The following is a 139,304-nucleotide window of genomic DNA, read 5'->3' as shown; positions in this document are numbered from 1 at the left end:
CAAAGAAGAAAATATTGGGGCAAAATGAAGTCTGGATGGGCAATGAAGGGAACAAACAGCTGCTGCTCTCAGTACTGCAATCAGTCTTGTAACCCAGCAGCAGAACCAGCATTGTGCTGTTTGGGGGCTAGAGGTCTGAGGCTCTTAGAGACTGGAGAAGAGAGTTACCAGTAGCTTGTCTTCAAAATACCAAGGAACTGATATTAAGTTGCTGTATTAAAATTCAAGTCACAAATTCAAGTCCACAAAATGTGAGGAAATGTTATATTTCCAGTTGTTCATATAAGCACAATTCTTTCCACAGTACATACATGGAATAGTTGATGTGGGTCATTTTCTCCAACCATCCTGCTCAAGCTGGGACACCCAGAGTAGGCTGCCCAGGACCATGTCCAGGTGGCTTTTGAGTAACTCCAGAGGGGGAGACTCCACAACCTTCCTGGGCAAGCTGTGCCAAGCTCGATCACTCTTCAAGTGAAAAAAGTGTTTCCTGATATTCAGAAGGAACTTCCTGTGTTTCAGAGTGTGCCCATTGCCTCCGATCCTGTCACTAAACACTGAAAAGAGGTTGCTTGTGTCTTCTTTGCATCTTCCTTTCAGGTACATACAGACATCAATAAGATACACCCCCTTAGCCCTCTCTTCTCCAGGATGAGTCCCAGCATGCTCAACCTCAGTCTCATAGGACAGATGTTACAGTGCCTTCATCATCTTTGTGGATCTTCACTGGACTCTCTCAGCATGTCCATGTCTCTGCTATACTGGGGAATCCAGAACTGGACCCAACATTCCAGATGTGGCCTCACCAGTGGCTTTTTCTGCAAAGCTGCTTTTTCTGCAAAGCTGCTTTTTCAGATGGGCAACCGTAGCAGGTACTTGTTGCCTGGGGGTTATTCCTCCCTAAGTCACACTTCACATTTTCCATTGGTGAGTTTCATGAAGCTCCTGTTGGCTCACTTCTCTAGCCTGTCAAGGTGCCTTTGAATGGCAACATGACTTCTGGTGTATCAGCCACTCTTCCCTGTTTTGTTTCATCTGTAAACTAGTCTCAATCACGTTCCTGTCCTTTATGTCCTGGAACACATTTCCAGGATTAGTTGTTCCCTCAGCTTCCCAGGGATCAAGGTGAGGCTGATCAGCATGTAGTTCCCTAGGTACTTCCTCAGGTTATATTTGAAGTTAGGACTGACATTTGCTTTCCCTCAGTCCTCAAGCACTACTCCAAGTCACCATGATTGGTCAAAGATAATCAGCAGTGGCCTTGCAATGACATCAGCCAGCTCACTCAACACTTTTGGGTGCACCCCATTGGGGCCCATGGACTCACATATGTCCAGTTTGCCTAAGTATTCTGCAACCTGATCCTCTTCCAGTGAGGGTATCTCTTCCTTGCTCCAAATTTTCTCTCTGGCTGCAGGCCCCTGGATTGCTGAAGGCTGGTAAAGGTAAAGACTGAAGTGAAGCAGGCATTCACTACCTTTGCCGTTTCCATGTCGTGTGTCATCAGGGTCCCTGCCACCTTCAGCAGCAGGCCCACATTTTCCCTAGTCCTCCTCTTGCCTCTGATACACTTGCAGAAGCCCTCCTACTTGCCTTTAACATCCCTTACAAGGTTTAATTCCTGTTGGTCTTTGGCTCTCCTAATTGTGTCCTTGAGTGTTTGGACAGTACCTCTATATTCTCCACAATTTACCTGTCCCTGCTTCCACCTTCTCTATGCTTCCTTTTTTTGAGTTTTGCCAGGAGCTCCTTGCTCATCATACAGGACTCCTGGCATTTTTGCCTGACTTCCTGCTCCTTAGACTGGACAGCTCTTGACCTTGGAGGAGGTGAGGCTGCCATATCAATCAACTTTCTTGGACCCCTCTTCTCTCCTATATTGGCCTTATCCCATTGGACTTTTTCAAGCAAATAGCATCCAGCCACCTCACTCACCAAAGAAGAGGATCCTTGTGGAAGAGTGGTATTGTGACCTTAATTTCAATGACTTGATGTTTAATCTGGTGTGGGATTTTTTTTTCCCACAGAAAGTGGCTTAGTGAGTTTTAAGCATAAAAATTGCAAGAAACTGTATGAAGCATGTGAAGGTATTTGTAACTCTGAGGTTTCTTTCTCACCAGATTTTGCAGCATAGGTAACACTTAGAGGTTTGGTACTTGACAGAAAGGTGTTGATTGCCACATGCCTGTGACATGTCTGTAGGTGACACGATAAAGACTGCTAAGTGGAAAGAGAAGATGACAAGGATCCTGGGCTTCTTAATTAGCAACTAAAATACTCAGCAGAAGAGTGCAAAGAGATGAGTGGGAGTAAAGTCTATTCTCCGTTGTTCATCATAATAGGATCCTTATGATACTCTAGACATGGAGACTATTTTTTCCATGGATTCCAAGTCCCCACTAGGTCCTCCTGGGTTGATCTACAGTGCCCTCCAATACATGTGGCATCTAGAGAGCCTCCTACCTCTGACACAGCCTGCTTTTGCAGCCCACATTACCAGAGCATACAGTTGGCAGTGGCACATAGTGTAACGTCCTCTGAGGGAGATAATTAAGTGGTTTTATTTGTTTTATTATGTGTGTGCATGTGTGTCCAGGGAGAAGACAGAGAATCACAGGTTTGATATCATGTAACTTCTCTTTTCAAATCTTTTCTTATGCACTTTCCCACTTTGAATTGTGTCTGAGCAATGGCCTGTAGTGAAAATAATCAGAAAACTCAAGGTAGTGTGAAAAGGGGAAGGGAGAGCCTTTCATCCCAAGAAAGATTTCTGCTTGTTTGTGGTCAGTTCAGTGTGGTTCACAGAAGAGAGTCTGGAAACAGAGAACTCAACCACTGGAAATGTCTGAGCTGGAGGCAGCACCACAAGGTCCTGCAAGTACAGAAACTCCATTAAGGGAAGAGAGTCTGGGAGTTATTCTGCACCTTTCAGCCACATATATGACAAAATTAAAACCAACATGATAGTCCTCATGCCTGAGGTGGCTGTACAGACATGTTCTTAGAAAACTATGTCATTTTAGTAATTTAAAAAATCTTCAAAATACAAATTATTCTTTTTTGCATCTGTGCTGAGCAACTTCCTACTTACTTTAAGCAAACAAAACCAAAAGCTTTAACATACACAGAGAATACTTATGAGGACATTATAGCTCTAGATGCTTAACAGAAAATAGGAGTTAAGTGTCTAGGTCCCCTGTACGACTAACGGAGTTAGGTGCCTTCAAAGGAGTCTCAAATGGGCGATGTACTGAGAACAAACTGCTTGAGGCAGTCAGTGAGGAATGCAGGGGACAGCATGACGGGTTTACCAGTCCCTCTCAGGGACCAGCCTAAGACAGCAGGTACTTTCTAGTTGTCATCTTTCATAGACACAAATTATTCCAGTTCTTTCTGACAGCTTGTGTCTTGAAACCTGTAAGCCAGGTGAGATGATTGCAACTACTATTCATAACATTAAAAAATTAGCCTGAAGAAATACTTAGCACATATTCTCTTCAGAAGTGCAAGTATGAACTCATTCAGAGACTAAGCAACCATGATTGCATCTGTATGAAGAGCACAAGTCCTTTCAGTTAAAAACATCTCTCTTTGTGTATCCTTGTCCTCTTGGCAAGTCTGCATAAATCCAACACTTCAAATAATGTGTCATCTCCATTATACTGATAAATGTTAAGTGCTATGTAACACTTTAGACTGCATTCAGAATTCACTCAGATTAAGTGCTTGAACTCATTCGAGATGAAGATCTGGTCAGGCCAGGACATCCCTCATTGATTTCAATCAAATCCAGATTTCCCTCTAGTGTTTCAGAACAACAGAAACTGCGTACTGGGGGACCTGTTTCCAGTGATGCACGTGCAATTTTCATTATGCAGGAAGAAGAAAGATGCAGCACTGAAAGCCAGGTAAGTCAAATAGTGCCATTTGAAGTGCAGTTAATTCATTAATAAGTTAATTCACCTGTTCCTCTGTAAAGTATATTTTCAACAGAAGAAAAAGAATGAGAATGCTTTCGCATCACAAGAGGCTCTTGCTACTGCTACACATACTCTTCATGCTTGCAGAGGAGAGTTTGAGGTAGGTGAACAAAATACAATTCTCTTCAGACAGACTTTGGCTACATCTACTTGTTTGGTTTGGTTTGGTTTTTAAGTACGTATTCACTGAGGGGGGCTGCTAACCCAGTAGCTCCTGTTCTCAGCTTGAGAGATCCAGTTTGGTGGATTTCAGTCATATCGGACTTGGGGCTAGAGCCAAGGAATTACTTAGATACCAAAAAATTGCCCAAAATCTAGAAGTGCAATCCAGACCTATTGCTGTTCAGCAGCTGCTTGGTTAGCCCTGGAAATACATAAATTTGCTACATGTTCCCCTGTATGACCTGCAAGGCCTCTGAGCACTTGCTTGCACACCAACTGGACCATCCCAGCAGTAATCTAATTCAAGTAATTAAGTGCCTCATTTAATTATGTAGGTGCCATTGGGATCCAGAACCTAAACAGATCCTATTCTTAGGGCACTCCTCCAGCAGACACACTCTAAGCACACCTATTGCAACTCAATGTCACGGAGCTCAGCATAAAAACAAACAGCCACAGGCACATTCAGAAAAAGTGGGAGATTTTCGGGTTAAACACTAGGCAAGGTGATGTGCTCTATTCCCAGGCAAAGAGTAAACCCACCTTTTTGGCTCCAGAAGAGGTCTCCAACCACTGTGCTACCTGACATAAAGGAATACTTCACTTCTCCTAGTTAAAGAGAGCCATGTTCCTACATCTAGCTTGTGAATTTGACACCAAAGGCCTAACCAGTAACTGCCGTTGCATGTTTGCCTTTCCTCACCATACTGAAGAAGTGTTCTGTCTTTTCTGTTCAGCTGAAAGCCCTTTGCATGACTGGCTGTGAATCCATCAGTGGTCTCCACTGCATCCAGGACTACAAATGCTCTTCTCCTGAGGGTGCTATTGTCTGTGCTATGTTTTGGGGCCCCCAGGTAGCTTTCTTTGTGCACTAAAAAGGTACTTTGGCTGTGTAATTCATGAATTCCAGCCCATGTTGGGGCAGAAATAAAAGCTTGCCAGTAAGTTGCTAATAATTCCCTGACCAATTTCTATACTTAATGAACAGATGCTGTAGGAAAAGGATGAGAAGAGAGGCAATTCCCAGAGTTCATGGTCTTGGACAGCTTTAGTGTACTTACCGTTTATATAACATATATCTGCTTGTAATAACAACTGCTAGTGAACAACTTCTGGTCCTGCCCATTTTATTGTGAGCAATATTTGTGCTGCAAGGGATGTACACCTCACTCTACTGAGCACAAAAGAGAGCAGGGACCAGTATGGCCATCCAGAGAGATTGCCAAGTCTGATGCTCCTACTGGAAAGGAGGTGGGTAGTGCAGGGTACAAGAAACACTATTGTTTGTACCTGATAGGGTGGAAGAGCTAGGAGGGGAGGGAAAAGGATGGGAGACAGAACATGGTCAGGATTAATTTTAATTTCTGAGATTCCAAAGCTGAATCTATGACTAAAATTTCAGTCCTGGGTTCTGGCAGACATGCAGGGCAGCAAGTGCTTTCCATACAGATGTCTCAGAGTTCTGGGAGGTTTTACATTCACAACAGTGATTTCAGCATTCAACAGTCCTGGCAAGCGTTAAGAGGAAAGCTCTGGCATGTTTAGGCTCTCAAAATGAGGGCTGACAGGGACTGTTTCCAAAAGATCCCAATTTTTAACTCAGTTTCTCCCAGAAACTCAGTTTCAATTGCTGTTCATTAAAGCTGCTATTCCTACACCTTGGGGGGGGGGGGGGGGGGGGGGTGGGGGGAAAGAGAGACAAAGGACAGGGAGTCTTCACTCTGAACAACTTCACTTCTTGCATTCCCACCCATAGGTTTATGGTGGTACACTCCTAAGAGAAGTAATTATTGACTATGCCTCCCAACTTGAGTTTGGTTTAGGCAGTTACAAAGGCTTTTTTGGCAATTGGGTTTAATCTAGAAATTGAAAACAATGCTCAGTGTTTCTTAAAAGCAAACAATGTTCTTACTGTTTGTTAAGGGTTGGTTTGTTGGATTTGTTTTTTTGTCCTCTGGTGCTATTTTGAGTTCTAGCATGTCTATTGTACACAGGCTGGAGCGCTCACTCTGGTTGTTTACAACAATTTCCCTCCTGTTGCCAAGCTTTTCTTCTATGAAGCATAATTTTGTAAGCGAAGCTCAAAGCAAGCCACAGTGTAAATAAACTGAGTATGTGTGAAAAGTATTGGCTCAACACCTCTCAAAATTGTCTCTAGCCCTAAAAGCATCATGGGAGCATGAAAACACTCACGGCCAGTCCAAAGCACAGTATGTACCTGCTTGTATTTAATGTTAAAGGCTTATTTTACTTGTGCAAATCTGGAATTGAAAAGATTTCTCTAATTTCAGTACCTTCAGGGTAGGCTCTGGTGGTTATCCAGATTTCATTCTTGCTCTTCTGAGCTCACTGTGGTCACGGCTGTTGCTGCCACTGACATAACTGAGACCACTGATTTCAGGGCTCAAAGAGACTTTTTTGGTTGCGGGAGCTGGAAACTGGTTTTGTGGGGCAGCCATGCCCAGCTGGCTACATCTGGGAGCTAACAGGAGATAGAAGCACTTTGTACCATTGTGCTTTCATATTCTCCATAAAAGGCCTATTTAGCTCACTTGATTCACACCTGGAAGTGCCTTATGGACAAACCCAGTAGTTTGTTGGCTTTTTAATTAAACTTTCCCGTGAGAGAGTTAAGCAACAAAACATCTCACTGTGATGTGGGTTCTCTGGAGAAACAAGCAAAGACTGAAGCAATGGAGAGGGTTCTTGATATCAGTTCCCTCACCCTCAGATAGCTTGATAGGTGGCTACAGAACAGCATCTCCCCAGCCACGTAAACCAACACACATATATATCAGGCATTTCCACCAGCCCGGTCCTGCACAGTGGTCCTCTTATCAAACACTACTCCTGTAAGGAAAAGAAGTTTCGAGAACCATTGTCTGAAGGTTAAGAGGGGGAAAAGTATGTTTCCCAGCCCCACAGAAGAGTAGGGACAATGCAGGACTTGAAGACTCTCCCTGAGGTGACAGAACACTACCAGTAAACCAGTTATTGGTGCTGATAGTAGGCCAGCTCCTATGACATATCCCACACGTGGTTTCCAGGAACAGAACAAGGCAGTTTATGGTAGATCTTGGGCAGCTCTTTTCTAGCTGCTCCCTAACTGCAGCTCTAAAGAATGGTTCTGCAGGTAGCACATGGATTCTGCACCATTAGCTCTGACATGCAGGCAGAATTTGGGCTTCAAAGCACTTTGAAGTCGGTGCTTGCTAACTTAGTAAACTGCACTGAAGTACCTTCTCTCCCTACTTCAGAAAGACCAAGATGAGACAAAGGACAGTTCATGAAGTGATTCACAATGTGCACATACTAATTACTGAATGTTCCTCTCTCCCTCACTCCCCACAGTCGTAATACTCTCCTTGGCTAGGCCCACCCCTTCCTAAACATTTTTCACTGCATAGAAAGCACTGTAATGAACATAGCCTACCTATGTACCATAAACAGTGACACAGAGAGTCAGTGTGTGACTGGACCAACGTAGGCTGCAGGGGAAGGCCGAGCTGCACCTGACACCAGTGTTGCTGTTTTTCCAGTGGGATTGCCCATCATGTCACACACATTTGCACATGCTATGCTGTGAGGCACCATCCACTCGTGCCTATGTCTTGTAGCCTAATCCTCCAACCAGGTGACCCACTCAGCCACGGGTGAAGATACAAACAAATCCAAGGCAAAACAAACCTTGCAGTTTACTACAACTACTGCTACCACTTCTAGCAGAATACTCCAGCTAGGATATCACTGAGGGATCCACATGTAATAAGAGCAGCATACACAACCTTGTACTGGAAGAGCATTACAGTGATTCTAAGCTGAACACTGGCTAGTCAGTGAAAGCTTGAGTTAAGGTTGCCCGTGCAACATTCATTTGGCCTCCTTCTGTGCCTATGTCATATTAAAGTCTTCAATTACAGTCATATGTTGTCTTTAATCAGTAGTCCGTTGTTTGACCCAGTTCACAGAATGGACAACATCCACTTAATGAGCAGCTAGCCAGTATTTTATTTTTTCTCACTGCTTAGCATGCGGCCCCATCCTTTGTTTATCACATGCTTCTCAAACTCTACTATGAAAACTTAATGATTAAGTTCCTTGTTGGGTACTTCTGTCAAACTTCATGGACATCTTAAATTCAAAACTTCATAGACATCTCAAATTTTCTGGAAGGCTGCAACAGACACGGTGTTTCCTTGAGAGGTCAGGGGCACTATGTGTACTGCTACATGGCTGCTCTGCCCATGTGCTGGATATCACTGATTTTGATCAAAAGAAGGCATATTTTGCTCAGCTCAAATCGGCACAGACTCTTTGGTACGTTTGCTTGTGCTAGTCCAGTTCTCTAACCATAATTCTACTCATCTCCCCAAATGCATGCTGTAATTTACTTTCAATGTGCACTTTTCCACTTCTGTGGAAAGTTAAGGGGAAATTATTTTCTTCTAGGGAGAAGGAAGCTTTCTAGGAAGGAGCTGCAGCAAATTACTCGAGGAAGCCATTGGCTTGCCAACCTGAGGATTTCAAAAGGGAAAGAGAAGCTAATTCCTCCTCCTCCTTTTTCTTTACTACTAAATCTAAAAAAAGAAACTTCTAACTACAGTGAGATGTTGATTTTAAGTCTACCACTGAATCATTCTCCAATTTTTCAGTTGTACAAGCTACCTAACTAGCAGTGACACAGTAAAAGAACTTAATTTCTCCAGGTACCACTTGGTTTGGTTAAAGAATACAATAAAACTGAGACTAATTTGCTGTGAATGCTGGAGCACTAGACCATGAGGTTGTGTGTCAGCGGAAAGCTGCATGTGACATGCAGATTACAGGCTATTTTTTATTGTCAAATTCAATCCTTCATTCAAATGAATACATTGTCACAACCCTAATTAGTTCTGTTAGAAACGCTGCAGCTTGTTAAAAAAAGGGCATAAAGTCTTCCTCTGTAAATTCTTGATCATTGCACTACAATTCCAAGCCACTTGTGAAATATTCCATCATTTTAATTTACAGCCTGTTTCTCTCTAGGTGGGCTCTAATTACAAAATCATCAATCATTATGCAGTATTAGCCCTGTGATGAACCATGCACTGCTTTTTTTAGCTCTGGCCCCAAAGTAATGCCATTAGTTTCTTCCTCATTATCTCCTGTTCCTCATAGTTGTTGACAGGCAAACTGGAAAATCATGCCTTTTATTCAGTGATCTTGCTGTTTTTCAGCAGTGGGAATTTTGGGTGGATTCAGTAACAAACCTTCTGGCTTCACCAAGCGCTACCAAATTTCATGGACAGGTTTTTAATTCCTCATTATCAAGTGTAGCAGGATGCTTCATCTCTCAATATGCCTGTCTCAGTTCGCTTTTATGATTCAACTGCTTTTTGTCTCTCATTCTGCAGGCCCTGGCTTGCAGTGAAAGGTTGCCATGAGAAGGGAAAAGGCCTAGCAAACTCTGACCTGGTAACAACCTTGAAAGGTATCAACAGAAGGCCAAGTGGATGTGCATAAGACCAGCTGCTCTCCTGTGTTGAAGAATAGGGAGCTCAGCCCAGCCACAACTAGGCCCGAAACGGAGACAAAATCATAACGAATAAACAGAAGAGTCTGCTTGGTGAGAACTGGACCTTCACAAATCTTTTTCCACTGTTTTCCTCTTATTCTCCAATGAGAGATGTCAGAGGTGTGGCTAATGGTTAAATGACAGCAGTCAATCCACTTTATTCTATAAAAGCCTGATCTTTTTGATCAAAGAGATCTCCATACACTTTCCCCAGGAAGTTGCTGGACCTTCTCTCCTCTAGCAGGGATGCCTGCCAGAGAGACTGATTCTCAGGAGTTGTGGTCCGACCAAGGACACCCAGCTGTGGCCTGACGAGGGTGAGAAATATTACTGATTTGCTGTCTTTTTTAGCATTAAGTAATCTTCATTATTAAGTTTAAGATTATAAGATCCTTTAAAGATGATGGCTGATATTTTAAGCCTAGTATGGTATTTGATAAGTTGCCAGCATTTTAGTGGCTAGCCTTTGTTGTTTGATTTGATTTGAAGTAGTTAAACTCACTGCCAATATGCCCTTTGCATTCAAACTGCACTTCTATTCTTATCTCCCGATTTACCTACACTTCTACTGTTCTCATGCATCTCATCCAGAATAATTAAAACCCCCAATGTTGTATGAAATAAATCTTGATTACTGCATACACACACTGTCTGTCATCCATCCCGTCCGGGACATCAAGCAAATGTTCTTCGCATGCATTGGAAGCTGCTTCCCTTATTGTAACTCTGAATGGAATCTGAGCTTGATCAACAGAAAAATTTCAGCTGGCCCAGCCCCTGTTGGTGCATATTTACATGGAATACTTCTAGCCTAATTATGCTTTGAGGAAACAAATGTACCAAAATAATAGTATCTCTTGACATTGCTGGTCTTTTCAGGCCAGGTCAGCATACCAGAATCAAGATGGCTGGAGGATAATTAGAATTCAAGGACTGTATTTTTTTTTACCTTGGATGGAAATGCTGACAGCTGAAAGATGTTTTAGCTGAAATTTTACTTGTGTTGGAGTATATGTAAATCTAAAGTGATGTGATCCCAGTGAAGCACAGCCCAAAACAAGTCTGTGGAAACAAAGGGTCTCATAAGAAGAGCTGGAGGTGGCTACCTGAGTAGCAAAGACTGGGGTCACGCGGTAGGAAAATGTCTATTTGAGTACAAAACCAAAACCCTTTTTTTAACACTTTGTAACTACACAATTATAAATCCCACTGATCGAGATTAGTTGAAGATGTCCCTGCTCATTGCAGGGAAGGTTCAAGTAGATAACCTTTAAAGGTTCTTCCAGTGCAAATCATTCTATGATTCTATGATAAGATGCAGTACATCTCTGAACAAGTAATGAGGCAGGGGTGACCTCACAGTGCTGGGTGGCAGTTCAGACACTGCCTTTAGAGAAACCTTGCCCTAAATTTAATGGCCCAAGGCTACGGTATCTTTCCCACCCAACATCATGAGCACTAGGCAGAAGTGATCAGTGGCTCACAACTCAGCTGATCCGGCCCTTGGAGCGAGAGAGAAGTGACAGAAATGTTACATTGCAATAGAACAGAAAGAAACTTTTACAAGAAAACAATACTGAACAGATTATTTGAAGATAATTATCCCAGTTTAAAAATTATACTTGGCACAAATACTTCAGTCAGACTTAACAGCTAAATGAGGGCTGTATATGTTACGTGCTAACAGGTGAAGAAGTTAATGGAGACACTGGCATGAAAAAATAAAAGGGGCTGCTTATCTGATGTCACCTAAGGTGTTACTGTTGCCCAATCCCCAATTCTTGTGGCCAAATGAGATGTATGGCCACATGAGGACTTGTAACTGTGACTCCCCTACTTTAAAACTACTGGCCTCTTTCTGCTCAATTGAAGAACAAGTTCTGTTATTCTTGCCTTGCGAGAGAAAGTCCTGTTTGTTTCTGCCATGAAGAGAGAGAGAATACATAGACATTTGCAATGTATTCACCCAACATAAAATCAAAGAGGGTGGGTTGCACTCAAGGATTAAAACCACAGACAGATGTTTTTATGTATCTCAAAGAAGAAATGTAAAGAGGAAAGAGAAGTTTTTAATTTAAACTCTTTTGAATAGGATGGAGACTCAAACGGCAAAGGAAAGCAGAACTACTAAGGTATTATCCATTCAAAGGCAAGAACACCCATGAAAATGACTACTAAATCCATTGTCACAAATGTCTTTGAGATCAGTGAAGCAAAGATATTTAGTGAGTTGGCACTGCTCAAACCCACTAATCTCCATGAGCAGACTGAGATTCAAAGCAGACCAGAGAGCAACCCTTTGTTAGGCATAATAAAGAATTTGCTGTATTCAAACGAATCACAGCAAAGTGGATGTGTGTCAGTGCAGCACCAGTGTTCCAAGAGAAAGGCAAGCTAGGAAATTATAGACCCTTCATCTCAATGTCTGCAATTTGCAAAATAAAGAGTACAACCAAGGAGTAAATTTGTAAAGTGCATATGCAAAGGAGCATAGTTGTCTGTAACCTACTTGCAGATAACTAGCATGGATAGATGGTGTTGGTTAACTAACGTCCCTTTTGAAAGAACAATGCAACATGTTAGTTATTAAAATACTCAAAATTACAAATCATGTGAGAGGCTGCTCACCTAATGCTCTGTGGCAGAAGGGGTTAATTATCATCTAAAATCAGTGTCTGTTATTCTGTAAGAAGTTGTTCATGCTACTGTAAGAAAACAGTAATCTAGATCCCAAGCCTCCCCCTACACACCTTTTGCTGTCCTTCCTCTGTGACTATAACCACCCTGTACTGTTCTGTTACTCCTTCTCTGCGTCGTGTTTCCCTGAGCCACTTCACTGTGCTTTTGTTTTCCGATTTGAGACTGCGTTTATCTAAGCAACATGTTCCAAATGACTAACTCAGACAAGGCAGTAGAAGCTTGATTAAACTGTAGCGCAAGAGAAACTCATTATCTTGTTATCTACACCAAGCTTGTGCATTGTGTTAACACCTTTTGTCCACATATCTTTAACATGAAGAGTTGGCTTCCTTCAGCACCCTGCTGCTCCAACAATGCATTGGGTAGCAATTCATTCATATAAAAAAATGTTTATATACAAGTTTGTTCTCTAAACACTGGAAAAGAACCCTTTGTATTTAGTAACACTTTCAGCACCCACAAGGTTGGGGTTTTTTTGCTTACACAAACCACATATTAAAATATAACACACCTCTACCAAAGTAAGCCAGCAAAACAAAACTGTTCTAAACAGAACCCGATCATTTAGAAACCGAAGAACTCAGGAACGGAATCCAAAACATCACACTTAAAACAAACAAACAAACAAAACCCACCAGGAAACACTACTATTTCAAAATTCAGTTTTTAATTTTAGTAGAATGCTCCTCTCAAAACAAAACCAAAGCCCGAAACTCCAGAAAGAGATACAAATGAGATAAAATATTTTAAATTTAAGACTTTTTGCTGTTTCCTGGCGGGGCTGCTGCAATTGAAGAACCGAACTTGCCACAGAGCTTATTTGCAGCCTTCCCTGCATTTTGTGTTTTCTACACCTCAAGCCCATGATGTGTTTACTATTACATGCTTACGTTTGTGTTATGCCTGTAAAGCAAGTAACTACTGGAGTACAAATTGCCCCAGCCTCATTCAAGTCATACTTTATCAATTCCAGCTCAGCAATAACGAGGTGTAACTGAGCAACGCTTGGGTCATTTCATGTATTTGCTGATCTCTGAGCTGTTTACTCGACAGCATCAAGTCTCCAAACTTCTTTTCCACAGAGGAAGATCACAAAGGCTTTATTTGGGTATCGTGTTGTTGTTGTTTTTTTGTTGTTTTTTTTTTTTGTTTTTTAAGGAAGCTTAAAGTCTTACACAATCCTCCGATTTCCCTGACAGGGGCTTTAAGACGTTTACTTTATCGCCAACTGTAACACGGGTTATTGCAGGGCCCGCGCCCGACGCGGCGCGGCGCGGGGGGGCTGGGCCGAGCGGGGCCGCCCGCCCCCGCCTCGGAAACGCGCAGTTACCGGCCCCGGCGGGACAGCGCCGCGGGGCGGGCGCGGGCCTCGCCCCTCCCTGCCCGGCCGCCCAGGCCTTCCCGCCGCCTCTTCCACGGGCGCCCGGCTGCCCGCACAACCTCCCTCCCCGCACGACCTCCCGCCCTCCCCGCACACCCCCCCCCCGCGGGCCCGCACGCTGCCACCGCCGCCCCCCGCGCCGCTCCCGCTGCTCCCCCCGCGTTGCTGCGCAACCGGCGCCCCGCGCTCCGCCGGCGGGCGGCGGCTGGGCCGGGCGGGCACGGCCGGCCCCGCTGACAGGGCCGCACATGTTTACGGGCCGCGCTCTGCCGGCAGGAGGGGAGGTCCGAGGCAAAAGCTGAACAGGATCGCGGCCGGGAGCACGGAGCAAGGGCTGCGGGAGCTGGGCGGGTGCCCCACAGGGCCAGCGGGGGCTGGCGGGCCGGGCTGGGCGGGAAGGAGCGGCCGCGGGTGCCGGCCTCGGCCTCATCTCCCGTGTGACAGGCACAGAGCAGCTTCCCGGAGGGGGAAAGTCTGTTTTCCAAACGGGTTCGCTTTATCTCTGTCTTTGCAGCTCCGGGGCGGGGAAGGGGGGTGTTGGTGTGTTCGGGTGGTTGTGTTTTTTTGGAGGAGAGCAGGGCGGGAGAGGCAGGAAGAGGTCAGCCGGATTTCCCCCGTGGAGAACAGGGCAGCTCGTTCCCCAAAGCGGGGAGAGGAGAAAACCAGAACAAACAGTCTAGAGGTTTTTGGTTTTGTTTGTTTTGTTTTGTTTTTCTTCACTAAGGGAAAAGCCGACCATCAAGTCACTAAATTGTTCTGAAGACTCCTAAGGAGCTGGCTGGAAGGAGCACCTCCAGAGAAACTTGCGGCAGAGATCTTGCCTGAAACAAAAATAACCGAAACCAAAACCCAAGCAACTACCCCTGCTCCCCCGTTGCCTTCCATGGACCCTCTTTACTCACTGGAAAAGGGGAACATCCACAGCACAGAAAATTGCTACTGCAGCTCAGGCTAGTGACCTGCCTTAGCTGATTAATGAAAAAGATCTTTGAGGTGTGGGTAATCCTGAAATTATCTAGTAATCTGGAGTATCCCTTAAATCTTGTTTACAGGAGTATGTACTCGAAGAGCCTTTAGGGTTAATGTCAGTGTGGCATGCAAGCTAAAAAAATCAAGTGCCATTTTCAAAGCAAAGGATTAATCTCCAACATTAAAAATTAATGCAAGTAAAACTATACTATCTTATGACAGGTTGCAAGATGATACAAATAAAATTTTATCCATTTCTTAATATACTGGAGAAAATGATTTTATTGCTGGCGTTGACTGTCAGTCAATACAGGTTTTTTGTTGGTTCCACAAGATTTACAGTAGAGTTTCCAGGTAGAAAGTGAATTGCAAAATACTGGTTTATGTGGTCCTGTAATATTTATGTTTTCCTGAGTGCCTGATCTAATTTGTTCATTTTGAAAGGAACAGCTAGTTACTTTCTTTGTAATTGCTACCTCTACAAATTCAGCCTTCACTCCAAAAATCAACCTGAGCTCTTTGACATTTGACTATGAGGAAGTCAACATGCCAATCTTGCCAGTTCCTTAAAAATATGTTTAATCTAACTTACATGGGTAGTTCCACCTAAACTAAGACAATTAATAAATACACTTACTTAAAATAGTATTTCAATTATCATCTTTCCTTTTCTATATCCTTCCTTTATTTCTGGTGTAATTTTAGGAGTCGTTATTCACACATGTTGGTGTTACCACACATAAGTGAGCACAAACAACTTTGAAATTCCCCCAAATACTTTTTTTGGTGTCAAAAACCCTAACAAACCTATGTATATGTACGTATTTCTGTTACACGCTCAAACCTCTGCCTTACAGAGGCCTATGTATTTTGTTTTGCTGCCCTCAGCTTAGACTGTTTTTGTCCTGTGCTTCTTTTGTTAAGAAAAAGTGTTTTCTGTGTTTTTTCCTTGGTGGTCAGTCTGGGCTGATTAAGCAGGAAAACATCCCTTTTTTTCTTCCCAAAATTCATCCTTTTGTCTTCCTCAGATTCTTGAATTTGAAAAAAAAAGAAAAGAAAAAGGGGGGTTACTGTAATCATTGTATAAGTACTAAGATGAAGCTGATGGGCTGACCTGGTTTTCTAGGAAACAAGCCTTTTAAGAGACTTAAACATGTAAATTGTGAGAAATACTTATTGACAACAGCAAAAACTTTGGGGAGATGTTTTAAAAAGCCACGCAGTTCTGGTTGATGTTCATTCTTTCACACTCAGATGGACAATCTGAAGTCCTTTCTGTACCAGTAAGATTATTCATAACTAGTAAGTGTTTCAGAGCAGTGACTGAAGAGTGTATGTAGTGTGTAGTGACTGATGAATTTTGCTGCTTCATTCCAATGCCTGGCTGGCACTGGAAACTCCTTCAAGGAGAAGGCCTGGCCTTGTCTGCAGGGTGGCATTTCACTGCACAGCAACCAGACGCAGGAGTGACCTTGTGCTCCCCGCTCCGTTGATGAGTGGGGCAGAGGCATGTCACAGAAGTGACAATTTCTCTTACTGAGAAGGGGGTCGGAAGGTTGCCACCTCTTCTTTTGAGCAGCATCTGGTAGACAATTTTCTGCCTAATATTGTCAATCATTCCCTTGTTCTTGAAGGTGCCCGACTGTCCTCCCAGCTGGAGTGAGAACTTCAATGATCACTATAAAGCAAAACAAATGCAAAGTTTACAACGGGGGTGTGGAGGAGGCAGGTCCCCAAATAAAGAAGTTGGCAGGGACTCAAATGCCTGGGATTATGAGAGAAGTGGAACACACACATGGTTGGTGCACATGCTGGTTTGGATGCTAAAGCTCAAACAAATAACATTTGTTGCACACTAAAAAGTGAAAAGTGAAGGACTACTGGAGCAGACTATGTTAAAAAATGTGGTGATTAAATGTGCAGAACATTGAGGGCTTCTTTGCTTCCTGTTGCTGCTAGATTTTTTTTAAAGGCATCAGTCTGGGAGGAGGCAGGAGCAAAGGATATAAAAAGTTGGCATTCATGAACAAAAGGAAAATAAGAAAATACATCAAGAAAAAGAATAATAAAGAAAAAACAATCAAGAAATGTATTTTCTTGAAGGGAAAAAAATAAAGCAGGGCTAGCCAAGGCAGGATTCTAGGTGGTCCCAGCAAAACCCACACTGCAGTGTATCCACCTGCTCGTGTGAGGCAAAAGAACGCACACCCACACTAGTGCTTGTTAGCCATGACTAGTGCTTGTTGCTGGTGGCAGCTGTATTGCTGCATCCCATCATCCCTGATGGAGCAGTTCTGGGACCAGCAAGCCAGGTCGTCACAGAGTAGTGCCTCCCTGAGCATTATGGAAGAATCTCTGCTTTTCCAGGACTCTTCCTCCACCTTGGTGTCAGGCAAGTTTTGCCTGTAGTCGTGATCACAGTATAAAGTAGCAGCAGCTGAATGGAACAAAATGTCAAACAGATCAGTAAATAATTATAATAAAAATGAGAGGAACACTTAACTGAGAGATGGACTGTATAAAATGTTTGCGAAAAAGTATGTACCCAACAAAAATTCCACCAGACATTAATCAATATAGACTAGTGAAGGCAGTGCCAGGGAAACCTAGATCTTTTTCCTGTGGCTAGCGCACAGAACTGCCCAGTGGATTTACTGAAAGAAGTTAGTAATTATTCAAGATGACCTTAAAGCTGTCACTGTAATTCACCTTCACAGATTGTTCTAGAAGAATTTCTGATGGGAGATATACATGCTTATATATACTCACAATTTGAATTGTCCCATGTTTTCAGAGAGAGCGAGACACGTTTATTTTTTGGAAATAAGAATTGATTGCTAAGGTTAGAGGCAAAGAAGCATCTGAAATGCTTCTGCTGTGTTGGAAAGCTGTATACATAAAGGCCATGCAAATGTACACATTAACTTTTAATAAGCTAGGAAATAATTGACAAGTAAACAGTTGTTATTACAGCCAGAGCCTGTACTTTCATTAGAGACATATTATGCTGTGGTACAATCATGAGATATCTCTGTTTAGCTAAGTGTTAACATATTACCCTGTATATCACACGAATTTACTTGATGTCAGCATGTGGCTATGGGCCAGAGTGGATTATGGCTTGTGTTTGACTCTTAAGAATTTGTGAATGTAAAGATAATGAAGAGGACTGTATTTAGGACTCCCTGATTGTGCTTAGAAGATTTTCCCCGTAATTTAACTACCCTTGAAACCACTGAAAGGACAATATGGGTTCAGCTTCGGCTCCATTCATACTGCAAGTCAGACAGACTGGAAGAAATGGAGCAAACAGTCATTTCTATCTTTTGTTTGCATCAAATACTGTGAGAGAAGTTATTCTTATTACAGCTCCAATCTGGCTTGCCTGGGAAGTGCTAGAAATCTTGAACCAATCTGTTGTAGAGTTGTCAACACTGGCTTCTCATTGCATTTGCTAACCCAGCAGGAGTAAAAATCATTAGCAGCTCAGATTACTAATCAAAAATCAGTATTCTTCTCTAACCCCCTTCCCAGGATTGTCCTGCCCATCAGTCCAGTAAACTCTGGCCTGCCATTCCTTTTCCCTTCTGATCCCAGAACCATTTTGTCTCCTCTCCCTCCATCAGAATCTGGTTACACTCTTCCTTGGTCACCCTGTCCAACTTTTCCAGGGTTCACCTGCTGTCCTGCTCTGCTTTGAGACCTGAGGGGCCATGACCTGCTGTGGTCATGGGGGAGAAGAGGCAGCACCCTGGACGACAGAGCAATCTCCAGCAAGCAGGCAGACAGGCCTGGAATGTTTCATTTGTCCCTAAGAACCTGTCTGAGCCTATCTTCTGTGCCTCCTGCTACCATGCTCCCAACCCAGAGAACCCAGCTAGTAATTTCTGGGAAAAAAAAAAAAAAAGTTGTTTAACTGACAACTAACAGCTTGATTATTGGTTAAAAATCTCTGCTTTTATGTTCACTCACCAAAACCTCAGGGCAAGAGGCATCTAGTCAGCTGTATCTTACAGCAGGTCCCGGAACTAACCTGACAAAAGGGCTGAAAAGAGAATTCAAATAGAGGCTGAAGTGTGAGTTGTCATGGAAGTTAACAGACATGTCTGTGCAACTAGACTTGTCATCACTCTTTTCTACAAGAGAGCCTTCTGTCTCCTTGTGGGTTTCATGCTAGCACATATAATCCCATTCCATGGTAACTCTTCTGGTGTATATAATTTCTAATTTTGACTCTGTTTTTCCTACAATTAAAACATACAGACTCCTGAAAACCTCAAGGAAGTCTCTCAGCATTTATCCCAGTATGTGGCAAAGAGGAATGGGACCCTCAGTAGAGTGATTTTCATTCCAGTACCTGTGAACACAGGTCACTACAGAAGATCATAATTAGATTTAGGTGGTATTCAAATTATATGAAATATTGTAAGCAATTTTAATACTAGGAGGTATTTGAATTATTCCATCTCTATGCCCTTGATGTACAAGTACGAAGTAACAATACCATTAAAATTCATGATGGAATTAATGTTTAAGGCAAAACTGAAGCAGAATATTTTGTCAAATTTAAACACTGATTCTGAACATTCCCTGTAGGAATGAAACTAAAAAGCATTTATTCTTTTTGGTTTGTACTTCCATGAACCTACCCTTTGTGCAAATTCAGCTTCAAAAATCCATGATTGATGCACTAACCAAGTATCCAAAAGCTAAATATTCACACATTGGCAGGAAGAGAAGACGGGACATCTCATGGTGGCATGTACCAGGGGCTTTGACTGCTGTTCTGCGTTGAGATGGGGTGACCCAACATTGCAGTGCAGCTGATCAAAGCTGCAGTAAAGTCCTGGAAATGTCGCTTTTAGATCAGTGGAGAAATCCTGCTGGAAGACCTGATAATGCCTGAATTTGCCAATGATTCTGTTGCAGATCTTGTCCAGAGATGCACAGTCTCTGGTAATCTTGAAAGAATTGAATAAAATCAACTGGTTTGTGGAGTTGGGTTGAGAAAATTGAAAAAACTTCCAGTTAGACGTGGAAAGTGCCTTCATTATTTAAGAATGGGTATTGTGTCTATAATTTCTTGCATAGAAAGCACTGCCTGCTATATTCCAAACTGAACAAATATAATTTCTTGTAGACGGGGACAGACAAACCCAATGTTGGAGGTGAATCTTGGCCCCCTGCTGCCGTGCTTTGTGTCCCTTTGGCCTGTTGGCTTGTCTACAGAACAGAACGTGTGGGGAGGAATGTGAACTGAACACTGCAAAGGGAATTACTGTAATTCACCTCTAAATGGAAAAGAATATGTATGGCTCAAAAAGAACATGCACATGCAGACTTAAAAGTTACTAATAGAGGAAGAAGTTAGGAAAAGCATGTGGCAGGCAACCTTAAGTATAACTCAGTCTCAGGAGGCTTTAATAAGTGTTTAGAAGCCTGTAATACAATGGTGAGTGCAAGATCTTAAAACTCGTTTTGGAAACTATTTTAAGAACTTTTCAGAAAGGCATTTTAAAGCTTGAACCACAGAAGTGCTACAATTTTAACTGGAAATTATTTCCCTAACCATCCTGGGTAGCCTCCTCAACAGGCTGTTGCAGATAGCTCTGCTTCAATTTTTTTTTCCTCAAAAAATAATAATAAAAAATTAAAAATAAATCTAATCTCTTCTCTGCGTTTTTTTTCCCAAAAGTTCCGCTTATGCTTTTGGCGGAGAGGTGAAATAATTCCATTTCGGCCAGGCCCGAGACATCTGGCAGCGCGTCCCGCTCGCTTGGCTGCCGGGCACCCCGGCCCCTGAACATCTGCAGGGAAGGCCGGCGGGCGGTGCCGGCAGGGCGGGAGCGGCCGGGCGCACCCGGGCGAGGCGGGCGGCGGGGCCGGCGCCGCTCCGCAGGGAATCCCGCCCGCGGGCGGAGGCAGCGCGGCCCCGCGCAGCGCCCGGCGGAGCCGCAGTCGGCGGGAATCCAGTCCGGGTTTTGGTGCCGGGGACCGGCGGCGGCCGGGAAGGGCGAGCGGCAAGCGGACCGTGCGCCCGACAGCCGGGCCGGGCGGGCAGGCCGGCGGAGGAGGCGGCGGGAGCAGGTGGGGAGCGGCGGGGCGGCCGCGGGTGCGGGCCCCATGGCCGCGGCGCTCCCGCCGCACACACCCACCGCCGCCCCCCGGTGAGCGCCGCCGCCGCCCCTCGGGCTCGGCGCTGCCCGCAGCCGGGGCTGAGCGCGGCGGGAGCCGGGCCGGGCGGGCGGAGGCAGCATGCAGGCGAGGCGCCTGGCCAAGCGCTCCAGCATGGGCAGCCGGCGGCTGAGCGCGGGGCCGGGGATGGCGCCGGCGGACGGGGTCCGGCCCCCCAAGCCCGACAGCGCCTGGAGGCCGCCTCGGCGGGAGGGCTCCGCCGCGGCGCTGGAGGAGGAGGACGAAGACGAGGACGTGGTGGTGGAGGTGGAGGAGGAAGAGGAGGAGGAGGAGGGCGGCCTGGGAAGCGCCCCCCCGGCACTGACCGGCCAAAGCAAGGGCCCCCTCCGGGGGAGCCTGAAGGTGCGTCCCGGGAGGGCGAGGGAGGGAGCGGGGCGGGGGCGGCAGCCGCCCGGCCCGGCGGGGCTCGGTGCCGCCAAGGGGCCCGGGCGGGGGTGCCGGGCCGGCGAGGCGGGGCAGGCCGGTGCCCCGGGCCGGGCTGGGGGAGCGGGGGGGGGCGGCCGCTGTGCTCCGCCCCGGCCGGGGCCCTGCGGCTGCCGGCGGCACTCGGCGGGCGGGCGGGCGGGCGGCGGGGCGGCCCCCGGCGCGGCCCGGGGGCTGCGGGGGCGGCCGGGCCCGCGCTCAGCAGGTCCCGGAGGAGGCGGGTGCCCAGTGCGGCCCGCCGGGAGGGCTGGGCTCGGGGCGCCCGGTGCGGCAGATTGCGCGGTGCAAGGGGGCGTGGGTGGGGGAGTCCCCGGTATTTAAAGTAGTTTGAGTATTGAGAATAAAAGACTTCGGTGGGTGATGTGCGCGGCAGCCGGGCTGTGAGAGGGGGTGGCGGTGAAGGCTGTGCAGCCCGGGCGCTTGCACTGGGGTTTTTTCACGGCTGGAGCCGTGCCGGGGGGGCTGTGCCGGTGACAGGCTGCTGGGCAGGGCGGGGAGGGCTCCTGCCGGGGAAGGTGGCCGTGGTAAGGACACCCGGGTGGGCGATTTGTGAGGAGAAGTTTCTGAATGCAGCAGGACTGTGCAGACAGACGCCCGGTTCGGATCGTACTGAAGTGTGCTCGGGCAGTCCTCGGAATTTGGAGCATTTGGGAGCAGCCTGCTGAAGACTCGTGGGCTGAGATCCTTCAAGGTTTAGGCTTAATTTTGTTGTGGGAGGTTTTCTGTGATTATTTTTCTCTTTGAATAACCCATATAGTCTAGTTAAGTCTGTGAGTAGATCTGTGGAGGATTTATGTGATTGGTGTGCGCTGGTTGTGTAAAATAAATGTGTATGAAAGCTTGAAGGGTATCCATTTGGATGGATTTTTTCTTTTTCTTCTTTTTTAATCTAGATAATGATTATTACTTAACAAGGGATCAGGGTTGGCCCAGTAGTACCACATTACCAGTCGGGTCTTTGCTGTGTCCATGGATGGAAAAACTAGGAAACAAATCCAAACCAAACAAACTACAAAAAATCCTTAAAGGAAGACGGCAGCAGAAGTACAAGTTATCCCCATATTGCTTCAGAGCAAGTTTGATATAGTAGTGACAGCATAAATCTGACCCAGCTGGGTTATTGGACCCCGTCCTTGTAGATGTTCAGTGAATCTGTCAAGGGCCAGAAGATGTGGTTATAGTCTGGCTGGGTCAGACTGTCAGTGCTATTGAGGCCTGACAGGCTGGCATAACTTCATTGCTACAAAAACTGTTGACACTTGACTAGTAGCTGAAGGATGAAAGCACCAGAATGGGCTTCTGGCCCCATCTGTCTCCAGGGGTAGAAGAAGCTTAGAGAAACTTTCCCTGTGTACTTAGTAGGTTAAAAGTGTGATTTTCTCAAATGGAGCACAATAATCTGAAATATCAGATGGATGACATAGGTATGATCTGTATATATTACATACATCTTATTAATGTGTGTAAGCATCTGGAGGGTGGGTGTCTAGAAGGAAGGGCCAATCTCTTTTCTGTAGTACCCTATGACTGGACGAGGGGCAGTGGCTGCAAACTAGAGCACAGAAAGTTTCACCTCAACATGAAGAAAAACTTCTTTACTGGGAGGTTTACGGAGCACTGGAGCAGGCGGCCCAGAGAGGTTGTGGAGTCTCCTTCTCTGGAGGCTTTCAAGATGCATCTGGATGCGTTTCTGTGTGACTTGTCCTAGGTGATCCTGCTCTGACAGGGCGTTTGGACTCAATGATCTCCAGAGGTCCCTTCCAACCCCTGACATTCTGTGATTCTGTGAAAACATGGGTTATCAGAGTGTACTGTTCCTTTGTCAGTCCTCAGCGTATTTACAAGTAGTAGGTCTGTTAAATCAAGGTTGCTGGTATTTCTCGCTTGGATTTAAGACTATATGTGCGTAGAAGAGCATTGTGCCCATGTCTTTACAATCTATTTGGAGAGTAAATCTTCCTCATGGATGAGATGAGTGCAGTAATGTATAGTAGCCTACTTTCAGTATACATAGTAAACTCTCAAGTAATCTGCAGACTGTAGTTCAGTAACCATGTGCAGGTATTTACTGACTTTAGAAGAATATTTTTAACCATCATGACCTGCCTCATTTTTGCTTTCAATATCTATACCTTGAAGTACTATAAACTAGGAAAACTGTTATAATTTAATGTTTTAAAGAAATTGGTTTTGCTTTCTCTATATTTTTTTTAGGGATTGGTATGTAGGAGCATGTAAAGCTTAATCTAAGGATTCTTCCAAGTAATTTTAAAGCAACAGATTAAGTGTGAAAAAGTGGGCATGAAATGAATGTAGAAGACCAACTGCAAAACTGCAGGAGGGTAATAGGGCTGGCATGATCTGCTGCACTGCAGTGGGTTTAATTCACTTAGTGGAAACTTCTCGTTTTGGTGATCTGGACCGAAGGTTATGAAGTAGTGTCCATCAGCAGCCTGTGATGCTGAGTTTATCTGGGACATGGTGAGCAAGCCTCACTGCGAGTTGCAGGGCTGCACCAATTTGCTTGTAAACCTCTAAAGCACTGTGGTTGACGATTTGCGCTGGTAATGAACACGGGCTTGTCATAACTTGCCAACATGGTGCAATGTTTACTTTTATAAATAATAAAAGGGTTTGTGCTTTCTTCTGTTTAGCCCAGCTGAGCTGCCACTTCATCTCCAGCCTGTTTTCCGTCCCCAAGCTCTGAATATGGACACAGGGCATTTCTAACCCAGCTGAGTATGCAGGCTGCTCCTGTTCCTCAATCATTATGTTTCTGTTGTCTCTGCCCTTCACCTTAATAAGCACCTATGAAATTATCCATTCTAGGTATTGCCTTGGTAGCTAGAAGGATGAATTTCCCACAGATTCATTTCTTCCTGCAAATATGCAGCTCCCAAAATCATGGGAAATGAGCAGATAAAGAGTCTGACAACTTAAGGGTGCAGAGAGCTGTGCTGTGACACAGGAGGAATATGAAAGCCCAGGCTTCATATGCAAGACTTAGCTTCATGCACATTGGGCTCAGTTTTGCTCACCTTGCAAAAAGTGGTGTTAGCAACAAGTAAGAAGTACAAAGCACATGCAAGTCTGTGCCAGAGATTTCAGGGTGTGGATGGCAGATATTGGTAGGAGTATAGGTTGATCCAGGAAAAAAGTATGCTTTTAGACAATTTTTGTGTTTTGCCTTTTTTTTCTTTCTTTTTTTTCTTTCTTTTTTTTTTTTTTTTTTTAGAGATAGAGTCGTGTGTAATATATGGTCTTTAGAAAAATCTCTTCAGTTTGTCTGGAAGAAATCAGCTGCCTGTTACATATGTTGTTTGGCTGGGTTGAATTAACTCGTTGCTTCTTTGCTCCTTTTCTCTGCATTCTTTCTAAAACGAGGTGTGAATTCATTGTTATCCTTTCAAACATTCAGCTTCAGCTATAGACTATAGAATAATTTCATTTTGGGTGGAAAACACCTTTAAAATTATCAAGTCCAACCATTAACCTATAACTCGGCCGATGCTGAGTCTGGTGCTAAACCATGACCCTGAGCACAACATCTACACATCTTTTAAACACCTCCAGGGATAGTGACTCCACCTCCTCCCTGGGCAGGCTGTTCCAGTGTTTGATAACTCTTTCTGTGAAGAATTTTCTTCCAATATCCAATCTAAACCTCCCCTGGTGAAACTTGAGGCTGTTTTCTCTTGTCCTGTTGCTTATTACTTGGGAAAAGAGGCAGACCCCCACCTCACTACAACCTCCTTTCAGGTAGTTGTAGAGAGCTATAAGGTCTTACTTCAGCCTCCTTTTCTCCAGACTATATGACCTGAGTTCATTCAGTCATTTCTCGTAAGACTTGTGTTCTAGACCCTTCACCAGCTTGGTTGCCCATCTCTGGACTCGCTCCAGCTCCTCAATGTCCTTCCTGTAGTGAGGGGCCCAGAACTGGACACAGTACTCAAAGTGCAGCCTCACCAGAGCTGAGTACAGGGCGACAATCACTTCCCAACTGCTGGCCACGCTATTCCTGACGCAGGCCAGGATGCTGTTGGCCTTCTTGGCCACCTGGGCACACTGCTGGCTCATACTCAGCTGGCTGTCAGTCAACACCCCCAGGTCCTTTTCCTCTAGGCATTTTTCCAGCTATTCCTCTCCAAGCCTGTACCAGTGCATGGGATTGTTGTGGCTGAAATGCAGGACCTAGCGCTTGGCCTTGTTGAAGCTCATGCAGCTGGCCTCAGCACACCTATCCAGTCTTTCCAGTTACCTCTGTGGAGCATTTTTACCCTTAAGCAGATCAACACTCCCTCTAAACTTACTGTCACCTGCAAACTTACTGAGGGTGTGCTCAATCCCATTGTGCAGATCATTGATAAAGATTTTAAAGAGAACTGGCTCCACGACTGAGCCGTGGGGAACACCGCTTGTGACTGACCACCAACTGGATATAACTCCATTCTGTACAGGCTCCATTTAACTATAGGTTCATGTTGGGCAAAACAGACTTTTTTTGCTTGATTAGCGAAGTACTGTTTAATTTAGGTTTCATACATGTGAGCAAATATAGAATCATAGAATTGTTAAGGTTGGAAGGGACCTTAAAGATCATCAGGTTCCAACCTCTCTGCTATGAGCAGGGAAGCCTACCATTAGACCAGACTGCACTAAGCATCATCCAACCTGGCCTTGAACACCTTCAGGCACTCACCGCCTCCCTAGGCAACCTATTCCTGTGCCTTACTACCCTCATGGTGAAGCATTTCCTCCTGATGTCTAACCTAAATATCCCGTCTTTCAGTTTAAAACCATTACCCCTTCACCTTTCACCACACTCTCTGGTGAAAAGCCCCTCCCCAGCTTTCCCGTAGGCCCCTTCAGGTACTGGAAGGCCCCTATAAAGTCTCCGTGGAGCCTTCTCTTCTCCAGGCTGAACAGCCCCAACTCTCTCAGCCAGTCTTCATAGCAGAGGTGCTCCAGGCCTCTGATCATATTTGTGGCGCTTCTCTGGACCCTCTCCATCAGCTCCATGTCTTTCTTGTGCTGCGGGCACCAGAACTGTACACAGTATTCCAGGTGGGGTGTCACCAGAGCAGAGCAGAGGGGCGGAATCCCCTCCCTGGCCCTGCTGGCCACACTCCTTTTGATGCAGCCCAGGATGTGTTTGGCTCTCTGGACTCCGACGCACACTGGTGACTCATGTTGAGCTTCTCATCTACTACCACCCCCAAGTCCTTCTCCTCAGGACTCTTCTCCAGCCATTCTCCCCCCAGCCTGTATTTGTGCCTGGGGTTGTACCGACCGAGGTGCAGGACCCTGCACTTGGCCTTGTTGAACGTCATGAGGTTGGCATTGGCCCACGTCTCCAGCCTGCCAAGGTCCCTCTGGATGACATCCCTTCCCTCTAATGTGTCAACCCCACCACACAACTTGGTATGATCAGCAAACTTGCTGAGGATACACTCAATCCCACTGTCCATGTCTCCAAAAAAGATGTTAAATAGCACTGGTCCCAGTGCTGACCCCTGAGGAATGCCACTGGTCACTTGCTTCCACTTGGACACTGAATTGTTGACCACAATTCTCTGGGTGCGGCCATCCAGCCAATATATTTTTACAGGTAATTTGCAGAATGCGTCCTTCAAATACCAGATTCACTTAGTGGTAGAGAAATCTCTAAGATGCATTAGGAACTTGCATGCTAACCTGAGAGTAGACTGACATGTTCCCTCTCAGACTAATAATGATAAAGATGTTTTTATAAATACTACTACTTATTACAACACCAGAACTCATCTTGGCGTTCTCATCTTGGAGCAGGATCCTGTTAGGCCAGCCTGTGTACAGTAACACAAGAGATAAAGAATGGATACTAATAGACTGGGGAGCAACTAAAGGGTGAGACAAGAGGCAGATAAACACTTGAAGTTTAGCCATATTTTTGTAAGCAGATAACCCTAATTAATTTTTAAATTTCAAACATGATTGAGTTTCTTATAGTCCTTGACAGAAAAACTGACTAGTGAATTTGGTGTGGGAACTGCACAACTAGACTTGGCTTTTTTTTTCTTCCTTATTAAAAATAAAGTTTATACATAGTATGGATTACTGGAGGCAGAGCTGGGGGTGGTGAGATTGTTAGATGATATTTTTTTCCACTCTCCAGTAATAAAGAATGAATGAGAATAATTTGGTGAAGATTTTTGATGTAATTTTGTTGTTGTTGTTCGTTGGACACAGACCAAGCATAAACACTTTATCCTTAAAAGGAACTGTATTAGAAAACTGTAACTATGTGAGAATAAGGAGGTACAGTGAAGACACTAACAGTTTTGATACTTATTTGCTAGACGGTTTCAGTCTAGAATGAGCTCAGTTGAGAATGATCCGTTGGCTGCCTTCAGGTATGCAGTATGTACTGATGCTTAGAGGTGTGCACCAGTAGTCATTATCACAGAATGGCTGAGGTGGGAAGGGACCTCTGGAGACCATCTGGTCCAACCCTGCTGCTCAAGCAGGGCCACCTAGAGTTGGTTGCCCAGTACCACGTCCAGATGACTTTTGACTATGTCCAAGGAGCAAGACTCCACAACCTTAATGGGCAACCTCTGGGGAGCCCATACTGGACCGAGTATTCCAGGTGTGGCTTCCCCAGTGCTGAACAGAGGTACAGCATCACCTTGCTTCACCTGCTGGCAGTACTTTCTCTAATGCATCCCAGGACAGCATTCACATCCTTTTCCACAAGTGCAAATTGCTGACTCATGTTCAACTTGGTGTCCATCAAAGCCTTTTCTGCAAAGCTGCTTTCCAAATGGGTGGCCCCCAATATGTACTGGTGTCTGGGGGTTTTCTTCACCAGGTGTAGGACTTCACATTTTCCCTTGTTGAACTTCATGAGGTTCCTGTTGGCTCATTCCTCTAGCCTATTGAGGTCCCTTTGGATGACAATGTGACTTCTGGTGTATCAGCTGCTTCGACCTTATTTTGTGCCATCTACAAACTTGCTGAGGATGCATTCTTCCCCATCATCCAAATAATAATAAAGATCTTGAGCAGGACTGGATACAGTATTGACCCCTGGAGTATACCACCATTTACTGGCCTCCAACTAGACTTTGTGCCACCAGCTAACACCCGTGGGCCTCTCCGTGCAGTCAGCTTCCAACCCTCCCTTCTGCCTGCTCATTGAGCACACGCATCAACAGCTTGTCTATGAAAATGTTATGGGAAATGGCATCCAGAGCCTTCCTGAAGTCTAGGTAGAGAATATTCACTGCTCTCCCCTCATCTACCAGGGCAGTCATTTAGGCCTAGAAGTTCATAAGGCTGATGAAGCATGACTTCCTCTTGGTGAAACCATGCTGACTACTCATGATGATTTTCTTGTCCTTTGTATGTGTAGAAATGGTTTCCAGGATTAGTTACTCCATCATGTTCCTGGGAATCAAGGTGAATCAACCAGCTTGTGGTCCGCTGAGTCTTCCTTCTTGAAGGTAGAAGTGAAGGTTTTTTGCATCTGAAAACTAAGCACTGAGAAAGTGCTTTTCATGGTCTGGGAATTAACATTTGTAATGTGTCTTATGACAAGTGTGGATGCATGGACCATCTGTGCCTTTCCTGACCCTGTGCTCTACCAGCTTTGCTTCTGACCCAAGATTACAGGGAAGTCTGACAGTCCTGTAGATCAGCTTTGAACTCTTGTGTTTTTCCAACTTCTAGATTAGAAATTCCAGTGGTATGAGAGCACCAGAGAGATCTTAGCCAACTCTTGGATAAATTTGGTCCTCCAAATGTGTCACTTGGCCATCTCAAAGATGGGAGCTTTGCTGCTTGGGCAGTAGGGAGCATGCTAGTCCTGGCTGATGTCTGCTCTGTAAACACTGCTGTGATACCTTTTTAGTTTTTTTTCCCTCCTCAGAGTGCTCACTGGCTTTGTAATACTTTCAAGTGATTTATTGAATTGCTTATTTCTAAAAATAAGGAGCAGCTTGACCATTCCTGCTGCTTGAGGTCAGTCTAAAGACTGCAGAAGGATGATAGGTTAGGAGAGAAACACTTACTAGTGTTTTTGTTTGCTTACAAAAATTGCAACAGGAAATATAAAGTGAATTTAAAAAGTGTTCATTAGCTCCTAAGGTGAGTAGCTTCAATTTCACTGACTTGTGTTGATGTTTTTCACTGTACATGTTGCCAAACAGAGCACATAGAAATTTAACCTTATTGCTGTTGGAAAACAATCTGGGATGGGATCACTTTCACCACTCTGGCACCTTGTCAAACTTTCCAGTCCCAAATGATGGTTGTGGTGACATTTGTCTCATTGTATGAAAAAGTACATGTGGGAATGATACTTGTTGTTTGACAACAAAACTAATGAAGACAGGAAACTGAACAACTTCTGTTGCTCAAACTTTGAATAAAAATACAGATCTTTTTATTGGTGTTTTTGCAAAACACACAAAAAAAATAAATTTCTGGAAAATCCTGACCTAGCCGAAGTTGATGGAAAAGTCCTGCTAATTTAAGCAGATATGGGATTTCAGCCCAATTATGTAACCTCACGGGTGAATCCATTCGTTTCCTAAAGCCTTTCCGCAGCAATCCTAGTAATTTTTAAGTATTGCTTGAGACTACTGAAGACTGTTACAATCACTGGACACAGAATCAGAGGGAAGGTAAAATGCCTCAATGATTAGATGCTGATGTGTGAAATTATATATCTCATCCTTTTACCATCTTTAATGTATTTTTTTAACATAGTGGAGAGGAGGTGACCTGAACTTTAGATAGGCAGTGCAGTTATGACAAGCAGTCATAAGACTGGATGGTTACTTACTGTATTTTTCTGCTTCAGCAGATAAAGTGGCTAATGCCTGCATGATACATGTATTTTCACTTTACCATGTGAAATGTGACCACCGCTATTCTGGACAATTGTCCTTACTTTCTCAGGGCAAGAGAAAAGTGGTTGGTCTTGCAGGTGTTTCTCTTTCCATGCTGGTACGTCCCACTGCTGGAGCAGCAGCCTTTGCAGCACAGCATGCCTTATGCCCAGGCACTGGGTAAAACTAGATGGTGTTCATGGAGCCATGGTGAAAAGATTTAATATTTCATCAGTTCTAAAAAGGGTGGAGCATTCCCCTCTCTATCCTTCCTCCATCTCCCAGCCATGCACTAAGCTACCTTGGGCTTGTGCCAGAATTTGCTGTGTGCTTTTGTGGGCTACTTCAACAGCAGAGAACTTGTGCAGCAGAGAGTCTGTAGACTTTGTAACTTCAGTGAGGTAAGGTGACTCAGGAAAGGGCTTGTGCAGGGGAAAAGATGGGATCTCGTATTTAGGGCATTCAAAGGGAGGAAAAGGAAAGTGAGAAAGGGAACAAGCCTTCCTCTATTAGAGGCTAGCAGCCATTTGGACTGGGTGGGCTGTGTTTGACTTTGGGCTTGATTGTTCTTCTGGTTCTTCATGAAGACTCTTCAACGAGACATGTTTGCATCCCTCTTGTGGTTGGATCAAGGGCTGGATCCTGGAGTGGCTGAGAAAGAGAAGGTCACATTTGGTTTCTGCAGGTTCCTGCTGGTGTTATTCCATTGCTCCCAGGGATAATGAGATGAAACTCTGTCATACAAATATTTTTTCAGGTAGTCAGACCCAAAAATAAACTCCTTTTTTGGTACCTCTCCCGCTCTGAACAGGAAAAGTGCTAAATGTTTTTGTCTGGAGCTGAACACATATTTGGGAGAATCTCTTTAACTTGTGGCAACACACCTTGCTTGCTCGTCTTCTCTGAAGGAGGAGCTTTCTACTTCCAGGCTCAAGATCAGTTAGAGGAGATGAAGATGTGTGCTTTAATCCTGATCTTGCAATATCTCTTCCAGGCTCTCAGCTTCAAGGATCAGCAGTGTCCCTTGAAGCTTTTATTCACAGCACCTATTTCATTCAGAGGTTGCAATAGTTGGAACTGTCTTCATTTAATTTAACTGAAATTCCATAATTTAAACAAACAAGCAAAATGTCTTTATTTCCAGGATGTTAAGGCAAATGGATTACATTTCCATACCCTTTTAAGTGATACAGGATATGCAGCATCTCATCTCAGCTGGCTGCTTCCAAAGTCAGACAATAGCTTCTGATCATAGAAATCTCACAACTTCTGTACCTTATTTGCAAGAGATCTTGAAAATAAAGCTCATCTGTTTTTCTTTTCACTAGACATACTCTGTTGCGTATCTCTATCCAGGATAGACAGAGGAGGAGGGCTTTCCAATGCGGATAAGCTGATCAAAGGTGCCTTATAGAGGAGCAGTGAGGCAGCATTTCCAAAATCTTCTATCAAGTGTGGGGAGTTCTCCTCTGTCTCCTGTATGGTGTGATTTTGGGGGGCTCTGCTTGCTTGATCCTGAAGGAGATGACAGAAGTGAATGTGTTTCTCCCCTCTGCTTTGAACCACTGCCACCATTACCAATCCCAAACCACCAGCAAATTAAAAGATAAACAAGTGATGCCTCTCACACATCTTCAGCAGTAGTTGACTCTAAAAGTACTTAATTTCCACATGAAATTTGGGAAGTACAGGCCAGATTGATATTTCTATCCATACGATGGTCCATAAACAAGGTTGTATTAATCTACTTAAAACTACTAATAATTATTACTGCTAACTAGTAATATACTTAAAACTTAAGCTGTTACGTACACCATCTTAATGTGGACAGAATCAAAATGAGGGGCAGCGAAGAAAGCTTTTCCACTGGCTTCTAGGACCCTTTTTGCATCACTCAGAAGTAGGAAAAGTCACCATTTCAGAGAAAATAGATATTCATGGGCATAAAATAAAATGCCCTAATATGAGGTTTTAGAGCTTCAGCCAGTGCAGTAAGAAACATGGAGCTAATTACAGCTGGTAATTACAAACTGACAGGATAGAGACAAGAACTTTGTTTGAACTTCCCTGGCACTCCGCTTTAGCATGCTCATTTTTATCTCCAGTTCCAGTTTTTTTAAACTTTCCCAGAGGTGGCCAGCAAGGCCCAGGTGTATCCTCCTCTTCTGTCTTTCAGTGCTCCTTGGCCAGTGCAGGGCACACATTCCCAGGCCCTCCCCTGTTCTTTGTGTGGTCACAGCTCGTCCCGGCAGCACCGGGCACTGCTCATCAAGCTGCTTTCGCTGCCGAGAGATGAGGGGAAAGCACGGCCTGGCAGGCACCCTTCCCGCTTGCACAGCCAGGCACGTACATCGCTGCAAGAAAATGAGATAATTGGTTTCGTTCATTTTAAACTCGCTGTTTGTGAAACCAATAATTGGGAAGGCAATTATGGCTGCCCGGTCTGACCAGCCAAGTCCTTTTTAGACTGGTGGAGTACCTGAGTGCTTGATGGTCCGTGTGTTTAGCAAAGCTTGAAGTGCAGCAATGGCATTGCTGAATGAAAAATGAACCTGCTTTTTGCAACTGTGATCCTCCACTTTCCTTCTGTTTAAGGCTTCCCAAGCTAGCTTCTTAATTTTTAGATGTTTAGAGTCAGTGTGTTTCTCAGGGGCTTGTTTTATTTAAGAAAAGGAAAGCAGGGCTGAAAGACCTCTGCTGAGGTCCTTCCAGAGATGCGGTGCCCAGGTGCCATTGTCCAGTTGAACCCAGCTGGCCAGGTTCACAGAGCAGTGACCAAGTCATCCACTTGCATGCCCAGCTTATACAGAATACAGAGCACAGAGTTACTTCTTTGAGACTTCCAACACTGCAAGCAAATTTTGAAGAGGCATGCATTCAATAATCAGTATTAATACTTGGTAATTGTTACTAATTGGTGTCTGATTATTTTAGAACTCATGTCACGTTTCTGTTAGGAGCTTACTTAGGCTGCATACGGGATGAGGAAGGAACCTGCCATACTTTCACATCATATGATTCTATGATCTTCATCCCTTTGTTCATGTGGTGGAGGAGAAAACGCTCAAAATATCTGAATCATTTGTGTTCAGACCTGAAAATGGAGTATGGGAAGGGATACAGATTCCCAGTGTTCCTTGCTGTCTCCCCCGTAAGCTTAGTAGCACCACTCAGTCTAGTTTTAGTGACATCTGTGCTTCTTGAGCCAGTTAGTGCAGAATTTCAGATGTCGCAAGTTGGTGGTTGTTTTATCTGGGGTACAATAAGTGCCTGAATTTCAAATGTGGGAGTGAAAGTTTCTATCATTCTGTCTTTCACCTGGATAGGTGCTGTATAATTCAAAAACACCTTAGGCTGGTGCTGGGGTACACTGTGTTTGTAGATGGTATTTAATGAGATTAGCACTGACGTACACGTGGGGATGAAAGGGTAGAAACTTCTTGCTGACTTCAGTTCTTGCTGCCAGACACCGTATTGTGAATCCATGCAACATAAATGTTTAGATTTGTATTTTAGGATCTAGAAAATATATTCTGTTGCTGATTTTGTGTGTTCAGTCAAATGATGAGGATAGAGATTTTGTTCTAACCTACTTTAAAATGCATACTACATTACTATACATTATCGTATGCTATATAAAGAACACTTACAGTGACCCTAAAATGCATTATCTTCTGTATTGTTAGAGAGCAGCAGTTTACAAATGCTTAGAGTGATTAGGTTGACATGGTTGATATGTAATGTGCAACTGCTGGTGAAGCAAGTAATTAAATGCTAAGTATACTCAAAAATGTAATAATACATTGAATTTCAGGGCAGACTATTTCCAGGCATCGTTATGAGAATCTGTCTTGTCTCTTTGTATTCCAGTATGAATAGAGATTTCTGGTGAAATGGAAATGTAATGCATTCTTTCCTTCCAGTGAGAATGCTGTTTTGGGATGTTGAAAATTAGAGCCTATTTACATAAAAGCTCTCTGTTATGGGAACTTGAACTGGAAACACTATAGGAAGTAGCAGGAATAAACCAAAACCTTTGTCCTTCTGGGGATTTAATTTAAATATTTTTTAATATTTTGCGTGTTATCTTGGTGTTTCTCATTGCTGCTTGTTGTATTTTGCTGCAAACTTAAATCTTAACCTCATTTCTTTCTTGTTCAGAAAAGTTACTTAAACCCGTCCCTAGAGCATAGCCTAGCTGTTCAGACTGGCCTGAAGAGTGTCTTGCAGTTACTGAGCTCTTGTTTTGGCTGAATTTTTAAAACACAGATCATGTTAAATATATACATTTCATTGTTGTTTTCCACTAATACGCTTAGGCTGAAATACACTGATTCCTTCTTTTGCTTCCTGCATTAAGCTGTGTATTTGTTCTGTAGTGGATCAAAAATGTTGCTGAAGCCTTATTTAAAAATACAACAAACAAACAAACAAACAAACAAACCTGTGACTTGTTTTCTTGCCAGGTAGAAGTTTTATTGGCAATCCCTAACGTTTTACATGCTTGCATCTATTTCAGAATACAGAGATGGTCACAAAGTCAGAATGAAAAAGTTGTTTATAAAAACCTAAGAGTTATACAGTAGGCTGGTTGGTGCTAAACTGTCTTGTAGGTATTGATGTTCTTTTTAAACTGGTGTTTAATCAAAAGAGTTTTTTGATAGAATTAGACCCACGAATTACATAGTGAATCCAAGGGAAATAAAAAAATCTTCATCCTGATCTTTGTCTTCTTTAACAACTGTATAGTGTTAATATTGTATATAGGCTTAGGACTCAAAATTCACTATTATGTTTTTTTACCTATTGACAATGTAATTTTATCCAGAATTGGAAATGGCTGTTGTTGAGGTGGAGTTTTTTTTGTAAGTGTGTTTTAATTAGTGTGTTCCCTCCCACTCCTGCCTCCCCTCAGCCTGGAAACTGGCCAGCATGGTTTGTGAGAGATCTAGTTGGTTTTGGAATTAAAGGACACTGGGGCTAAGTCCAGTTCTGGTGACCTGTAGCTGAAGTAAAAGAAGCATAGCTTTATGAGTTGCGGGAGAAAAGGAGGTTTGTACAAAAATGGAAACATGGCAATGGCATCAGGATTATTAAGGTAAGGTGTGTTTTTTTAAGCAGCTAGTTTTCCAAAGCATATTCCCACTAGCACGTTTTTTTAATAAGGAGTTTTGGATGATGTCAGCTTTTCTACAGATACTTCCCTCCACCCTCGTAAAATATTTTTTAGTGATTTTTAGGGGTGCTTTTATTTGTTGTTGTTGTGAAATGAGCTATTTTATCTGTGTGAACAATACATAATGCCACAAAATAGGCCATAGTTGCAGGATTATGTAATTTACCCAGGCCTCTAGGATTCAAACTGTGCACAGAGGGGGGACTTTCTCAGACATCAGAGTCCTTCCAGAATCCCAGCAGACAAGGTGAGGAGAAGTAGGAGTTAGCCAGTGTCCCCCCAGAGGATCAGGGGAGGCTGCTGTCCTGCTGCCTGACAGCGTGACACAAGCCTTGCCCTGCTGAGCCTCTGTTTGCTGGGCTGCTTCTTGGCAGGCAGACACAATCACATGTGTGGCCAGATCTTCTTCAGCTGGCATCAATTGGCAAACCTTGGTTGGAAATGCTCAATTGAGTCACAGGGTTGGAGGCTTGGGTGAGCAGTGCACTGGGCAGCTGCCTTCTGCTTGTGCACTTCCATCATATTCAGTGCCTGTTGCCTGACTCCTCGTTGGTAAATCAGCCCCTGAATTATTATTAAACCCTCAGCATGGCAATTCTTTCAATATTTTTTCTTTTGCCATCTGTCTGTGTAGACCATTACAAAGCCTATTAAAAATGAGGTCTGTGCTCCTGGTGCACCCACCTGGTTGCACAGGTGCTGCACAAAAAAATGGGAAATTTGCAGGAATGTAAGTTTTTACATTTTAAGACATTTTTTGGATCACATATAGGTAAATGATGTTAATATTCTTGGGAGTTTAATACTTTCCATTGTATAGGAGACACAGACATGTTAATGCCTGTTAAATGCTAGTGAACTACTTGAAAAAAAAATCACTTCAGTTTTTAAGCAGCAGTGCACCAGAAGCAAGGGAAGGTGCTAAAGCCTGGGAAGGTTGTACCCAAGAGATAACAAATATAATCTGTCAAATGTAAGTATTTGCATTTGCATATAGATCTGATAGGTCTACTTATTCTAGTATCTGCTGATCCTTTGAATAGGCAGTTCAACACTTGACCTATTTTCTTGACCAATAATCTTTTTGCTGTTCAGGATAAAATCCAAGCTGAAATTTAACTGAAATTGGAGAAGACTTCATGTTTGACTGCAACATGAGCATCGTATCAGGATGTGCTTTTGGGGGTAACAAAAATTGCAGATAAATTGCAGTCTGCAGATTTGCTGTGGAGAATAAAGAAAAACTTCTCTAAATTCCTCAAAATGCATGTCAGTGTTGACCATGCTTTAATTTGGGCAGCATTTCCATTGTAGTGAATGGTCTTTAGTGGGGTCTGTGGAGTTCAGGACTAGCAACTTGATTGTGACAGGATACCACCAAATACAAGTTTCTACAGGCAGATTAAGATGGCTTTTGCTATGAAAAATTATTAATATACTGCTGAAAATACTAACTGTGGTAATCATTTAGCTGCCACATACAGTATTCAACTTTGGCACTTAATAATAAAGAATCAAGCGAGAACTTCAATTTAGAAGTAAAACTTCAACCTTAATATGTACCATTGTCTTGACAACTTCAAAACAAACTAAAATGCTTTCCATTTTTTTTGCTTACTAAAGTTTCTGCTTAGAAACCAAAGCAAGAAATGACTCTGTTTTTGCAAGAAGATTACCAAACTTTCTGCTTGAAGCAGCACCTGTCATGGTCTTCCACAGCACTGTGATGTTGCACTCGGCAGCATTTCTTCCAAAATGAGCAAGGGAAGACCACTCTGAGACACAGCTTGCGCTCTTGAAGAAGTCCATAGAAATGCTCGTGCTAATAGGTGTTGAAAACTGAGAGGAGGGTGAGTGGGAAGGGCAGGGCTTGCTGAGAATCAGTGGAAAAAGTAAGGCCAGATCAGACCCACATGTGGGGCAAAGCCACAGCTGAGCTCCTGGAGTGAAGTTGCAGGTTATACTGAGCAGTTGTTTCCAAGTGGTGGCATATTAAAGGTTTAATTTGCCCAACTGTGATGGGAGGGAAGTTGTCAAAGGCAGATGAAGGTAACTACAGACAGAAACAAAGCTAGTTTTAAAAATTTCCAGATTAGTTGTAACTCCTCTTTCTGTGGCTGAACTTCCAAGTGATGTTAGTTGCCTGAGGCCACGTTGCAAAGGACTCAGATGAAAGTAAGCTGAAGGTTACTAATGGCTTAAGGGTGAAAATATGCAATGAATTGCATAGAAAAACATTTAGCCTGTTATAAAGTGGCTTGTATAAGCAATGATTAATCAAGTATATGGAAAAAACTGGTTAAGTTTTTGTCACCAGTTGGTAGCAGAGACTATAAGGTGGCAAATATAAAAGCATGATGACAAGAAAAGCCAAACCATTAGGGAACTACATAATCATAGAGTTTGAGAACACCTGAGGGGAGAGAAAAGGGAGGTATTGGAAGTAAGCTGAAATAAATTGATGGTACAATGTTAACATCTGACTGTATGTGAGAGGTTGTGTCTGCTTGGACTAGACCTGCCACAACATTTTTTCTGAAACATGTTATGGAAGACCACCACAAGCCTTGAAAGTGCTTAGAAGAATATGAAAGATCTTTGGGGGAAAAAAAAAAATCTTGATAGGATTTGACAGAACAATAAACTTATCTGGAAAGATATATTGGAAGTTGTTCATGTTATCTCTGAACTGCAAGTGATGGTGAAGCAGAGCTTGAAACCAGAGGGGTCCCAGTGGTTAATCAATATGTTTGCCACAAAGCGAGGAACCTTATCAATCAAGTGACTCTGGCCCTCAGTGCTGCCCACATCAACCGGTTCTTGTGTAGGTGGTTGGATTTCCAGCAAAAGACCATGTACCCTTCCAGATAGGGCAGATCTCTCATGGAAATGGCTCATGTACATGTGGATAAGTTAAAATAGAAAAATGGCCTGTGGAGCCAGAGAGCACTAACGGAGAGTTCCCACTGAGGGAAACACTTGACTTTCTCTCATGATCATCTGCTTGTATAACAAAAAAGATTATCTGCAGTTGCTCTCAAGGGAAAGTTTAGAAGGAGTTTACTATTTCCAAACATCTGTTGAAAACTGAAAGAGAAGAAGAGGGTTAGTTGAAGCATTTGATTGTCTTCTGCTTTTTCTGGCCATTTGGCCAAAGAAACTCCTTGGTGGTACCTCTGCAACCTGAGCACTTGCTTCTGTGTTTTTTTTTGTCATACCTCATTTCCACATGCTTGCATGGGGCTGGCTATTGTGTCATATTGACAGAAGAAAACCAGCCTGTTGTGTGAATATATTTGAACTGGTTGTGACTAATTTTTATATACATACATATATATATATGAATAGATTATTTGGGATCACAGTACAAGTACTTTGCTCTTTGTGTTTTAGGCTTTATTTGTACAGCTGTATTTTGAGACTGCAACTTCTTGTCATATCTATTTAGGTCTGTAAAGAAAACGTTGTAGTGTGTGGCACAATGTGTTTGCTGAAATGGAGTAAAATCTTACAGTTCCATAATGTGAGGGAAAAAATTAATTTTTTCCCTTTGGTAAAATTGTGGGTTTATTGGGTTAAAAAAATAAAAATCATCCCAATGAATACTGTGTTCCATTTGGCTTTAGAGAGTAGGGAATGAAGGAGGCTGCCCCTCTCCCATACTCTTGGTGCTTTCTCTGCTAAGAGTTGTGCAGAGCAAGGAAGAAGCTGTTAGGTCCTGCCTCCTATGTGGGCACCAGCGCTCGACCACGCAGAGTGGGTGGAGCTGCTCTTGCCCTGTGCAGCACCATCCTCTGCACTGGGTACAGGGGCGGTATTGGAGAGGCAGGAAAATATACGTGGCTATGCAATTGAAAATCACAGGGCGATGGAGGGAGTGGAATTTAAGTCTTACACATACCTTCGTTTGACATTGTTTAATTTCTAGGGGCTAGAAACTGGAACCTGGCTGGTTTTCAGATTTTATTTTTCTCCCCTTCACTTTAGAGTATCACTTCTAGGTCAATTTTGATAAAAATGGAAGGCAACTCAGCATCTGTTAAGATACTCAGACCCTTAGAAAAGGGCTTACTGTAAACCTAAGTGTCTTTTTTAAAAAGTAATCATTAAATCAGAATTAAATTTATATTGGCAAGTTAGCAGTTGAAGCTCTTGATCTTAAAAGCAGAGGTATCTAGGAATAATAATAGCAGATGCTTCTAGTAGGCGGGGATGTGAGAAAGCTAGCAGGCTGTGGGGCTGGAGGAGATCTGCTGACATACAGCAGGGCAAGAGGCTAGTGACAGTCTGTGAGACAGGTCTGCCCCCATGAAGCTGAGGAGGTGTAACTAGCCAGAGAATGGCATTTTGGAGGAAAGTTAAGACCCTGGGCCTTGCTTAGCTTGCTGGGATGGCAGGATGGCTTGGTTGCGTTGGCTTGCAACCCTGCAAGAATTTGTGTTATAAACACTAACACATTGTATTCCAGAGAGGTAGCAGATTTGTTGAGATACCTATTTGCTTAGGAAATCTTTGCTTATGGGAAGGAGCAGACCTGAAAATCTGGGAAGTGTTGGCAGCCAGAGACAACCTGACATGGGTTCCTGTGTGTGTCTGTGCCCTTTGTTGCTGCACAGGCTCCTCACAGGGATCCTGCTGGCATCACTTGCTCTCCTTTGCCTTCTGGCAACTGAGTTGGATCATAGTGAATTGTATTTATGCTCGTTGAGAAACTGTCTTTACAAAAAAACAGTTAAAATGGCTGACGGAAGCACTTTAATTTCTTGGTTGCCTTTTATATGTATAAATCCTAGGTTAGCTAGGATTTCTTTTGCATAGTTATGCAGCACAGATGTGCTTACATTATATATATGTTGTATATACAGTGGTTTCTAAAATTCCAGTTCAAATATCTTTAATTTAGCATTAGGAGAAAACTGAGTGCTTTATCAAATGGATAAGGATTGCTTATTTTCCTGAATAGTCTTCAACACTGTTGAGAAATTAATGGCAGCTTCAAAATTTATGAAGGGCAAAGAAATTGTATTCTGTGATTCAAAAAATTAATTAGAAGTAAATGCCTGTGGGTATTGGGTTCCCCCCCCCCCACGTTTTGGGAGAATTAGAGGAAAATGTAATAATTGCTTTCAATGTTACAGGCAGCCAGCAACAAGCGTGAAATGACCTTCCCTGCATTTCAACAGGAGGATGTAAAAAATGACATCAGTCAGAAACTGCCAGACCAACAGTTTCTCCTGTTCACCACAAAGGAGGAAGATTTAAAAACAGCAGAGACCAAAAAACCAAACAGAGCTCATGAGTATGAAAAGGAAAACACTCGTTCTGTTTGTCTTCTGGAACAGAAGCGCAAGGTTGTTTCTTCAAATATTGATGTGCCTCCAGCAAGGTAAGGAGAGTTGGGGTTTTTGTTATGTTTTAAGCTTTTTTCTTTTTTCTTCTTGCCTGCTATTTTTTTTTTTTTTAATGGGATATTAGAGGCAAGTTTGGTAAGCAGTACTGTGAACTGGTAAGACTAGTATTCGTGTCCCAGTAGTCCAAAGTCATCTACAACTCCACTATTTGAGAGATCTGCTAGAAAACCAAAACGCTGGTAGCAGAAACTGAGACTATCTGTGGTGTAGGACTTTGCATTCCTTTTGTATTGTTTTTGCTTTTAGAATGAGCTGCAGCTGAAGTACTCTTAATAGAGGACATGTCTTAGCAGGAAGATCGTTGACCCAGCTTCACCCTGAGAAGTAATCTTCTAAATTAGGCACAGAATCATCTTACCTGCTAGCAATTACGTTTTTACTCTTTTTTTTTTAATTTATTTATTTCTCACTGTCATACCTGCAACTAGTTGATTCTCATAAGAGTGTGCAGTTACTCATGCTGCCTGGTGAGGATATGATGTCTTCTGTTCTATTCCTGTAGGTATGGCTGGGTCATAATATGGTCTATAAAATGAATCAATAGGTGAAAGTGGAGAGGAAAAGCCAATGCAGAGAAATCAAATTTGTACAAAATGGGCATTTGGGGATTTTGGTATTGCTTTTTAATTCGTTACTCCATGAGGATCTGTTGTGAATGCACATAAATGTTTGTGTCTTCAGCATTTTCATCTGGGCAGTTACACTTTTAATTATAAACTGTTTATAGGGAATTATTGTGAAACCTGACATAGATCACAGCAAGAAATTGAAGGTTTGTTTGCCTACTTTTTTCCTTCATGATATTTAAGTGGAATAATAGAGAAGGAGAAACTGATCATTTCATATTGGCTAGCGATTTAAAGAGAAAGGACTTGAAAATGCAGAGTCTAGAACCTTAAAATGTTGCGGAAGGTCTTCACTGCTTTGAGAGATAAAGAGAATGACTCTTCTTGGAAATGCTGAACATTATTATAAAAGAAACTTATCTAGTAATGCTGGACACTTCTGTCAGTGGTGTAAAGCTGACAACAAATTGGGTATTCTGTGTTGCAAGATGACAAGTGTTTTTTCTTTTTGTTGCTAATGATTTTGTGTTGGCATCAGTCTATCTGCAAAGATTTTTTCTTAACCTGCCTGGTAGATTCACTTGTACATAATATTCAATGACCTTCTGAGTTTATAGTGCCACTTAAAAAATATGTAGTCAAGCTGGATGTTCTGTTGTTTTTTGGTCTGTTTGCTTTCTAAAAAACAACATATACTGTGAGGTTCAGCCACATCATCCAGAGCAGGATGACTGTGGTTTTCCTCTGGCTCTCATAAATGACCTTTGTGAAAACCACAAAGTTCGTGAGCATTTTGACAGGATTTTTTTGTCCCCATCTAGTAAAGAGGTATGCATTAAAAACTTGAGAATGAAACAATACTTGAAATTTTCAGCGGTAATCAAGCTGGTAATGGCCAAATGCCCTTCTCATTGTTCCTTATGTGTCTCAGAGCAAGTAAGATCATCAGAAAATTCAGGTCAGCAGGGACCTCAGGAAGTCACCTTGTCCAACTTTGTGCTCAAAGAATATGTTAGCATTTTGATTTTACAATTCAGGCAGCTAAGGTACAGGATTTAAGTGCCTTTTTGTGTGGCTTCATGCAAATAACCTGTTTAAAGAAGTAGTTGATCTTTTCTGTAACTGCAAGATCATCTGGACTTGGAGAGATGGGTGTTTTTTACCCAACAAGTTGGAAAAGGAGATGAATAAACATCTTTAATGCTTTCTTAAGACTAATTGTGACACCAGTTGTGAGGACAAGATACTTAAGATGATAGGAAATTCATTTGCGAATGTGCCTTCTAAAATTGTTCTTTGTTCCTCTGTTTTGTTTGGAACAGTTACATGATCACACTATGTTGTTGCATGTTTTCAGACATGCAGGTAGGGCTGCTGCATTAGCAGAATTAGAGAATAAAGTAGAAGACAGACCTGGAGTCTAAATTCAGTAGCATGATAAACGTCTCAGTCACTTTTGTTATAGTTTTGCAGACTAGCTGAAGTTTCACTTAAATCTGAGGAGACTTATTGGGCCATTTGTCCACAATAGACAGGAAGAACACTAAAATATTTGCTTGGAGATCTTCCTAAGTATTTGTGTTGTAATGACAGGAATGCCCAGTCTCTCTTCCTCTTCAGCACAGTGTGATCTCCCAGGTCAAATTCTCTGAGGAGCGAGAGTCCACACGTTTGAGGTTTTGCTTCCTCTTTATAGGCCCCTTTTGGTCTTCTGTCTAGGAGTGCACTGATGGAGTTTCATGTTCCCCAGAGGTGAATTCCTCTTCCCTTTACCTCCTGGCAGGAGTTGGTGGGTCAACTGTCCTCTCCTCTGATGAGAACATCCACCCGCCTTTGCAGCTTTGTTGTATGCGGTTGTGGAAGGTCATCTTGAATTAATCAGATTGTTTACAAAAGTGGGGGAGAAACAAGGAGTTTAATATGATCTTCAGTTTCTCATTGCTACATACACTTTCTTACAAAAAACTTTCAGCTGTAGTTTTGAGGTAGAAAAATGCTATAGAACTGAAGCTTGATATTTATTTTGCTTAAAAATATTAGTGGAGCTGAGAAGGTTACCCACTTCACCTCAGATGCTGAAGTAAAGTGTAACATTAAATTTTGCAGTATCCCACTAAACTCAGGACAGTATGTGAGTGATTTTGAGACAGAAGTTCATCATACTATTCTAGATTGCGGAATCCATATCAAAAAGGTCATAAGAGTATCGCCATAAGAGTTCTGAAAAAGCATCTACAAAAGAGGTGGTAACATGGATAAGTATACTTCACTTTGACCACAAAATTAAACAAAGCCCTCCCATTTTATCTGTTTTTAAGGATTTGAATGAATGAGAATGAAAATCTTTGTAAGGCATTGTATGCAAAATAAATAACAGCTCAGAAAACACCAGCAAACTAATTGTTGCTTCTGAGGCATTTAGCCATATGTTCTGGTTTGGTTTGGTGGGTTTTTTGGTAGTGGGGGAAGGGCTCCACGAGTGGCTTGGGTAAGAAGCTGAGAAGCTTCCCTTGCTCCAAAACCAGCCAAGGAGCCATTAGAGGGACGACAGATGCACCTCGGTGGTTAACATACAGAAGATCTGAAATGAGAGCTGAGCAGAGCAAGCACTTAAAGAAGCAGAAGAGCTGTGCTGAAGAGGGAGAGCAGTGCTGGTGGTTTGTGAGGAAGAAGGGGAAGAAGGTGCCCAAGCAGAAGTTTCCCTGCAACCCATGGCAAGATGGCAGCTGCCCCCTGCACTCACAGAGGAACATCGTGGAACATTCCCTGAAGGTGCCAGGGGGGATGAACTTGGGCAGTGAACTTGGATTTTGTGGCCAGTGGATTTCCTGCCAGTGGACTCTGATTACACAGCTTTGGAAGACCCTGGCACCAGGGAAGCTGGCTGTTCCTGAAGCAGCCTGTGACTCTGTGGGAAGCCCAGGCTGGAGCAGCTCCGGACCTGGTGGGAAGGACTCATGAAGGAGAGGTTTGTGGAGGACTCTCTCCCATCGAGGGACCCCGTGGGGAAGCAGGGAAGGACTGTAAGGAATCCTTCTTCCTGAGCAGGAAGGAGCAGCAAGAACCACCAGCCTGTGAACTGACTCTAAACCCCATCCCCTGTCCCCCTGTGCCGCTGGGGGGGAAGGAGGAAGAGAAACCGGGAACAAAGTGATTTGGGCCCAGGAAGAAGGGAGGGGTGGGTTAACATGTGCAAGCCCTGCTCTTTGTGTTGTCTGTGTCCTGTGTGTGTTTGATTAGTATTAAATTATAATTTTTTCCCCAAGTTGAGTCTGTTTTGCCCGTGAACTTAACTGGTGAAGAACCCTCCTTGTCCTTTGTCTCAGCCCATGAGCTTTGTCCTCCTCATCCCAGAGTGTGTGTGTGTGGGGGGGAGTTGAGTGAGCAGCCATGGGGCTGTTCCTTTGTTGTTGTGTTGGGCCCAAACCGTGACATTATTGGCAAGCCAGCCAAGGAGAGAGACAAGGAACCACAACACGAGAGGGCTTTCATTATTACTTATAGACTCTGACATTTTAGAAATGTGAAAATATCTTAACTGCGTCCCCAGTGTTTTGGATGATTGGTAGTCAGGTGTGCTGAAGTTACAGTAGATGGAATTGTTGAGCAGGGACATGCTGGTGGTCATCTCATGTGCGTGTGCAGGAGAACAGGGAAACTAATGGAAATCATGGACACTTCAGAATTTTCTTTGTTGATGAAATCTGGAAAGAAGAGCTAGATCTAATTAGTTAATACCACAAAAGATCCTGAAGCCACGCCTTCCATGCTCCAGGCAAGTGCGTAACTGTTGGGCTAATTAGCTCTAATTAATAGCCCAACAGTTACTCATTTGCTTGGAGCGTGGAAGGTGTGGGTTCAGGTTCTGCTGTTGTTGCATTCGGAGCAAGGACCTGAACTGGGGTCTCTGGTGTACAAAGGAGCTGTTTTTACCACCAAAGTCCTGACATATTCAAGGTGCTTCATAGGGCAGTTCTTCAGAGTAGGTGTCAGGCTAAATGCAGCAGACCTGAAATAACTATTTTACTGCATGCAGGAGAATTTTAATATTTAAATGAAATTAAATTTTAAAGTTAAATGTTTACATTTTCTATTTCATTTTGCAAAAATACTGCAGATTTTTCTCAGTATGTTATGTGTTGTGCTGGAAGTGTCTTTTGGATTAAAATAGGAGGAGGCCATGAATTTTTCATACTGATTTTTGTGTTTTGGAATGCAAAAATCAAATTGGAGGTTAATAGCAGAATTAAGTCTTTCCCTTTTCATATTTCTTCATTTGTTAATTTTGAACAGAATTTGTACAAGTTAAATAGCTTTCCTGCTTCTGAAACTCAGATGATCATAGAAAACACCGTTCAGCTTGAGTGGTTGAATGATTTAATACAGTAAGGAAATTTGAACCTTACTTTCCCTTTAAAGTTTAAATTTATTGGTAGTTTTGGTGCATAAAAGGCTGTTCTCTTGGAGAAAGGCTCTGACCACTTGACTATAAACTGCAATTATCTGTGAGAATTGACATGTTATCTGTACAACAGAGATTACACTTTAGATTGACTGCCCAGTTCAAACATGAGCGATCAAACACAGATCTTTAGGATCTGAGCAATGAAAGGTCAATTTCTAAAAAAGAGAGTGGTGTCACTGGGGGACTAATTGCCTTGTCTTGTGGGCAGAAGCAAGCACAGGCCTACCAGTGTTTCAGGCACCCAGATCTGTAGAGGTCAGATGTACTCAAAGATTATGTCACCAGTAGGCAGCAGTGTGGAAGTTAATAGAGGCTCTTTGCACATTTATATTGTCATCAGTTCCTTACCATAATGCACAGTTACTCCCAAAGTCAAGAAGAAAGACAAAAAAAAAGCCTGGATTGCTGATACAGTGAGTGTGAGTCATGATGTAGGGACTTAGGGCAGGTCAGGCATGTGGGGAATGGGTTCTGCCTCTTGGAGGATGGGGTTGGAAGGGTTGAAGTTTCCTTTTTGGGTGTAAAATGTGAGAATTTCTAGAAATGGTGATGGGGTTAAAGGTCCTTTTACACAGAAGCGTTTTGACCGAGTGTATGTGGAAACCCTTCAAAACTTCTATGCATTAGTGTCAGAAGTGTTGTCCTTTCTGGGACACCAGAAAGGAATAACTGAAAACATCCAAAATGTTAGGAGAATTAAAGAAGGAACTAGACGGGCATCACTCATACCTCTCTGATAGGTGGGAATATTTGAATATCTTTGCTTTTGTTTACATCATTTTTTTCCCTGGTCCTTCTAACCCTGTCTGCTCTGAAAAAAAACAATTATAAACTTCTTAACTGTCTAACTTTTTCTACATTAAATTTGTGCTCTTAGGGGACAAGCCAAAGCTAAACCTCAGCTGCTTTAGCACTCCCTATAGTTTGTAAATAGCTATTGTGCAATAAAACCTTCCAGTTCCTGTGCCTTCTGTTACACCTATTAAGCAGTGACATTTGTTGTGATGATAATATATTGGATTTTACTATCTTCTGTTTCTTTTAAAATTTGAAAAGTTGCTCAGTTACTGTGAAATTAATTTTTATTAATGTACCTATACTTTATCTAATAATTAGTTTGTAATTTAATGGAAGAATATATTAAATAATTGAAATAAAGTAATTAAATGTCTCTAGAAATTATCTCCCCCATGCCTACATAGGTCCTCTTAGAACAGCTACAGAAAACTGGAGCGAAGTAAGTTGCAGCCTGGTTTTACGACCATCATTATAAAGAAACAGTATAGGCAGTGTTGGAATTTAATTCCTAAGTTATTTTCTTGCCTGGGCTCCTCAGGATTGTAGCTCTGGGCAGCCTTCTGATTAGAGAGTGTGTTGTTGATCCATACGGCCTGCTGGGCATGGTTGATTATGCACTGTGCTTTTCAGTGGAGGCATTTTCATATTTTCTTAGCCAAAACTCACCAGGAGCCCGACTCCAAGATCAAAAGCAGTAGCCGCTTAACTATGATGCCATCACTAGGAGGACTTCCCAATCTGCTTGCAGGAGGAAGAAACTGAGCATCAAGTTGTGCTTTTCTGTTTTGCCAGAGGTGGTGTTTATTCAGATATTGTCTTCTGTTACTCATTTCCATCTGTTTTAGAAGGCTCCTCAGTTTTCCTTGGGGGAGCTTCTTTCCTGTATCCCTCAAACATTTGGCAGAGGGGATTAATGGGGCAGCTTCAGAGGACATCAACTAAGGTTGTTGGCTGCTGAGGCTTTTCAGTCAAATGGATGAAAACAAAAGGCCAAGAAGCCAGACTGTGCCTCAGATTTACTGACCATAGCTCTGCGAGCTTCTGAGCTCTCTGGCTGTCCTTCTAGCCCAAAAGCACTTCTTTAGGGGGTGAGTTTTTCTCACAAGTTTTTTCACCACACTGTAGGTTGAGTGCTCCTATTTCTTAAGTTTTATTTTTTGTGCATCTGTGATAGTTACAAACTTTGAAAACAGTTGCTTTTCGTTTAATGAGAATTACTCCCAGAGTCATTCACATATTTCAGCACCATTGTAAAAATGTTAGTAGTTGGCAATGCCATGTGATTAAAAGCAGCTTCTGCAAATATCCATACAAGCTAATTATTGAAGTATTAAACTGTTGCTTTGTTTTGCTAGACTTCTTTAGTTAAATATGTGTGCAGCTTGATTGGATTTCATCCAAGCAGTCATTACAGCTTGATTATGTTTAATATTGATGGTAAACTGCTCGTCATGGTTTACTGCAAAAAGGTGTGCTGCCTTCAAGATACTGCTTGAGAACACAGTCACCAAGGTTGGAAAGGACCTTTGAAATCACCCAGTCCAACACAAAAAAAAAACCCCAGCCAAAAAACAACCACCAAAAAATCCCATAACAACCACAAAAAAACCCTACAGCCTCTGCCACTAGACCATGCCTTGAAGTGCCACATCTACATGTTTCTTGAATACCTTCAACGATGGTGATTCAGCCACCTCCCTGGGCAGGCTGTTCAGTGCCTGACCACTCTTTCAGTATAGAAATTCTTCCTAATATCCAAACTAAACCTCAACTGCAACAACTTCAGGCCATTTCCTCTCATCCTATTGTTATTTACTTGGGAGAAGGGACCAACACTCACCTCATTACAACCTCCTTTTAGGTAGCTGTAGAGAGCTATAAAGTCTTAACTCGGCCTCCTTTTCTCCAGACTAAAGAACCCGAGCTCCTTCAGTCATTTCTCATAAGACTTGTGTTCTAGACCCTTCACCAGCTTGGTTGCCCATCTCTGGACTAACTCCAGCTCTTCGATGTGAGGGGCCCAGAACTGGACACAGTACTCAAAGTGCAGCCTCACCAGAGCTGAGTACAGGGCGACAATCACTTCCCAACTCCTACTGGCCATGCTATTCCTGATGCAGGCCAGGATGCTGTTGACCTTTTTGGCCACCTGGGCACACTGCTAGCTTGTGTTACGCTGGCTGTCAACCAGCACCCCCAAGTCCTCTTCTGCTGGGTAGCTCTCCAGCCACTCTTCTCCAAGCCTGTAGCATTGCCTGGGGTTGTTATGGCTGAAATGCAGGACCTGGCACTTGGCCTTATTGAACCTCATACAATTGGCCTCAGTCCATCGATCCAGCCTTTTCAGGTTCCTCTGTAGAGCCTTTTTATCCTCAAGCAGATCAACACTCCCACCTGATTTGGTGTTTTAGGGAGATCAGGCACTCCCTAACCATACCTGAAACTCTGTTGTCTGGGAAAAGTACCCAAGACCTGCAAACTTACTGCGGATGCACTCAGTCCCCTCATCCAGATCATTGATAAAGATATTGAAGAAGACAGACCCCAAAACAGAGCTCTGAGGGACATCACTGGTGACAGGCTGCCATCTAGATTTTACCCCATTTACCACAATTCTGGGTCTGGCCATCCAGACAGTTTTACATCCAGTGAAGAGTACACTTGTTTATGCCATGATTTGCCAGCTTCTCCAGGAGAATGCTGTGGGAGATGGTGTGAAAGCCCTTACCAAAGTCCAGGTAGACAACATCCACAGCCCTCCCCTCGTCCAGTAGGTGGGTCACATGGTCATAGAAAGAGCTCAGGTTGGTCAAGCAAGACCTCCCTTTAATAAATCCACACAGGCTGGCTCTGATCCCCTGGCTGCCCTGCATTTGTCATGTGAGCTCACTCAAGATGAGCCTTTCCATCATCTTTCCTGATACTGAGGTCAGGCTGATAGGCCTGTAGTTCCCTGGATTCTGCTTTTGGCCCTTCTCATAGATGGGTGTCACCAGCCTCCAGTCATCTGGGACCTCCCCTGTTGACCAGGATGGAAAGAGGCTTAGCAAGCTTCCCTGCCAGCTCCCTCAGCAGTCTAGGGTGGATCCCATCCGGCCCCATAGACTTACACGTGTGTAGGTGCAGAAGCAAGTGGACACCATTGCTGAGGATTTTTCTGGGAGGGGAATTACTTCAGTTGACTTGGACTCCTGGCCTGCCTCCCATATGAACTGCCACACACCCTGCACACCCCCAGTCAATCTCCATCTAGCGCACTTTTTGCGTTCCTTAAAGGCACAGCACTTACTGTTTGTTGCCGCTGCCCCGCTCCTCGTGGTCTGAGCTTTTGATGCTGTTTTCTAATACTTTATTTTCTTTGCACTGTATGTGTGCTCTAAGCTCTAGATGCCTTTGATCTGCCTGCAGCATGCAGAAGCAGTGTAGCAGAAACTTCCTTGAAGAGTGTAGATTAAATTGCAAATAAAAAGTCTGCAGATAGCTCCTGCAGAGCCAAACCAGAACTCTGAAAGTCACCTTGCTCATTTAACTGGAATGTCATTTTCCAGATAACTTGCCTGGGTGTGCATAGTGTTTGTTGCCATGATAGGTGAAGCACCCTCACATGATGCTGAAACAGATGACAGTGTTCATGACAGCTTGCAAACTGCTGGAAATTCACTTTTCAAGTGGTGAGATAGATCAAGTCTCAAGAAGGCCAGGAAACAGAGAACACAGTCAGACTGTCCCATTCAAAGAGTGACTGAACACAGGGACAGTTGAACTTGGTATGAATGAGATTGGGTTTCATATCCGGGTGGTACAGACTCCAGCATTAGCATTCAGAAGTCCCCACAGCCAGAGAGACACAGTGATAAGTTTGATAGGATCATTTGTTTGAAAAGGCCTGCTGTAGAAAAATTCACTCTGAAAGCGTGCATAATTTGTCTTTATTTTTCAGTGGACTTTTGTCAGTTCTCCCATTTCTCTCCTTTATATTGTACTGTGTGCATATCTGAGTGTTCTGAGATACCCTGTACTTCACTGTATTACTGACATTCCTGCAATAATCATGTTCAGTCAGTTGCAGCCTGTAGAGGAACCAGTTATGACTAGCACAGTTTATTCTTTCATCACTAGTCTTAGATAAGCTGGCTGGCCTCTCCAACAGGTTTTTGCCAACATAATATTCTTGTTAAAGTGTGAATTTTACATGAGCTAACATTACTTTTGAGGGTTTTTTTCCCCAGTAATGTTCAGAGCGGAGAGAATGGTATTCTCATGAATAAAGCAAAGTGATTTTCTGTTTTTTACTCAGATCTTTTGCATTTGATAGTAATTTACAAACAATTTGGTATAATAGCAACAACGTGTGGTTGTGGTCTTCAAGTCTGATTTACTTTATTTGATCTTGTGAGAGCAGGATATTATTTTAGAGTGAAGGATCTAACAAGAATATAGGTGATGCTTACTTCTCATGAGTAAGTGGATTTCTGTTTGGTGGGGTTTTTTGTAGCAACTTGTCATGACACAGGCCTCTTAATTAATTGTTGCTGGCTTTCCATACTTTTCAACTTTCACCGTGACTTCTGATATGTGCAGTAGTATTAATATTAGGAGAGGGAACTTCTAATACCAGCTGGTGACTTTAGCCATCTAGATTTTTCACCAGTGTTAGTGTCCAGTTTTTTAACTGTGGACTTGAAATGGAATTCCCAGGGAATGAAATTCCAGTGAAAAATACTGGGACCAGTGTTATTTAATATCTTGATTAATGATATTGACAGTAGCATTGAGAGCACCCTCAGCAAGTTTGCTAATGACACCAAGCTGGATGGTGCAGTCGATATGCCAGAGGGATGGGATGCGATCCAGAGGGATCTGGACAAGCTGGAAAAGTGGGCCCAGGTGAACCTCATGAGGTTTAACAAGGCCAAGTGCAGCGTCCTGCACCTGGGCCAGGGAAATGAGAGATATCAGTACAGGCTGGGGAAGACATGCTAGAGAGCAGCCCTGTGGAAAAAGACCTGGGGGTACTAGTGGATCAAAAGCTGGACACGAGCCACCAATGTGCAGTTGCAGCCCAGAAGGCCAACTGCATCCTGGGCTGCATCAAAAGAAGTGTGGCCAGCAGATCAAGAGAGGTGTTTCTGCCCCTCTATTCAGCCCTGGTGAGACCCACCTGGAGTACAGCGTCCAGCTCTGAAGCCCCCAGCACAAGAAGGATGTGGACCTGTTGGAGCATGTCCAGAGGAGGGCCATGGAAATGATCCAAGGGCTGGAGCACCTCTCTTATGAAGATAGGCTGAGGATGTTGGAGTTGTTCATCCTGAAGAAGACTCTGGGGGCACCTTCTAGCGACCTTCTAATACCTGAAAGGAGCCTATAAGGGCATCTAGCAATAGGACAAGGGGTAATTGTTTTAAGCCACAAAAGGGTAGATTTAGGTTGGACATGAGGATAAAGTTGTTTAATGTGAGGGTGGTGGATCACTAGAACAGGTTGCATAGAGAGGTCCCCATCCCTGGAGACATTCAAGGTCAGGCTTGATGGGGCTCTAAGCAATCCTTCTAGTGTGAGATGTCTCTGCTTCTTATAGGGGGGGTTGGACTAGATAACTTTTATAGTTCCCTTCCAACCCAAGACATTCTATGATTCTGTGATTAATTGTGCAGTTAAATACATTAATGGAAGTGTTCCTACTGCCTAACATGAGTCTGTATTATTCTAGGTAACTACTGTTTTCAAAAGAAGATATTGCTTGTGCATGTATACATAAATACACATACAAATAAGTTTCCCATTTCTGTAGAAAATCCTGTGCTCAAAGCACTGCTTGGAAAGATTTGTCTTCTAGTTCTCTCTAAAATCATCTTTCACTGGTAGGCAAGCCGAAAGGCTAAATAGTTTTATCTGTGTGATGGAAGTTGTCAATGGACAATGATCTCATTGCCAAGCAAATTTCAGTGAATTCCTCTAATGTGGCGCAGAGGGAAAATATGTCCTTAATCTGCAGCGACCATTAGGCGCTGGTTCTTGAAGAGCCACATTCAGTCAGCGTTGCTGCTTTCTCTGTTAGCCACTGCTGTGAATGCACAGCTTGTTCTCAACTCTTCAGTCTCCTTAAAAAATGGAGTGTAATTTCAAAACACTCTTCAACTGCAGGCAATATTCAATAAGAGTAATTTCTTTGTGGTTTGTGTTAGCTGTGGCACAAAAAAAATTCCTCTTGAAATGCCATCTGTGCTGAGAAAAAGAAAAAAGTCAATGGGTATGTGGTTTATAACTTGTGTAGCTGTGAAATGTGCAAGAATGGGCTACCATGTACATGGTTACACAAATTACATACATCATAGCTATGTTCATAGCTATAATTTAAAGGGTATAAAATTAAAATACTCTAGTTTATGTAATGGTATTCAGCATTGTATCATTGAGGTCAGGAAAGACACAAACTTCTCATTCTGAGAAGTTATATCACTGTACAATATTTTTTTTTAATTTCTGATTTAGGTCCTTTAGCATCATCTCCATGAAAACATTCATTTTACACATTTTTTAAAAAAGGAGGTAGAAAGAGTGACTTTTCTCCATTTATAGTAATGTGCTTGCATTATGTATACAGGGATTTTCCAGTGTTTTGTTTGTATTCTAAGACAACTGCACTACAATGAAACTCATCTAACCCTAGGTTTTTAATGTGTTATGTAAAGTGTATAATTGGTTTGTATAGATGAAAGGCTATTTTTAAGGTGCCTTTTGTTAACTTCTGTAATAAAAATTTTCTAATCTTTGTTAGCAGATAGTTTATATGCTTTGGATACCTGCTTTGCCTATGACTACTTCAGTTTTTGTGACAACAAGAGCATTGTGAAAGGATAGAGCACTTAATCACTTTGAAATACCAATATCTAGATTAGGATGTGTATGTAAACTAGATTTTTCTAATGGCTTATTTTTATTTGAAGCAGGACTACAACTTCCTGTGCTTTTAGTGATCTACGTGGTTTCATATAAGCTCCAACTCTTCCCTTTTTACTCCCTTAATCATTTTGGAAAAAGGGTGGAACAGAAATGTTGCTAGATACACAAGGTCTGCATGAAGCAGCTAGAATTTTTGATAGGTTGCTAGTCTTTCCAGATAAAATATCCTTTGACTTTCATATTGAAGCAGCAGTCGATGGCATTGTACTGCACCAGATGTTTACTGCAGATGACCTGCACTGTGGCTTTTATTCCTTACTGAAAGCCTAGTTCCATGCCCAGCTGAATGGCTGCTTTTGGGAAGCCTGAAGCATTAGCCTGTTGGGTTCATTGTATTTTTAATACATTGTCGTGAACGGGAGTGGAAAGTCTTAAGGTTGCTTACAGAACTACTAACAGAGGTACCAGGAAAAGGTGCTTTTAATATAGTTAATGGAAGTGTGACTTTGATATTTGATAGCAAGATTCTCACTATTAGTATGTGGGAGGGATCTGTAGGGGTTGGAATTGCGTTGGCGTGACATGCACAGGGATTAGGAGAAATGATTTATACAGGGATAGGGGAGATTGAGTCAGGGTCGAGTTGTAGTGTAGGGAAAAAGAAGGAGGAAGGCTTTCCCGTTGAGTGATGAGATTCATAATGGACCTTCTTGCTTTCTAAACTCCTTCTCAGAGAGGAATCTAGGTGCGGTTGGATCCACTCCCAGTCCCAGACTTGGTCAATGGTTTATAAGTAAAGGGTTTAGGTGTAGGGATTTCTGTGTAGTGCTTTAACACATGATTACGGGTCTGGTGTTATTTGGAATAGAAGCAAATAGAGGTTGATTGACACTATTATAATGAATTATAAAATTGAATTATATTATTTTCTAACAATACTTAACAATCAGCAGTTTTTTACAATCAAGTAGAGAGGTTCAATAAAAGATCTAACAAAGTTTCTAAACTAAATCACATGCACAGATACAGAAGTGAACCTATGTTAAGATGTTACATTTTGGTACCTAAAAATGGTCAAACTGCATGGAAAGAAGTTGCAATGAAATATACTGCTGACTCAGCCACAAGATCAAATTGTACTAAATTAATACATTTTCATCTGTTTGCCACATATATGAGAGGTGGCCAACTACTTACTCCTTCCCATCAGATAGACCAACTTTCTTCATTAGACATGGGGTAGCATTGGTGTAATCCTGGAGAACTCCAAAGGGCTTCATTTCAGGATTGATACTTTCAGGGTCACAAAACAATTGACTGTTCAGTATTTTTCCATGATGGCTGCAATTCAAGTCAGGTGATCTTTGTCAATTTTCAGAGTGGGCTATGGTCTGAGCAGGAGGGGTCTTGGGTACTTTTCCCAGACAGCAGAGTTCCAGGTATGGTTAGGGAATGCCCGATCTCCCTAAAACACTATATTTGCACTAGGACTAGAAGGTACCCAGTTGATACAACTCACTGCCCCTGTAGGCAAGATCAGAAAGTGCCAGATTGTCTCAGCCTACTGCACTTGCTTTTGAAACAAGAGCAGTGTTAGGCCCACCACCCTTGTAGCTACAGCAAGAACAGTGTTGGCTGGTGTTGACATTGCAGTGCAGCCCAGTGAGGGGGGATCTGCACCACCACATGCATACTGAGTGAATAGTTCACAGGTTTCTTGAGCCAACAATAAAAAAATAATTTTTGTTCTTCAAGTATGCTAGTCAAGCTCACTTAAAGAGTTTTGTGATGTTGCACAGGTCTTCATTTTAAATATCGCTACAGGAATTTCCACAGGTGGTCTGATACTGTGTCTGCTAAGTAGCCTTGGCCTGCCTGTGCTCAGTATCCAGTGAACAGAACAGAGGTATCAGCACCTTCAGTGGGCCAGGAGGAAGCTGTGTGTGAAACATGAAATTTTGCTATTAGTGGTCACAGCAGAGAAATTACATTCCAAAGTAACTTTCCCTTCCATCTATAGAGTAAAAATGAAATGAGAAGAGACATTTTGCTAAAAATATGTAATATTCCCAAGCAAATGTGTGTTTACACTTTGCATAGAACCGATGTTTAGAAACAATTTTGTTCTCGTTTTAGGATAAAACATTCACAGTTAGTGGCAGTGTACATGAAATTGTTTGTTTGATAACCACATCTTCAAAATAGCCTCCTTGGGGGTAACTGAAGGAACGAGTAAAGAATAACATTGCCAGAATACAGTAGCAAAATGTTTGGTTTGGTTTGGTTTTGCTTTAATTATACATTTTACTGATTTGTAGATCCTTCCTTCTCTTCAGGAGCATACCAGGAGCCCACATGTGGCTGGACACCTGAGCTGTGTTGTCTTATGGAAATAGTTGTCCTCTGTATCATCAACATTGGCATACTGTATTGAGGCTGCTACTGTGTTTACACATGAATGTTTTTAGTAATAGCAGTATTCCAGATGGTAAATGGAGTCAATAGCCAATTGATGCTTTTAATAAGTTATTATTATTTTGTAATACTGATGCTCCTCATTTGATTTGGTTTGTATGAAAACCTTAATGTCTTGACTGTTTCTTTGAGGAGGGACAGAGGGTGATATTTCTGATATTTCCATCAGCAGTGGAATTTCCTTCTTTATGGTCAACTTTATAATGAAGTAAAGCTTGTGTTTAGGTAGTGCTTTCCCCAGGAAACCCTCATTAAAATACCTTTTAATTTTTTACCTAATTTTGTAAATGAAGGACATTCTTCATCCCATACTGTGCTCCCAAATTTAAGCTCCCTGTTGTGTCTGCTTTTCCCCTTTATCTCAATTTGGATCATCACTTTTGTTTTCACTGTGAATATCTGGTTAGTTCCTCCCTTGAAGCTGCAACAGGCAGTGAAATAAGAATTTAAGAAAGGATTTAGGACTTTCCCATACACACACACATACATATATATATATATATATATAATGAGAGCATAAGCATGTGTTTGTGTGACATACTAGGGCACTCATTTCTGATATCCTGAGAAATATTTTGCTGATATTTAACTTTTCTAAACCAGCGTTTCTACTCCTGGTACCTAGCTAGAGTACTTTTATATCACAGGAATAATAATAACAGCAATAGTAAAAATCTAATCCATGATGAAAGCCCTTTAAAACGTCACATAAAAAGGCTTGTGGTTATTTATATTTTGTGGTATATATTTTATTACAGTGTTGACAGAAGTTTAAAGTATTACAAAGGAAGATGCATTACTACCTCTTGCTAATCTCTGAAGGAAATATATGCAGGGGAATGCAGCATTTTTGTGATTTTATTATGTTTTGATGTGAGTAAGATGCTTGGAGAGAGAATCTACATTTTATGTATATTATCAGTCTTACCAAAATAAACTAGATACCTACTACACTTACAATAAATCGTTAACATTAAAGCAATACAAAACCAAACTTTCACATCTTAAATTAAGACATAATGTGCAACATTAATAAATATGGCTTGTATTGATCCTACAGATAGAAGCTTTGTATTACATTATGCAGCAAATGTTCTTGATTATCTTAGGTTGTTGTTTTTTCTTGGTTGTTTTTTTTTTTTGGCAGCCTGTTGTGCAGACATCCAAACTGTTCACAGTATTAATTGAGTTGCTTGTCATTATTATGGCAGAGGAACTGGAGAGACAGCATATCCATGATGGGGAGCTGTATTTATGAGCCAGGGAAAAACAGTTGCTGTGAAAGAAACCATGAGAGGTCAGTAGATGTCCCATGTACCAATGCTGCCCAGCACTGTGCAGCTTCCTTCTGCAGGACAAGCATGGAGGTCTCAGCAGCTGCTGTCCCTCAGCATCATGGTTGTAGCTGAGCCTCCACAAGAGTAGATGCTGTCCTAATTTCACCTGTGAAATCCCCCCTAGATGAAGGGGACTGCTTGGGTACAGCTGAGGAGACCCTGGCTCCCAGATAGATTTTAATTTATGTCTGGTAAAATATAGCCCTCATAAAGGAGCTCAAATTTATAACAGTTCTTCAGTGCCATCTGTGCCTTTTAAAGTACTGTTGGCTCTATCATTAATTGCCTCTCTGTGATCCTAGAAGTATGGCTTATTTACCTGCTATCAAATTGATCAGAAACAGGAAATATGGAAGATAAAATCTTTAGTCAGACTTCAAAACTGAAGACAACCTGGCTTTTATCTGTCCCTACATCAAGAGGCAAATATTAAGCTATTCTGTGTTTTTCTACCTTGCTTACCTATTTTTTAAATTAAAGCTTGTCTGAGCTAAATATGTCCCCTGATGTCACGGGAACTTAGGAAGCATCTGGCCTAGATTGCCCTCCTGCTTTGTAAAATCTCCTGTTGACTCACAGTGCTATACAGCCTCCCACCTTCCCATCTATTGCTGCATATTCTCTTCCTCCCACTTGTTCTCCCCTGCTGTTCCTTCTGTGGGTATGCCTCTGCTCCAGCCATCTCTTAAAAACACCAGCAGTTCTCCAAATCTCACCCCCTTTCAAATACTTTACATTTTTCACAGTTGGACTTGGAGAGAAGAATACCTGTTTTCTTCCTCTCCAAAAGATTCACTTCCAAATACTCAGAAATTACTCTCTTCTCATGCTTCTATGATGTAATCTATAAACTATGTTTGGAATAGACAGTGTTGTGCTGAATTAAGGAATTCCATGGTTAAAAGCTCCTGTTCTCATTTTATGCACTGAGTGTATTTGTGTGCCTGGAAGTTATCCAGGTCACCTTTGCCTGCCCTACTGCATTGGGAAGGAAGGCTTCTGAGAGCAGTTCAGGCTTATGGGGGGAAGGAAGTAGCTGGGAGAAAGCAAATCTGGCTACCTAAATACATGAATCTGATTGTCATTTTTTTACTGCTATATTTGTGAAGTTACCAACATTTGTAGTATAAGCTGACTATATCCAATATTTATTTGTTTGAGGGAGGAAACAGTGAAAAACAGACTGAACTTCCAAATTTGCTTTGCTTGGTTGTATCTTTCTTCACTTCTGTCTTGCCAAAAGTAACAAACTTTCACAAGCAAGGGCAGATGTGTATACATGCGAAGATATGTTTCTGTACAACACTAAATCACCAACAGCATAATTAAAATTTGCTGAGAACGCCTGTGGTGAGGCCACAAACAACATGCACATTATTTTATTTTAGATAAGCAGTGAGGCACAAATTGTTACCTATGGTAAATGGTAAAACCTAAAGGGAGCACTACTTTGAAGATTATCTTTCTAGTTCAAAACCAAACTAAAACAAACAAACAGAACAAAAAACCCCAAACAAAACCAAACAAACAAAAAATCCCAACAAAAAAAACACAAGCCAAGTGAAAAGTGGGCAACAAAAAGCCCAGACAACAGCCATTATGAACAGATGGCTGATTTCCCCTGTTCCTAAACCAGTTTTGTCAGTATATATTGCTAAGTCTGATGAGTTGTTTTCTCTTTGCACTATACTTGAGCCCAAAATGCACATAGTTATCTTTAGACAATTACAGAAGCCCATTCTTAGGAGTATGGGGATCCCATTCTTCCAGTTCTGCACAAACCTGAGTGGGTACCTGGTATGGAAATTATGGTTTACAGAGTTAAAAGCACCTTGGTTCCTCCTTACATAGGAAAGCAGAACCTTTTTAGGCTACCAGAAAGCTTTTTTCAGTACTCAGTAGGACATCTACCTCTAGGGGACAAGAACTGGAGATGGAGTGAGCAATGCCAAGCTGCACATGCCATGGGCTGCTCTTGCAACTAGTGTAGCTCTGCTGAAGCAGATTGGTTCTGCTACCAAACATTTTCCCTAATTGATCTCAATGAAAATAAGGTCTGACCATCATGTCAGTACCTAACATGCATAAGAGTGTTGGTGGTATTTTAAAAGACATTACAGAAAGCTATGCTGTGATTGGTAAGTGCTTAGTTATTTCCTTGAAACATCTGTACTTGTATGCACATAGAGTGAATTCCTATTTTATGCCAGAGTTAATCTTGATGGGAAAACTGGATATGCTGTCACTACCTTAGAGCCTTGCTTTGTTGATCAAGAGAATTGCTGTTTTTTTAATGGAAAATATTTGAACAGATTTTAACAACCTTAAACTCCTACTATGTTCTGTTTAACTAATATGTTGAATACTTTTCCAAATTCTATCTTTTGGGACATTCATGACTGCGTGTTTAATTTCTGGTGTATTGCCAGACTTCCCATATCATCATCTATGCCAAGTAATTGCTCACTTATTATTCTGGTAGCTTAAATACTGTTGCCTTAGAAATGTGTTTAGAAGATATGATAGATATTGGTATATTTGGATTTATATAATTGGAACAGCAAAAATACAGGTGTAAGGTCATCCACAGGTCATATAGGTCTTCAGTTGCCCTGATCAAGATCAGTTGTGTGTATCCCTGTTGTCTACTCTGTTCTTAAAAGTTGGTGTCTATTGACAGGTCATCATTCAGGAGGACAGTCAGTTCCAAAGTTTAAACATTTTTACTGCTAGAATTTTTTCCAATTAGAGCTAAAATCACTCTCATTACTTTTTGCATCCTTTGCTTCTTCCTTGTACCTCAATGGGCATGGATAGCAATATACACCCTTTGTTTTTGTGGTTTGTTTGTTTGTTTCCTCTCCACATTTTACATATTGGAAGACAGTCTCTTTTTGGTGAAAGGAAGGGACACCTTTTATTCAATAACTATTTAATACAGGTTGCATGAGTAAAATTGAAAATTAACATCCCATGGGTGAATATCCCATTTCATGGTGGCACAGATGTTCAGGCTCTGGCCATTTCCCAAGGGCAAGGCTCCCTCTGGGGAGCCATGGGGTCAGGTTGGGGATGGAGTTGGAAGGGAAGGAGGTGGGGACTGATGGGGACTGAGTCTCTTCATCAGGGATACATGGTGGGAGAAACCCTTGAGCACGTCACAAGCAGAAGCTAAAGATGCCTGTGGCTTCTGTGTTGCTCATGAGGAATTAGTGGATTGTGCCCTTTAAACATCAACATTTTCTGTGGCTTTATTAGTTTTTTCCCCCCTCTGCCTCTATGCTCCAGTTTTAACATAGAAGGTAAAATAGTGGTGAAAAAGATTAGAGGAGCTCCACAGCTGGTCAAGCTGAGTCCCTCTGTGAAGTCTGTGAGTAGAATAACCGGGTGGGACTGCTGGCATTTTCACATGGTGAAAAAGCAAGAGGTTCTGAAAACTGAATCCAACATTTGTTTTCTGGGAACGGGAGCATAATATTTTCCACATTAATGCATTGTATGGGCTCAGCGTTGGACCTGACCTAATGTGCTGTAGTTCATGTGTGGCTGGAAGCTCATAAATGCCACTTCTGTCCACAGAACGATGGCACTAAAACTAGTTTAGAGGAGGCATATCTGTTGTTTACTTGTAAAAGCAACAGTCTTTTTACCGCTGCTAGCTCTGCTATTTAAACTGAGTAATCTCTTTTTTTAAATGCTTAATATATTTCAACATCTCCTTCTGCAGTGTCTCCTTCCCTCTGTGGTCCCAAAAGCAGAGTGCCACTGGAGGCATAGGGGCTTGGTTTGTGGATTCAGTGCTTTGAACGTGGATTTTTTACAGCAGGTATAAAGGAAAAGCATTGTTTTGTGCTTTAAAGGAAGGAGGAGGTTGGCAACCTTCCATCCCTGTGGCTTTGAAACTTGATTACTGTTTGTTTGACTAGTGATGCACCAGATAAGTTTTGACAAATTGCGATTGCAAAACAGTGGTGATGAAGCATTCATTTTGTGTAGGTATATGTATAATACAAATACAATATAAATGCGTATCTGTAGAGCCTTGTGAACATGAGTTTAAAAATCAGTGGTTTAGATGAGTATCAGAGGTAATTTCTATTTTCCTTTTCCCTCCCAAGGATAATTTAATTGTTTTCTTTGGGAATTTGGTTGAAGTTAGATCTGGGGATGGCTGAACAGATGACCCTCTGTTAAAAGTGAAGGACCATTTCCTGCCATTTCAGGTGCATCATCCAGTTAAGACGGATGGCATCCGAAAATTAACTACTCTGAGAATGGCTGTTTTGCTAAGTACATTTGATGTAAATGGTTTCCCTTGTCCATGTGTGTGTACAGCACATCTTGCTAGTATGCTATATAATTTAGAAGATATTTTCTGCTTTGTAACTGTACTTCATGCGTGCACAGAGAGATGACAATTTATTTTTGGAAACAAAAAAGAATTACTCAGATGGTGATACCTTCAAATATTATCAAGTCTGCTTCAATATGTGCAGGATAGCAACTGTACTGACAACAAAAATTATAATGCTTAGTACAGTATTTTTATGATTCAGTACTGTACAGACACTAATGTTCTAAAGTAACAGAGAACAGTAAGCAAAACTGCTTTAAAGATGTTCAAGAAGTGATACAGCAGGAGGAAGTGGCTGCTCAACAAGGCAGGGGCTGTGCCAGGTTTAGAAGTGAAGACTTCCTGACTGCCAGCCCTGTCCTCCTCCTCCTTCTGACTCCCAACAGTCAGCTAGTGTTTCTAACTTCGATGCCCCATTTACACGGCCCATCTGATGTCTCTCAATGAAAATCCCACCTCAAAGTTAAGTTGAAAAATCGGAAAAAACCTCTGATCCAAACCCAAAGCAAAATACCTTTTACTCCATATAAAAGCTTACACCTCCTTTTATTAAAAAAACAAATCTGTCTCATTCCTGCCTTGTATGCATAATGGCTTTAAAAAAACTCAAAACACCCATGGTTTTCTTAGGTGTTAAAATGCTTTCTTAAAATGTAATTTAGATGGGGAAGGGCTTTTCACCAGAGCGAGTAGTGATAGGAGAAGTGGTAGTGGTTTTAAACTGAAAGAGTGTAGATTTAGGTTAGACATCAGGTAGAAATTCTTCACCATGAGGGTAGTAAGGTGCTGGAATAGGCTGCCCTGGAGGTGGTCAAGGCCAGATGGGGTGAAGCTTTGTGCAGCCTGGTCTAGTGTGAGGTGTCCCTGCTCATAGCAGGGATGTTGGAACCTGATGATCTTTAAGGTCCCATCCAGCCTTAACCATTCTACGATTCCTTGATTCTGTATATTTAAAACCTTTTCTCTTTGGGTCCTTAATTCAGAGGGTGGCTTTAAAAGGTGCTGAATGCTGGGACTTGTAATTGTCTGGGACATTTTGCAGTGATACCTGTGCATGAGTTTGTCGAACTGGGAATCATGCACTTTCTGAAAATGTTGGGATAAGTGAATTGCCTAAATGGACACAACAGTGTTGCCAGCCTCGGCAGTGGATTCCAGCAATCCGTTCTGCTGCGTGTAGTAGGTTTTGGTTATCGCCAGTCTCTGAACAGTCCAGATGAGATGTTAACTGGCAAATTATAATAGTGGTCTGGGGATGAAGAGCTGAGATTTTTTTTTTTTTTTTACCTGGTTTAAAGCTGATTTTGCAGTCAAGTTGTCCTTCAAAAAGAAGAGTGTTTTTCACTACAGTAATGACAGATGTAAAAGAAGAAGAAAAGCATCAATTGTTGGTTGTTTTGTATCTTAGAAAGAGCTAAACATGAGCGATACCAACCCTTATATCTCACTTACCCAAGTATGAAAGTGAACAGCAGAAGAAGGGTACATTTTTCAGGTAAAAAAAAGCATGTTCATGAGTTTGATATTCTCTACAGCCCAGGCCACAGGAATGAGCTGGGTGACTCCTCTGCCACTAGAAGGGGGAAGCTTTCAAAGCACCTGTACTGTGTTTTCAGCAGTTATGCACTTATCAAACTAAGCCTCGTGAAGAATTACTGAAAATGGGACTTAGGCTCCCAAGTCACTCCAGCTCCTGAGGAGCTTTTGGCTTATTCAGATCTTCTCTTGTTTGCTGCATCTCCACTTATGATACAGCTGCAAATTTGGTCATGGCTTTAAATGTCCACCAAATAAGCATCTAAGAGAATGCTTTGTACAGAATGCTTTTTTTTAGCTTAATTTGTTAAATATAGCTTCTGGGAGACGTAAAATGGGCTATACAGCGTGGGTATGTATTTTGTAAGTAATAATAAATAAATGAAACAGTACTAGAGAAGATACATGGCTATGATAGTCACAGTGGTAAAAGTGGCTCCATACAGCATCAGTAGTTCTGGCCTTACATTGTCAGTCTCTTGCAGTGTTTCCCTTTTGTTCAAAAAGACTCTCCAAACTAAGCATCCCCATTGCAAGGATTGAATAGTGTGAAAATGCTTAAAAGACACTTACTTCAGTCTGACAAAATCCTCCTTGTTTTTCCACGTAGTGGAAACCTATGAGTCCAAGGAAAATAAAACTGTATTTGAAATGTGACAATGTGCTGTTATTTAAAGGAAGTGGGACTAAATAAATGGTTATTCAAGTGCATGGTTCAGCTGAAGAAAACATCATACTTAATGACTGAACTGAAGTAGCACATTGGTATCCTGCAGTTCTTGTCTGTCATTTATCTAGCAGCAAATATTAGATTAAGTTTGGAGTATTGGAGCTCCCCAGAATACAGTATTGTGTTATTGTATCAAAACTGGAAGAGCTGTACTTAATCCTCTCTTTTTACTCTCCTTTTTTATTAGTATTTTTTTATAATGCTTTGCTGGCACATTGAAGGGAAGCTCTACAGGCAGAGAAATGAAGTAGCTGGTAAGGAAGCACAATTTTGGCTTCTCTGATGGTTTCTGAAACCTGGCACTATCCCCAGAGCCCTTCCATCCACTCTGTGCACTGGCATTTCAGCACTGCTGCTGTTGCCTTCGCATCTCTCTGAGCTTTGTCCTGCAGCTTGCCTGTTTTGTTCCCTGGGGGTCTGTTCCTTCCTGTTTTCACCTCTGGATGTGTTTTCTGATCAACTGGGACCTACATCAGTGGTGAAGGCTGTGTTCTCTGCCATGGTTTTACTTCCATCTCCCACCTGGCACAAAGTCTTCTCTTTGCCAGTTACCCTTCTGTGTTGTCCAACTCAATTACTTTGAACCATCTTAGCTCTTGAAGTCTTTCTAGTTACTTCAGCCAAAAGTCCCTTTATTGCTGATTCTCCATTTACTTCCCCTGTGCCAAGCTGCATGTTTCCTGTGGCTTGCACAACCTGATCTGTTCCACAGGTTTTCAAATATTCCTTAAAGTACCACTTCTGCCCCATGTTACACAACAGATTGACCACCTCCAGCTGTTTTCAGGCATGCACCTTCTTTTAGAGCTGGTGAAGATACACCTGCCCATCTTCCATTTTGTGGTTTAGATCCCTGCCTGCAAGAAACTGGCAGTGGCCCTTGTCTCTGATCTTATGTTATGCAGATCAAAGAAATCTAAATCAGTGCATACCATTATGAAAAAGCCACATAAGCAAGTCTTGTATGCAATTATGAGTGTTTTTTTTAAACCATCCTTTAAAAAGTTATGACACTTGCTCCCTCTCTCTCTATATATATAGTAGTATAATTGAAACAATCGCCAGAAAGGATATGGTTTGTATTCCATAGATTTTCAGAATAACTTTTACATAATTAGATTATTTTTTAAAAAACCCATGAATAATAAGTAATCAAAGTGCACCTATCACTTTGACTATCCAAGTGGGAATCATTTATCTTTTGAAATTAGCGAGAGTACAAGTCTTATATGTCAATATAGTTTTTCCATATTGTAACTCTTCATTTACGTATTTTCTGCTTGGAGGGGCTTATCAAGCACTAAAGACTAAAATTCTGTGCCATTAGTCACTAAATTGCATTAAATTTTTCTGCTGCTGTGCAGATGGAAAGAATATGGGGAAGAGCTTAGGTAATTTATTTTTTCCTAAATTATAAATCTAAGTTTTTTAAGCAGAAGCATTACTGGCACATTTTGTTAGCATCTTCTGGGGTAGAGTAATAATGTAGAATGATGAAACAATCTGTTGTTTCATCTAAACTTTCTCTTTCTGCTTAGCCTTTGTCCAGACTAATTTAAGTGTCCCATTTTTGAAAGGGAGGAGAGAGAGGTTCAAGCTGTTTGACATTATAAGAAGAGTAAATATTGAAGGGTAAGTATGGATCCTCAAACTGTGGCAGAATGGAGCCTCAGAGTTTGGATCTGGGGGCTAATTGCCAAAGACTTTGATGCTAAATGGGAGATTTCCAAGCAATTCTTCAAAGTACAAAGTCTGTTCACAAGATTCAAAATCTGCCTTTGGATGAGAAGGGAAGTTTTGGCTTGTTTTCCTCTTCTTTGCTGAAGTTTTGAGCATATCACTGTGCAAATGTTTACATGAGAAGGTTAGGCAGGATCCCTGGGAGTGGAAGGAGATTCACAGATGAGCCGAAGCATTTGTGCAGGCATTGCTTTGCTGCATCCAGTGTTTGTACAAGTTTCTTCTCATTTTCAATTTTTCCTGTGCAACCAAAAAGCTATAGTCTTTTCTTCAGAGGGCTGTTTCAGTTCTCCTGTACATGCTGTGAGGAAAGCTCTTCAGACATTCCCAGGAATCCACTGTGTGCCTTTTTTTTTCTCCAAACTGTGGATTTTCAATAGCATCGTTCAAAAGGCAACATGAAGCCTCGAAAATCCATCATTTGTAATGATGACTGTTAACCTCCTACAGCTATATTCTGTCACTCGCACACAGAGCAGAAACCTGGTCGCTTGGTTTTGGTCAGGATTACAAGGCAAGAGGTGGTACTGCACATTAAAACTACTTTACTTAACTCTGGGTAAATTCACTTAGGTTGTTTTTCATAAAGGCTTTTACAACTAGACAGAAAAAAAAGTACCTAAAATACCAAAATTGCATTAAGCATTTATTTTGCATGTTTTATGATTAATACATAGTGATAAGTTTTTCTTAGGTTATGTTTCTTCCCCATTACATCCTCATGGGAGTTTATATCATCTGCTCTTACTCAGTATAAAGAAAGAAACCTGATCTTTGCCTGGGCTGTTTACCAGAGCAGTAGGTGCTATGAGACTGACAAGTGTTTCCAATTTTGTTCGTTGTGTGCTGTGCTGACTGCGTCAGACAACTGAGTTGTGCTTTCTACTGCACTCAGCAATTTTATAAACTTCTTCAGTAAAACAATAACTTTAATTATTGAAAAGTATGAAATAGACCTAAATTAGCTTGTTAATATTAATGCTTACTGTACTTGCTGAAGTTTCTAACATTATTATGGACCTGGGCTAGCATATTCTTAAGAGTAGAGAAGCGCAGCTGCCCTTTTTTTGTTTATGGACAATTAGGAAAACACCTCGGATTTTTTCAGGTTAGTATCAAAACTGTTCTCAGAGCATTTCATTCCCATACATTATTTCTGTCTATGGGCTTTTTAGTAACTGCTTGGCTTCTCTGTTAAGTTATCCATTATTAATAGGTTCTGACTACTAACTCATGTCGCGTATTTTTTGTATCTGCACCTGAAGTGTCTGATGGTTAATTGCAACAGGGTTAGAGAAATGAGAGATTTCAACAGCATGGCTATATCGACATTTTCTTTCTCAAACACGCCTGTTTGAGACCTGGTTTTGAGAGTGGATTTGCAAGTGAAAAGTCAGGAAGTTGCATGCTCGATGAAAGTCAAGGAAAAGCATTGAGCAGTCCTTTGAAAAGTACTTGTGGATCGTATTCAAAGGCATATCTCTAATACTTTTTTAAAGTGTTTTTTGAGCTGGACTGCTAAATATGCAGTTTGCCAAATAGAAAGATGGATCTTTTGTGTTAGTGCTAGAGCTGTGACAGATCTAACAGGACAAACCCATGGATGTAGCAGCAGGTCCTCCAGCTTCTGTTCCTTCTACCTAGGAATGTATGTATATAATGATCTTTTTTTTTGGAAAAAAAAGCTGTGTGAAAAAGTATCAGAAATCCTGCATGGGCAGAAGGAGACAGGGAGTGAGCGAGTGTCAGTGCGCGCGCGCAGTTTTGCAAGCATGATGTCATTCTAATTTGCACTGCTAGGGGATGAGCTCATCGGGGAGGAGTCTTGCAGATTTACAGCTGTGCCAATTCATCTCTGGTTTGATTAACATTCTCCAAGCTCCTTCCTTGAATTAAACAACAGGCGCTGCATTATGAATTATTTAAAGACCTATGAGAGCTTCTACTAAATAAAATCAAGCATCAGTTCAAAACAAAAGAGAGTGAACTCTCTATTTTGCTTCCACAATGTTGTTAGAAAATGGCCTGTCTACCATTCCCAAAAGGATAAGCAGATTATTTTTTATTCTCCCCCCATTCCTGCGCCTCAGCATTTTTGCGCTACTAATGTTCAACAACAATCTGAGTTGCCTTTTTGTGGACGGTGGGTATGTAGACGTAATATATGTATGTATATATGTTTCTTGTTTAGATATGGTGTAGCATTGACAAGACTGTATTATTCCACTCTATTATTGGGGTTTCATTTCTAATAGTAATTTAAATATAGTATTTAAATACAGAACTCAAACTGTTAGAAAAAACAAGCATAGTCTCATATTTCTAGAAGCCACGCTGAGACTCATTATTGTAATGTTATTTTTTTTAAATAATCCATGACAAAATATCTGAGAACTAAATAGCTTTGCCCTTCATTGTTTTCAGGAATTCGACTACATTAAGTATATGATAGTTAGTATTTTCCTTAATCAGATTTTTAAAGTGATTATAAAATTCTGCCTGCATTCTCAAGGAAGTCAGCCTCCTGAAATTGCTGAAGGTCCAGTTTGTTGTTTGTTTTTTTTTTTCACAGAAATCATGCCATTTTGTAAACGGGTCAGAGCAGCTGGTTGAAAAACAGAGAAACTATTTGGGAGCTGCTGATGCTGTACTGTGCCTCCTGCATAGCTGCAGGCTAGAGATGTTGGCAAATTTGTGTGTTTACATTCATGCAAATTCTTCTCAGAGGCACATTTAACAGATTTTTCCAAAGATTAAAAGACTAGGTTGAGATGTGGGGTACAAATAGTGAGAGCAGAATTGTGCCTGTCATCTCAGAAATACTTGGGGACCTCTCTAAGAAGCAGAACACAGGATATGTTTGACATTATTTTGGTTTCTCATAGATACTTGGTTCCTTCTTCAGTACAACACCTTCCTCCTTGAGGTGAGGACAGGGTGAACTCTGTTTCTAAAGTCCTGTTTACTGCTACTATCTGTAACAGCTTTTTAAGATTATTCAGTCCTGATGTATGATACTTTAGCTGCTTCCTTTAGATGCACGTGTCTTAGTAGCTGTAGTACAACAAGCAATACAAATACAGGAAAATCAGAAATAAAATACAGGTGGAGGTTGAGTTATAACACTTGGTTACTGTAATATCACTGTATCTCCTTTCAGGGTTGGGTTTGGGGCCTGGTGGTAAAGTCTGGTTGAATACCTCAAAAGTAAACAAACAGCTGGATATTTTGCTGTGGACTAACACTAAAAGAGTGTGTTGCTGGGGGACGTGATTAAATTCAAAGACCAAGTTGGTTTTATCAGTAAGTTCACCAAAAAGTTGCCAAATTAGAAAATGATCAAAAGAACACGGGCCAGTTTAGAGTTTGGAAATGCTGCACTACTCATTCTCTTCCCTGAAGGGAAAGGAAGAACATTCTCTGTATACTGTAGTATACATAGGTTTTTAATTAAAAAACCCTGCTACTGAAGATGTCAGAGGACTGTAATTGTTCTAGTCCCTCTAACTTTATTTTAACTTGATGAAAATACTCTGGAAGCATGGGAAGCAGGCAGCAGGTAACAGCTCTTCAGGCCTATGAAGTGCTTCAGCTTCCTTCTCCCACTCCTGGAACATTGGGAAAATCTGGAGTAAAGCAAATAGACCTGCAGTTTAAGGACCTGTTTCCTTATAATCAGCTTTATCTGCAACAAATTGTGCACCATGCTAACTTGTATACTTTCAAAATAGTAATCTTTTAATTTTACACCATGAATGGGAGCAGTGCCAAAATACACTTATTCAGAGGTGAATTGAGAATGCCTTCAGCATTGCCAACCCAGCATGAGCAAAATCCTTAATACTGAATAAATACCATTTAGTTTCCAGTATTTTACAGACTTTGTATACAGCTGGGCTCAAGGATGAACTGAATTTTCAGACAGCAAGTGATTTTTCATTCAGAAAAAAACCCTAAAGGAAGCCTGCTACCCAAACTTTACTGTGCTTTTGGGGGTCTCCTGGAAAGAGCTAAATATTGCAGGATATTATGTATCTTCATTTTAGGAGTGTAGCTGTGATTAAGCTTGTCAGTCAACAGCAAGCTCCTCGGTAAAAGTTGCTGATTAAATACAGATTTCCTGTTCTGAAAAAATTAGTAAGAATGGGATTTCCCTTTCAGATGGTGGAATGTAAGCTGTCATTGTTGTCAGGATATAAAGATGCCAGTTGACCTAGAGGTCCGTTCATTTTAGCCCAAAGGAAGCACCAAGTGGGAGATGAAGTTGTCTAGACATAAGCATCCAGTGCTGTGTTGTATGCCATCAGGTATTTGAGATGCCTGTGCAGAGCTCTCGATGTGACCCAGGAGCTGCCTGAGACCTTGCTCTGGGAGCAGCAGCTAAAAGCCAGGTGAGACACTGGAACAGGTTGCCCAGGGAAGTTGTGGATGCCCTGTCCCTGAAAGTGTTAAAGAACAGGTTGGATGGGACTTTGAGCAACCTGTTCTGCTGGGAGGTGTCCCTGCCCATGCAGGGGGATTGGATCTAGTTGATCTTTAAGGTCCCTTCCAACCCAAACCATTCTATGATTCTGGTACGCTAGACTATCTTGAAGATGCTGGATACCTAAACTTAGGCAAGCCCAAACTTAGTGCTTCCAGTAATGGCTGATCTCTGTGCTATGCTAGTTACTGAGACCAGGTTTCAGTTGACAGGGGTGGGAGTACCTAAACTGGAGCTGAATCCCACCCTGTGTCAGCCAGCTTAGCACTTATTTCTAACCAGTCCTTTAACTGATGGTCAGTGTCATGTATTCCAAGTTTCTGCTTTAAAAATCCTCAAAAGGAGCATTTTAAAAACATGTTTATTGCTTATGGCAGTGGTTTGTAAAACTTACTGATGTTTTAAAGACAATTTGTTTTAAAATGCAAAAGGGCTTCTGTGCAAGAAGTGTTTCTTGACAGAAATGTGTACTTCCCTGTGCAGATCCTACAAAAGAAGCAGCACTGGGTGTTGCACTGACACACAGTTCTAGGCATTGAGGATGAAATGTAGGTTTTTGAACAGGAGGATTTGGAAGGATATATGCTGCTTTCCTGCTAGCACTGATAAGGATTCAAAATTGGTTTCAAAGCTGTGACCAAAAAGTATCCCTCAATTATGGTCATTAAGGAAGCGTATGGAAACTATAAATCAAGTATAATTGCAAGTGGCTTGTGGGAGAGTGAGAATAATCCAGTGTTCTCTTTTTATTCCCAGGAAACTGAATTAATCTAGCTGGAGGCAGTATTTTACTGCATTTAAAATTTTGCTATATTGCCAAAGCCTTCTGAATATTATTTTTTTTTTCTGTTGTTTAGTGTGTTTCAGATACTCTTGACTATAGATGTGGTGAGAGAAGGTGGGTCTGAGGGTGGGAGGAGGGAAGCCACCACTTGGTTTCATGTATTAACAAACTTAACAGAATGTGGTTTTTAAAATCAGAGTTGGATTTTGATTTCCTGGGCTGTAGCAAAGGTTTTCAGGTTCTTGCAGATAAAATATGGCTGTTTCTAGTACACAGTTTGCAGAACTGAGTTTTTAAATTAATTGGAACATTTTTTCCTGGCTTGGAAATATAAGGCAATTTATCCACTTTGCTATTGCTTAATCCTGCATTTCATTGTACAAAATAAATAAATGGAAATAATTCCTCATGCTCACTTTTGTAGGGATAAAGTCATAATACAGATGTATTTTAATCCTATACTTATTGTCAATCAGACGTATTCTGGGTGGATGGAGGTTCTTTTCTAGAGAAGAAAACCCAATGAGTTTTGGTAAGATTCTTGGTATGAAATTAATTTTACAGGATTAGACCCTTGATATTTATGGCAAGTATAACAAAAAGTAAAATATTTGAAAAAATGCATTGTTTTCATTAGTTGGCCATTTGATTTTTTTATAATCTGAGGACTTCTCAAAGCATTAAATCAGTGCACTGGTGGTGCCCTGCTCTTTGGTTGTTTCCAGAAGGCTTAGAATAGCCAGTCATGGACAAAAGCACTGATTTTAGCACATTTGGCTTTAAAACAGCAAAGAGGAAAGGATCACTTGGCTAAAGAAGCCAAGTATTTGCAGAAACTTATTGTTGAGGTTTTTTGTGTTGCCTGGAGTTTCTCCAGGGGAAAATTAATGGAAATTAAATCAAGTAGCAACTCACCAGGGCTGTCAGCTGATTTCTGAGTAGAGCAGGTATTTATTTTCTCTTTCCACCAATAACTATATTCTTGTCACCACTATAAATGAATTTTAAAAGCCTTACATAATCAGTTGCTGTTGCACATTAACAGACTGTGGTTCAACTCATTAAACTTCCCTTGTCAAATTGTATCTTAAGTAAGTGAAGAAAAAGGCAGCATACAACTGGAGGAAATATTTCTGGAGTGCAAATATGAGGAGGGGAGGAAAGGAAGGTACCCCTTTTATCATGACTGCTTTTCATTTAGTACAGAGGACTGTGGGCCACTGAAGCAAAATTTCAGCTCATGAATTTTCCCAGCAGTCTAACAGGGGAAAATGGAGTCTGTAAGTGTGCTGAAATCCTCTGGTCTGTACATACAGCTTTGCTATCTCATGTTCTAAGGCATGGCTGGAAGATGCACAATTTTGATCTGATAAAGTACTAAAAATGACAGCTTTCATAGGGGGAAAAATGTGGAAAATTGCTACTCTAAAGCTTGATTTAAGAGTACAGTTAAAATTCTGGCTGCAAAAAAGCTCAAAATATTTATTTTTTTAGAAAGTTCTGTTCATAGAAGGTGAAGCTGAACAGAGACTCAGGTTTGAAATGATAAATATTGACCCCACAGATTCTGTCCCTGCAAATTAATTTTGGGAAGAGACCTTACTCTGATCACTGCCAGAAATCATTAGACAAAGGCTCTGTCTCTCTCAGAGCTGTCTCTCTTCCTGCAGTTTTGGAAACAAATACCCCTATTCAGAACTGACATAGTAATAACCCCCAGCTCACTCATAATGACTCAAATATTGGATATTTCAACTGCAAATATTTTTCAGTGTTAGAGCACCTATTGTGTACACTGTTCATGTTGTATTTGGTGAGAACACAGCCCGTGCTTTCTAGATTGTACTCTCAGTTGTAAGTTAATTGTGAAAATTTTTGTAAAGGAAACTTTACATATTTCTTTGACTCTACTGTAGAGTTTTCTGTGATTTCTTTTCAATAATGTTAGTTTTTTAAAAGTCAACTGAGAAAAAAGCCACTTTTTCTTGAATAATAAAAAATGAGAAGATTAATAAAACAAAGGCTGCTCTTACTTTTTGATTGCTGCATGAGGATTATCCAGAAATCTTGACTCTTTACCATGGCAATAATAATGCACCAAAGTTGCACTGGACTCAGATGCCATCTAGGCTGAAATGTGAAACAATTTTACTCCTGCACATCTCTGATTCAAGAGTGATGCATGAGACTGTTCAGCATGTTGTCTGATTGAAACAACTGTTTGCAACAAGTTTTTGGGTTTTTTTCTCTCATGGTGTTTTTTGGTTTTTGGTTTTTTTGTGGGGTTTTTTTGGTTGGTTGGTTGGTTTTTTATTTGGTTTGTGGGATTTTTTTGAAGCTGCTGCCTTAATATTTTCTGAAAAGCTGCTTCTTCCAAGTTTCTAAGTTTTGTGTCCCAAATTACTGGTTATTCCAGAAAAATCATGACTGTGAGTCATAGAATCATAGAATGGCTAGAGTTGGAAAGAGTCTTAAAGATCATCTGGCTCCAACCTCCCTGCCATGGGCAGGGGCACCTCCCACTAGACCAGGTTACTCACAGCCTCATCCATCCTGTTCTTTAACACTTTCAGGGATGGGGCATCCACTACTTCCCTGGGCAACTTGTTCCAGTGTCTCACCATCCTCACACTAAAGAATTTCTTCCTAATATCTAATCCAAATCTACCCACATCCAGTTTAAAACTATTTCCCCTTCTCCTGTCACTACATGCCCTTGTAAAAAGTCCCTCCCCAGATTTCTTGTAGGCCTCGTTTAGGTACTGGAAGGATGCTCTAAGGTCTCCTAGGAGCCTTTTCTTGCATGTGAACACACTTGAAACAATATACATGTGGTGAAACACAAGTGGGTTTTTTGACAGGTCTTCCAGCGTATAGTGATCTGGGTGGTTCAAATACACTCCTGAATCTGGATAGCAAAATAACATCTGTCTGCAGGGCTTGACAGCATATGAATGTGTTGAAACATCCATAGCACATGTAGCTTCATGCTCCGATTGTCTTTTCTCACGTGGATAGATGAATGTTTCAGTTAGTCTCAAGTACATTGCTTGATAGTGAGGTATGCTTGAGGAAGGGGTGAGTTACAGAAAGTGGCCAAAGGTTTGGTTTTGGTTTTGGGTTTTTTTTTTTGTTTGTTTGTTTGTTTGTTTGTTTCTTTCTTTCTTTCTTTCTTTCTTTCTTTCTTTCTTTCTTTCTTTCTTTCTTTCTTTCTTTCTTTCTTTCTTTCTTTCTTTCTTTCTTTCTTTCTTTCTTTCTTTCTTTCTTTCTTTCTTTCTTTCTTTCTTTCTTTCTTTCTTTCTTTCTTTCTTTCTTTCTTTCTTTCTTTCTTTCTTTCTTTCTTTCTTTCTTTCTTTCTTTCTTTCTTTCTTTTCCTATGTGTATGAGTGTGTGTGTGTTTGCACCTAGGACTATTAATTTGACAATCTTCTTTGGATAAGGCGTAAATGTTATTTACATACGTGTTTATCTAAATGCAGTTTCATCTGGGACAAACCTTTGTGATCCATTATCCAGGCAGAAGCACAGAAACTAGACTAGTTCAAACCAGTGGGAAGGAGTCTTGTGCATCCTGGTGTCAAGAGGCATGGGCTGCTGATGGAGCAGGGGCAGCAGGAGCGAGCACCGTTCTCTTCCTGGGCTGGAGCCTGTGCTACGCAGCTCAACCACAAACATCCTTGGTCATCAGGCGTCAGCCTGCATGGAGAGTTGGACAAAATAAAATGATCAAGGGTGGAGGCTTTGCTTTTTCACCTTCCATTCTGGGTGGGTTTTTTTGCTGGTTTTCTGCTTTGGAAAGGTAGGATTTTGCCAGTTGCTGCTCCCGCAGCCCCAGTGGCGATGCAGTCAGTCTTGTGCTGCCAGGATTCCATGTGCTGCTCTTCATGAGCCAGGTACGGCAGTGAGGAGTCACACAATCATCATCCTTACAGTTATTTAAAGAACAAGGAGAGCCTTTTAAATACAAACTGAGGATGCCAACATGCTAGGCTGTCCTTAGACAAGCAGTCAAAGCCAGCAGAGGAACCACAGATGGAGGCGTTGTGTAACAGCCTTGATGGCTGGCTGGTTGATGGATCCCTTGTGACAGAGCATCCCTTCAGCGCGGCAGCGGGCAGGGAGGGGAGCAGGCATACGGAAACCATCACGGGCTGAGTCTGCCTCTGAGTTTATTTTCAGTTCTTCAAAACATGGCCCTGGTTGCAAACTGAGACCCAAAAAAGAAAAAAGAAAAAAAGAAAAAAAAAGAGTCCTAAAGCATGTGTTATTGTTTGAATAGTATTTTTGCTTGTGAAATGTTTTTTGGAGGCTGTGACATTATAGATGCTTGCTTCAAAGTGATTCATGCTCTGCATATTGTTGTTTAGAGCTGAATAGCTTTTGTTAGCAAAACATGATCCTGTTTGTGGATCATGTACAGGCACAAATATGTAACTGATTTTTTTTTTTCTGGTGTTATAAGTTAACAATTCTCTTTTTAAGATAGTCCTTTAAAGTCGAGGATCCACTTCAACATGCATCTGGTACATGGCTCTTTATTTTATATGAAATTAGTGAATCAAAAATTAAATTATAAGATTCTGCACAGGAGGATGGAAAATGCAGTGTAGAACCAAAAAAATAATAATAATTTTGAGTGGTAAGACAATGCTTTTCTAATTTCCTGTGCACGTGCACACACCCTTGTTCTCACTCTTCCCAGTTGACCCCAATTTAATTGTTTCCATTATCAAGGCATTAGTAAAACTTTCAGCCACTGCAGTTAATGCAGGCTCTGCAACAGGCTCTGATTAGCAGTCATCCCTGAAGGACAGAAGTGCCACTTGCCTCTCCAGACTGTTTTTTATAAACATTGTTTTAATCTGTTTTAATTGGCCAAGTTATTAGATCCATGGTTCTCAAATTCCCAAGTAAAACAGTTCAGGGTCCTTTTTCTTTTTTTTTTTCTTCCCTGTGGAGTAGTGCCTGAAGCACGCTGATTTTTTTTTTGGGGGGGAGGGAGTGTCTTTGTGTTCTGTCAGCAATCGATTCCTTTCTGATAATGCAAACCAAGGAGTGAGTTAAACCTACTACTGAAGCTAGAGCCAGAAAGATCAGAGCTGTAAGAGTAACATCTTTCCCTGAAAAAAGGGAGATTTTGGATAATTTACAGAACTTTTATCATCAACAACAGGACAGTAGGCTGCATGTTCTGAGGTCATGCTTTTAATCAGGAAGCTATGGCTACACTTCTGCTGTAATGGGCTTCAGCTTACACCATTTGCTACCAGTGCTTGTTCCTGCCAGGATGAGAACTTGACTCAAGTGTTTGAGCCAAGTGCTTTGACATTAGCAAAAGGAAGAACTTCACAAATTGAAGATGGCACAGCCTGCTAAGATAAACCTGTGATTCCTTACTCACAGCATGCTGTAAAGAAAGATGCTGGTCTAGATTTGCTCATCTGCTAAGATCTGCTGTGCAAACAGCAAAAACCTGTCACAGAGAGGATGGAGAGCAATTCCCGCTGCCCAAGGGGACCTCTTTGCTGGGCATGTTGGCAGATGTGCATCCATAGTCACTTGTGTCAGCTAGACCATGCTGGTGGGACTGGGAGAGCAAAGCAGGGCTTTTAAAGGTATGAGGAAGTCAGATGGCTAGTGCATCCAGGAAAGCTTCCCTGCCTACATCTTTTTCTTAATGTCAAGTTATAGAAGGACTGCGCTGAAGGTGAAATAAGGCAAAGGTTACTCTAAACAAGCTGGGGAATCAGTGACCTACTGAGTTGTGCTGAGGAGAGGAAGAGACTTGTGGTTGCATGTGTGTGTAAGAAGAGATTGTTGAAGGGAAGTAAGAGAGAAATATTATGATTCATCTATTCTGAAAAGCCAAAAGCTGATGGTAGAGAAGAGACTGCAGTTTAGGCTGTGGTGTCAGCTCCACTGGAGACATGCAGCTGCATTTCAGTTTTTACATCTGGATTGAAATGTGCAGAAGAGAAAGAAATCATTCAGTTGCCTTAATTTTTCTGGGAAAAAAAAACCCTCAGGAATTTCTGGATATTTTAAAGACAGCTTATTCCTTGAATAAAAATGGTAAATTATCAAAACACAATTATGTACTGCAAAGGTAGCATTTAGCTATAGTGCTACAGGTTGCACAAAATGTATCTGTATGGATATCTGCTGTCTGTAGGATAGCAAGGTAATCTGCCTCTGGAAGTGGTCATACTTGTATCATATTAAAAAACTGCTGTCAGGTGAATGTTGGTTTCAGACAGTGGCTCATGGAGAAGTAACTCTTTCTCCATGAAGGCCACATCTCTTCTGTCTGAAGTAGCTAACATCCTAACTGGGGGCTCCCAGGAGAGCAGTGAGGAGGAAGCTGTGGTTGTCCGGTACTGCAGAGATGAGTTGACGAAAGTGGATGTTAAGCAGGCACGAAACCTTGACAACCAGCTTCTCACAGGTTGAAGCTACTCTTTTTTGCCTCTTTATTTATGTATTTGTTAACAGCTTTATTTATCTTCACCTTTGAGTTTTCATTAAACTGTAGCAGGATATTTTTTTCTTCCAGAAATTCTGATAGCTGTAGGAAAAGGCAGACGAGCTAGGGTAAGTCCAGTGTCAAGAAAAAAGGGGAATGTAGGAAAACCAGAGCAGAGCATCACAAGACAGAGAAACTAGGATGACAGGGAAGAAGCTGAGGAGAAGACGATGTTTGAATTTATGTAAATTATGCACTGTCTGCCTGATGGTATGCAAAGCAGGATGATTCACATTTGCAGTTCTCTTCGGCTCTCCAAGCCTACGTTTCTAGTGGCTAAAATTTTAAGACTGAAGTAATGACAGTGCTCCCAAAGACTTTCTTCCATTCTGAAGAAAGGTGGCGTTCACTGTATTGTGTGTGAAAAGAATTATTTAAATAATCGTAGCAAAAAACTTTAAATGTCATTGCTTCTGTGACTATAAACTCATTTGTTATCATGGAGCATTGCACACACTCAGGCACTTCTAGGTTTGGTATATGAAACAAAGAAACTAGACCCTTAGGCCAGTCCTAATAATACAAAAACAGAAAAAGAGATAGTGCTAACCAGAGGCCGGGCAGTGTATTCTCAGTTTCCCTTTGATACCTGCAGGTCACAGCTCAGTTTCTCGTAATTAAAAAAAAAGGTTGAATTTCAGACTAGAATACTAAAGATGACAGTAGAGTTAAGCAAAATGTAGTCTTCTTCTACCATGTATTATGTCAGTGGTTTCATTCTTTTAAATGCAAAACATTCAAGTAATTATAAATAAATAAACAACAAAACCCACACCCCTGGACTCATAGAATGGACTTACTATAGCACAATTAATGTTTAATGTTAAAAGCATCTTGGAAAAACATTTAGATGGGGAATACTTATAAATATTCTCAATACCCCCCCTTCAGTTTTAATCCATATCAATTTACCATCTTGTATGCTGACAGCGGTTTATCAAAAAAGCAAGTTTCATAAGACTTCCTAATAAATTTTTATTTTCATAATACCACTTGTATAAAGTTCTGTCTTTGTTTCATTCAAAGTATAAGTATCTATTTTGCTTACCTGGTTTTGTGATTTTTAAGTCATAATCTGGGATGCAGGACTTCAGACAAATAATCCTAACATAAATTAAACTAAATAATGACTCATCTGCCATAATTTATCAGTTAGAACATTGTACTCTTAAGAGAACATCCTGCGCTAGGAAATACAGGGAAACTATTTTAATTGCTTACAGGAGATTATTTTGAAATCGTCATCACCAGTGAGATTGTTAAGGAGGAGAATCTCCAGTACAGGAGTTAGTGTTGAACAATGAAGAAACATGTATAGTAAGGGTGCCTGGTGTCTGACATCATTGAACACTGGCTGCCATCTTGAATACACAGTTTAGATGGTCTAGACTTTCTTATTCTACTTTACATAGATACCTCCATATTCTTGTGGAGAATTGTGGAGAGTGCAGTTGTTCCTGCCTGGGATCTCTGGGATAGTCACATACACACGCACAGGGGTCGATGCTTTTAGGAAGCCCTGACCTTTCTGCATGCTGACTGCCTCAGGAAGCTGGCAGCTCTGGGGATGCCTTGACATGGCTGTGGGGTGTCAGTTACCTCTGGCTCGTGCTCAGGAGGTCGTGCTCTGCTCAGAGGCTTCACAGGCATTCCTTATAGACATGGTCTTCTTCAACGCTCTGGGAGATTTCTGTTGTAGTGTCTGTTTTCATAATCAATCAGTTTGTATCAGCGCAGCAGATTTTTAAATCATAGGATAAGAAGACTAAGCTCTTTGTCAAGAGCCAATGCCAGGGCGGCTATCGGCTGTCAGGTGCTTTTGCAACTTCCCCCCCCAAGTTTGGAGGGGATGTTGAGTAAGACTGAGGGTCACATGTGGCGCTGCCTCTCACAGAGGAAGGGCCGCCGCGGGACCGTGTTTTGGAGCGGTAGTTGATACACCCCCACCGTGCTCACAAATTGCTGCTGAGACCAATGTTTAGTTTACTAATTAACCGGTTTATTAAGGGTTAACACAAACTGAGGGATGATGTTTAGGGAAAATATTAATGTAAATGGTTACCAGGGATATATATATATATATATATATATATATATATATATATGCAGTAAGAATGTGTCCTTTGGGGAGGTGATGCAAAAGGTACTGTGCTTTTAAGGTGTTCTCTCTGAGAGAGGGTTGAGGACCGAAGGGAGGAAGCCCGACGTCAGTCTTCCTTGAGAGGTCGTGCTGTGTGTACAAGTATGGGGAGAGGAGAGTGTGTGTTGGGGGGGGTGATGTTACCCTCCGGGGCTTGTCCCAGATGGCTCCATACCTAGTGGCAGCAGCCATTGGCTTCCCCTCAACCAGCAGCAACACGGGGAGGGGGCTCCGGCCCCGACCGCAGGGCTCAGGACCCCAGCACGCTCGGCACTGAGGCCCAGGCTGGACCCGGGGCAGGCAGGCAGGCAGGGTCCCAGCACCAGTGTCCACAGCAGGGGGGGTGTCCCACGCAGAAAGCATCCTAACGGGGCTCAGGGGGGGCCCACCTGCAGCACTTGCTGCCTTTTATATACCCCATGACCCACCTGTCCAGTCAGTGTCACTGTCCAGAGCCAATTAGCATCCAAGAACCCCAAGGTAGGGTGGTGACTATCAGGGGCAAGGTATGACTTGTCACCCATCCTTTCTGTCCCATACCACATCCATTGTTTTGGTTTCAGTTGTCCTTGAGTAGCACATCTGTTTTAGTCCGTTAGCTGGGAGTAATCAGCAGAAGGCCTTCGCTGGCTTAAAAGGCATTTTGTTTAGACTTATGTGAGGAAGAAAAGAACAGTTTCCCACACTCTTCTCAGCTCTAGTGAGTGTGTGGCCATCTGTTAGTTTGCATTTGGTTCCTGTGGAAGAAGGTAAGTTGTTAGGGAGATCCTTGAAAGGGTCAAACAATTGTTTTAAAGGCAAGAAGTGTTTGGCCTAAATATATTTCATCTTTATAAGAGATGGTTCAGAGGACAGATGGCTTTGTGTCCTACTTGTTTCTTGAGAGACCAAAGTTTGGTTGTCCTTATTGAGAGACACTGTGTTGATTAGGTCTGGAGATCTTCTGGTGGTGATACTTCTACAGTACATAATGTCAGATTTTAATTTCAGGTGCATTTTAACCAAACAGCAGAATCCTCTTATCTATAAATGTGAGATTAAAATAAAACAACAACAACAAAAATCTTCCTGAAGAATTGTAAAGAACTAATGACAAACTACATGTGACCTGAAAGGAGATTACAGAATGGAAAAGGATTATACAGAGTAGAATATGTGTGATATGTTTTTACTTACTCCAGAATGTATTTTTAATGTAGTGGTATCTATTTCAGCCTGTAATCATCACCAGTTAGTGAGAACATTAGATTGTCTCCTGAATTGACCCAGCTTAGAATCACTAAAATCAGTTTCTTGCCACTGGAATAGCCTCTGTGTCTTTGCTTTATATTATTCATATTAAATTTGGAGCAACCAGGGGTTGCTATAAATTATATCATACAGTGGCCGGGTCTCTGACTCACTGAGACATTATCTTTCAGAAACTCCTGTTATCTTTTCTTCCTTGGCAGTGGTGTTTATTCTGAACTGTGGCTTGATAAATGTAGAAAGGTCTTGGTATAAGGGAATACTGAAGTAATTGTATATGGTCACATCAAAAAGGAAATTTTTAGGAGGGATTGTCATATCAAATAAAGCAATTCTGAGCAAAGGTTGCAGTTACAGCTTCTGTTCTCCTTGTCTTGGTACTGTGAAAACAACAGAACAATCAGAAAAGTAACTGAAACAAACCTGATAAAAGGTAATATTTGTCTCCTGAATAACTTAACGAGAGTGCAGTGATCTGTGCTGTAGAACATGACTGAAGCCCAGACATGAGGACAGTAGAAAGCAGAGAGGTATTATGGAAGACTATCCAGAGCCATAGTTGATAAAAGATGTATTGGAAGATTAGAGCATTTTGGTGTTTTTGTTTTGTTTGTTGTTTTTTAATCTGGTCACAGAGTATAAGGAAATCCATAATTACTGAGAATGGGATAGTATATTGATCATGGCAATGTCCCAGTTGCGTCTTCCTTTGAAACAGTTAGTGCTGGCCAGAGAGTGCCAGACCAAATGGCTGACAAAGCCCCACATGGAAAGTGTCAGTGTTTATGCTTTCCTGATATTTGTACTATATACCTTCCTAACCTACCTGAAAACTATCTGGAACTGCTCTTATCTCCATAATTATCTTCCTTCAGAAAATCAAAACTGAGAAGGAAAAATAAAGAAAATCTAGTCTATGATCAGATTGGATGTAAAGATCGTGTCAGTCATATTCGTTTATTTTAAAGGAAGCATTTTTGTCACCCTTTCAAAATATAAAAAATGTTCATTAGCACCAATTAATTCCAACTTCATTAGCTGTAAACAAGTGATTAATAGAACGACAGTGGGGCTAGATTAGTTACAAATGACTGAGCTATCCTTGTAAGGGAAATCAGAGATTTCAGGAGAGACATGAAGTACTACTGTGTTTGTAGAAGATATGGGCAAGACCATATCAAGAATACTTGGAGCAGCTCTGTTCATGATGGATGTACTAACATCAACAAAGAGATGAAGACAGACTTGTAAGATGATGAGGGAAATAGAAATCCATCTGAAGAGCTGTACCTGGATGCTCTTCAGTAGAGTGTGTGTAGACAAAATAGCTGTCAACTGGCTATCACAGGTACTGTTGTCAGTGTAACCTTGCAAAATTGGTCCAAGGACATGGTGATGAACTGAAGGAGGGAGTGGAGAGGACATTAACTCTGCGCCTTCCCTGTTTTGAAGCAGGTTTCTAATGAATTGAGAAGGGTGAAAACCAGTTGTGTGAGCCATGATGTTTGTTTCCTGGATCACTGCAATAGCAGGGAGGACCCTGGAAGATGCTTTACAGCACTGTCACCTATTGACTCACGTATGCCATAGAAACTGTGGTTTACTGTTTGGAAATTCCACTCTTTGGAATATAACATCTCACCTTAGCAGGGAGCAGAAGGTCATCTCAAAGATGATTCTGCCTCTAGTGTCTTCTCTTTCAACAGTATTGGCGGCTGTGGACAACCTGTTTCAGAATCAATGGCTTTTTTCTTCCTAATTCGGTTAGCCTCTAGCTTTAAAAAGGAAGGAATTAGCAAGCTTAACAAGATGGGATGTCTGTTTAATAACCATAAACAGAAACTGACCCTGTGAGTATTTTTGGAGATTTATTTGATTTCAGCAAAGTGCTCACCATCTTATTTGTTTTACTAGTTCGAGGTAGCAGCAGGAGAGCAAGCCTGTGGCTCCTGGGTGAGAGGAAAAGGGGATAAGGCTTTTAGAAGTGTTTCATCTGTGTATACTTTACTAGGAAAAAAAAGTATATTTTAATGTGTGTGTGTGTGGGAAAGCTCTTAAATATTATTTTTAAATGACTTAGCACCTTTTATAGATAAATTGTACTAAACATTATCCAGATAGGTGTGTTAGGATTGTATATAAGCATTGATATTATAACACGTATTTTGGGAATGCTGGAATTAAATTAAGTCAAAGTGGGAACCATACTGTTTGCAATAGATGAAGGGGAAGAAGGAGGAAGAACAAAACATTTCCAGTCTTGCATTTTGTATTTTACTTTGGGAAAGAGAAAATTCCTGTAGCATCTGCCCTAAGGATATCTTCAGCTAATCGCTGGTAAAATAACTGTTCTCAAAGGTTAAGGAAGAATTATGACTAAAACGTGCTTAGCAGAAGGCTCTGTGAGAGAGCCTTGTGAAAAAGAGATGTCAGCCATAGCAGTGTTTGGGTGGCTCTGGCTGCAGGGCTGGGTGTGAGTCACACACAGTTCTGCTCTTCAGCAGCAAGCTCTGTAGTGGGAACACCAGCTACCTGGAGAGGCAAGGCGTCCTGCTCTCTCTCAAGTGGCATCAGATGTCCCCTTAGCCCATCACAGCACTTCTTGGCACGCTTCTTGTTACATTTGACCTTTGGGGGTTTTTTTAGTTTCCATTATTTTCAGTTCTCAGCATGATAATTTGCATTGTGTTGAGCAGTACCTCTTGGGCATTGTAGGAGGCAGTCCAGCCCCTTTCCCCAAAGAATGCATCAGTGCTCAGAAGTGTGGAATTTTCTTTCTCTAAGTGATAACCTTGTTGAAACAATCACAGAGTCACAGAATCTTAGGGGTTGGAAGGGACCTCGAAAGATCATCTAGTCCAATTCCCCTGCCAGAGCAGGATCACATAGAGCACATTCACACAGGAACGCGTCCAGGTGGGTTTTGAATGTCTCCAGAGAGAGAGACTTCACAACCTCTCTGGGTAGCCTGTCCCAGTGCTCTGTCACTCTCACAGTAAAGAAGTTTTTTCTGATGTTTATGTGGAACCTCCTATGTTCCAGTTTGCACCCATTGCCCTTGTCCCTCGCCCATGGGATGTGTTTGCACCAGACAACAGACATCACAGTAGTTTGGTATCTTTTTGTTACTGGTGCAGCTCTGTTGGCACCCCCTGAAGAGGTCTGGTGTGGTGGTAACCTACAGAGCAACCATCACTGGGTTGTGCCCCTGTAGGGAGCAGAGGGCACTGGGAACGGGTTCTCCAGGGGCTCCCTGGGGACACGCCTGGCCTGGGGAACCATCTGCTTGGGGCTTGTGGAGGCCCAGGGGAAGCAGAAGGAGAGGCAGGCAAGGCCCCCATGTATGGGGGAGTAGGTCTGCCAGCCTTTACAACCAGATATTACCTTTTCTTGGTTACTTAAATCTATAAAACAGTTGTAAAATGAATGGATTCTTCTCTGTCAAGTTTCAGTGCTTTTAATCATAAAGGCTAGAGCACAGAGTTCTAGTGCTTCTGTTTTGGAACAGTGGAAGGTGCTGCATGATCTGATGCAAGGAAAAGTAAAAGACTTTGAGAAACACACCTGCATTACACACCACTTTCTCTTCAGTTCTTCTGTTAAACCTATTTTCTTCTTCAGGATGCTGAGAACTACTCTGTGAATGTCTCCCATATGATGCAACTAATTTACAGAGCCTTTTTATTGTCTTTAGACCATTACACTTCAGATAAGAAGTCTGTATCTGCATTACTCCTGGTGACCTATCAGCTCTCCTCAGACTCTAATAGAGCAGCCAGACTTCCAAAAATCCTTTGAAAAATTGAATCACAAAATCTTTCAGCTTGGCACTTAGAGGTAGCCTTTGAAGCATTTTTCTTTTTCCCTTGAGAAATTGAGGAATTATGGTTTTTAGCAGAAAAGTTCCTGTCCTAGTATAATAAAGTTTTAGATGGTAATTTCTGTTCATTGTTAGTATCCTACAAAAATTCCGGTGTGTAACCAGAACAGCAGAGACACAGAAAGGTCAGTTATTCTTTATATTAACTAATCCGCAAATATATCACTAAGTTACGAGCGTGAAAGGTGAATTCTGTGTTTGGCCATGATGAGTAAAGGCAGAAATCCCTAGCTTCTAATCAGTTCATCATATCATTGTGCTTTAGACATCAAATGCTAGTTCTCTTTTTTGTTGTGTAAATAGTAATGCTCCTGACTCCACCCCTCTGCTGTCATGAGACCCCAACCTGGAGCACTGCGTCCAGCTCACAGGCCTGCAATGTAAGAAGGTTGGAACAAGTCTAGAGAAGGGCCACAAAGTTGATCAGAGGGCTGGAGCACTTCTCCTATGAAGACAGGTTGAGGGAGTTGGGGCTGTTCAGCCTGAAGAAGAGAAGGCTCCGGGGAGTTCTTATAGCAGCCTTCCAGTTATCTATAGGAAAGGGAGGGAGGGACTTTTCACCAGAGAGATTAGAGATAGGACAAGAGGTAATGGCTTCAAGCTGAAAGAGGGTAGATTTAGATCAGATATTAGGAATGAATTATTTAGTGTGAGGGTGGTGAAACAATGAAACAAGTTGTCCAGGGAAGCTGTGGATGCCCCCTCCCTGGAGGAGTTCAAGGCCAGGTTGGATGGGGCTTTGAGCAACGTGGTCTAGTGAGTGATGCCCCTGGCCATGGCAAGGAGGGTGGAATGAGGTGATCTTTAAGGTCCTTTCCAACCCAAACCACTGTATGATTCTATTATAGTAGTGTAATGATTTAATGAAATCTTGGAAAACATTTCCCTTTGCTTTTTTCTTTATTGTGATAAGTTACAGCTTTTACTAAAAAGTTCTCAGGACCTTGAACTGGTTGTATGAGTCATTCTCTTTACAATTTTTCCTTTTGTCTTTGGCAAGAGAGTTAATTTTTAATCTTCATGATCAACAATTAAACTTAACTGCAGCTCACAAGATCATTTATATATCTGTACTGTCAGTATTTTGAGTTGTTAATGGTAACTAAATATTATTGTAAATGAAAGACATTTTATGGGTTGATAAGATTTCGTTGCATGGTATTGTAGGTCTTTGCTCAAGATGGAAGAGTGCTTGTTACTTGTACTGGAAGATGTACTCAAGATGGAAGAGTACTTGTTACTCCAGACAAGAGTTACTTGTCTGGAGTCACAGTCACATGCATTGCTTTTCTTGCTGATTCTTTGTTAGGATGTTGTCTTTGCCATTAATGATGAATTGAAGATACCTAAAATCTTTTTATTTTTCCTGTAGAATGTAGTTGAGGATTTTTATTTCTTTCAGAAGATTTCTGTTATTACTAGTGAGGGTAATAATTAAGTTTAATTTGAGCTTGGCTATTAAAGAAAAGGACACCTTTAAATACCAGCCTGGCTAGGTTAGGGTATTGCAGGGATCAAGTGAAACCATTCTCCCTGTTGAAGAAGCAGAGAGACATGAAGCTGAGAGACATGGTAAAAGATCTGTTCCCAAGGTCCTCTAATTTCTGCTGATTATGTCTCAGGTGGTTCATTATAATTTAGCGACTAGTTTGTGTTTTGATTTACGAAGACTCCAGAAATAAAGGTTCCAAAACTGCTTGGTCTCCACTGCAGACTGGGCTGACACAAATATATGTGTCCAGAAGTTGGAAGACAGCACTGGGAGACTGATGCAGTACATGATCTTCCAAGTGATTTATATTTCATTACACCTAATAGCAGTATAAGCAATGTCAGGGATTATAACTTAAGTTTGCAGAAAATCACCTTACCAGTGGTGAAATCACAGAATCATGGAATCATCAGAGTTGGAAGAGACCTCCAGAGATCATCTAGTCCAACTCCCCTGCTAAGCAGGATCCCCTAGAGCACGTTACAAGGGCTGCATCCAGGTGGATCTTGAATATCTCCAGGGAAGGAGACTCCACAACCTCCCTGGGCAGCCTGTTCCAGGGCTCTGTCACCCTCACCATAAGGAAGATATTACTCATATTTAAATGGAACTTCCTGTGTTCCAGCTTGTGCCCGTTGCCTGTCGTCCTGTCACTGGGAACTACTGAAAAGGGTCTGGCTCCATCCTCCTTGCACCCACCCTTTGGATACTAATAGGCAATTATAAAATCTCCCTTCAACCTTCTCTTCTCAAGGCTAAAGAGTCCCAGCTCTCTCAGCCTTTCCTCATAAGAGAGATGCTCCAATCCCCCAGTCATCTTCATTCCTGTCTGCTGGACTCTCTCCAGTAGTTCCCTGTCTCTACTGAACTGTGGAGCCCAGAACAGGACTCAGTATTCCAGCTGTGGCCTCACCAGGGCAGCATAGAGGGGGAGAAAGACCACTCTCGACCTAATGGCCACATTCTTCCCTATGCATCCCAGGATTCTGTTGGCCCTCTTGGCAGCAAGGACACACTGCTGGGTCATGGATAATGTACTGGTTTGTGAACAATCCATGTGTAACAAACAAGTTATTTTTGCCTCTGAGTGCAAATACTGTTGAACAGTTGTGTTCAGGTTCAACTTCCCAGCAGAGAAAACTGGAAAAGTCTTCAAGCATTGACTCACATGTGATGCTGACTAAATGCAGATGGCTTAAGTGGTTCCTGTCTTCAGTTTTATGCTTTGCTTCTCTCTTGAAGGCTGCTGTTGCTGCAGTTGTGCTTATATGGAACATGTGTGTTTACATTTATGAGCCAAACTGTAAAAATGTGTTTGGGAGCAGAGTCACATAAGCCAACATTTGTAGCTGCTAAAATTCTTGTGGCTGGAAAGTACAAGCAGAGCATTCCTTGTTTGCTGGATGCAGCTGAGGAGCAGTAAGTAGTAAAAATTACTGTGATTCAAAATAAGCAGAGAAAAAGGTCAAAGTTTTATTTATTTGGACTTTCCATATTGAAAACCTGTTAAGTTGGATCAGGTAGAAAAAAGCATTCCAGTAATTGCAAGAGTGTGGTTTAGCATGGCTAGATATGGCAGGGGATGGTCTCATGGCCATTCCTGTCCTTTGCGTACCTAAGAAAACTCTCATTGTAGGCACAGATGCCAATGCTGACAGTTTTGGGGCATTAATGACAAAATTAATTCGAGCAAAAGTTAGTTTTTCAGACCAGCAGTCTGAGTCAGAGCAGGGAGAAAAGCCATCAATACAGAAGAACTAGAAGTTAAAATTATAGACTATTTGGAAGAACTTTGGGATTACCTCTGAGTCTAGACTCTGACTTCTTGACACCAATTTGGCAAATGCTTGCAAAAACTGCAGTAGTGTGATTTTGAAATTCTGCAGAGGCCTGGACAGGAGCAAGTTATCCTCTTGCCACACATGTGGAAGAGCCATGTTGGAAGGTCTGGAGCACCTCTCCTGTGATGACAAGCTGAGAGAGTTGGGATGTTCAGCCTAGAGAAGAGAAGGCTCCGGGGAGACCTTCTAGCAGCCTGAAGGGGACTTACAGGAATGCTTGGGAGGGACTTTTTACAAGGGCATGAAGAGATAGGGTGAGAGAGGATGGTTTAAAACTGAAAGAGGATGGGTTTAGGTTAGACATTAGAAGGAAATTCTTTAGTGTGAGGGATGTGAGACACTGGCTCATGTTGCCCAGAGAAGTTATGGATGCCTCATCGCTGGAGGTGTTCAGTTTCAGGTGGGTCTAGGACAACTGGCTGCCACCAGCTGGCTGCCAGACACTTCTACAGCACCAACTCACCCCTGGGACAACAGCACGCAGGTGGCACTCATTCAGCACCATGATCAGAACCTTGGGGACAGGCAGCTCTGCTCATGGTGCTCTGATTTTTCCAGGGAAATTATGTGCATATAGGGGAGTGTATGAGTCACACAATTTGTAACATGAAAAATTAACACTGAGATAAAGGCAACTCAGAGCACCATGAGCAGAGCCACTGGCTCCCTGACGTTCTGTTCATGGTGCTACACGAGTGCCACATGCTGCTTGGCAGCCAGCTGTCCCAGCAGTGAGTTAGTGCTGTAGGCGTGTCCAGTAGCCAGTTGGTGGCAGCCAATTGTCGCTTTCCCAGGTCAGGTTGGATGGGGCTTTGAGCAACCTGGTCTAGTGGGAGGTGTCCCTTCCCATGGCAGGGGGGTTGGAACTTAGTGATCTTGAAAGTACCTTCCAAGCCAGATTGTTCTACGATTCTGCAAAAAGGCTGATTGCAAGCACTAGGGATCGGCTTCTCTAGTGTATCAGGAACATGTGATCATTTTATCCTCATATATTGCAGAAGTGCAAGTATTTGTGGTTCAGCAGCAGCTGGATAAAGGAGTAGGGACAGTTGGTATAGTCTTGGAGGAGTGGACTACAGAGCAACTGCATGCTTCTCAGGGACGGGATTTTTCATATTGGGATATCAGGTAATTGGAAAATCATCTGGCAGGATTGTTCTCCAGAAAATGTAGTGTTTCAATGTCATCCTGAGAAGAGGTCTTCTGAGCCCAGAGGAATTTGGCATTCTGAGTGAAATATTCCTCTGCAGGCAAGAAGACCTGGTGGGTGACAGATTCAGGTATTAGCTGATTATAGCAGATATCCAAGACCTTTCTAGTATTCAGTGATGACCATATGGCTGCTGTGCTCTTTGCAAATCCTTGGCTGAAGGAAGGGAGGGTTTCTATGGATGGCCCGCCAGTACCAGCTTGCGACACCTTCTTTTCTCAAGGCTGAACAAACCCAGTTTTCTCACCCTGTCCTCAAACAGCAGGTCCTCCAGTCCTCTGATGATCCTTGTGGCCCTTCTTTGGACCCTCTGCAGCCTGTCAGCATCCTTTTTGTAGAGCAGGGACCAAAACTGAACACAATACTCCAGGTGTGGTCTGACAAGTGCCAAGTAGAGTAGGATGATGACTTCTTTATCTCTGCTGGTGATGCCCTCGTTGATGCAGCCTATCATCCTGTTGGCTTTCTTTGCTACAGCAACACACTGTTCACTCATGTTGAGCCTGTTATCCACCAAGAGCCCCAGGTCCCTTTCCACAGAGCTCCTATCCAGCCAGCTGAGACTCCTTGAGCAGCAGGTCACTGAAGCCTGTTTTCTAGTGGTGTCCATTGTTCTCCAAATCCTCTCCTTCCTCCCCTGAAATCTGGCTGCCCTCCTTTCCCTTATTACCCCTTCCCCATGCCCTCTGCTCTGACTTAGGGCAGGTTCTCAGCAAGACCAAGCTAAAGAGTGACCTCTCTTCTTGCTGCGCTATCCTGCTGGCTCAGGTGCTCATCACACCTGCCAAAAATCTCTCTTCCTACCCCCCTCCCCCATGTTGGTTTTCTGCAAGTTTGCTAATGATTTTAAATAATGAGTTTATAATCTGACCAGGAAAAATTTATAGTGAGTCTTTCGGAGAGAGCACAGGAAAGTTAATAGAATTAAGGAAAAGCAACAAAGAAAAAAATCTCATCCCTTAGCTCCAGTTGGTAATTGCTCCTCACCCTACAGAGAGTAGTGTATGTTATTAGTGTTACTAGTGATCTTACCTGATTTTGCATTTCTGTGTCTTCATCCAGGGAAAAAAAATACTCAAGTGCACAGTTACCTCTGAGGATACAAATAGTTAAAAACCTGGGGAAAAAAGGAACAGAGTCAAACTTATGGAGGGTCACAATAATCCTGACAATTTTATATGAAGATATAGTATCTTTTCCCACTGCTATTCCTATTTACACTGAGCTGGTTTGCTTAAGGTAGCCACTTGATACAGTTAGTTTGCCAGAAGACAATAACTTAACTGTGCTCAACAACTTACTTATGTTGCTGTGGTGTGCTGGCTTAGGGTTTGGGCTGGTATTATAAAAAAAAAATAAAAATAAAAAGTTAAATATTTGCTGATGTGTTTCGTACCTTCCATTCACTGTTTCAGAAAATCTTCAGAAGAACTGGACATGGATAAAGTAACAGCAGCCATGGTACTCACCAGTTTATCCACCAGCCCTTTGGTCCGCAGCCCTCCTGTCCGACCCAATGGTAAGTCTTCAGCACCTGAGCAGGGGATCTGGGCAGATGTGCCAGGGCTGTGTGCATGGGGCTTGTTTTCAGGAGTTGTGGCTGCAGTGGAGGACAAAGGGTAAGTGGCTGTCTTCTGGCAGTGACCCGTGCTAGGGACCATACTGAACTTTGCTCTGACCTATCATAAAATCATATAATAGTTTCACTAGGAAGGGACCTTTAAAGGTCATCTAGTCCAACCCCACTGCAGCAAGCATGGCATCTTCAACTAGATCAGGTTACTCAGAGCCCTGTCCAAACTGACTTTTAATGTTTCCAGGGATGGGGCATCTACCACCTCTCTTGGCAAACTGCTCCAGTCTTCTACCATCTTAATGGTAAAAAAATTCTTCATATGATCTAATATAAATACACCCTTTTCTAGTTTAAAACCAATACCCCTTGTCCTGCCACTACAGACCCTGCTAAAAAGTTTGTCCCATTCTTTCTTACAAGCCTACTTTAAGTACTTAAGGGCCACAACAAGGCCTCCTTGAAGTCTTCTCTTTTCCAGGCTGAACAACCCCAACTCTCTCAGCCTGTCTTCTCAGAAGAGGTGTTCTAGCCCTCTCACCATTTTTGTGCCCACCTCTGGGCCTGCTTCAACAGGTCTGTGTCTGTCTTGTGCCGAGGGCTCTGACGTGCACGCTGTATTCCAGGTGGGGTCTCACCAGAGCAGAGTAGAGGGGCAGAATCATCCCCCTGGCCCTGCTGGCCACACTTCTTTTGATGCAGCCCAGGATGCAGTTGGCTCTCTGGGCTCTCTGGGCTGCGAGTGCACATTGCTGGCTCATGTCCAGTTTTTCATCCACCAGTACCCCTAAGTCCTTTTCCTCAGAGCTGCTCTCTATCCCTTCATCCCCCCAGCCTGTATTGGTACTGAGGATTGCCCCAACCCAAATGCAGGACCTTGTATTTGGAGTGCAAGGACTAGTCAAAGTCTGTGGTGCAACATTAGCAGAAATTGGAAGAAACATTTTCTGTAACCTTAGAGTGCATCCAGTTCATGAAATGGGAGATGCCTCCTTTCATGAATGGGACAGGAGGGCTGCAGAAGGTCTCTTCCTCACTAAAATGCCAATTTTCCAAACAGTAAACATGACAGCAGTTGTTCATGTCCCCACCCCATGAAAATCAGATGAGTTTTTACTCAGCCCTGTGATAAAGCAAAGCACTTTCAGATCACAGCCCCTGGCTGAGAAGCTGTGCACTAACAGTCTGCACAGCAACACATCTGGTTTTGCTGATGCAGGATTAGACCCTCAGTTCCTGTGCGTTTTGTAACTCTCTGCTGGTCTACCATCACATTCATAATCCCTTAAAAGACTACTCCGTTTATGGAATAGCGGAAGACAAATCTAAGAAGTTAGTGATAATAATGAAATTACTAATGAAATACAATTAATCATAGAATCATTAAGGTTGGAAAAGACCTTGAAGATCATCAAGTCCAACCATCAGCCCTACACCCCCATGACCACTAAACCATCTCCTGAAATACCATGTTTACCTGTTTTTTGAAAACCTCCAGGGGCGGTGACTCCACCTCCTCCCTGGGCAGCCTGTTCCAATGCCTCACCCCTCTTTTAGTGAAGAAATTTTTCCTAATATCCAATCTGAACCTCCCCTAATGCAGCTTGACCCCATTTCCTCTTGTCCTGTCTCTAGTCACTAGAGGGAAGAGGCCAACACCCACCTTACCACAACCTCCTTTCAGGTAGTTGTAGGGAGCAATGAGGTCTCCCCTCAGCCTCCTCTTCTCCAGGCTGAACAGCCCCAGCTCCCTCAGCCTCTCCTCATAAGACCTGCTCTCCAGACCCCTAATCAGCATAGTTGCCCTTCTCTGCACCCCCTCCATCACCTCAATGTCCTTCCTATACTGTAGCACCACAAACTGCACACAGGGCTTGAGGTGCAGCCTCACCAAGGCTGAGGGGCAGGATCGCTTCCCTGGTCCTGCTGGTCACACTATTCCTGATGCAGGCCAGGATGGTGCTGGCCTTCTTGGCCACCTGGGCACACTGCTGGCTCATACTCAGCCAGCTGTCAGTCAGCACTCCCAGATCCCTCTCTGCTGGGCAGTTCTTCAGCCACTCCTCCACAAGCCTGTAGTGCTGCTGGGGGTTCTTGTGGCCCAAGGGCAGGACCTGACATTTGGCCTTATTGAAACTCAGGCCATTGGCCTTGGCCCAGTGGTCAAGCCTGTTCAGATCCCTCTGCAGAGCCTCCCTAACGTCTGCAAATCAACACTCCCACCCAGCTTAGTGTCATCTGCAAACTTACTGAGGGTGCACTCTATCCCCTCATCCAAGTCATCAATAAAGATGTTAAACAGGAGTGGCCCGAGTACCGGCTTGCGACAATAGGGAAGCAGTCTTTGCATTTCTTCATGGAAACAGGGGTGATCCATTAAATGTTCTTAAAAGGAATTTGTACCAAATGTCCCAGCTTTAAAGATTTTTGAGCAAATACTGTGTTTTTTTCATTTCTTTGCAGAAAATGTAAGTTTTATCCATTTAGCTGGAATTCTAGCCTCAAATGCACATGGTTCCTGTTTGTGTGCTTTCCATTGTTGAAAACCAAAAGTATTTATAGAGTACCAGTGCTCTGAGGAGCCCTGGGAAACTTCTGACAGTGACATCCCCAGGGACTGTCCTTCCTCAGGGCTGGAGGTTGACAGACCCTAGGGAAGGCCAGTGGAAGGGTGAAAACATGCTGGCTCTCTAGCTGCTCAGCTCACAGCCAAAACCACAGATAAAGATGGATTTGTGCTGATGTGCCAGGCAGGGATTTGGAGTGGTCGCGGTACACATAGGCCCCATGTTGGAGCCTCAGTCACAAGCAGCTGCTCCAGTGTGGGACAAGGTGGTACCTGCCACCTGAGACCCTTTGAGCAGATGACACTTGTCAGGAGTGGCAGTGCACATTGGCTAGTGAGTGTCGATGGGAAAGGTCTTCCAAACAAGCCTGTTTGAATTGCTGATAGGTAAATAGTAGCCCTTGATATTTCTTCATGAAGTCTGAGTGCTCTTTGATATTTCTTCATGTAGCTTGTCTGCTTATTTCCCAAAATCTGGGAAGACTAGCCTGAAAAAATAATTCATGTTTTCAGTAGTCGCAGTCAAGATTTTGAAGCTGTTGTTGGGCGCCTTCTCCCTAAATATCTTAATTTTGCCTGAGTGAAGACTTAATAAGGACTTAAATAAAGGTGCACGGATATGATAATTTAACGTTTTTTTGGTGATGAAAGGCTAGGCTCTGATCTTAGTAATATGCACAACAAATGTACTAATGATTAATTCTTTCTACATCCTTTTCCAAAAAAGGGCAGTAAGTAGCAGTGTAATTAAAGGAACATTTGTTTAAACAAATGGAATTTTGCCTAGAAGCAAAAGAAAAAATAACACTAGCATTAGTATTAAAGTCTGAACTGTGCTGGAATTACTGGGGATGATCACCCATGTAAACTGGATCAGAGTTTGGCCCTTGTTTCCCTGCAGCTGAGTAATATTTGGTCTGGTTCTCTTTCACGCAACACCAGCAATGTGAAAAGAGCCCCAAAATAAGAGTAAGTTGCATTTATTTATATTTTTAACTTTTTTACATTGACGGATTTGTTAGTATTAATGAGAACCAGTGTTTGTTTTTTTCCCTGTTGTCAACCTCATTTAGACTTTTCCATCCTACTTTAAAAATGTTCTTGATTTAGATCTCTTTGTCAGCAAGGTGAGGAGGGACTGTAAACCCTGAGAATACAAAGTACCATCATAAATGTGTCAGAAAGTAGTAGCTGAAAGACTGCTGTTTCCTTTGTTTTTCTGAAGAAACGGAAATTTTAAGCTATGCTAAGGTCACAAGATGATACCAGATGTACTTCTTGGCTTGGCTTCAGCACAAGACTCAAGTACAAGTACTTAAAAGAAACAAAACCCACCTCTGTTACAGTCCCATGAAGGCTGTAATAATGAACCAAAACATTACTTTTGTATTCATTACATTAATAGCTACCAGAAATGTATACATCCTTTTCCAAAGAGGAATTGGTGGGGAGAGGGAGAGTTGATCCTATTTATGCTCTGTGACACAGATCAACAAGTACAGGGACTTGGCTGGTGCCTTTGCAAGGGAGTATTTTTATGCACGGGCTTACGTGATGGAGGACTGCATTCAGGTTTGTGAGCAGCTGATACTAAAGATGAAGGGGTTTATTCAAAACCAACCGAATAAGGAGAAGGAAAAAAAAATAATTGGTTTTGGGTTAAGCTTTTGGTAGCAGGTGGTGGTCATTATTGTCTTGCTGATGTCATTAGTTAATTTTATCTGTAAGAAACTGAGAGGGAATGAAGGAGTGGCTTCTGCAGAACACTTAAAGGCAGGCACTGGCTTGAAAAGACTCCCTGTCTCACATCTAAATAACATTTCACAATGAGATAAGATGTTGTTTGCTTGGCAGCTCTAAAGTTGGGTATTGTGCAATACCCAGGCACCTACAGTGTCCTTTGGAAAAGCTTCTGATGCCTGAGTTAGGGAGAAGCTGCACTTAAACCATCCCTGTGCATTTGCTTGAGCCCTGTGAGAACCTGAAGCTTCAGGCAGAGCCGCCCATGATTGCACTGCTGGACATGCTCAGGGAGCTGAGCTGAGCTGTTGGCCTGCAAACTCCTCTCCTGCCAAAAGCCTCAGGGATTGGGAGGAGTGGCATGCCAATATGTCATGCCTGAGGACCTCAGCAGGTGAAGCATGACTCAAGCCATGCCTCAGACTGTGAAAGTTGTGCTCTTACTCCCACCCCTGTGTTGCAGAGTAACCTGTTAGTTTGAGCATTTTCTTACCACCTCATGTCAGGGCAACGGCTGCAGTTAGGAGGAGGTCCCTACAGCAAGTAGGTGTGGAGGTGATCCAGCATCTGTGTGGGTCACTTCTGAAACCAGAGGCTTAACAATACACCTGTATGCAGAAACAAGGATATCCTTCCAAGAATACATATCAACTCAATTAGAAATTCCATTTAGAGGTGTGTACACTGGGAGATGACAAGACCGTTACAAGTGTAATTACAGTTTTCTTCAGTGTTTTAGTACTGGGATGGCAATCGTGTGTTGCAGATCTAGTTAGTGTTCTCGGGCTCACAGTGTGTGTCCCCTTCCTGGGGGATCTCCTGTTGGCTGTGTGGTAGAGCTTGCTCTGACACCCCACCACAGTTGTGTGTTCCTTCTGAAAGTTGAGGACATATTTGAATGTTTTCCCTTAATCATGCATGAAATATTTGACTGCTTATTGTGAATTATGCTCCAGAACAGGTTATTTTTCCAAACACAGCATTTATGTTTAGATAAATACTTTTTTTCATATAAAAACACATGGAAAATCAAGTGTGGAATATGTAATCTGTGTGCAGTGGGATAGATGTGGTTGTTCGCTCTACATCCAACACTTTCACTTCATTGAATATACAGTTAGTTACCCACATAGCATCTAAACCTTAGATAAAAGAGCTGCTTAGCCTTAACACATGCTATTGTTGTAATGATGACTGTTGTTGTTCTTGACAGAATCCCTAAATGGATCTTGGAAAGAAGGAGGTTTTGTGCCTTCTAGTACCAGCAGCAGTGGATACTGGAGCTGGAATGCTCCCAGTGACCAGTCCAATCCATCCACACCATCTCCACCTCTGTCAGCTGATAGCTTCAAAGCTTTTCGGACACCTTCCCAGGCAGATGATGGTATTGATGAAGGTGAAACAAGCAACCTTCTCTTTGATGAACCCATTCCTAGGAAGAGAAAGGTAAGCCTCATGTTAAATTCCATTCCCATGGGCAGATACAGTGTTGGTAGACTTCTTTTGCTGTGAGAAATTATCAGCTCAGCCAACAGCTCTGTATGTGTGGATGCCCTCCTTGGCATCCTATTAATGTAGGTACTTAGCCTAGTCACTGTGTCTTGTTGAACCCAGTCACCTGCTGCACACACGCTGCCATCAGCACCACATATTTGCTGGCAGATGGTGAGGTTCTACAGAGCCTCCTGCTCAGAAAACACTAGAGTGATTTCCAGAAGGTGTTGTCTCTGGCCATTCAAGGGATTTCTATCCTACTTTGGCACATTCTTTGTATGCAGGATGCAACAGGCAGCCTTTACATGTCTTCACAGAAACAGGATACGGCCTTAATACTTACTGTTCCCTGAAAGTGCTGTTTGTCTGACAGCATGTCAGATACCTTAATAGCTTGGAGCTTTCTCTGTGCAAACATATGGAGTGAGAAGAGGAGAAAGAGATCAAACTTGATAGCTTTTGATATGTTATTAGCAGTGGCCAAATTTATCTCTGGTAGAAGTCTGCAAAAGCATACTAAATAAAACACAATGTAAAAAACAAACAAACAAAAAAAGAGCCCAAAATGAACCTCTGAAAAGCATTGTTACACTTGCAAGCAACCTCCTCTCCAAGAAAAAGAAAACAAAGAGATGGCAGTAGTCCAAGTTTCCTTCCCTCCCAACGCAACAGGACAGATTTTACATAGCAAGATGAAAAAGGGCTTTTTGTAAGAAAGAGAAAAAACAAGAGAATTTATTCTCCTTGGTGACTTTATTTCTGGTGCAGTCGGAGACAGTTAATTGCTTCATCACCAGCAGGAAGAAGTTTTAATGGTTACTTAAACCTGTTCAGATTTATCCTTTTGCTCCAGAAGTTGCTTATTTGCCCACCCACCCTGTTCTGCCCTTATTTGTGGGATAGGGGTGTAAAATATTTGTCCTTCTTGCTAAAAAGGAAAAAAAATATTTTCAGGACACCTTCGTTATAATAAGTTAGGGCTGACTGTTAAATTAAAGACAGGGACAGTTTTGGAGGTTGTGGGACAGGAAGAGTAGGAATGTAGAAGTGTGCCGGTTTGCCTTACACTTCTCAGTTGAAGTTGAGCTTCTTAGCATCACTTATTGTTCAGCTGAGATGAGACAGATGGGTTTGCAGCTGCATCTTTATTGTTATCTAAGTTGTCTTCAAATATTTCTATTTATGTACCCACCACAGATCTATTACTCTGTCTGTTCGGGTTCACAGGAATTTTGCTCTGGAATGCAAATGTTTAATTTAGATAAATGAAAACATAACCTGCTAAACTTTGTTTTATAAATGTTCTGCATTACCTGCAGGTTTTCTTTATTCTTGTCCTAGCATGGCACTTTATCTGAGTACAGCTTTGCACCTTTAGAAGCTGAAATAACTATGCTCAGGTTATATCTTCCTCAGGGCTGCAAAAATCAGAAGGAATAAACCTGGAAATTGAGTGATGGGTGACCTTACTTTTACTTACTAAAGTTTCCTCCATTTCATGTTTGCAAAATGTCATGTTAGCAGCCACTTGCCATCAAGAAAGTTGCTTGCTTTAAAGTTTTCACTGGTGTAGTTATTCTTTAAAAAACCGTTTATGCTCCATTATTTTCTTAAATAAAATATTGAGCCTGATAAGGCAATTTTTTGACTAGTCAGAAATGGTAACATGGTTTATGTTCTGTATTTCTACTGAGTGAGATTTCATTTGGTTATGTTAAAATGCATGAGTTTTTTCACTCATAATAGTATCGACAATATAACCAAAAACACAGTGGAGCTAGGAGATTGGTTCTACCATCAAACTAGAGATTGATGTTAAACCATTCTGTGTTCTTAAAGCTGCATATGATGTTCATGTCATATCAGAATTCCTAAGATAGGAGGTGAGTGATCAGCATGGTCTTCATCTTGTTGCTATGGTTAGTTGAGGGGTTTTGAGCTAATGATAGTATTTAATATTATAAGAGTAAAAAATGTATCTATCAGAATTACTAGATAGATTACATTTAATTTTAGGAAAAAAGAGTTCTGTATGTATTTGAATATATTTGTATTATCAGGTGAAAAGTTCTAGAGGGAATTTATGTTCAATTGATTCCAAAGTAGAAGGTTTTCATACAAACAGTATGGTCAGGTACCACAGATCTTAAAGTCCTTAGCATCCATGCTTTCAAACAGGAGATGTTAGACTGCCAAGTGATTATGAGAACATACTACTACCATCAGCTTGTATTTTGGAAAGCCCATCAGCTGTGATTTGTAAAAATTACATTATAGCCACCATTCTTCTAGTAGATGCTGAAACTTACCAGCTACTGGCATGCAGTTCCAAAGGGTCCAAACCAAGTCAGCTTTTGCTCAAGACACAGCAAAGCATGTACTTAACTCTAAGAATGTTCTTGGTACTTAAAAACAATAAATGGAGCTTTATATTAATGTATTCTTTTAAACTTACTTCTAACTAAAATTGTAGCATAATGAAACATTTTGAAGTATTTTGAAGCTCCTCCTGTTTTCTTTAATAACATGTTCTGTAGTAATAGAGAAAATTATTTTTGAGATGTACAAATTATTTAGGTTTTTTTATTTAAAATTTATAAAGTAGGTTTTGTTTGGGGGTAAATTTAGCTTTTAAAAAACCTGTGCAGTTCTGCAGCATATCTGGTTTTTGTTACCACATACTGTGCTTCAAATTAAGACTATTTTTCTCCACAGGCTTCAAAATATTGAAGGTTGGGCTGGTTATAGCCTTCCTGGCTGTGCTCTAAATCAATGATAATTCAGTTTAGGACACTGAAGTTATATTAAAGAATATGACAATATTAAAATGAAATTATAAACATATTCTTTTTAAAATGTTGAACACAGCCAGATGGCTTCTCATTCTCTTGTCCAAGTGTTGGTCATAGCAGCTTCTGAATGAAATAAAACAGGTTTTGCCAGCTATCAGGTGAATTTTGTCATTGCTGAAGATAAATTTTCCAACCAAATATTTCCTCTGTGTTGCAAAATTCACAAGCAGAAATATTCATAAGAGCTGGCTTTAGGAAAATCGTAATTTAAGATGATGCCTTGCCTTAAGGGAGAAGTCCTCATCAGTTTTTCTTTGAAAGGCTCCAAAGAAGTGCTGGAAGTGTTTATATTGTCTGCTGCCTTTAGTAGGAAGACAGAAACAGAAACTTGCAAATGAAAAACCCATACCAACGAGCAGAGAAAGGTAAAGCTTTGGAACAAGTGGCTCCTTGGCTTTCCATTGGGATTCTGTTCAGTAGGATGACACTGTTGACAGAGACTAGTGCATCATTTTAAATTCAGAGTTAGAGGCTGTGAACCTTCACAATGTTTTGTAATTGTGTAGCTGGTTTTGGTGGTCTGGTTTTCTTTGTCTTCCATACAACTAATGTTGCTTTACTTGTAATTTCAGAACTCCATGAAGGTGATGTTCAAATGCCTGTGGAAAAACTGCGGGAAGGTACTGAGCACAGCTGCAGGGATTCAGAAACACATACGGACCGTTCACCTTGGGTAAGAAAACAGTCTCTTCGAAGTGTGAAGGGTGTGGTACAGAAGAGGGACGGTCGCACTTGGCTGGTGCGCTTGGGAGGTGTGTTGCCTTGTCCTTGGCTTTTCTGTCTCAGATCCCTAGGTTTCTGAGGGAATTGCAGTCTAGTGCATTGGGGTGAACAAGAACTCATTGCAGCAACAAGGCACTTTTCTTTCCTGAGCTTTACCAGAAGGTCAAATACAGCTCTAGGTCACACTGCACTTCCCTAATGGCAGCACAGCTCAGTGGCCTTTACTTCATGTGTGCTATCTGCATGTCACAACTGGGCTGGTGCTGTGTGAAAGCAGGTTTCAGGATCTTGCGTGAATACTTTCCATCTTTCTTTCACATCAGACCAGGTGCTTGCACTAGTTCAGAGTCAAATTAACCAGGGGGAAAAAAAAACCCTGCATCAAAACCTAAGAAACCTAAGAGAAATAAACTAGGCTGCAATTCCACCTGTATGTTATTTGGACAAGCAGAAGGAAATTAATCTTGTATGACACAACCTTGTTTCAGAGCTTTAGTCTGCAGCTGAAATCTCCTGTGCAGTCCGCTGAGTGACCCAGCTGTCTCATATATAGTTACAGTGGGGACTTACGGTCTTCACCTGTTAGGTGTGTGGAAATAGATCTTTGTTGTGTAAGCCTCTGTTACCCAGTGCTTAAAAATTAGAGTGACAGTGAGGTCTGGTGTGGAGCTCAGGAGAGTCTTGCAAAAGTTGTGTAATTCCTTTAGGCTCTGCATGGTTGCAACAAATGTTACTTTGTTCTGTATATTATGGGGACATTCTTTTCATGGGATGGGAGAGGAAGGAGTAAAAAGCAGAACTTCCCTGGAATTTGTAGTTTGTAACTTTGTCAGAGGGAGGAGTTCTGGTGAGTGACTCGCTGTAGTCTGACAGATGGTGCTTCTGGTAGAGCCTTTCAAACCTGCCGAACCCACAAGCTCTCAACACGTTCTGTTGAGTAAGGTGGTGAGAGGAGCAAAGGTAGAGGTATACAGGCAAGCAAGCGGAAGAACTAGCTAGGGGCTGGTTTTGGGGTGCATGCCTGGAAATGGAGAAGCCCAGGATTCAGTCCTGATAGGGACATGCAGGCAGGAGGATGCTTACAGCTCCCAGATTTTCTATATGGAAGATTTGGAGAAAATACTCATGTATGAGCTGTGAGCTACATCTGTATAGCATGTGGATTATGAACATGCTAAAGTGGTTTGTTTTGGACTGCAGGGTACCGCGTAGCCTGCTGGGAACTACTGCTTTGGCTGGGCCGCTTCACTCCTGGCACTTGGTTCAAACACGCAGACATGCAGACACACAGCAGCTAGTACCAGAGGTGCAGGGGCAATTAAAACTTTTACATCTCCTCCCTCAATAAATCTGCTTCTGAGAGTGGAACCAGGAAGTCTCTACCTGTGTCTGAGTGAGTTGCTTGGTGAGACTGTTTTGTAGCAGCTTCTTCTGATATGCCAAGGAAAGTTACGGTGAACCATGGCCATAACTATATTTGGTTTAATTAAGTAATCTATTATAAGATTACATATTGTTTGCCATAACATTAGTGGAATATATCTTGCCAGTATTTGTTGTCTTTACATAAGTTTCTGTGGTTGCTCTGTCATTTTTGAAGTCAAAGTACTTTGAGATTCAATAGTTAGCAATGAGAAGTTGATATTTAAGCTGAAGCATAGAAGTTAAACATCTACTCCAAGGTCAAAGTCAAGAAAAACAGACAGAAAAGAGATCTAATTTCTGCTTCTTTTCCCTTCAGACTAGATGATTTTCATTTCCTCTCCCCCTTCCCTGTAGCCAGAGTGCTGATAAAGTAGGTAGGGATGAAATTTGGAATATTAATGTATTGACAGTATGAATATATTTGCTCATGTATCTAGAACTTAAATTTTACCTTGGCATTCTTGCTTTCATTTAATCACTCCTTTGTTCTTTGTCTTGATACAGACGTGTAGGAGAGTCTGACTACAGTGATGGAGAGGAGGATTTTTACTATACAGAAATCAGGCTCAACACGGACTCTGTAGCTGATGGCCTAAGTAGTCTTTCCCCAGTCTCTCCATCTCTAGCATCTCCTCCTTCCTTTCCCACCCAAGATGCAATCCGTCCTGAAACTTCCTGTGCCAAAACTGAGACTAAATTGGTGACACCTCTGAGCCGCTCAGCTCCTACCAACCTCTACCTCGTACACACGGACCATGCTTACCAGGTAACACTGGGGAGAGAGAGCTCCATGGGTTACACTTATGTGTCATTAATCTATGAAGAAATGTCAGATCACAATGTTTGAGGTTTAAAAAGCCACGTCTAGTTTTAATAGGTTGAAAAGTTTTGAGTGCAGCCTAAAGAGTTAATCTCATTTAAATTTAGATGTCTGCTTCTGAGCTAGGTGGTTGGTTGTGTTTCCACTGTAGCTGGTGGATTTTGGGATGCTATTTATCCAGCCACACAAAGGTGCATACCAGGTTGAGAAGAGTTGCTCTGTGTATCCCACTGCCTGCATCAGTTAATCCTCCACTGACCTAAGGAGGCCGCATGGTGATGTGCTCAGATGTGGTCTCCTGCATGGTACAAATTCTCAATTCAGTCAGCCAAATTCCTCCCTGAGTCTTAATTTCATCTCTGCTTGTGCTGGATGTGTCTGTAGGCAGGTACCCTAGGGATGCCAGAACAATTCATTTCCCTTATTTGTACAGTCAGTTTGCACACGTGAAGCAGAGCAGGAAGCATCAAAAGGCATATATGGTGTCCTACTCTTAGAGATAATGCTTTTCAAATGACAGAAATCAAATCAGATCCAAAAACTGCTGTTCCAAAAACTTCCAAGTTCAGATAGAAAGCATTAATATTAAAAGTACACTAGAATTTTATGTGTTTTGGTCTTGATACGATATGAGAAAAGAAGAATAGAGGCTTTGAAGTAGTGCGGTCCGTGACCTGCGTACGCACTGGAGAACTGAACTCTGTTAAATGTATCAGATGCAGTAACTTTCATACACACCCTTGTGCAGATTAAACCTTTTTGGTTTGTATCTGGATCAGACCCACTAAAAAGGCAGAGGGAAACATCCTGGTGGGATGCTGAGCAGAGGCAGTCCTGCCTGCCTGCCCACCCTGCTGCCACCAGTTCCTTCTGGCAGGAGTGCTGGGGTCATTCACTCCCTTCCGTTTGAAGCGGGTTGTGATGAAGCACTGCTGGTACCATCTGGAGTTGCCAGTTTTTTCTTGATGCCTTTCAGCAAGGTTTTTCTATTTTATGGAGCTCAGCGGATGTTTTCTGCATGTGTCTGTGGTGGATCCTCTTGGAGCTGTCAGCAGGCTCAGCAGCCCGCAGAGCTTCACTGCCGTAGAGGGAGGCATGTGGTGGTCTCGTACTCTTTTCCTTGGAGAGACTCCAGGGGATTGCTTCCACACTTGTTTACTCTGAAGGTTGTCTTTAATGGGGACTATCAGGTTGTAGTTTGTCATCACTCCTCTCTGCCTGGTGGCTCAGGGAAGCACTCTTTTCCCTGAAGCTGTGAGACAGCGTCGGCAGCCTCAAACACAAACACTTCTTAAGTAAGTGTCTTGCGTTGTTGTCAGGCACAGGCAACTGAAAGACAGAAGTAAAAACTCATTTTTAAAAGCAGGCTCTTTGGAAGTTTAAACCTAGCAGCCTTTCTTTGGCTGTAAAAGCTTGAAATTCAAGAGTCAAAGTGAGCCTCTGTTCATGGCAGCTGCTTGCACTCCTGCTAGGCACGGTAACTGTGAATGTATGAATTTCCTGACTCTGTAAATAAAATGGCGTTCAAAAAGGGGCAGGGGAGAATTCCTGAGGGCTCAGAGGCCAGTGGGAAAACCAAAGGGAAGGCACAAGATGAAAGATACTTGATGCTCTGAGCTTGAATCGTTGGGTGTTGCACCCCAGGGCAGCACTGAGTATTACAGCCTAGATAGGAAGAACATAAGAGTTCAAGGGACCATGAGGTCCTTCAAATATTTGCTTTAGCTTGGTCTTTGGAATCCTAAGGATGATCTTCAGCTCTTTGTATTTAATAGGAAAGACTGTTTTAATTGGGGTGAATCTTAACACCATTTATCTGACAAATGAGAAATGGCCAGCCCTTACTGTTGATTGCTAACGTTGCCCTAGAATCCTCACCCACCAGTCTTCAGTTGTTTAAACCAGCTGCCATAAGTTTAAATACTGCAGTGTTTATCACTGTGGAACTGGTGATCATTTTAATATTTTTTGCTGCTGACTGGCATTATTTAAAAAGTTATTTATATATTATACTTGATTTTTTGTGGCATTTTTCTGATCTAGCTTTTAGGGGTTTGTGTGGATTCTTGTGAGAGCTATCGGCTTTCTCTAAACAAGGTTTTAAGAGTAGTGATATATAAATATATCCCTTTCTTACTGACTTATGCATTATTATCCCTCCCATAAGGATAAAATGCTTGTACCACGCAGCTTTGTTCCACCTTGGAAAGTCTTCCGTAGATTTACGGTTTCGAGGAGTGAAAGATCCCTTGAAATGCTTTGGAAGAGGAATAGTTCTTCTTACTGGAATCATATTTTCTTTTCACGCAGGCCACTCCTCCGGTGAACATTCCAGGGTCAACAAAATTCACTCCCAATGGCAGTAGCTTTAGCATCTCTTGGCAGTCACCTCCAGTTACCTTCACCGGCATTCCAGTAAGTGAACGACACCAGGAGAAAGAAAAGAAAGAAAGAAAAAATATTAAGTCTCCAGAGCTTTTTTGTTTGTTTATTTCACGGTGTCTCAGGATAGTCATAAATTTGACGTAACAGGCACTAAAAAGAAACAAATTCAATATATGCCTCAGTTTGCCAGCTGATTGACAAATGGCTCAAAAGGCTGATTTTAACACGTTTGCCAGTCTCTTAATTCATACAGTTAATTCTTTTTTTGCATCGGTGTCTACAAGCAGAGAACTGGATCTACACCATATATATTTTAAATTATGTTTACAAAAGAACATTCTGGTAGATGCAGAGCCTGCCACTATATGCTCCTTTTTGTGCAACTAAGAGATTTCTTACAAAACTAGATGGAAAATAAGCGAGGTGGTTATGCTAAGAGGCCAAGTGGATTCAAGCAGTAGGGCTGTTACCTAAATGAACTCTGAAGAGGATGCATATTTGAAAGGCAACTGAAGGAAACAATAAGATGAAATGCAAAGTCTGATTCTAGTAGGCTACATCTATGTCTTCCCTAATGATATCAGAAAATTATGTACTGCTATACAGAAAATATGTTCAATACATACTACATTTTTATATTAATTCATATTGGAGTTTGACACATTTTTGATGAAGTTGTATTGGATGTGAAGTCAACTCTGAGCTTTTCTTCAAAAATGCTAGGCCTAATTTCATGAACAGGAATGCAGAAGTGGGATTTTTGCTTAAACATGGACTTCCAGTAGCCCTAAAGGTAACACACTACAGGTGTGGGTGTACTGCAGGGGGAGTTGAAAACCATTACAAAGAGTTTAAAGGGACCAGGTTTCTAGTGCCTAGCATGGTGAATACTAAAAGTAAATGCAAATCACTGTTTATGAGTAGTGGAAGATCTGTATAACAAATGGAAATAAATATTAATGTAATGGATGCTAACCTTTATTGGAAAGCATTTTGTAGTATAAATTGATATTCTCTAATCATAAACCTTTTTTGATACCATAACATTTCATTTAATATTACACTTCATGAATTTATGAATCTTTAGTGTGCTTATAAGGCACGTTGCTCATCCAAAGAACCATACAGCTTTTTTTCTCCTGACAGTGAATATTAGGCACGGCCATTAGAGATACTATTTCTCTCCCTTCTCTTCATCACGTGAATCTCCAAAGCTTCTTACTGTCAACCTTTGGCAAGTCTTGGAGATTTTCTGCAGAAGCTGTGGCATCCTGCAGGGCTGATAAAAAATGAAAGTGGCTGAATCAATTACATTGCACTCTGCCAATGAATATTTATTAAATTCCATCAAGGAACAGCTAACACTGAAAGACATCATGCTGGCAGCAATTTGAACAAGAGTGCCTTGACAGAGTGTGCTATCCATAAAGTTCCTTGAGATTTTGATTTCCCAACAATGGGGTTGATACAGAGTAATTATGAAACTGGCTCCTTTTGTGGAGTAGCACAAATTGGTGCCAGGAGTGTTGGGAATCTAAAAATGCAATTAACCACATTGTAAATCAGACACTTAAGAGGACAGGATTAGACATGTATGCATTGAGTTTATTGTTCAAGCAACAACATTGATCTGTGGCTGTAGGGTTGAGATTTCTCAAAAGAATTTAAGAAATGCCAAATCACCTTCTGAGAAGTATACAGAGGTGCCAGTGATTTAAGTACAATTTAAATATAATCCAAACACAAAAACCTGGGGAAGCAGTGATGACGGCAGAATCATAAACTGCTCAGGGAACCGTATTTACTGCCTTGATATCTCTTAACAAGTTTATAAGGCTGTTTAGGAAAAAAAAAAAAAAGGAAAAAGAAAAAAAAAACCTTCTAGGTTTGCACACATTTGACTGTTATGTCATCAGTGAGGTCATTTATGAATTACAAAGGCTTGCCTGTGGTGGAAAATTATGTGCAGTAAGTGAGGGTGCAAATGCAAAGTGATGTGAAATAACTGTATATTAAATGAAAGTTTCGTTTCTCCTGTTTCTAAGTAAATTAGGTATAGCCTTATAAATACAGGGCTCTGTCAATTCCCATCCCTACACTAAGTGTTACTGCTTTAGGGAAGCTGTAGGATAGGGGACTTTCTCCTTCTCTTAGGAAGTTTATTTAAGCCTAGAGTATGTGACAGAGCCAGCATCCTATTAACTCATGCAGTCATATACGTACTTGGTCCATGAGATGAGATGCATGTCTGTAGCACTCAAGGGAACTTCAGAGAGTAAGTCCAAACCATTACTTTTTGCCTAACCCTTAATATTTATTTAAGCAGTTTTCTAAAATGGCTTTGGGATACTTTTTTGGCCTGGACGAACTGCCGAGCAGTAAAGGATTAGGTACAGCTTTGCAAAAGCATGTACGTCTACACATTTCTTCACATCAGTAGTGATGTTGGAATGGGGTCATTTTGTCCTTGACCTGTTAGAGGGCTGTTGAATCCTGATTTTGAACAGTCTCCTTTCTAGGCCTGTATTTCAGCAGTTAAGTCCACAAGTCCAAATTTCAAAATAGTCTTCTTTTGTTCTTCATTGATCTGGAAGTCTTATAGTCATAAAGAAGGAGAATTAGGGGAAACTCCAAAGTCCACTCTGAGACTTGCCTAAGTTAGATTCCCAAGGCAGATGGGAAATACACTTTTTCTTGCTGTTTTCCCAAGGTAACTTTGCAGGTGCAAGAGAGGGTTGAGTGTTGGCACAACTATGAGTCATGGCTAGGTGTAAGTCTCTGCATGAAGCAGAAAGGACAAGTTCATGTTTGCTCTACCACCTGAGACTGAACTAGGAAAAAAATAAGGTACAGCATGGGGATGTACAGGGAGGACAAATTAAGTGGGATGAGCAACAGTGGAGTCTGTATCTCTTGGTACTGGAGGATTAACAACTATATAGTTCCACTTCTATGTAATGTAGGATAAAAGTCTTACTGAATGCCAGCCTGATCTCTGCTGTGTGATAGTGATTTTTACCTGCTTGCTCATAAGACCCAAAAAGGTTGAACAGAAGAGAAGTTCGATAACCTGATGTTTACAGAACACAAATCTTCTCTGTAACCAGAGTTTCTCCTAGGAGATGTAACTGGAAACCCCAGGTCCTCCCTTCAAACACTATTCTTTCACATTAGTTCTCTGCTTTAGACAGCACCTCAAATGTGAAAAGCTTTCAAGGGCAAGGATTGCTTTCTCACACCCTCCTCTTAATCTGCTCTTAGTGTGGCATACAAAGGAGTACAGCTAACTGGTATTGTTTAGACCTCCTGCAAAGCAGATCAAAATACACTAGAGCTCAACTTCAGTGCATTTTAGTTGCCTTGGTATGCCAGCCCATGGAAACCATCATGCAGAGACCCTCTATGGAGAACATGAGAAGAGATGCAGTCTCCATGCTGCAGTTCTTCTCAAGCCTGTTCTATATTTGGAAGCCATCAAGATAACTGCTTGTAACAGAGGAGGCCATCAAAGTACTTTTTTGTTCAGTGATAACCCAAGAATATGTTTGGTATCCATTAGCAGTGGTAGATATAAACATTTTCTGTTTTTTAAAATGTTTAAGAGCCATAGCAGAATTGACTGGAGATCTCTGGTTGTGGGTTATGACTGGAGAACGGTGTGATAAATGTGTGCAATGTGTGGTAAATACCAAAGACTAAAAAAGTATTACTGCTTTGCATTTTATCTTTAGTGTTTCAATCATTCTTAGGTAAAACAATAGAAGTAGTTGATAAAAGATAAGAAAAAAAAAGTGGTAGACAACAAGCTGCCCTCAATATTATGGAGTGGTAGGACAGAACAGAGCTAGTGTGGTCTCTGGGTGTGTAAAATATGACTTATGGTGAGCGGGCAGAGAGAGGAAACTTTATTTCAGGTTTTGGAGATACATTTCCTATATCATTAATGATCTAAACTTGTTCAGACTGTGAGCTGCACATGCAGTTAAATCAGAAAATTCTGTAGTTACCAGCCAAGAGTAAAAGTTGAAAGAGTGTCTGCACTCCATTACAAGTGTTAGTTTTTTGCTACTGTGGAGTAGCTATAAAATAGCCTTTATATAAAAAATCAAAGCACATTCAGTAACTTGCTTCAAGTCAGGTCAGTTCCTATTCTTCCAGATACTATGAGACTTCAAAAGGGCAGGAGTGAAAAGTCATAGCAATGCAGGGAACTATGACAGTATCTGCAGTTCCTGGCTGCAGGAGTCAGTGACTCGATGCCAATTGAAGCTTGCTGTGTTCTGTACATAAGAAAAAATGAGGGTTCATCATTTTTTTCTGGTGTTTTACATGTAAAGTGGTTGTGGCCTTCACCTAGGAGCAAAAAAAGACCCTAACAGTAAATAATTTAGGAATTATTTAAGGCCAAGCTTTATGCCACGTGATTACTCAAATAATGTTTCCAACTCTAAGGCTTGTGAAACAGGCTTATTTGGAAAGTCTCAGAAGACCAAGCTACACCCTTCACAAAGGAGGACAGTGATTGAAAAGGTTTAAAGTGCAGAATAAAGGAAATAATCCAGTACACCTTGTTAGCAGCCTTGATCAGAAGGGCTGCTTTGCACTCCCAGTAAAACCCTGAGGGCCACATCATAATTGCCCTGCAGCAAACCCCCTTCTGCAAGGCTGTCTCTCTACAAACAGTGCCAAAACACAGGTGGGAGCAACACGTGAAATCCCTTTATTTCTCAGGGTGTTCCTGGTATTGGTCTCAGCACAGGGTGGAGTTTATTTTTCCAGTTATTTTCTCTGCTTACATTAGAGAGAGTTTTCATAAGAGGTATTAGGACTTCTTAAATAAGAATGAATGCATTTTCTTTATTTCTCAGAACCTGCAATGATGCTGATCTATATTCTGGATTGCTCTGTCAGGATGACTGGAAGTACAGGGAAACAAAATGGAGCTAATACAATGTACCTAATGCTAAATGGACATCTTTCCAAGTAGAACCACAACTTACTTATATTTGTGTGCTATATAATAACCTTTCCTGGATATTCTTGCCACTCTGCATCATGAATTGCATTTTCTGGGAAAAGTGTTTATGCTGCATCCATATGTGTATGTTCTTCATAAGCAGCTTTTTTGTCTGTATTGACAGGTCTCACCAACTCATAATCGTCCTGCAGGGAGTGGAGAGCAGAAACAGTCCCACACAGTTCTTTCATCACCGCCTAGAGTAGCATTTGGCTTGAGGTATGGGACCATTAACTCCTGCTGACAGGCCAGCAGCCTCAGAACCTGGAGGGCATTTAGTAAATAAGATGTCAGTGGCCAAAGAAACAGAAAAACCACACCACCAACCGTGATTGCAGTTGTCAGGCTGTTTCTTACTAGAATGCTTGAGAGCAAGTGTTCTGGACCTATTTTGCTTTTCATCACCATCAAAGGTGAAGGCTGGGGGAGAAGTGAGTTGTTGCAAAATGAAAAGGCAAACTGTGAAGCAAAACTGCAGGCCTTCTGCCAGGCATGTCTGCAGTTCAGATGCAGATCCAAATGGCCCTGTAAAGCAATGCAGCCCAGATTCACTGCTCCAGCTGAAGCATCCTGGACTGCTTTCTTCCCTGAAAGGCTGGGCTGCCACATGTGTTTGTCACCATTCAGTCAGTATCGTGTTTGGCTTCGATTGAATGATAGGAAACTGTATCTGACAATACATTAGATCAAAGCAGAGCTTTTCATGCCTTGTCTTCCTGGAGGTAAGCTACATACAGTCACTTCCATTAAAGCTAACTGATGGTTGACCAGAGTCTGTGTTTAGAAGTGTTAAAAAAGTTATGCGAAAAAATCAAACTGTGACACTTAAGTTTCTCACAGTAAAGAAACTGCTTGTTTCTCACAGTCCTCAAGGTGACTGTACCCTACAATGAGACAAAAGGATGATATAATGTTTTTAATTTTTTTTGTGACTCTCTGATCATTGGATGTGCTACAAACCAAACTTAGGATCTTCCCATTTCATGCATTGTGTCCATAAATGAATGATCAATAATTAAAAAATGCATTGGTGTGCAAGAGAGGAATCATGAGGCAATTCCTGTGTGTGCCATGCAGCGTGTAATACAGGTATTAAATCTGTTAGTGTTGCTTGATTTAAAGACACCAGGAGAGATGGCACAGCTGTAGCACTGCTCCTCAGGTTTGCTGGCTTGCTATGCATTGAGTAAAAAAGTTCCATTTTAACAGTTACTTTGATCATTTTCTAAACTTGTGAACTTTTGAGTGTGGTTATAAAATGGAAAACGTGACAATGAAGCAGATACTTCCTGCCTTGCTGACTTTGCGGACGGCAGAGAAGGAGCACACGTGAACGTGCTGCAAAGGAGAGCAAGGGTTAAAACTTGTTCTCAGGCACTTTGTTGTTCTTCAGTCAAGGAGCTCAGAGCAAACCATACAGGAAGGACTGGTGAGCTCAGGGGCTGGTGGCTTTTCCCCTCTTGTATAGCTGCTGCCTGCTGGTAGTTGAGGTCTGCTGCTCAGAGCTATGCAAAGTATTTGTACCGCAGCTCCACAGCAAAGAGGACTCTCTGCCTGGGGTGACCTGGGCTGTGTTGTGGTGTCTCTTGTGGGTTGGCAGTTAAGGTGGCTGAAGTACCACTTACCTACACCGGATTTAGTTGCTGGCTAAAGTCAGGGCTGTATGTTCCTGGGATCATCCCCAGAGCAGAGGAGCAGGTGCTGCAGAGGCTGTAGAAGCCAGGTGAGGAGAAGGACTGCTCCCTCAGCTGTGGAGGCGTGGCTGAACGTCTGTCCAGTTGACTCGAAAACAACCCTCATGCCTTTGAAACACCAGAGGGTTCTCTGCCTTCTGTGCTCCCTTGAGATTGCTGTCCTGATCTTAGGGTGGTAAAGCAAAGCTACGAAAGCGTCTCATTAACAAACTTCCCTTTCTCTTTGACAGGAAGCCTAGAGGGGAGGGGAAAAAGTGTCGGAAGGTCTATGGGATGGAGAACAGAGATATGTGGTGCACTGCCTGCCGATGGAAGAAGGCCTGCCAAAGGTTCATCGACTAAAGATTGAAATTATGCAGAGGATTTGGGGATGGGGGAGGACAACAGCAGAACCAGATTGCTGCAGCTGCACTGTATCACTTCCCATTTTCCCTTCAGTGATGTGGTGTCGGGGGTTTTGGTTTTTTGGGGTTCTTTTTTTAAAAGAGCTTTGTATTTCAAACTGAAGCACTTGTAGCCAAGGAGAAGCACTAATCAAAACCTGTGTGGAGCAATAGAGAAAAAAAAGAAAAAAAAGAAAAAAAAAGGCAAAACCAAGAACATACAACAAAGTTCTGTCTTACTAAGTATGGAAACCAGAGCAGCTATCAGTGTTTTTCTGTAAAAGAAAGAAAAAGTTAAATATTTTGCTAACTCTGTGAGCTACTTGCTCCTTAGGATCATTTTTAACTATTTCAGTCTCTGTGCTGTGAATGTCTGTATTTGCTAAACTGAACAATTTTTTTCCTGAAACGAAGATCTCTTTTTGAAAGCTTTCTAATAAACACTTCAGAGTTGTATAAGCTACAGTTTTCTGATCAAAAGCTGTACTAAGACTGGAGACTGCTAAATAATTCTCCTGATACAAATGATCATGATTATATTTTTGGAAAGGGGATGTGGGGAGGAGTTGAGATTTTTGTTTGATTGTTTATAGGAGAAAAGCAAAGTCTGAACTTGCAAGGAGGACAAGCAGTGCTCCTGGAAGATTTTTAAACCAGGCACAGACCAATGGAGTGGAACAAAGTAATTTAAGTACCAAATTGGATTTTGATCCTCTAGAGAAGGAAAAGCAGCAAAGGAACTTCACCAGCAGAGATAGTCACAAGAAGTTGAGGAAAGAAACCCAGTGATGCTTGGTTGAAATCCGTAAGAATATAATGGGAGTCCTGTAGCTTTTCTTACTGCTCTCCCATTCCTGAGGGAGGATGAGCAGTTGGACCAGCATGTCTGTTGCTGCAGGAGGCCTGTAAAGAACTGGTAAATGCAGCCACTAGAATTATATATAAAAGCTATTCAGGGACACAATCCAGCCCAGCAGTTCTGCTCTTGCTTCCTTTTCTTGTATTTGAGAGATTGTTGTTAAGATAATGGTTTGCTCAGCTTCCCCCCTCCCCACCCCTTAAAGTTGCTAAGGTTTATTTGATGCAAAAAGTTGTTAGAGAAAAGAAAATACTCCCTTTCTACATCATCTCAGAAAAAAAGAGGTTCAACAGCAAAGGAGCAACATGTTTATGGTAAAAGTCCATCTCTTCACTAATTTTAATGTGTGAATTAACAAGTTTCTCTGCTTGCAGTACTCAGATAGATTTGGGTGCTTTAGTTTCTCTGTCCATTAGAAAGTATACACTGGAATGTGGCAAGCTGGTGTTCTGTCTTAACCTGTATTGAATTACCATAAATTAACCATTATTTCAATGCAAAAATAATTAAGGATTTATTCAGTTATGAATATGTGTGGTTAAACAACACTTGCCTGCTTAAAGAAAACAAGACACCTTATAAAAAAAATCCAAGGCAAAAAAGCAAATTTTTCCTATTAATAGAGGCACAGAGGCCCACAAATTCCTGGATTTTATTTTTTTGGTGCCATTTCAAATTAGACCAGATTTTTTTATTTGAATTGTCTAAGCTGGCTCATTCTCCCTGAAATCAGGGGACTCTTAAATATCTAAACAGCTTTCTAAAATGGGAGTCCAAAGTCCATTTGATAGCTTTATTAAGCGTGCATTGCTGCTTATGCCTGTGTAAAAGCACAAAATAACAATGCAGCTGTTTGGAATATACACGATGAATGTGGTGAAGTAGTACTGAGAAATAACATTTCTAATAGGAGCTACTGAAGGTTATCATCTGATTTACTTTGGAACAACTTAATTGGGCAATCAGATGCCTAATTTGAGCATGCTATTTCTGCAGTTTACAAATGTGTAATTTACATGCACAAGTGGCAAGATACGCTTGCATGCACACAATTGCTTGATTTTTTTGTCCAATTGTGTTTTCTAAGTCATTTAAAAGAAAAAAAAAATAATACTCTGAAATCTAGTAGAACCCTGCAATATGCACACATACATGTGTGTATCAGTATTTATATATATATATATAAAATTATATATTACATAGTTTTATATATGTATATAAAACAAATCTGGGCTCAACAGGGAGGAGAAAGATTGTTTTTTATAAATACAAAACCCAAGACACTGAAGATCAGTGGATATACACAGCCACTGTATTACCTTCTTTCCTCTTATTAAAATGTGGGTCATGGATTTTCTTTGCATGTTGTGTTTTTTCAGTTTCCTTGGTAAAATACTTCATAGTAATTCATAGGAATTTCATCTTCGAACACTGAGCTTGCTGATGGTGTATTTACTTTGATAGAAATTAGCAAATTTTGGACTTTTCCAAGATACTCCCACCAGTTTGTCCCCCTCTCCCCCCATTTTTACTCCAAGACTAAAGAGTTCCATAATTCATTTGACTATTGTTAAACTGACAGCATCTGCCTGTATATTTGTTGTTCCCTCCCTTTTATAGTTTCCCTTTTTGCTTTGGAGGACTTTTTGAAAATAATGTATCAGATTGTATATTGTTTCTATAATGTCATGGCATTGTGAGCACCTTTCCCAAGGGCACTTTATGAATTATTGTAATAAGATTTTATAAATTTCTGCATGGAAGAATGATTTTGTTGCTAGACCAGACAGCCCTCTGGTATAAATGTGGTATGGGCTACATACAGGCCCAAAAGCCAGAAATCATCAAAACAGGATAGAAAATCGGTTGTTAACAAAACAGAGGACAGAAGATACTTGATAAATCCTGCCAGGACAAAGCTAAATTACCAGCATATTTACACAGCCTTTAATCAGCAGTTTTACATTAAATCAGTTTTGCATCTTACAGCTGTGGCATTTTGATTCAAAGGTAGGACTCCTCGAGTTACGGGGTCTCAACCACGGCCAGGGATAGCAAGAGGGCACGGCCATCTGGACCTGCATAATCAGTCGCTTTGTGCCTGGGACTCAGATTATTTCATGTCAAGAGCATTTCAGGGCCCTCTGAGATCCCCTTCGCCCTCCTGACACCCCCAGCAAGAACAGAAATGTCAGCAAAGCCTTTCTGGTGCTGGCAGTACCAACTGTAATCTGGAATAACCTCTTCCATTTTTCAGCCTCTTGTTTCAGAGCTGCATTGCTATACTTCTAACATCTGAATCATCTGGCCTCTCTGAAAGAGTTGGATTTCTTTGTTTTCCCAAGGAAGAGCTAGCCTGGATTCTGTGGTCATTTCTCGTTGTCATTACATGTCATTTCCCCTAGTTTTGGTCATTGTCTCTGACCTCCTGGAGCAGTCAAAGAACAGCTGGAGGCATCATGCAGTCTCTGTGTGCTGCAGAGATTTGGAGGTGGGATCATTTCTGTTAAGAAACGGAACTTCCTTCTGAGATACAAAAATGGAAGGATCTGTTTTACTTGGTTTCACCAATAACTAGTACCAATGCTGGTAAGAGAAATTAACAACATCAGGATCAGCATGGAGATAACTGTAGAGAACCCACATATTTTTCTTCAGCAGTTATCTTGCTCTGACAAAGCTATTTCCCACTTCCCTGTTTGCCCCATCTCTCAAAGCGTCTGGAAAGGGAGATAATTTTAGAAGTGGGAAGTATTAATAGCAATTTTTAGAATGTGACTGTGCTCCAGCTGCTCCCATGTGAAGATATTGGACATTACAGACTTAGATCATCTTAGTCGTAAAATGGTTTCCACCCAAAACAATGTGCCTGATTCTCTAGTGCCTTGCACAAATGTAACAGGATACTCAAGATGCAAAGTGAGCAAAAACTCTTCCATTCCAATTTGCAAGTTTCCACTTTTTAACCAATACCAGTTTTCATAGAGCAGGTATCTTTTGCCATGTAAACCAGACCTGCTTGTGTGAATAAGCTGAGCAGAATGCCTGTCTGTTGAATTACTTCTTCCACGTCATTAGCCTGGTTTGAATGTTAGCCATCTAATGATCTACGGATTCTTTGCACCCTTTCATCATCACTGGCATCACTTTCTTTATCCCTTCTCCCCTTCCTTCTTTTAAGGTGATGACTAGGGCAGGCAACACAACAGGAGGCAAGGCTTTAGCCAAAAGTACTTGTAGAACCTGCATGTAAGAACAGATTCCAGGTCCATGCAATATCCCAGATGTCCTTGTCACTGACTTTTTTTTTTTTCACTCATTCTCATCCAGTGAGTTGGGATGATTTTCTGTTTCTTGCTATAGTCTGGGACCAGTTATAAGGGCCCTGCTGGGAATTCAGGACAACCACTCTTAAGTGTGGCAATACAAAATGATTTCTTTCTTCCCCTGCCTGTAAATACTTTGAAACCATCTCAGAAACGGGACATGAAATCAGAAGCTTGCGGGCCATGTGCAGAGACATAAGAGGTTGCCAGTGAGGCTTGTTTCTGTTGGTTCAAACATCAGTCATCTGTTGCAAAAAGTTGTGCTGCACCTTTTCTTAGAAATATTTTGATAAGGAAATGTTTGTAAAGTCTAATCTTGGTCCTACATTTTCACTTTATTCAATCTTCCTGAAGGTGGTAGCACTGAAACTGAGTCCTCTTTGGAGTATGGGATTTAATCTGTGTCTGTCAGGATTTTTTCTGGTAACCCAACCGTGGGTTGTTGCAAAGCATCAGAGCATAGATTTTTGTTCTACTGTAAGTTCAGGAGAGTTTTATGGCACCTTCAGCAAAATAGCTAGAAAGTAAGTAAAGAGCAAAAATTAATCAAGCCGAGGGTTTAAATACATTCTGTATCTGCCAGGTGTAAGAAGCCCTTGTCTGTATCTGTGTGAAGCTCAAAAAGCTTCAAGATTGCAGGAAAGAGCCAGGTACACCTGTAGTTGATAGTGCCCCCTTGAGCTGTTTTTTCTGTCTTAGACAGCAGTGCTTTTGCACTGGCCACACTCCCACTTCCAAATGCAAAATTAAAGATGTGTATCTTCTACTTGCAGATTTTTGAGTTCATTCCTCAAGACAAAAAACACTAATCATGTGCTTTGTACTTCACACAGACCATTTTTAATAGCAACCCAGAAAGACCCTGAAAACAGAAACCAGTCTGTTTCTGATGGCACCAAGGAACATAAAATATGGTTTGCTCCTGTGCTTGCTCATACTCTCAGCAGGAATTCATTTGGCCAGTCAGCTGATGAAATGTAAGGGAATGGATAAATTTAGTAACAAGCCAGTGTTCTGCTTTTAACACATCTTAGCACCAATAATTTTTTTTCCTTCCATGTCTTAATCTGAATGTGAGATCTCTAATAAACCCTTGAGGGAAATTAATTTAGCCATAGAAATGCTGTTTCAGCTTTCCTGTTACTTGGACATATACATAATATTATACTGACAAGATAGGGTTTTAAGGTTAAATTTGAATTCTTGATGTAATTCAGTGCTAAAGATGGGCTCAAGCATTTTAAAATGTTTGAATGTTGCCATTTGCCAACACTCTTTAAAAAATCTGGTTTTACTTTGGACTCCTTAGTGTGTTATACCCTGCAGCATTAGTTTATGATATGTAATGGTCAGATAAACAAAAGCTAATAAAATGTTTGTAAAAAACTGCCTTGGAGAGTAATACAGATTTCCTGAGGGAACATAAGGGGGCTGTATAGGCAGGATGCAGGTTTATTTGAATAGAAGATGGCGACGAAATTGATTTTTTTTTCTGTTTGAGGGCAAAATTTGAAGAGCAATACGTCACTACTTGAATTATTAAATTAGAAGGAAGCACTGATTTGTGAACATGGCCTTACTTAGTGTTATAATTTAAGAAGTTCCAAATAGGAAAAAACCCAACACCTTAGATGATAAAAAAAATACAGAAAATGAGCTTGAACCATAATCTATTTGTTATATAAATCTATAAATTTGCTTTAATCTTTTTAGGATCTTTTCAGGCTTCTTGTTGATACAGTGGCTTGGTCAAAGCATACTTGGTCTCTAATTAGGTTACTATGTAGCAAATTGCTACAGCTAGCAAAGTCATAGTATGTTAGCATGATGTCCTGGAGGTGTTGAGGAGTCCACTTTGCAGAGTGCTAATTCTACATGAAATTAAAAGAAAATGTGTCACCACATTTGTTTTTTTTCCATATCTGCAAAGGTATCAGCTTCTGTCAACCCAGGGTTTTACTGAACCGTGTTAGCTAGTATTTTGAAGGAACACATATACAAATTCTCCATTTTTTATATGTGCAGCAATTATTTCTTGTTCATAATATTTTTTTCTACAATCTCTTTTTCCTGTGTCCAGGGCCTCAGTTCTTCAAATGCCCACATATTTGTACTGAAGTGAATAAAAATAAGAATCTTCAGTATTAGGACCTAGAAGTGTAAATAGCACCTGGCATCGGAACTTTTAGTATCAGTAATTAACTGTAGTAATTAATTCTTAGAGTGATGCCAACAAATGTTTCAAGGAAGGGGCACGTGTCATCTGTAAATTAGCAGGTAAGGCTGCACGAAGGTAGAAATACTGGTATTCCAACAACAAAATGTAAGCTCAGATCCAAGTTAAACACATACTTGTGTTTAACCTCACGTGCAGAGTTTGTTGTCTCTCCATGTTTCTAGAGTGAGGGACAGCTTTATATGCCCTTCTGACATTAGGCCTTGACAAGAGCAGAAACTCTTTCAGCTTGCTTTGAAATATGCACTTTGTAAGACAATCCATCTTGTTCAGATTTTATGCAAATTATCTTGTATTTAGAAGACCAGATAACTTCAGATAGTTCTCTTTTTTTTTTTTTTCCCTTTGCATTGCAAAGGGCAAGTGAGAAAGAAGACAAGTTTGGCTGTACATTTCCACTTGTGAAATCATTGCTTAGGTTTGTAAAAGGTGTCTGTTTTCCATTGAGCTCAGAGGAACTTGAGCACATCAGAAACAAAATACATGACCAGCAGGTTACGTTACATAATTTTCTGTAATTCCATCTATATCCCCTGTATGCTCAACACTCCTCCAGGCAACTGGAGGCATAGGAGCTCTGAGTATGCAAGGAAGTAAGTCAGTTTACCTAAAAACTTTAGGAATACTGTGCTTTAAAGCCACAATGTTGTCTATGTGTAATTTTTAGTGTTAAAAGAAAATAGAAAGTAGCCTTATTAACAAGCTGCAATACTTACAAAGGGCTAAATTATGGAAACAAGTGGTGTGTGTTTGTACATCACAGCAAAATGTGCACTCTTTTAAAGCTGACTTTTATAGCACTAGGATCTTATTACCTCTCTGAAATAATAATGTTGGTATAATTTTATAACCGTTTATTATACATTATGAAACAGGATTTGGGATTTTCTATGAACCAGAAGGAGGAGAGAGGGAATTGTAAATTACATAGAATATATCAAATACTGGTTGTTTTACGTGGCAGAAGTAACCTAAAACACCTTTACCAAGCCATACAAATTCTGGATTACTGAAAGAAAAAAATACATTGTCCTTGATTACACAGATAGCTTAGTTGGAAATTTCCCATGATGTCATGAAAATTCCTACTTCAGTGTTCAGTGTTTGCTTTGTCTCTTGCATTGTATTGTTGGGTTTTGTTTGTGTTCTGATTGTGAAGACATTCCTAGATTACCAGTACTTGGCTTGAAATAGTATTATTTTGAAAATAACTTTTAAAATGGAGAGATTTCTTCATCATACTGCACAGTCCAAAGGAGATAAGCTACATGATCAGCTCCTCCTTTTATCAAGAGATCATGCAAGCAGAAGGTTATATAGGAAAACATTACATTGAGGGTTTATTGTTCAGTTATGAAAAGGGTGTGAACAATCAAACTAAAAGCTCTGCTCATGTATTTCTTCTCTTCATCTGCACTGTGGGGTCAGCAGAACACAGGTTGCCAAGTATGGTGTATCTATTTTTATACTTCTTTTTTTTTTCCTCTTAAATAATGACACCCATCATTTTCCCATCTCTCTTACTGGTATTGTTTTATGCTCAAAGGCAGAAATAATCACATCTGTTGAATAGAAGGCTGTTGGGTTGTTTCCTCTAGCTGACCTCTAGCAGAGGGCCAAAGGACAAACTCAAATTTAGCAAGATTAAGTAAAAAGAGGCTGGAGCCAGTCAGGTAAGACCTGAAACAAATTGCTTACCATTGGATCCCAGCAGGAGGAAACTAGTTTTAAGGAGTCAGTTACACAAGTTTTTTTCTGTTTTGTTTTTCTATTACAAGCTTGATAAAAAGCCTTGTCACACAATGAAGAGCAAAATGCAGGTAGGATGGTAACTAACTGAGCCCTTGAAGCACTGCAGGTTTTCTCAGGAGAGTTGCCATTATTCCCATGAATATGTGCTCTGACTAGGACTGCTCACACAGGTAGCAGTTGTTGAGTGAAGGCACTTGGATTTTCCTCTGTGTGACTGTTTCCACTGTAATTGGGAGTGTGAAATTGTGAAGCTTCTGTTCTGAGTGCTTGAGAAGATAATTTTGCAGTTTGGCTTTGTGAGAGGGCTGGGTATGTACCTAGTCACATATGCAGGGCTCCTGGAAGATGTTGGCTCAGTTTCTTTTAATACTGAGGTGGCAGTACCTTGGATGTGTCACTTAGTGACAGATGCAAGAGCTGTTAAGCCCGGTGAGAAGGAGGTTTCTCAGAATGGGAAGTGCTGCATTTGTTGTGTAAAAACCAGGGTATACTTCTTACCCAGAGATGGCAGCAACGAGGAAGGATCCTCGGCGGCTTTGCAAGGGCAGTTTTTCAGCCTCTCTCTATCATGGCATCAGCACAGTAGTGCTGATGGGAGTGCTGGGGAGGAGGTAAAGGCTCATGAGGCAACTGAAGGAAGGTAACTCTCAGCTTCAGTTGCACTAGGATCTTTAAACTCTGTGAAGAAAGCAACTATGTTTTCTTATCATCTGCTGGTCATATTATTTCATACAAGAAAAATATTTCCATCATAGAAGAGGGCGAATTCAGCACAAGTTAAGCAGCTGTAGGAAAACAAAAGCCCAATTGCCCAGTTTTTACAAATACGGATTTCTAATGTATTCTCCTTGCACAAGACTGCAGTTAGGTCCGTGCATCCTTTTGTCTCCCTTCAGTCACAAAAGGGAAATATCTGCCCACCTATATTGTTCTTCCTTTGTTTCCAATAAAGTATTGTTTTGGAGAATATAAAGTAAATTTAAGTTATTTTTTAAAAAAACATTTTAATATTTTTTTTTAGAACCAGGGCATTTCCTTTTTCACTCAGTGTAAAATGACTGAGCTTTAATTTGCTCTGCATTGCACTTTATGTCTTTTTTCACTTGTTGGGCCATGTATTTTTGATATACAAAATGATAAAAGCTTTGTTAATCCAATTTGACTAGAAATTAAACATGAAATATGATGTTTTTATAAAAATGCAAGTTCCGTAAAATACAGCTAATAAATTATTAGGTCAGAGACATTTTTAATGACACCTTGAGATACATCAGAGCTTCTGAAATTATTTAACATTTGGTAAATTCAGTACATGAATGGATATTATGGTTTTACATTGAATATGGAGAAGCAGGAGGCAAAGTTCTAGACACTGGATTTGCTTATCTGCAAAACCTGCATTAGTTTAATTGATATGGGTCTTAAGAAAGTTAGCTTAATCTAGTTTAAAGAAGTATAAAACTATTAACAAGCTGGGTTAAAATGAAAAGAGCTCACAGAAAAGTTTAAATAAATGTAACTTAATTGCCAAGTAGATACATTTTCTCTACACTAACGCAGTGCTGTGTAGTGGGCAGTCTGAGAAACCCCTTGTCTCTGGAGGGGCTGAACTCATGCAGGTATAAGACACCACCAAAAGCCATATGGGACTATGTCTTTTCCTGCTTTAAACAGCAGCTCTCCAAACTCTTCTTACAGACCCACTTCCAGGCTGACAATGGTATTGCCATTGGTTTTTTCCTGCTTTCATCTCCTCTAATTTTGGGAACTAGTGTCCTAAAGACAATACTCTTGTTCCTAAATGAGTTAACAAAGAATTCATCTTCCCTCTGGTTTTGGTGTTAAACTTACAGCCCTAATACTATTGTGTGGAGTTTAGCTTAAGAATTTTTAAATGCTAGTTTCAATGCTTTAAAGAACAGCTACCCTACCCCAGCACAGAATCCCTTCAAATCTTGTGGAGCATATTGAAAAATAAAGACCTTTTTTACTTTTACTTTGTCTAACTCTTTATTCCAAATCACATCTAGAAAAAGTGAAACTCTGCAGTGACTGGAAAAGAAAGCACAGAGCAGTAAAGAGAGGAGAGAGCCAGATGGTGAAGCTATTGCTTTCTTCCCAGTGTGACTTCTTCCTGGGCTTCCCTCTTTCAGGCTGATGGGCTCATGTCTGCATAAACCATGCACAGCTCTGAATTCTTTGACACCATGGCAGGAAATCCCTATGGAAGTGCTTTGTCAACCATCTCCCAGAGTCCCCCTTTCCTCTTAAGAGACTTCCTGCTTTTTCTATTCTACATCCATAGGTAAAAGTAAAAGCTAACTGCTGCTCCAATAGCCTGAGTACAGTCTCACCTGGAGTTGCAAATGTATCATCTTGCCATTTTTAATCGAGCTTCAGATTTCTCTACAAAAGATTTGCAGGATCCAGGTATTCCTGTGTGCTGTGAAGCTATTGTGTCCTTTCAGGGGCTAACAGGAGGCCCTGGAGCTCAGCAAGTGCACTCACTGCCAGTGGCATGCAAGCTGTGTGCTTGTTGTTGGCGAGCACCATGATACTTGTGCTGAAGAGAAAGCAAAGACATGTTACCTGTACATCCTAGCACAGAGATGCACGAGTGCTGTACAGCACTGCTCAGGTCTTGCAGTTGTGAAAAGATAAAGTTTAAAACCTCTGCACTAAGCACAGTGTCTCTGAAAACTCAATTTGTGTTTGGCTGAGGAGCAAGAGCAGTGACGGGCCTCCTGCAAGGTGGTGGTCTGTCAGGCAGCACCGTGACAGTTCTGTTGCCTGACTGGTTTCTGTATTTTTACATATGTTTGAAGGAAAGCTTAAAAGAGAAGACTTCTGCGTGTAGACGATACTCCTTAGCAATCTGATTTCATTCCGCCCTCTGGGGGCAGCCTGTGGGCCAGCACAGCACGTTTAGACATGTTACTTCCACTGCCAGTGTCTTGCACGTAGCAAAACACTGTTTCTTGTTAGAAGCAGCAGGTTTTTTTCTTTTCTTTTCTTTGTCTTAAGATTAAAAAAAAATGACAGAACAACAAAATGCCACCGTTGTTAAACTCTCACTGTCTCCCTGTAGCACCGGCAGCTGGGGAGAACTCCAGAATTCAGAGGACCTTGGCCATAACTTATCAAAAGGCCTCTGCAATCTATTGCCATTGCAAATATTTTAGTGGTGTTATCAAAAACTTACAGACTTGGGCTCTCCAAAATTCCTCTAGGGGTTTTGCTATTACTTTATATGAAAAAAGTATTAAAATCCCTGTTCTGCCTCTGAGTTGATTCTGCCTGCTGAACCAAGAGCACTTCCAATAAACATCAGCTATGGAGGGAGTCATTCTCAGCACAAGTCATCTCCAAACATTTCCCATCTTTTAATTAAATTTTAAAAATTTATTAAATCAGCATGTATACTTTAATGCCTCAAAGTCTATGACAAGAATTGAGTTAAAATACTAAGAAGTTTGTGCTTGCACTTGAAACTTTAAAGGCAGACTCCTGAATTCCTAATTTGATAAGCACCAGATCCTGAGTTTTTTTAATGTACTAAGCCAGCTGTGGACAGAGTAACTTTTTCTAAAAATTGAGGTGTGTTTTCTCAAGTTATTCAAGTAATTCAGGTAATGAATAGGTTTTTTTCCAGTCACTGGGTTTTAGAATGAGCAAATCTCATCCTCTTGCACTTCTAATATTCATTGTTTGTATCAAATAAAATATTTTCTGTGTTTCCATTTCCCAGCGAATGATCAATTCACCAGATATAGGCAGTGTTTCTTCACCTAGGTTGCAAAATATGCTTTGATAAACTTACTCTGCTTGTGAATCCTGATTATGTGATTCTTAGAACTTTTCTAACTTAAAAAAGGGCTTTTGTGCAATTTTGATAGATACGGTTGAATAAAAATTGCAAGGAAGAACCCAAGTCATCTCATGAGCACATTACCCACTTTTTTCCTCAAGTACAAATTAAGAACATGAAGAAACATGAAGCTGAAGTGTCATGAACAAAGGCAATTCACTGCTGAATTAAATATTTATAGAACAGCTTGATTAATAAGAAGTGGTAATCTTTGTTAAAGTTACATTGAGTAGCAAATCACTGTGCTTCAGTAAGTATTGCAAGTGAAAAAGCAATTTTCTTCAGAAAAAGCACAAATTGAAAACAAGATTAAAATAGATCATTTCAGCCAAGGTTTTCTCCTTGTCTTTAAGCCCAGGTACATTACTGTTAAACATTCAGGGATGCTCAGGACAATAGACTTTCCTCGTGGGAAGAAGCTAGGTTTCAAAGCATTAACTGAAATAAAAATGAGCAAACTCACATAATTACTTGCAGAATTTTCTAAATACTAGCTCAGCTACTGCCAAAAAAAAAGGAAAATAAAAAAAAGCACTACTTGCTACTGAACTAGAATTTCAGCATTTTTAAAGTATTGCATTTTAATCTAGCTCACTTGCCTCGGTTCAAACCAAATTTCTGTTGATTTGCTTATTTGTCTTACGGGGTTTCTACTTGTTAATAAACCTCAGAGCAGGGTGCACTGATGCTCAGGTGACCACGGTTGAATGGGAACCTCTCAAAACATTATTACATTATTACAGAAACAAGTCTTAGAATGAAAAATGACTTAAAATTATTTAAATAAAAAAGGCAAGAAGGTAAAGAAGCTCACTCCTTACTTGGGAAATGCCATCCAGTGACCATTAACTCACAAGCTGTGAGCTGAGCTGGTCTCCTGTAGGTTTGTCAGGTCACGTTTTTGTTGAAAGCAGATGGTGGTTAAAGTGCATAGCAAACAACCTTCCCTTGATCCTTGTAAATGAATGTATATGTACAACTATGCATTTGCAGACAGCTGCATACTGTGTCTTGAATCAATTCCACCTTTTCCCCCAGGTTAGCAACCCCCAAACGTCAGGAGCTGAAGGAGCTTCCGTCTCCTCTAGCATATAGTTGTCCCTTGTTTCTGCTCTCCCCTAGCGCCGGATGGAGGAGCGCTGAGCAGCAGGGCCTCAGGAGCAGAGGGGCTGGCAGGCTGTGGCTGAGGCAGGGACCTGGCATGCTCTGGGGGACCAGGTTGGACTCCCATGCCCAGTGTGGCAAAGCAGAGGGACATGGTACCTGTGCTCGCTCAGCCAGAGCTGCTGCTGCTCTGGCTCTGGCACCTCTTGCACTTTTGCTCAGCATCTTGCACACTCAGGCAGCAGAGTGGGACCAGCAGCTGCTCTCCCACACAGGGTCAGTAGCAGTTTGCAGCAACAAACAAGTTATGCCAAGGAGGAGGCCACTACAAATTGAGCATTCAGCCGTGGTCCTCCCCCTCGGGAGAGCCTTTTCAGCCACCCTACCAGCCCCATTTGTTCTTGCCATCAGTTCTCCAGGGTGCTCTGCAAGCACACCACGTAGGAGGCATGGTCAGCTCCCTGGGGGTTGTTGGTCTCCTGGCTCCTGATCTATTGCTGAAACCACTCAATCCTTCACCCTGATCACTGACTGGATTTCAGGGCTGGGGTGTGTAAGAGACAAAGGATGAGACCTTGTTTTTAGTGTACCATCTGTTGGAAAGGAGTAGAAAAGGTGAGAAATTGATATCTTGTTCTTGTAGCTGGTGTAATTAAATGAAGGAAAAAGGCATTGCATGCAAGATTCTTACTTGCATTTTGGGTTGTTGCTGTCATATACATCAGCCCAGTCTGGTCCATGAATGAGGTGTGTTTCTTACAGTTTATCCTACAGGAAGAAAGACCAAAAAAAAAACCAACCAACCAAACAAACAAACAAAACGGTATTAAGGATATCCTTGCTTTATTTTAAAGAAAGCCTGGACTCAACAACAAAGGCAGATTTTGTTTATATGCAAACTATTAAAGTATTTGATACCATTAGTATTCCTACCTGTCCAGAGATGTGCACTCACCTCGGTTATGTTTAATTGAAAAATATTTTTGCAGTATGTATTTGATGGGCTAAGGCCTTTAATTTTATATTCTTTACAAGAATTAGTGTGGAAATGATGTTTTCCGATTTACTGAGCTGCCTGCCCATGCTAGTTGCCATTTGCATAAAGAATATTTCCACTACTTAAGAGGTTTTGGGGTTGGTTTTTTTTAAAACCCTGTCCTTTTTTAAAAATGCAGTGCTTTTTGTATGTTGCTGAATAGAAAAACATTCCTTATCAGTGCCCCTGCAATTTGATCCACCCCGAAGAAAAATGGGGTTGAAAAAATGGTTGAGGGCAGATCTTCACTTCTCAGCTGCCATATCTGCCATGGTGGTGACCATCTGTACCAGCAAGGGACCTGCCCCCAGGAGGGCTGCACAGGGGGTGCTGCAGGGGTGCTCAGCATGGGATGGGGAGGCTCTCAGGAGCTGGCAGGTCTCTGGTATCAGGATGTGGCCTGGAACAACAGAGACACTGCTGCACTTCTCTGCAGTCTGCAACTGTCCCATGGGTCTGGTGCAGCTCCAGCTGCAGTCCCTCAAATCAAAGCTCTGACTGCCACTGTCAGTCGTCACTATCACAAAGTTAACTTTTTAAAATGAGAAAGAGCTTCCAACTCTGGTACTAATGGAAATACTGAATACCTTTAATATATATATATATTTGGAAAGTATTTGGAAAAAAGTGTTTTGTCTTTTTTTATACAACTTTTAGCCAAATAGAAGTATTCTGATTATTGCATCTGTGGATACCTGTCCACCTGTAAATAAACTCATATATTCAGGTACATGAACCTGAGGAAAAACAATTTATAAAGACTGTTCCCTGGCTACGCGCTTTGCTAGCTGCTGGTTTCTTTGTACATAAGAGGGAGCTGTTTCAATGTTGGGTGGGTTGTTTTGGGGTTTTTTATTTAATTATGTTTCTCTAAAGAAAGAAGAAAATTAACTTTTGACTTTGTTTTCTCTTTTCTGAGTTAATACAAAGATTTTTCTAACTTTTTACTGCAGAAATGGATCAATACCTGGTGCTATGTGAATTTGAGTCAAACTGGCCATAGCAGGCACACCAGTTAGAATGCACTTTTCCTGTGGCATACAATGTATTTTCTCAGAAGGGATTTTCAAAGAACCATCAGATGTTTACATTTCTTCTTGTTGCCCCAAATAGTTTTGAATCTTGAAGTAACTCCCAAAAATAGAGAAAATCATGATCCATTACTGACACAGCAAATCCTTACATTTAGGTATCTATGACAGATTTGTACAAATACCATTTTAGAGGTAGTTGAAATATTGGGCTTTCATACTTTGTAATGCTTCGATGTGACAATAAATATGCTGTTGCTATCTAGTCTAACCTCATTGTAAACCTGTAACTTCCTGTTGATGGTTATGTCATGAATTGCACTGGCTTAAATTCAGCCAAACAGACCGTTCAGCTGAAATATTCTGACTGTTACAATGTCCACAAAACATGAATTAAATGCACTTGTATCTGACTACTGCAGAGTATGTCAAATTGTTCATGTAATAAAACCTTGTGTATAACTTTTGCTACTTGTTTATGTGAACTATAGTTCTTTACAGCCACGAATGTCAGTGCACCAACTGAGGTCTGACACAAGTCCCTGGTAGCCTTGGCATCGACTCATTACAAACAGGACAGAATTCCTTCCCTCCCTTCAGAAGGCAGATATTTAGACAACATTAACATGAGCTAAGACACACAGGACAGGAATGTGGCCCTTGAATTTTAAGTTTTGGCCCTGTGAATGTTAAGGGCAGCCTTTAGTGAGTGATTATGGTTTCCCCCTTCCAGAGGGATATATGCTATAAAACTAGTCTTCCTGATGCATAAAGTTAGCAACGCTTTTCCTCTCCTGCTCTTGCCTGGCAGTAGCAGAACAGCTTCCCTGCACACACCAAGGAATACTCCTGACTGGCAAAGGTTTGTTTGAACAGGATATGCCATTCTCATGGTAAAGCTAATGCAGCTACTGCTTTAAACTTGCAAGTTGGAGAGACATTCCTGTAAGAAGGAGTAGATTGTTAAAATAAGCTAGTATAAACTAGTATGATTTCTGTCCAAGTCCTGAAATCCTTCTAGTTTCGTGAGGTCATATTTAGGTTTTCCTTTGGGTAAGGCATTCCTAGCCACTGCTGCACAGCCAACTCCAATATAAATAGCTATTAAATTTAATGAGTGGCTTAATCACTCTTCTGCTCGTATTTCCCTGCCTTCAAGCAACACCTCACCACACACGTGCATACTTGGTCATCTTTCTCCAGTAAAAGAGGATCTCTAAAATAATCTGTTTGCTAAGCCAGAGGCAAAACAGCTCAGGCAAAGAAACCCTGCCCTGCTGCTCAACAGAGAGTATCTTCACTGACGGCCAGGCTTGTCCAAACGGTCCCTTTCTGAACACACACTTAATCCCGTGGATAGCGGGCACTGCTGGAGGGAGCGGTGGTGCTCCTGGAAGCTTCTGCTGGAGGACTCTGGTGTCTTCATAACCCCACTTCTGCCAGGCAGGTACCCCAAGCTGTCTGACTTGTATCATTAGAGCAGGCAATCTGAGAGCAGACTCCTGTAGACAGAAAAAGGAAGGGATTTGAAGTCATATGATTAGCAAGGAACTCTTCAGCGGTATTTCAGATTAAATTAACTAATTAAATGCCACTTTAAGAGATAGTAATCTCTGCTGTAATTGATGTTTCTGAAGACGAGCAGACGGCCCGTTACAGTTCTCTTTATGCAAACAACATGTTTTCTACTTTTGTACATGAAAGAGAAGGGATTTAATTTTAGCCTCAAATTCAATACCTGCACTCGCCCCGCTCTCTGCTCCTGCACAGACTTTGTCTGCTTTTAGGCCTCTCCAGAAGCTTTAAACAGTGACAGTGCACCTCAGGTGCCTTTGGTTTAGAAATACTGCACACCCTCATGTACTTCCTTTATAAAATTTTGAGACAGAATGTTTCTTTTTCTGTCAGCATCAAAAAAGCCCCTCTAGCCTCCTTTTTTAAAAGTCTAAAATAATCCACTAGATTCAAATTTGGGCTTCCAAATACTCTTGGCTGCAAGAAATGTTTTTTGTGTGTTGAAATGCCCTGTGCATTTTGTACTTCAAAATACTGCCCACTGTCTTGTTTTATGCCACAGCCTTTGGGACCTGGTCTCCAGATGTGGCATTTACAGAGTAATTATGTTATAATCTTACTCCTTCTGTCAGGTCCTAGTGGAAACCTGCTGCACCAAAGGCAGCTTTTTAGCAATGAAAATACTACTTAGAGAGCAATACCATTATTTTGGTACCCTTTAACTGAACACATTATTTTCTAGTTTATTTGCTTAAACTGCCAACTTTTATTTTCTTCTCCCACCCACTCTTCTTTTATGATGCCAAGAAAAAGATTTAGATTATAAAAACTACCATATTGGTTTGAAAACCAAGCTACATATCTCTTTTCAGCTAACAAAAATAAAAAGCAAACATTATGCTAAGATTTATGTTCTACATTTAGCTTTGGGGAGGAGAGAGAGAAAGAATTTGCACCTTCCTGAATTTTATTTTCTGCTTTATCCCATGAACATATGTAGCTTTCTTTTTTTTTTTTTTCTTTTACAATTTTTGGGGAAGGAGAAGTTTTCAAACATTTGTTTCAATGCAAGGCAAATGACAAGCAAATTTCTCATTACTCTTTGTCTCCGTTTTCCCTTGTAGTCACCACAGTACAGGGTCTTGCTCTCAAACAAGACTTCACTGATATTTTTTTTGCCAGGTTGCAAAACCAAAAGGAAAAAAACCTTATAAACAGGAGAACAGGAACCTCTCCTAAGGACTAAGTTAAACAACTAAGCTTGGGTTTAACCAAACTTACGGCAGTTCCAAGTGTCTTGATCTGACTCTGCAAATCACTGATCTACCAAATTCTAATGTTGGTATTTTTTCAGTAATATGAGAACATTCCGTTTTGGCTAGAGGCAGACTTACCCTTCCTTCCCAGACTTGTTAACTCTTAGCTTTACAGCTTTTTAGCCTCCCTTCATAAAACTAAGAGCAGCATTTAAAATATAGTAATTATTTTTATGTATTTGTACAATAATACAGTTTCGTGCATATATATATATATATATATATATATATATAGTATATATATGGTTCAGAGACCTTCTTCACAAAATCAGTTTTCAAAATAAGAACAGGCTGAAAAGGGGAAAATAACTAGGAGGAAAAAAAGCTATTTTAGGAGAGATGAGATGAAAAATATGTGCAAGCTAGAACTGTACTACATGCAACTGTTATCGAAAGCAGCTCAGTGCTCACCAGTTTTATTGACACAGATGGGAGCTGCGCATTCTCGTTCCTAAAACCATTCACTGGAGATGCAAAGTTATCCGGTCCTGACCTCTTGTGGTAGGCAATGAATCTGCAGTTGCCAAAAATAGTTCGCGAATTCAACACCAGGGCGAGTTTGGAGAAATACCGGTGAGCTGGGAATCCAGAACCAGTCTGGGAACCCAGAGAACACCCTTAAGAACACACACCCCCTTTAAATTTTAATTTTTAACTCCTGAGCGCACAAAATCTTACATCTTACACAACAGAGAAACATGGCAAATGTATCAGGTAAATCCAGTTCTTAAATTTAAGAGGCATTTATCTAAATTATTTGCGAAGCTTTAGGAACAGCTTTAGCTGGAAAGCACTAAAGTAACAGAAAGCTCCTCACTGATCCTTGCAGGTCAGAGCTGTATTTGTAACATTTTATTACCAATATGGAACCATCTCATATAGAAGGCATGGAGCATCTCTCTCTCTCTCTCTCTCTCTCTCTCTCTTTCTCATTATCTGTGGTTGAGTGCCTTTGTGTGCTTAATCTGTGGAAGTCCAAGCCTCCTGTCTCACTTTTGATATCTTTCTTGTTGACCTGTTTCCCACCAGTGAGGTGTAAGATAACTGGCACAGAAAGGAATATGTGCTCTACAACTTGGTTATTCACTTCTCTGGGCACTCCGTATCACTCTAATCAATTCACACATTCTATTTAGGCTCCAGAGGATCAGAAGATGAGTCAGTAAGTAGAAAATCAAATATTTTTTATACCATCCTTCAATGGTGAGCCCATTTAAGGTCACCGGGAGCAGGCACTACTAGCTCTGCCAGGAGTGAACTGTAGAGCCCGAGGGCTGTGGTAAGGAAGAGAGGATTAATCCCATTCTCACCCCACTCCCAAGTCCAGCTGCACTAGGCACCTTTTCATGTTGCACTCTCAGAAATGGGAGCACACCCAGGATGCCTCCCACACAGCTGGAGCTGCTACTCAAACACAAACATGAGTCCTACTAGCTAAAGCTCCTGTGCTTTAAAGTCTCAGCCCCTCACAGGGAGCAGAAAGCAAACCACCCCCAGGAATCACTGCCAGACATGCTTCTGACCCATTTTTAGGTCATCAACACACCTTCTAGCCATCTCAGTGCAGAAACTGGCTCTTTATTTCCACTGCTCTTTATTTCCTCTCTCTGTTCTGTTCCTTGCAGACTCCTGCTCTGGTGCACCTGAGTATCACTGCTGCTGTTTCCCACCATGCCTGAGGTGTGATGTCTGTGAAGTGATGACTCACATAACTAAGTGTAGCCTGAGCTTCTAGCTGGGGCTGACCAGGCTTTCTGAGGTGCTGTGGTGTGGAGGTTTCTCTTACAAGACTCAAATGACGTCCTCTTCAGAAGGGGCTGGTTCCTTCCTTCTGGTCACAGACCTCTTGACCTGTGAAACTAGACAGGATACAGAGCGGATGGAAGGAGGAAGGAAAATGTTTTTTGCTTCCACTGCTTTGGTAAAAATCTGAAATTCTCCAAAATATCCAGAAAATCCCACTCTCAGGATGCTGCTTGCTTCAGTTCTCTTTTTTAAAAAATGTTTCCATTTTCTCCCAGAATGGTGATCAGGAGTTTTGGCATTTCAGACTGAACTCACACCAGGTGTCTCACTATGTGGAGTGATTTTCTAACCCCAAATCTCTGCCAGCTCTGTTGCTTCCCCAGGTCAGCAGCAAAATGAGGACGATTATCTCACTGAAGATGTTTCATATTTAGAATCAACAGCTGATAAAGATGTACCCTTCACTGCTACAAGACGTGGAGGGAAGCAGACCTGGTGTAATGTCAGGGCAGGGGAACTAGAAAGCGATCACAGGAAAGCAAGATGAAAGTGGAAGGGAAATTAAGTGAGTGGGTGATAAAATAATTCTGTTATACAGGGAGAAAGCCAGGAGGATCAAACGATCTCTTTTATTGGCATTTTATCCTCATTTCTGTTCCTTGCCATTTCCTTCCTCTGCTGTATATTATTATCACCTCTATTATAAAACTTTCTGGTTGCTTGCAATTATCCCCCCTTTAATCTCGTACTGGGCTCTTCCCCTTTGATCCAGTGCAGCACACGCCTTCTTGCCATATGACTGATTGTGTGACTGCTGCATATATATGTAAAAACATATTTTTTTTTCCTGTCATAATTTCCCCATTGTGACTCCAGTTTAAGTCTATAAAGTCTAGGCCAAGTTGTGTGTCCTTCACAAAATCCTCTATGTTTACCTCAATCAGGATGGATTAAGCTCCCAATAAAACCATTACAAATGGGAAGCTGCTTCTAACATCTTGGTTTTATTTTGCACTTAAGTTACAGCTATAATTTCATACAATAAAAGAACACAAGCTACAAAGGGAGACACCTAATTATGCCCTTGATTGCAAGGCTGAGCTCCATGAGAAGACACAAACCTGTTACTGGCAGCCCCATGATTCTTACTCTTCTTTTTAACTTAAAAAAAAATAAGCAAACACCTTTTCCTGCTGCTCCCTCCCTCCTACCAGCCTCTCCTGGGACCACAGTTTGCCCTGGCCCCTCTCCCTACAAATGCTTGATGCCAGGGCTGGCAGGGCTGAGACATTACTAAAGAAGGCTGGGACTTGAGGACCAGGGGAAGAGCCCTGAGATGGCAAGGAACAGGGCAGAGTCAGTCAGAAAGCCAATAGGAAGATGCTCCTTTTCCAAAGGAAAAGCCACTGCTTCCTTCTCTGGTGGGAAACGGGAGGAAAGCAAAGCTGCCCAGCCCAGCCTGGCCCCGTGTCTCGGCAGGCGGCAGCTCTCCACTCATGGGGAAGTCACTCTCTCCCAGGGCTTGCACCACGCAAGCTCAGGTGAAACCCCATTCTTCTGTTTTCTCACTCATTTTAAATCTTTTTTGTTTGTTTATTTGTTTGGTTTAGTTTGCTGTTGTTTTTTTCCCCAACCATACTCTAGCCTTTTGAGTGTATGAAACACTCTGACCTTGGCTGGCAAGAGGGTTTCATCTTCATTCTTCTTCAAAGGGAACACTGAAGGAATGATGGTCTGTAGTCAATTCTTTTTCCTAAAGCTATAAAAATTGTCAAAAACACTGAAGCCCAAATAGTATTTAAGCAGTTTTCAGTATGAATATTGTTAGCTAAACCTTTTGATTTGTAAAGATACATGATGAAAATTTTCTTCCTTAGCATGTTCACACAGGCTGAATTCCTGTCAAACAGCTGCAATGCTACAACAGCATCCTGATAGCTCAGGAAAGAAAGGCCCACTGAAAGGAGCTAGGAGAGCATCCAAACTGCAGCTCTCATCCTGGTCTGTGCAAATCTTCCATGAAGTAACTACACACCTTCCAGGAAAAGCAAGCTTTTATTCTCCTTGACTGTAATGACCATCTGCTTTTCATGTCCTCCAGAGTATCAGCTCCCCCTCCAGACACCTTTTCCATCATTCCTTGATTTCCACACCCACAGTTACAACCTCATATCCATCACCAACACCATCCTGCCTTCACTATCACCTTCCTTGTGAAGCTGAGAGCTATTTGAGATTTTAAAAGACTACCAAATTATTTTATTCTGTTTTCCTTCACATTGAGTTTTGCACAAATACGCACTAAAAAAAGGATCTGCAGAGATGGGAATGACAAAATATATCTAGATTTTTTGCTTTAAGCTCTTGCACATTCAGCATTGTCCCTCTGGAACTAAACGGGACCACGGTTGTTTCGTCTCTTGTTCTGCACTATTAATAATGAAAGATGCAGCACCTCCTTTTCTAGTATTCTTAGATCACAACATGACCTTGAACATCTCCCCACTGCCACCTTGGCAGACTACACTACAGAAATGCAAAGGATTTGCATACATTACTAAGTTAAAAGAGAGACCTCAAGATCTTGCTCCCTCACATCCTTCACATTCCCTGCCCTCCTTAACACGATGGCACATCTCTGATGTTGCAGCACAGCTTTCCTTTCCTCTTTTTAAAATCTCAGTGGGTTTATTGATGCTCCCCGTGCCCTGCCCTGCTGATTAATTACCTTCCCCTCTCAGACATATACTTCAGTGGATCTATTATTGGAGGTTCTAACACCAGTAGCAAGAAACTGGATCTTGCTATGCAGAACTGAAAAGCCCTGCACTAAAACACCATTCGCAGCTGTGAGTATCAACACCCACTCATGACATTGCCTTTTTCAACCTTCTCTTTAGTAAGGTGCCTTAATCACACTACTGAAATAAACACCTTCCCAGCTTATTTTCCATTTTTGTGGTCCTCCTTTGAACTTGAGACAGCCTGTGCCTTCCCAAAACATTAACAAATCTGGTAATAAATATAACTGATAAGAGTTCACAGAAGATTAACATCAGCAACCTAACAAATGGCTACAAGCATTGGAGGGCACTACATGCAGGGGACGTGTAAAAGACCATGGAGGCCCTTTAAGACCTCCAAAGAGCACATGTCCTCCTGGGGAACATGGATGGGCACAGCTAACATGAATTGACTCACAGGGCTGGATGCCCAGCTCGGAGACTCCAAAGGCTTCCAGTTTGCAAAGAGACCAGGTTGTTTGGCCTTGGTGATTCATGTCTCTTATTATCAACTTGAAGAAAGAAAGTAATGTCAGTTTATTTTTTTCTGAGTGGTGCTATTCTGACTTCCTAGGCTTCAGGAGAGAAATAACATTTTGAGTGCATGCCTACTGAATTAGCAGTAGCAGTTATCTTAGGAGGCTGGTGAGAAGTATAACGCATCGTCAGTCTGCTCGTTCTCAACACGAACAAGAAGTTGTGCACAGGTTGCATGCCTGGAGCTAGAATATGCAGAGCACTGACGAAATGTGTTTGTAAATGTGCTCTTTGTCTGATGTGCACAGAGGGGAGATACACTAGGAATAACTTTTGGTGTTGTTTCCATGAGATCTGGGCTCTGGGGTTCTCTGTTCAGCCTCTCCTGGGTTAGCAGTATAAAGTAGAAGGGCTCTCACAGGCTCTTCTGGCAGCTTAAATTTCCTGGGGTGTCAGAACTTCATAGGCAGCCTCCTGCTGCCGGGAGCCCAGGGTTGCAGTGTGCTGGAAAATCCCTTAGTGGCCTGCTCCTCTAGGGTGAGCTGGACTCCAATTTCCTGAGTGTGGTGTCTCCCATCATAAGGGGAGAGAAGTGAACCACTAGACACTGAGGGCTGTCTCAGGTTTTGATGTTTTCTCTTCTGATCTTCAGGTGTGATCTTGAGTCTGTGTGGTGCGTGTTTCACCAGGAATCAGGTTTCAGTAGCATATGGAAGGGCTTTTCTTTTTTTCAGAGCCTAAAGATTCAAGGCTGTGCTGAATCTGTGCAGATGCTGTTTTCTCTCAGATGCCCACAGCCCATATTTCATCTAAAAGGAGTTCAGAACGTTTCAGATACACAAAGGCTATCCACCATCTTCCCAGTGAACTGTATCTTAACCACCCAGCAAACCACAAGGCAAGCTCTGGTGGGAAGTGAATCACACCCTGTGTCTAGTTAAATCTGCAAAGGGGATAAAGACAAGCAGAGTTTAATTATCCAAAGTAGAAGCTGGACAGAGCATAGGGCCATGACTCTTCCCTGTTACTCCAGGTTATTTCTGGGGGAAGAGGACAGTGTGGTAGCAACTGCAATCCCACAATTCAGACAGGAGACACTGCAGTGTGTGCTGCTCACCTGCCGACTTCAAACACTGTGTCAGAGCACAGACATGAAGACTAAGGAAGAGGAGGACTTCAGAGGAAACACTTGCTTACCACAGCCCTTCATCCAGACAGACAGGAAGCAGCATTGAATTCTCATTTTAGGGGTCATAATCGCAGGTGTTGCTGGGAACTTCAGTGCAGCTGTCTCGAGGCACAGACAAAACCAGTAAAATTAGAAAAGCAGTACCTCTGGCTGAGGTTCATTCAGCAGGGAGGTTATCTGAACAGGAACTGATATTCTGAAGGACTTGTGACAGGAGATGAAAATACAGCTTTTATATCGTGAAAGCTGCAGTACTGAGGACTTCTGCTCAATTTCACGGCAGCACTTCCCTGCTGTTTGGTCTTTTTAAACTAAACTGGCTTCTTGGAACTTCTGAATGGTGTCCTTCAACCTTAGCCCTTCTTCTGAGACTTCAGTTTTATTCTGAGCTGACGCAGAACTTGCGGCTGTTGATTTCCTTCTTTCACAACAGAACTGTTCTACTTGTGATGCAGCTAGCAAGAACTTGGTTACTGGAGGGCAAGATCAACATCAGAAGAGAATCAAGTTGGACGTGACATTTCTGTCTAGGAAAACTATGGTAGAGATTAATCTAGTTGACAATAGTCCTGTTCAGTAAACATTTGAACACTTTCTTTCCTTACCAAAACTTTGAAGAGCTGAGTCTAAGTTTTCTTAGCCTGTATTAAGGTCTGTAAACGAGGATGATTGTCCAATATATTGTTTCACAGTTGCTTTAAAACTTGCACCAAAACACTTTTCATACAAAAATGCAACTTAGAGGTTAATGATTTTTTCCTTAGAAAAATTAAGTATTTGAGCAGTGAATAAATCATTTTAATTCAAACATCACTTGCTGCAATACACTGGATACAAACTAGGTATGTTTGGTAGTAGTCTGTGCCTAAGCCCCACAAAACATTACTTGGAGATGTAATCTGAGATACTTAATCCTTTTTCCTCTGTAGGACAGTTCTTCTTGTCAAGATGTTTTTTGCCGTAATGCACTGTTCTCTGTCTGGAATGGAACATTGCACTAGAGCAACCATGACTGTGTCGAATGGGATATAGATCCTTGTCACAGATGAAGTCTTTGGACCTAGTTATGTTCTAGCAGCAATTCAAGATTTATTACCGATATGAAGTGGATCAAAAGGTTGAATTTTAGCAGCACTTACTGATTAACCATTTTAAAGATTAACAAGTGATTCAGTAGAATATGTTATAATTGAAACAGCTACTTAATTACAGATTTGAGAATGACAAGATTCACACTTACGGTAAGGTATCCTAAAGATACATACATAGATATCTAGAGATATGTATGTACAATATGTAGAAACACAAAAGATACAAACACACAGACAGAAATATTTGGATCCAGTGAAATATGTAGACACCAATATGTGTATATTCAAACAGACAGACAGGTAGGGAGGTGGATGGAAGAGCCTAGCCTCTAGTTACAATGTCCCTGTTCTCAGGTCTGCAGTGAACACTCAGAGTGCACCAGCATTCCCAACAGGCCATTGCTGAGACTCAAGGAGGTTGATCTCACCTTGGCCTTCTGTCCGCTCTCTCAGCAGACAGATCTCAAGGAGTTTGTGCCTGAGAGGTGTCCAAGCTCAGGAGAGATTCTGGTCACACCCTGCTGCAATCCAGGAGAGCTCAAAGGGTCTCACTTATGATCACTATTTATAGAGTCTGAGATAATTGACTTTTGTCAGGTACTTTTCCATTTCGGCCCAGTTTCAGTGATGTAATATTCTTGTACTTTCTGCCACTTGCACAGGCCCAGAACTTTCCAGATTTTGGAGTTCCGCTAAGTCCCGGTAGGACCCCCTGCTCTGAGCCACAACCCAAGTACAGCTGTATTAGGCTGTCGGGAGGTGAGTGATTGCCATTGTTGTTCCCAGGAGATAAGGGGCAGGGGCAGGAGCCAGGTGCATCCAGAGAGCGCCTCAGCGCCCTGCTCCGCTGCTTACGATCTAGATATCATTGTCATCTCCAAAGAATAGGGGGAGCAGGAGCCAAGGATGTTGAGGGGTGCCTTCACGCTCTGCTACACTGCCTTTTGCAATCCATCCCTGACTTGTCCCAGGTTGGTGTGTGGAGCAGGTAAGGGGAATCACACCAAGTAGCGAGTGGCCCAAGAGTGGGGGAAGGGGTTGCGCCATGACAATCCTGAGGCATAGAAAGCAGAGGCAGTAAAACTACCTGTGAGTATACATCACCACGTTAAACAAAGTAAAAATGAACAGTTTTGCATCAGAAAATGTCAAAAAATAAACTTGCCACATGAGGACATTTCCAAATATTTCATTGGGGTTGTGGTGGTTATCATATTCAATTCATAAATCAAATTCTGCCCTTGTAAACTGAGAAAATTACTGTTTCTGGAGACAAGCCACCAGACCTTCTATGTCACCTAATTTCTGATTCAAAACTAGACTTTTTAAACACTGATAAAGATGTCTGGTAGCAACTTCTTTGATCTGTCTCTCTTAAAATGCAATTTGATCAACTAAATCTATGTGCAAAATATGCTGTTAGGGAGCAAGTGATTGTCCAGATTAACAAGACTTGGGGTAGATGTCTAAGGTACCTATCTTGGCAATCACAATTATTTCTCAGAGAATGCTCTGAGAACCATTCCATTATTTGTGCCATCCATATGAGTAAAATTCACAACTTTGTGCAATTCGTTTTGCTTTAGGGAGGTACAACAGGGGCACCCTTTTGTTGATCCTACTTTTTGAAAGGCTTGTGCTTCTTGCCCTGCTGTGAAGATGAACATCTAAGCCCTTCCAGTGCACTTCATTATATTTTAATAGCTGGATCCTACTTTTGGCACAAGCTGCAGTAGGAAATTGAAGAATGGGCTTGTAGGGACAGCAGCCACCAGGAAAAATGAGACAAAAGATAAGATAGTCTGTCCTCATCACAGAGCTGTGCTTAGATGCAGTGGAGCTGTTTTATCTTAAGATGGCAATGATTTCTGTTTCTTTGATCTAGCAATGTATACTTGAGGGAAACATATTAAGAGAGGCTTGAAAACTGGAGGAATTTCAATACAGTATTTTCTAAAGATCAGACGGTCCCTG

General features: G+C 41.7%; 1 protein-coding gene across 3 annotated transcripts; it reads left to right on the top strand.

The window, feature by feature from the left end:
• Positions 1-20,727: 20,727 nt before the first annotated feature.
• On the top strand, positions 20,728-123,917 carry ZNF704 (zinc finger protein 704). 3 transcript variants are annotated; one of them, XM_051612542.1, is made up of 9 exons: positions 20,728-21,283; positions 40,552-40,799; positions 90,745-90,848; positions 96,422-96,654; positions 100,127-100,227; positions 102,207-102,468; positions 104,833-104,937; positions 110,049-110,143; positions 111,849-123,917. In XM_051612542.1, exons 1-9 carry the CDS (start codon positions 21,002-21,004, stop codon positions 111,958-111,960), a joined length of 1,542 nt encoding a protein of 513 aa, XP_051468502.1. In that variant the 5' UTR covers positions 20,728-21,001; the 3' UTR covers positions 111,961-123,917. The 3 variants fall into 3 exon arrangements, with proteins under 3 accessions (XP_051468502.1, XP_051468503.1, XP_051468504.1); XM_051612543.1 differs by lacking the exon at positions 104,833-104,937; XM_051612544.1 differs by lacking the exons at positions 104,833-104,937; positions 110,049-110,143 and having other exon boundaries at positions 111,849-111,937.
• The last annotated feature ends 15,387 nt before the right edge of the window (positions 123,918-139,304 follow it).

The sequence above is a fragment of the Apus apus genome, chromosome 2 (genome assembly GCF_020740795.1).
Source record: "Apus apus isolate bApuApu2 chromosome 2, bApuApu2.pri.cur, whole genome shotgun sequence".
NCBI classification, from domain to species: domain Eukaryota; kingdom Metazoa; phylum Chordata; class Aves; order Apodiformes; family Apodidae; genus Apus; species Apus apus.
Note: the sequence above shows the minus strand (reverse complement) of the source record. Positions and strands in the feature narration are given on the sequence as shown.

Bases quoted from the DNA above. Each gene is read 5' to 3' on its own strand.
- ZNF704 (XM_051612542.1), top strand. From the start codon at position 21,002: ATGCAGGCGAGGCGCCTGGCCAAGCGCTCCAGCATGGGCAGCCGGCGG. The intron at 21,284-40,551 runs GTGCGTCCCGGG...TCAATGTTACAG, and splicing joins CCCTCCGGGGGAGCCTGAAG to GCAGCCAGCAACAAGCGTGA. The intron at 40,800-90,744 runs GTAAGGAGAGTT...TCACTGTTTCAG, and splicing joins ATTGATGTGCCTCCAGCAAG to AAAATCTTCAGAAGAACTGG.